The sequence below is a fragment of the Camelina sativa genome, chromosome 1 (genome assembly GCF_030686135.1).
Source record: "Camelina sativa cultivar CO46 ecotype springtype chromosome 1, ASM3068613v1".
In the NCBI taxonomy this organism is placed as follows: Eukaryota; Viridiplantae; Streptophyta; class Magnoliopsida; order Brassicales; family Brassicaceae; genus Camelina; species Camelina sativa.
The window spans coordinates 14,447,872-14,573,840 of NC_141880.1; the positions used below are offsets into that span (position 1 = coordinate 14,447,872).

The window sequence follows — 125,969 nt, forward strand, 5'->3', positions numbered from 1 at the left end:
TTGGTTAATAACGACAGCAGTAGGAGGTCCGATGTCAGAAGAATCGCCGGCGGCTGGGTTGAGAGGAACTCACAGGTCGGGTTTCTCTCGGGTCGTCTCACCACCTCTTATTAGAAAAGGTGAGGGTATGAAGAATAGAGAGGGAGATAGGAGATTTGTCAAACTTATAATTAGTCAAATGCAATGGATTGTTACATATTTTGACCCTAGAAAGACTAACAAAGCTGTTTACCCCTTCGAATCAATGTTTTCTCTCGGTTTTAGCCTGTTTTCTCGATTTAAGCCTATTATGGGATAAAACAGGTTTAAGTGTTGTCTAAACACTCCAAATTCATCCCGAACTCTTACAAATAGTCAAATGCATTGGAATGTCACACATTATGACCCTAGAAACAGTATCAACGCTGTTTACTGCTTAGAATCAATGTTTTCTCGGTTTTAGCCTGTTTCGGGACAAAAAGGGTATAAGTGGAGTCTAAACACTCCAAATCCAGCCCAAAATCTTATAATTAGTCAAATGCATTGGATTGTTTCATATTTTTACCCTAGAAAGAGTAATAGAGCTTTTAACTGCTTCGAAACAATTTTTTGTCTCGGTTTTAGAATGTTTTCTTGGTTTAAGCTTGTTTTGGGATAAAACGGGTTTAAGTGTTATCTAAACACGCCAAATTCATCCTGAACTCTTACAATTAGTCAAATGCATTGGAATGTGATACATTCTGACCCTAGAAACAGTAACAATGCTGTTTACTGCTTAGAATCAATGTTTTCTCGGTTTTAGCCTGTTTCGGGACAAAATGGGTATAAGTGGTGTCTAAACACTCCAAATTCAACCCGAACTCTTATAATTAGTCAAATTCAATGGATTGTTACATATTTTGACCCTAGAAAGACTAACATAGCTGTTTACTGCTTCGAATCAATGTTTTCCCTCGGTTTTAGCATGTTTTCTTGATTTAAGCCTATTTTGGGATAAAACGGGTTTAAGTGTTGTCTAAACCCTCCAAATTCATCCCAAACTCTTAAAAATAGTCAAATGCATTGGAATGTCACACATTCTGACCCTATAAACAGTAAAAACGCTGTTTACTGCTTAGAATCAATGTTTTCTTGGTTTTAGCCTGTTTCGGGACAAAAAGGGTATAAGTGGAGTCTAAACACTCCAAATTCAACCCAAACTCTTATAATTAATCAAATGCATTGGATTGTTTCATATTTGTACCCTAGAAAGAGTAATAGAGATTTTAACTGCTTCGAAACAATTGTTTCTCTCGGTTTTAGAATGTTTTCTCGGTTTAAGCCTGTTTTGGGATAAAACGGGTTTAAGTGTTATCTAAACACTCCAAATTCATCCTGAACTCTTACAATTAGTCAAATGCATTGGAATGTCACACATTGTGACCCTAGAAATAGTAACAATGCTTTTTACTGCTTAGAATTAATATTTTCTCGGTTTTAGCATGTTTCGAGATAAAACGGGTATAAGTGCTGTCTCAACCCTCCAGATTCAACCAGAACTCTTATAATTAGTAAAATGCAATGGATTGTTACAGATTTTGACCCTAGAAAGACTAACATAGCTGTTTACCGCTTCGAATCAATGTTTTCTCTCGGTTTTAGCCTGTTTTCTCGATTTAAGCCTATTATGGGATAAAACAGGTTTAAGTGTTGTCTAAACACTCCAAATTCATCCCGAACTCTTACAAATAGTCAAATGCATTGGAATGTCACACATTCTGACCCTAGAAACAGTATCAACTCTGTTTACTGCTTAGAATCAATGTTTTCTCGGTTTTAGCCTGTTTCGGGACAAAAAGGGTATAAGTGGAGTCTAAACACTCCGAATCCAGCCCGAAATCTTATAATTAGTCAAATGCATTGGATTGTTTTATATTTTTACCCTAGAAAGAGTAATAGAGCTTTTAACTGCTTCGAAACAATTTTTTGTCTCGGTTTTAGCATGTTTTCTCTATTTAAGTTTGTTTTGGGATAAAACGGGTTTTAAGTGTTATCTAAACACTCCAAATTCATCCGGAACTCTTACAATTAGTCAAATGCATTGGATTGTCACAAAATCTGACCCTAGAAACAGTAACAACGCTGTTTACTGCTTAGAGTCAATGTTTTCTTGGTTTTAGCCTGTTTCGGGACAAAATGGGTATAAGTGGTGTCTAAACACTCCAAATTCAACCCGAACTCTTATAATTAGTCAAATTCAATGGATTGTTACATATTTTGACCCTAGAAAGACTAACATAGCTGTTTACTGCTTCGAATCAATGTTTTCCCTCGGTTTTAGCATGTTTTCTTGATTTAAGCCTATTTTGGGATAAAACGGGTTTAAGTGTTGTCTAAACCCTCGAAATTCATCCCAAACTCTTAAAAATAGTCAAATGCATTGGAATGTCACACATTCTGACCCTATAAACAGTAAAAACGCTGTTTACTGCTTAGAATCAATGTTTTCTTGGTTTTAGCCTGTTTCGGGACAAAAAGGGTATAAGTGGAGTCTAAACACTCCAAATTCAACCCAAACTCTTATAATTAATCAAATGCATTGGATTGTTTCATATTTGTACCCTAGAAAGAGTAATAGAGATTTTAACTGCTTCGAAACAATTGTTTCTCTCGGTTTTAGAATGTTTTCTCGGTTTAAGCCTGTTTTGGGATAAAACGGGTTTAAGTGTTATCTAAACACTCCAAATTCATCCTGAACTCTTACAATTAGTCAAATGCATTGGAATGTCACACATTGTGACCCTAGAAATAGTAACAACGCTGTTTACTGCTTAGAATTAATATTTTCTCGGTTTTAGCATGTTTCGAGACAAAACGGGTATAAGTGCTGTCTCAACCCTCCAGATTCAACCAGAACTCTTATAATTAGTAAAATGCAATGGATTGTTACATATTTTGACCCTAGAAAGACTAACATAACTGTTTACCGCTTCGAATCAATGTTTTCTCTCGGTTTTTGCCTGTTTTCTCGATTTAAGCCTATTATGGGATAAAACAGGTTTAAGTGTTGTCTAAACACTCCAAATTCATCCCGAACTCTTACAAATAGTCAAATGCATTGGAATGTCACACATTCTGACCCTAGAAACAGTATCAACTCTGTTTACTGCTTAGAATCAATGTTTTCTCGGTTTTAGCCTGTTTCGGGACAAAAAGGGTATAAGTGGAGTCTAAACACTCCGAATCCAGCCCGAAATCTTATAATTAGTCAAATGCATTGGATTGTTTTATACTTTTACCCTAGAAAGAGTAATAGAGCTTTTAACTGCTTCGAAACAATTTTTTGTCTTGGTTTTAGCATGTTTTCTCTGTTTAAGTTTGTTTTGGGATAAAACGGGTTTTAAGTGTTATCTAAACACTCCAAATTCATCCGGAACTCTTACAATTAGTCAAATGCATTGGATTGTCACAAAATCTGACCCTAGAAACAGTAACAACGCTGTTTACTGCTTAGAGTCAATGTTTTCTTGGTTTTAGCCTGTTTCGGGACAAAATGGGTATAAGTGGTGTCTAAACACTCCAAATTCAACCCGAACACTTATAATTAGTCAAATTCAATGGATTGTTACATATTTTGACCCTAGAAAGACTAACATAGCTGTTTACTGCTTCGAATCAATGTTTTCCCTCGGTTTTAGCATGTTTTCTTGATTTAAGCCTATTTTGGGATAAAACGGGTTTAAGTGTTGTCTAAACCCTCTAAATTCATCCCAAACTCTTAAAAATAGTCAAATGCATTGGAATGTCACACATTCTGACCCTATAAACAGTAAAAACGCTGTTTACTGCTTAGAATCAATGTTTTCTTGGTTTTAGCCTGTTTCGGGACAAAAAGGGTATAAGTGGAGTCTAAACACTCCAAATTCAACCCAAACTCTTATAATTAATCAAATGCATTGGATTGTTTCATATTTGTACCCTAGAAAGAGTAATAGAGATTTTAACTGCTTCGAAACAATTGTTTCTCTCGGTTTTAGAATGTTTTCTCGGTTTAAGCCTGTTTTGGGATAAAACGGGTTTAAGTGTTATCTAAACACTCCAAATTCATCCTGAACTCTTACAATTAGTCAAATGCATTGGAATGTCACACATTGTGACCCTAGAAATAGTAACAACGCTGTTTACTGCTTAGAATTAATATTTTCTCGGTTTTAGCATGTTTCGAGACAAAACGGGTATAAGTGCTGTCTCAACCCTCCAGATTCAACCAGAACTCTTATAATTAGTAAAATGCAATGGATTGTTACAGATTTTGACCCTAGAAAGACTAACATAGCTGTTTACCGCTTCGAATCAATGTTTTCTCTCGGTTTTAGCCTGTTTTCTCGATTTAAGCCTATTATGGGATAAAACAGGTTTAAGTGTTGTCTAAACACTCCAAATTCATCCCGAACTCTTACAAATAGTCAAATGCATCACACATTCTGACCCTAGAAACAGTATCAACTCTGTTTACTGCTTAGAATCAATGTTTTCTCGGTTTTAGCCTGTTTCGGGACAAAAAGGGTATAAGTGGAGTCTAAACACTCCGAATCCAGCCCGAAATCTTATAATTAGTCAAATGCATTGGATTGTTTTATATTTTTACCCTAGAAAGAGTAATAGAGCTTTTAACTGCTTCGAAACAATTTTTTGTCTCGGTTTTAGCATGTTTTCTCTGTTTAAGTTTGTTTTGGGATAAAACGGGTTTTAAGTGTTATCTAAACACTCCAAATTCATCCGGAACTCTTACAATTAGTCAAATGCATTGGATTGTCACAAAATCTGACCCTAGAAACAGTAACAACGCTGTTTACTGCTTAGAGTCAATGTTTTCTTGGTTTTAGCCTGTTTCGGGATAAAATGGGTATAAGTGGTGTCTAAACACTCCAAATTCAACCCGAACTCTTATAATTAGTCAAATGCAATGGATAGTTACATATTTTGACCCTAGAAAGAGTAGCATAGCTGTTTAATGCTTCGAATCAATTTTTTCTCTCGGTTTTAACCTGTTTTCTCGATTTAAGCCTATTTTGGGATAAAACGGGTTTAAGTGTTGTCTAAAGACTCCAAATTCATCCTGAACTCTTACAATTAGTCAAATGTATTGGAATGCCACAGATTCTGACCCTAGAAACCGTAACAATGCTGTTTACTGCTTAGAATCAATGTTTTCTCGGTTTTAGCCTGTTTCGTGACAAAATGGGTATAAGTGGTTTCTAAACACTCGAAATTCAACCCGAACTCTTATAATTAGTCAAATCCATGGGATTGTTACATATTTGACCCTCAAAAGAGTAACATAGCTGTTTATTGCTTTGAATCAATGACTTCTCTTGGTTTTACCTTGTTTTCTCGGTCTAAGCCTGTTTTGGGATAAAACGGGTTTAAGAGTTGTCTAAACACTCCAAATTTGTCCCGAACTCTTACAATTAGTCAAATGCATTGGAATGTCACACATTCTGACCCAAGAAACTGTAACAACGCTGTTTACTGCTTAGAAACAATGTTTTCTTGGTTTTAGCATGTTTCGGGATAAAAAAGGGTATAAGTGGAGTCTAAACACTCTAAAATTCAACCAGAACTCTTGTAATTAGTCAAATTCTTGGGATTGTTTCATATTTTTACCCTAGAAAGAGTAATAGAGCTTTTAACTGCTTCGAATCAATGTTTTCTATCGGTGTGAGCCCGTTTTCTCGGTTTAAGACTGTTTTGGGATAAAACGGGTTTAAGAGTTGTCTAACCACTCCAAATTTGTCCTGAACTCTTACAATTTTTCAAATGCATTGGAATGTCACACATTCTGACCCTAGAAACAGTAACAACGCTGTTTACTGCTTAGAATCAATGTTTTCTCGATTTTAGAATGTTTCGGGACAAAATGGGTATAAGTGGTTTTCTAAACACTCGAAATTCAACCTGAACTCTTATAATTAGTCAAATTCATTGGATTGTTGCATATTTGACCCTAGAAAGAGTAACACAGCTGTTTACTGCTTCGAATCAATGATTTCTCTCGGTTTTAGCCTGTTTTCTCGGTTTAACCCTCTTTTGGGATAAAACGGGTTTAAGAGTTGTCTAAACACTCCAAATTTGTCCCGAACTCTTACAATTAGTCAAATGCATTGGAATGTCACACATTCTGACCCTAGAAACAGTAAGAACGCTGTTTACTGCTTAGAATCAATGTTTTCTTGGTTTTAGCCTGTTTCGGGATAAAAAAGGGTATACGTGGAGTCTAAACACTCTAAAATTCAACCTGAACTCTTGTAATTAGTCAAATGCATTAGATTGTTTCATATTTTTACCCTAGAAAGAGTAATAGAGCTTTTAACTGCTTCGAATCAATGTTTTCTCTCGGTGTTAGCCTGTTTTCTCGGTTTAAGACTGTTTTGGGATAAAACGGGTTTAAGAGTTGTTTAACCACTCCAAATTCATCCTGAACTCTTACAATTTTTCAAATGCATTGGAATATCACATATTCTGACCCTAGAAACAGTAACAACGCTGTTTACTGCTTAGAATCAATGTTTTCTCGATTTTAGAATGTTTTGGGACAAAATGGGTATAAGTGGTTTCTAAACACTCGAAATTCAACCTGAACTCTTATAATTAGTCAAATTCATTGGATTGTTACATATTTGACCCTAGAAAGAGTAACACAGCTGTTTACTGCTTCGAATCAATGATTTCTCTCGGTTTTAGCCTGTTTTCTCGGTTTAAGCCTCTTTTGGGATAAAACGGGTTTAAGAGTTGTCTAAACACTCCAAATTCATCCCGAACTCTTACAAATAGTCAAATGCATTGGAATGTCACACATTCTGACCCTAGAAACAGTATCAACTCTGTTTACTGCTTAGAATCAATGTTTTCTCGGTTTTAGCCTGTTTCGGGACAAAAAGGGTATAAGTGGAGTCTAAACACTCCGAATCCAGCCCGAAATCTTATAATTAGTCAAATGCATTGGATTGTTTTATATTTTTACCCTAGAAAGAGTAATAGAGCTTTTAACTGCTTCGAAACAATTTTTTGTCTCGGTTTTAGCATGTTTTCTCTGTTTAAGTTTGTTTTGGGATAAAACGGGTTTTAAGTGTTATCTAAACACTCCAAATTCATCCGGAACTCTTACAATTAGTCAAATGCATTGGATTGTCACAAAATCTGACCCTAGAAACAGTAACAACGCTGTTTACTGCTTAGAGTCAATGTTTTCTTGGTTTTAGCCTGTTTCGGGACAAAATGGGTATAAGTGGTGTCTAAACACTCCAAATTCAACCCGAACTCTTATAATTAGTCAAATTCAATGGATTGTTACATATTTTGACCCTAGAAAGACTAACATAGCTGTTTACTGCTTCGAATCAATGTTTTCCCTCGGTTTTAGCATGTTTTCTTGATTTAAGCCTATTTTGGGATAAAACGGGTTTAAGTGTTGTCTAAACCCTCTAAATTCATCCCAAACTCTTAAAAATAGTCAAATGCATTGGAATGTCACACATTCTGACCCTATAAACAGTAAAAACGCTGTTTACTGCTTAGAATCAATGTTTTCTTGGTTTTAGCCTGTTTCGGGACAAAAAGGGTATAAGTGGAGTCTAAACACTCCAAATTCAACCCAAACTCTTATAATTAATCAAATGCATTGGATTGTTTCATATTTGTACCCTAGAAAGAGTAATAGAGATTTTAACTGCTTCGAAACAATTGTTTCTCTCGGTTTTAGAATGTTTTCTCGGTTTAAGCCTGTTTTGGGATAAAACGGGTTTAAGTGTTATCTAAACACTCCAAATTCATCCTGAACTCTTACAATTAGTCAAATGCATTGGAATGTCACACATTGTGACCCTAGAAATAGTAACAACGCTGTTTACTGCTTAGAATTAATATTTTCTCGGTTTTAGCATGTTTCGAGACAAAACGGGTATAAGTGCTGTCTCAACCCTCCAGATTCAACCAGAACTCTTATAATTAGTAAAATGCAATGGATTGTTACAGATTTTGACCCTAGAAAGACTAACATAGCTGTTTACCGCTTCGAATCAATGTTTTCTCTCGGTTTTAGCCTGTTTTCTCGATTTAAGCCTATTATGGGATAAAACAGGTTTAAGTGTTGTCTAAACACTCCAAATTCATCCCGAACTCTTACAAATAGTCAAATGCATCACACATTCTGACCCTAGAAACAGTATCAACTCTGTTTACTGCTTAGAATCAATGTTTTCTCGGTTTTAGCCTGTTTCGGGACAAAAAGGGTATAAGTGGAGTCTAAACACTCCGAATCCAGCCCGAAATCTTATAATTAGTCAAATGCATTGGATTGTTTTATATTTTTACCCTAGAAAGAGTAATAGAGCTTTTAACTGCTTCGAAACAATTTTTTGTCTCGGTTTTAGCATGTTTTCTCTGTTTAAGTTTGTTTTGGGATAAAACGGGTTTTAAGTGTTATCTAAACACTCCAAATTCATCCGGAACTCTTACAATTAGTCAAATGCATTGGATTGTCACAAAATCTGACCCTAGAAACAGTAACAACGCTGTTTACTGCTTAGAGTCAATGTTTTCTTGGTTTTAGCCTGTTTCGGGATAAAATGGGTATAAGTGGTGTCTAAACACTCCAAATTCAACCCGAACTCTTATAATTAGTCAAATGCAATGGATAGTTACATATTTTGACCCTAGAAAGAGTAGCATAGCTGTTTAATGCTTCGAATCAATTTTTTCTCTCGGTTTTAACCTGTTTTCTCGATTTAAGCCTATTTTGGGATAAAACGGGTTTAAGTGTTGTCTAAAGACTCCAAATTCATCCTGAACTCTTACAATTAGTCAAATGTATTGGAATGCCACAGATTCTGACCCTAGAAACCGTAACAATGCTGTTTACTGCTTAGAATCAATGTTTTCTCGGTTTTAGCCTGTTTCGTGACAAAATGGGTATAAGTGGTTTCTAAACACTCGAAATTCAACCCGAACTCTTATAATTAGTCAAATCCATGGGATTGTTACATATTTGACCCTCAAAAGAGTAACATAGCTGTTTATTGCTTTGAATCAATGACTTCTCTTGGTTTTACCTTGTTTTCTCGGTCTAAGCCTGTTTTGGGATAAAACGGGTTTAAGAGTTGTCTAAACACTCCAAATTTGTCCCGAACTCTTACAATTAGTCAAATGCATTGGAATGTCACACATTCTGACCCAAGAAACTGTAACAACGCTGTTTACTGCTTAGAAACAATGTTTTCTTGGTTTTAGCATGTTTCGGGATAAAAAAGGGTATAAGTGGAGTCTAAACACTCTAAAATTCAACCAGAACTCTTGTAATTAGTCAAATTCTTGGGATTGTTTCATATTTTTACCCTAGAAAGAGTAATAGAGCTTTTAACTGCTTCGAATCAATGTTTTCTATCGGTGTGAGCCCGTTTTCTCGGTTTAAGACTGTTTTGGGATAAAACGGGTTTAAGAGTTGTCTAACCACTCCAAATTTGTCCTGAACTCTTACAATTTTTCAAATGCATTGGAATGTCACACATTCTGACCCTAGAAACAGTAACAACGCTGTTTACTGCTTAGAATCAATGTTTTCTCGATTTTAGAATGTTTCGGGACAAAATGGGTATAAGTGGTTTTCCAAACACTCGAAATTCAACCTGAACTCTTATAATTAGTCAAATTCATTGGATTGTTGCATATTTGACCCTAGAAAGAGTAACACAGCTGTTTACTGCTTCGAATCAATGATTTCTCTCGGTTTTAGCCTGTTTTCTCGGTTTAACCCTCTTTTGGGATAAAACGGGTTTAAGAGTTGTCTAAACACTCCAAATTTGTCCCGAACTCTTACAATTAGTCAAATGCATTGGAATGTCACACATTCTGACCCTAGAAACAGTAAGAACGCTGTTTACTGCTTAGAATCAATGTTTTCTTGGTTTTAGCCTGTTTCGGGATAAAAAAGGGTATACGTGGAGTCTAAACACTCTAAAATTCAACCTGAACTCTTGTAATTAGTCAAATGCATTCGATTGTTTCATATTTTTACCCTAGAAAGAGTAATAGAGCTTTTAACTGCTTCGAATCAATGTTTTCTCTCGGTGTTAGCCTGTTTTCTCGGTTTAAGACTGTTTTGGGATAAAACGGGTTTAAGAGTTGTTTAACCACTCCAAATTCATCCTGAACTCTTACAATTTTTCAAATGCATTGGAATGTCACATATTCTGACCCTAGAAACAGTAACAACGCTGTTTACTGCTTAGAATCAATGTTTTCTCGATTTTAGAATGTTTTGGGACAAAATGGGTATAAGTGGTTTCTAAACACTCGAAATTCAACCTGAACTCTTATAATTAGTCAAATTCATTGGATTGTTACATATTTGACCCTAGAAAGAGTAACACAGCTGTTTACTGCTTCGAATCAATGATTTCTCTCGGTTTTAGCCTGTTTTCTCGGTTTAAGCCTCTTTTGGGATAAAACGGGTTTAAGAGTTGTCTAAACACTCCAAATTTGTCCCGAACTCTAACAATTAGTCAAATGCATTGGAATGTCACACATTCTGACCCTAGAAACAGTAAGAACGCTGTTTACTGCTTAGAATCAATGTTTTCTTGGTTTTAGCCTGTTTCGGGATAAAAAAAGGGTAGAAGTGGAGTCTAAACACTCTAAAATTCAACCTGAACTCTTGTAATTAGTCAAATGCATTAGATTGTTTCATATTTTTACCCTAGAAAGAGTAATAGAGCTTTTAACTGCTTCGAATCAATGTTTTCTCTCGGTGTTAGCCTGTTTTCTCGGTTTATGACTGTTTTGGGATAAAACGGGTTTAAGAGTTGTCTAACCACTCCAAATTTGTCCCGAACTCCTACAATTTTTCAAATGCATTGGAATGTCACACATTCTGACCCTAGAAACAGTAACAACGCTGTTTACTGCTTTGAATCAATGTTTTCTCGATTTTAGAATGTTTCGGGACAAAATGGGTATAAGTGGTTTCTAAACACTCCAAATTCAACCCGAAGTCTTATATTTAGTCAAATGCATTGGATTGTTACATATTTTGACCATAGAAAGAGTAACATAGTTGTTTACTGCTTCGAAACAATGTTTTCTCTCGGTTTTAAAATGTTTTCTTGGTTTAAGCCTGTTTTGGGATAAAACGGGTTTAAGTGTTATCTAAACACTCCAAATTCATCTTGAACTCTTAAAATTAGTCAAATGCATTGGATTGTCACACAATCTGAACCTAGAAACAGTAACAATGCTGTTTACTTCTTAGAATCAATGTTTTTTCTGTTTTAGCCTGTTTCGGGACAAAATGGGTATAAGTGGTGTCTAAACACTCCAAATTCAACCCGAACTCTTATTATTAGTAGAATGCAATAGATTGTTACATATTTTGACCCTAGAAAGAGTAACATAGCTGTTTACTGCTTCAAATCAATGTTTTCTCTCGGTTTTAGCCTGATTTCTCGATTTAAGCCTATTTTGGGATAAAACGGGTTTAAGTGTTGTCTAAACACTCCAAATTCATCCTGAACTCTTAAAATTAGTCAAATGCATTGGAATGTCACACTTTCTGACCTTAGAAACAGTAACAACGCTGTTTACTGCTTAGAATCAATGTTTTCTGGGTTTTAGTCTGTTTCGGGACAAAAAAGGGTATAAGTGGAGTCTAAACACTCCAAAATTCAACCCGAACTATTGTAATTAGTCAAATGCATTGGATGATTTCATAATTTGACCCTAGAAAGAGTAATAGATCTTTTAACTGCTTTGAATCAATGTTTTCTCTCGGTTTTAGCATGTTTTCTCTGTTTAAGTTTGTTTTGGGATAAAACGGGTTTAAGTGTTGTCTGAACACTCCAAATTCATCCCGAACTCATACAATTAGTCAAATGCATTGGATTGGCACACAATCTGACCCTAGAAACAGTAACAAAGTTGTTTACTGCTTTGAATCAATGTTTTCTTGGTTTAAGCCTGTTTTGGGATAAAACGGGTTTAAGTGTTGTCTAAACACTCCAAATTCAACCCAAACTTTTATATTTAGTCAAATGCATTGGATTGGTTTGTTCATATATTTTACCCTGTTTCACCTTAGTATATTCACATCTTTTGCATGTTTTACTATCTATTTTGGCCATTATTGAGTAGCTTTAGGACTGTTTATGCATTAGAGTAGATTTGCATTGCATTTGCATAGTTTCTTGCATAAACAGGTTATTTTGGATCCTAAGGAGCATGGAAGGATGCTGAGAAGGATTTGAGCTATTAAGTGAAGAGGATCTAGAAGATATAGCAGAAGGAACCAAGTACGCGAGTCCACTCGACCACCACACTCGACCGTGTGGTTGGAGGGACTCGATCGGTTGGATGAAGCAAAAGAAGAGACCACTCGACCAAGCATTCGACCGAGCACCTGTTCGAGTTGACCGAGCCATCTGGCTATTTTGTCTTCTAGCCATTTTAGGGCTTCCCCTCTCTCCTATATAAGTCACTTGTACCTCATGGACGCCCACAAGTCAGAGAGAGTCAGAAATAATATCTAAAACCTAGTATTTTACCCTTTTTGGGATTATCTACTTTTTCCTTTCTTTTTGTTAAGATCTTTAGCCACTTTTGTACCAAAAACCAAGAATCTTTTGATACTTGTTTGTCTCATAACTTTCTAAGTATTAAGAATTTGGGTTTGATTTTTTTCTTCAATATTATAGATCTTTATCCCATCTATCTAGTCATGCAATTTTCATTGATTTCTGGGTTTATGATTTTGTTCATCATGTTTTGTGATTGTGAGTAGTGGTTTAGGATCTTAAGGATGGATTAGGCTGGGTAAAAGTTATGGGCTTTTAGATTGATCAAGATTTATTATTATAGATCTCTTCTAGATTAGATAAGCTCTATGCTCTTCTTATACTGAGAAGGTAAGAATAGATCTTAAGCTTCTTAGCATCACACCAATGTCTAAGTTGTTAGATAAGGCTAATACTAGAGATTATCATGAAGCATGCTAAGAGATTATATGTTTTGTTTGATTTTTGACAATAGTGATAGGCCCAGACTAGTCTGTCCTGTAACCGACAATCTGGAAGAAACGAACGTATGCGTACAAACATCTCCAGGAGGAAAGAACTAATAAAATCTTTTGTAAATATTTTTTTTGAAAAAATTCTATTTTTAAAAATTTTATAATTCTATAGAGAATTAAGAAGGTTTTACTTGGATACTAGGCTATCAATAAAGAGACGCTCAATCACAACATTAGAAATCAGATTTGTTAGGCCTAAACATATAGTTTTGGTAGTATATATATGTATTTTTTATATATTTTGTCGATTCTAAGGAATGAGATTTACTATTATGTGATTTTGATTGTTTTTCCTTGCTAAGATGATATTGATAAGCTTTGGTGCCTTCGTGAATATATTGAATTTCCTGTTGCAGTTATAATTTCAAATATCAATATTTTTTAATGATTTTGTATATTTTTTAGTTGTGTTTGTTTTTTTATATCTAAAATGAGATTTATCTTTGGTGATGGAGATGATACCGAGGATGGTTGACGATGGAGATGACATAAAAAATTGTTTTTATTTAATATTTAGATTCTCTGCGTTATATTTATGGTATATTTTAGAAGGGTAGAGTTTAGTGTTTATAGTTTAGGGTTTAATTTTGAAATTACCAACAATAGCCTTATTTACACAATTTCAGAATTTTTAATTTTTTTTTGGATTTTTTTAATTTGGGTTCTCTACTTTACATTAAAACATACTAAGGTTCACCCCACCCCCTCCCCTCTCAACCAATCAAAATATTCTTTTCTAATATTTTATTTAAAAAATAAATCAAAATTAAATTAAAAAGCCAAATAGATTAAGGAAACAAATTATGTATACTTTTATTTAAAGAAAGTTAAATATTGGCTTGGTTTATATTTTACAATTAAACGAGTTTATATATCGGTTTGGGTTTATAAATGAGAATTAGGGTTTAGATTTTATAATTAAAATGAAATTATATGTCGGTTTGGGTTTACAAATGTGATAGTTAGGATTTAGATTTTACAATTAGAACGAAATTATATGTCGGTTTGGGTTTACAAATGTGATGGTTAGGGTTTAGATTTACAATTAGAATGAAATTATATGTCGGTTTGGATTTACAAATGAGATGGTTAGGGTCTAAATTTTCCAATTAGAACGAAATTATCTATCGATTTGGATTTATAAAACAGCGGTTTAAGTTTTCAATTTTATAATAATATATACAGATTTTATTTCCTTATTTTATAAGGGGGTGAATGAAGAAGTTCATCCCTAGGGGTGAACCCAAGTATGTCTCCTTTACATTTAGGGAATATTTTAGAGGGAGATAAGGTTAGTGTTTAATTTTGAAAGCTTAATTTTGAACTATAGTGTTATATTATAACTTTAGAGATGATGTGTTAAATTTGGAAGTAAAAAATTATTTTTGTGCCATTTGGGAGAATACTCTTATAAAATTTTAACTAAGCTGATATTGAAATAACTCTTTCTTTTAGCATTTTTTTTCAAGGATTATAATCATGTTTTGTTTGTTTGACTGGTTTTGATTGTTTTAGTCAGCTTTAGTTTATAATCTATTTTGTTTTGCATAAACTCAGATAAAGATTGAAAGTTAGGAGAAGAAAGACACGAGTGAGACAGAGTGAAGAAAAACTGGGATTAGAGTTCTTGGTTTCTTTTAATTAGTGTTTGTTAGTTGATTATTTAATATTGGTTCCTAACGTTTATACAAGTTACCTAATAAGTCATAACTTCCATATTTACCTAAGGTTTGTGTCGTTCTTAACGTGAAATGATTGATAAACCTGATAGCTGTGAATTTTTGTCATAGTAATACTAATTTTAGTGGATGTATTATGTTAAACAAAAGACAGTGCATATGTTGTCACGATATATGAGTTGTAATTAACAATTTATATTTCTAAAACTTAATTTTGTAAATTCAAACACTGAAAAGATAAAGTATTTTAAATTTTAAAGATTTAAAGATTGAGATCAGTATAACAAATTCGAAAGTTTGAAAAAGGTAATTTAAATCATGAAAAATATCCTAAAATAATTCTAAATTTATTCTTAGACAATTATAGTACACACTCAACAAACATAATTTTGTGTTTAGGTTCTCTATTTTATATTTAGGGTAAATGGTTGAGGGGGCTAGGGTTTAATATTTTGAGTTTAAGGTTTAATTTTCGAACTTCCAAAAATAACACTATTTACACTTTTTACAATATGTTAAATTTATTTTTACATTTTTTTTAGGTTTAAATTCTCTATTTTACATTTAGAGTATTTTTTGAGGAAGTAAGGTTTAATATATAGAGTTTAGGGTTTAATTTTGAAATAGTATAGTGTGATTTCGGAACTTTAGAGATGATGTGCTAAATTTTGAAATAAAACCTATGTTTGTGCTATTTGTGAGAATTGTCCTTATATTATTTTATATTAGTTAAAAAAAATTTTTTTTTGAAACAACAAAATACTAAAACTAAGAAGGGGAGATTTATACTATTATTGTAGATAATTACTGCAAACGTGAAAGGTAGAAAAAGGTATTTATATTAACGTCTTTTAAAAAAAATCTAAGGTTGAGATAAATTTATATCTAAGCATAAGAACTTCTTTTTTTTTGTTTTCTGCTCTCACTAAAAGAAATGTTATATTATTACTTATATAAAGTAAAGTTCAAAATATTTATATCGAGTAAAAAAAATTATAATCCAAAAAATATGTAATTTTTTATTTTAAGGATATGTTGATATTCTATATATACTCATTAGGTGAATGTTAGTTTTTCTAAAGTTTAAGATTTACTAGTTATAAATTAAATAACTATATTATTCATTTACAAATTTTCAAAAATACAACACCAATTAAACATTTCATTTAAATATGAATAAGTAAACAACCAAAATAATGAATCAAAATATTTTTAAAACATTATAAATATCCTAAACTATTTTTGTTAAGTCCATTTGGTCGCGTATGCTCGCGGGTAACTCCTCTAACTATGTTACTTTATGTTTATATTAGAAAAATTACTTCCGTTTCTTATTATTGAAGATTAAATCATGGCCTCTCTTTTGGTTAATTCTTTTCCATTTACATTGTCGCTGGAATCCTATTTAGTCTTATAATTAATTTACTTTTTGGTTTGTTAAATTAGTTGAACTTTTTTTAAAAAAATATAGTTGCCCACAATCGTATAAAAGAATCGAATTAATGATATATTTGAACACAAAAAAGTTTAGACAATAATTGTTTTTAAAAAGTTTTTGCCCGGACAAGTGTGCGGGTAACTCCCCTAGTGTATAATCTATGATATGATTTTGTAACGGAAAGCTTTCAAATTCAATGTGCGCGAACCCATAACCAAGTTCGAAACTTGTGGAAGAGAGACGCTGCCAATAGAAGCCACTTTACTACTTCTACGGCAGAACTTACGGACACAAAATTCACATATATAGTGAAGAATTTCTTTAAAAAAATTGACAACCAAGTAAACTCACTTACGAATGTCCAGGGGTGGATGTACGCTTTAGTATGTGTGGCACGTGCCACATGCTAAATCCTAAAAAACAAAAAAAATTTACATGGGATTTAGTTATCATAGTTCAGAAAATAATAGCACTTAATTATTGTGCCACATGCTAAGTCTAACGGAAGCCCTTTCTATAATACAGGTTAAGCCCAACTATTTTAAAACTGCTAATGATTCAAGCCCAACTAACTAAAAGTCTAAAACTTAAAGTCTATAAACTTTTTTTGATCGGGATTTATACCTAGTTTTCATGAGTTCATCGACAGCAATACAACTGCACCATAGAGAGAGAAAAGTCTTCTGCTTCTATTTTTGATTGGTTCCAGTATTATTTTTGTCTTCGGTTATTTTTTATCAAACATCATATAAACAACAGTAAGTAATTGATGCAAAACTTGTCGTTGGACAAAATTCTGTTTACGTGTTATAGCATATAAACTTGTCTATTGATTTTCTTCTTATTCTAGATAAATTGATAGTCTCATTCAATTGCTTTAAATATATATTGATGAATTCATGCTATGTTTTTTATTATGTGATCTATGGAAAAATATTTTCCAAAAAAACCAACAAGTACATCTCATTCTCATGATGATTTGGAGAATTTACCCGTGGACCCTGCAGATAGGAAACGAATTGTGGAATATCACCCTAACCAAAGAGATGAGGTAAGACGCAAATATTTAGTTAAGGGTCCTTATCAACCTCGTGGTCACAAATTTCCTAGAACACTAACCGGAGATAAACTGAGACGATTCAATCCAATTTGGTTTGATCTTTATGGTGATTGGCTGGAATATAGTGTGAAGACAGACAAGGCTTTTTGTTTGGTTTGCTACTTGTTTAGAGATTACACAGAAAATAAAGGTGGAAGTGATGAATTTGTAACAAGGGGATTTGATACATGGAAAAATCCAAAGAGATTGAGTGTTCATGTGGGAGAAGTGAATAGTTTTCACAATAATGCATTGAAAATGGCTGATAATTTGATGAGACAAGGTCAATCAATTGTTCATGCTTTTTATAAGCATGATGATGCTGCAAAAAATGAATACAGAATCAGATTGAATGCTTCAATTGATGTTTGTAGATATTTATTACGGCAAGGATTACCTTTTTGAGGTCATGATGAGTCAGTAGAATCAGCTAATAGGGGAAACTTCATAGAGCTTGTGAAATATACTGCAGATCAAAATGAGCTTGTAAGGAAGGTTGTGTTGGAGAATGCTCCTAAAAATAATCAGATGGTGTCTCACAAAATTCAGACTGATCTAGTGCATTGCTTTGCAGAGGAAGTTATTGAATCTATTATTCAAGAAGTTAATCACGATGTATTTTGCTTGTTGGTGGATGAGTCTGCAGATGTTTCTACTAAGGAGCAAGTGGCAGTGGTTTTTCGCTTCGTTCATAAAGATGGGATAGTAAAAGAAAGATTTATTGGTCTTATTCATGTTCAAGATACATCTTCTGCAACTCTGAAATGTGCTGTTGATTCATTGTTTGCAAAGCGGGGGTTGAGTATGAAAAAATTAAGGGGACAAGGTTACGATGGAGCAAGTAACATGAAAGGTGAGTTTAATGGGTTGAGATCTTTGATTTTAAGAGAAAATAGTACTGCATATTATGTACACTGTTTTGCTCACCAGCTTCAATTGGTCGTCGTGGCAGTTGCTAAAAAACATTTTGAAGTTGGTGATTTTTTTGATATGATTTCGGTTTTGCTAAATGTGGTTGGAGCATCTTGTAAGAGGAAAGATATGGTTCGAGAAGACCAACGAAGGATCATCGAAGAAGGAATTAGTCAAGGTGAAATTAAGACAGGAAAGGGACTGAATCAGGAGCTTTCATTTCAAAGCCCTGGTAATACTCGATGGGGTTCTCACTACAATACCTTAGTACGATTAGTTGATTTATTCCCTTCTATTGTGAAAGTATTGGAGTATGTCCAGAGCGAAGGGAGTGATGGTGTCAAAAGAAGGCAAGCTAATGGTCTCATCAAATATTTGCACACCTTTGATTTTGTGTTTTACTTACAGTTGATGTTACTTCTTCCCGGGATCACAAATACTCTATCGGTGGCTCTGCAAAGGAAAGATCAAGACATTTTGAATGCTATGTCTCTGGTGAAATCTACCAAGCAACAATTGTACAATCTCACGGATAATGGATGGGATTCTTTGGTTGAAAAAGTTAATTCTTTTTGTGAGAGTCATAACACTGAGTTGATCATCATGGAAGAAGAATTTGTTGATCCAAAGAAGCCAAGACGGAGAACCAACATGACAAACTTGCATCATTATCAGGTGGAATGTCTTTACACTGTATTGGATATGCAAATTCAAGAGTTTAATGATCGTTTTGACGAGGTAAACACTGAATTGCTTAGTTGTACTGCGTCTTTGAGCCCTTTTGGTTCCTTCCACGAGTTTGACCATCGAAACTTGTGAGGTTATCTGAGTTTTATCCGGAAGATTTTTAGTTCTGTGGAGCGGATATCTCTTGAGCATCAACTTGGTATTTACATTGATAATATCCGTGAAGATAAAAGGTTTGCTAATTTGGAGAGTCTTGGAGATCTTGCACGTGTAATGATGGACACAAAAAAACATCTTTCGCATCCTCTTGTTTATCGACTTTTGAAGTTGGTTTTGACTTTACCTGTTGCCACTGCTACAGTCGAGAGATGCTTTTCTGCGATGAAAATTGTGAAGACTACCTTGCGAAACCGAATGGGTGATCAGTTTTTAAATGATTGTATGGTTTGTTTTATTGAAAAAGAGCACTTAGATAAAGTGACAAATGAGGTAGTAATAAAAAGATTTCAAGATATGGAAGATCGTAGAATAGTTTTGTAGGACTTTTTCATATGTTTTTGTTATGACAATTTTTTAATATTTTATTTTTTTGGTTTTGGATTTTTTAATAATAATATTATTATTATATTTTAATTAATTATTTTATTAATTATTTTGTGCCCCATGTTAAATAAGTTTCTGCGTCCGCCACTGCGAATGTCAATTGTCGAGTATTTTAGTATCTTAAATCTGATGTGTTCGGGCCTTTGCTTTGCTCACGCCTCCCATGAGTCTTTGCTTTGCTTTGCTCACGCCTCCCATGAGTCTCGTCGTGATCGGGCCTCTCTATTATTCCTCGTTTTGGATTTCATTCTTATGGGGTTTATATATACGGTTGGACTTTATATGTTAGATTAGCTTCTTGATTATGCTAGAATTTTTGTTTTATAACTTCTATTTAAGCTTAAGTCTATTGTTGGTAGCTTTTGATTATTAAATACACTAGTTTAAAAAAAATTATATAAAGTCTAGAGAGGAAGACTCTCAACCTTAGGGCCTAAAAGCTTGTGTTTTAGCTTGTATAAAGCCTTAGGCCTAAGGTTATCTTCAACGGAAGTTTTAAGCTCAGGTTTTAAGAAAAATTGATCAAAAAAATAAATCAGAAATAGTTAAAATAAATAAGAGGCTCTCTTATTTTGTAACCTGAATAGTGTATAAGAGACTGTGAACGTGTCGCATATCGGTTGGAAGCTCGATTTAATATAATTTTTTTTTCTTTTTGCAGGCCATATTTTTTTTTTCTCCACCTTCTCTCTCGAATCTCTCCGATTTTGCAATCGCAAAAGAGCCGTCTCACAATCGAACGGAAATGGGAGGAGATTGAATCAATTGGGAAAACTCGGTTTAGTTTGAAGCCTCTTCCTTTATCAGTCCCCAAATTTTTTTTTTCCTTGTTATAGTTGTTTCAGTCTATCGTTTTGGTTTCAATAATACTCAGGTAGGAATGTCAAAAAGGATTTTTAAGCCCTGTCCAGCCCTGGCCCTGTATAAACTCAGCCCTTTAAAACCCTGAATGTAAAGAGCCTTGTAAAATTAATATTAAAGGGCTGAACCCTGTCCAGCCCTGGCCCTGTAATTTTCTTTCATTTTATTTTAGAAACTCAAATCTAACAGTTCTAAAAGTAAAAAAAAATCATCAATATCCAAATTTCATGCTATGTAAAACATTTCTAAAAATTCAAAACTCAAATATAGTAAAATTGTAAAATTGTAAAATAAACTCAGTTTTGATTTCCTCGCCAAACATAGTAAAATAAGAATCTCCGCTTCAGATTCTTCCATTTGCCCCTGAATTGATTAAGCTGAACAAAGAGACAATAGCATTACAAACTAGTTTCGGAATCCAAGTGAAAAGATAGAAAACAAAAGATTCTTCATACTTGTTACTAAACAAAATGTCGATATTTCACTCGGGTGAACACTGATAGATACAACTGTTAACAAATTCTTATTATCAGCCAATTTATAGATAGAACAAACAATGCAATACTGCTGTTCTTTTATCTTTCTCATCTACGATAATCTATTTTGACAAGTAGATTAAATACACCAAATACACCATATAAGACACAGTGGGAAAAATCTCACCTCATTTGTGTGGGACTTGTCCTCAACACCAGATTCATTTGCCTGCTTGAAAAAAGAAGATTTAAAAGTATCAGACCATGGGAGGGCTCACCTCACTTGTAATATCCCATAATTTTAAGTCAACCATCTCTATACCACACAAACGTTAATAGTAAAGAGTTAATCAAGAAAGAAATATAATATACTAAAAGACGAACATATAGCACACAGAAGATCCAAGAAAGAAACTTACTTGTCCAAGAGCTCGAACAATACTGAGCTTGCAACAACCCTTTAGTTTTGTTATACTTGCTTGTCCCTGAGACATACTTGCTTGACCTTCTTCATTCATCTCCATCTTCATGTAATCATTTTCAGCATTTAGAGTTGCAATTGTTTCTAATGACTGTAAATTTATACTGCATCAAATTGACAATTATCAATTAGAGCTCAATACAATCAAAATTTGTAAACATAATCACAACCCATAAATACTAAATAGTAAATACAATCAAATTTTGTAAACATAATCACAACCCATAAATACTAAATACAATCAAATTTTGTAAACATAATCAAATTGTCAATTAGAGCTCAAAATCTAAGATCACAAAATTTAAACTGATAAAAGAAAGATAGATTGAATCTTAATTGAACCCAATTAGAGCTTGAAGAGATTGTGAAGCATGAACTTGTGCGACATTGTGTTAGTGAATCAAGGAATCGTCTTTTGTGGCTAGAGAAGAAGAGAAGAACTGAGAAGAACTGAGAAAAAAAAAATTTTGTCGTTTAGAAAAAATGTAACAGGGCCAACTAGAAATTTATTATACTCGGCCCTTTATCAACTCGATTTAATTTTACTTAAAAATACAGGGCCCACGGGTTTATAATTTTGACACGAGCTGGGCCAACCCTGTAAGTTTAAGCCCTTTTTAACATCCCTATACTCATGTATGGCTTCTGATGGCTGTGTTTCAAAGATTGCATATGATGAGCTAGTGAAATTGATGGGTGGAGGAGAGCTACACTCAAGGGTTTTGTTCTTCCTCTTGGATCTTCTTTTATTTACTATCTATTTTTCCTAATTAGATGTGATTTACTTAGTTGCTCTGTTATTTCAGGTTATGGTTGATGCTTTTATGGATGAGGGTGATGTCTCAAGGAGACAAGGACACGCTTGGATTCTTCACTGTGCTAAGGTTTTGTTCTTGCTCTTAACTCTTCTTTTTACTCTCTGTTTTTCCTAATTACATGTGTGGAGAAGGATCCTATAATGGCTCAATGATGGCTTTGACTGATCGTTGTCACTACATACTCTTCTCTTGGACATATTTGTTTAGGTAACGTTACTCAATTGTTTCTTTACTCTCTCCATCTCTTATTTTTTTTGGTCTCTTCTGAATTTTTAACTCAAGCTTTGTATGCCTCTTCTGCTGTGTGTGATTTTCCTAGAGCATAGTTTTTTGTCTGATTAGTCTTACATTATGATGAACATGTCAGTCAAAACAGTTTGCATTGTTTTTTTGTCTGATTAGTCAAAAAATAGGGTGTGAATGTGTTATAAAACACCATATAATGGATTATTAGCAATATCAGAATCTTTTCCTTTGAATTGCTTGTGACATTGAACTTTTCTTTTGGTTGATTAAGTTGTACAGTCCTTTTTCTTCTTTGAATTAGCAGAAACAGTATTCCTTGCACATTATAATATTTGTTTTCATCTTATGTTTGCTGTTTTCCCAAACCAAAAAGAGTTTGAGAGTAGATCATAAATAATATGTTACAATATGTTGTAAATGTAACATTGTCTTTAGTTCCGTTTTGCAGATATTCTCTATGACTTCTGGTCTCCCGCAATGACAGTGAGTTCAGTCTGCATCAGCATTCTCTCTATGCTATCGAGTTCACCCGAAAAGGTTTATATATTTTGAACTCTTCACACTTTGTATTCTGACAAACTGAACATTTTGACCCATTTGACACATTTCTTATCTATGTTGTCTAATTGTCTATTTCTAACTCTCAGCCCGGCTGATAATGATCGATACGTGAAGAACTGCAAGAACGGGAGATCTCCTAAAGAGACAAGGTGGTGGTTGCATGACGACAAGGTTTGATGATGATGACCTACAAGATGTCTACTGAAGAGGTTTATATAATTTCCCAAGACCAATAATACTATATTCTAAGAGCTTGTGTTCAAGCTTTGCAAGAAGAGGAGTTGCAAAAACATGTAGATATCCCTATTGCGTCTTCATCAAATATCGACGTTCTAAGTAAGAACTGTTCCGGAATCTAATTATAAGTTCTCTAGAAAATCTTGTTTTGTCTGTTATTTAAGCTTTTTCTCTCAATCAAAATCCATGTTAACTTGTTATTATGTTGATTGAATTAATTAGTGTATATTAGTTGTTAATCTAATACATAAAATTATATCCGTGTTTTATCATTTTAGTAGATTCTTTTATTATAATTTTCTTGATTTAGATCTGTTGCTATGTATTTGCTTGCTTATTGAAATGTAAAGCTTCAAAATATGTGCCACCTAATTATGTTGTTTTCATAGATCTAAGAGAATGACAAACCAGCATAGATGGGAACAAACTTCAATTCCATTTATACTAGTAAAATTTGCATGAAATTGATTTGGTCTTTCCATCAGCACATAAAAGACCAAACATGAATCAAAAGAAAGTAATATATTATCAATGGAGTTGTATTTGCTAAAGAAAGAAGAAAAAAAGATATAAGAAGTAGATACATGACTATTTGTTAAGCACAATTGCATAGTGTATCCCAGAGTTGCAGGTTTCTAGATGATGTTCTCACTTGATAAATAAACTCTATTTTCAAATGTCTATACTGGTCCTAGCTGTAGTCCATGGCTGGAGCGGGAATGGAGTATTCTGGCACATCTCTTTTGTTACTTGGTCGCTTGTGCGACTAAGTAAGGACATAAGGTGGTGTTCAGGATATGAAATTTTGCGAGGCTGTTGTTAAAGAGGCAAAATTTCCTAAAATAGAAGTTTCTAAAAGAGTAAAGTTTCCAAATGTGGAAAGTTCTAAAAATGGAAAGTTTTATGGGAGTTAGAATTTTCCATTTTTAGTGGTTGTGAGCCTTAGAGAGGCTTGTGTGGCCTTCGTGGCAGACTATTGAGTCTTTTTGTGCCCGTGTGTGACAAACTTTCGAGACATTGTGTGGCATTTGTGGCGGGCTGTTTAGCCAGTGTTGCATGTTTAGGCAGTCCCTCCGGGATGTGTGGTCTTTGTGACGTTCCTTTGGGATGTATGGTCTTTGTGACAGTCCTTCAGGATGAGTGGTATTCGTGATGGTCCTTCGGGACAAGTGGTCTTCGTGACGGTCCTTGGGGACAAGTGGTCTTTGTGATGGTCCTCTTTAGGACATTGTTTGGCCTTGGTAGCGGTCATGTTTAGGACATTTTTTTGGCCTTTGTGGTCCTGTTTAGGACATTTGTTGGCTTTGTGGCGGCCCTTGTGGCATTTTGATGATCCTTGTGTGGTCATGAGGTATTCAGTGAGGGGAGATGTGGTTGGTAGGACATTGTGTTGTTTTACGAGAACCACGGGAAGGAAACCTGCATAGGGATAGTACTCAGATGTGTTCAGAATTGTTTGCTCTAGGGAAAGTTGGTCCCAAACAACTCTTGGGGGACTTTAGTTCTCCTAGTACTGCCATATTCTAAGACTTTGTGGCTTTAGGGTATGGTTAGTATATGGACTTTGGATGACGATCCGGGGGTGCGTTGTAGGGTGGCAACCCGAGATATGAATATTGGACTTCCTAATATATTATGGCATGCGGGCCTAGGCCCGATGAAGAACCAATATTATGGCATGCAGGTTTCAGCCTGATGAGGAGCCAATAAAAACTCAAGGTTCAGGCCTATGAGTAAAGGAAAGTCCAAAAGTCAATAGCAAATAATGCTTGGAACATGAGTTTATAGCCTAGAGGTGACCTTTTCAGATCGGTCGGAGGAGTGCGGGCCGGTTGCACGGGAGTCCTTGGCTGATGGTTGTTCGAGATTCGAGGACGAATCTATATTGGTGGGAGAGATTGTAACATCCGCAAACCGGACTCCCGGTTCAGGAGATTCATCGGTCGATGCACTATGTGCATCGGTCGATGCAAGGTCGGTTTTCACGAATGAGTTTAAGTTAAACGTTACGTTTTGGGGTTAGGGAAAACAGTGGAATCGATTATAAAAGCAGAAACTCGAGGGTTTGGCCATTTCTGGAGAAAAAGAAAGAGAGAAAGAAGTTTTTGAGTGTTCTTGAGGGTTCTTGGCATTTTGAGGCTATTCCTATAGAGATCTGTAGCTGGGATCATTGTAGGAGCTTCATAAGAGTGTAGATCTTCCTGTTTAAGGTCCAAAATCTTCTTAGCAAAGGTGAGTGCATGGTCATGGATTATCTAAGCTTGAGATTTCTCTGATCTGCTTGTCTTATGTGTTATTTGGCTTGTTAGTACATTTTGAGTCGTTTGAGGCCTTGTGAGGCTTGTCTTGTGGTTTGGGATCGAGTTATGTTGATGTATCAATGGAGATCTGGCGAGAAGCTTTGGGGGAAACAATGCTTGGCATGTGCATCAGTCGATTCACTTTGTGTGTCGGTCAATGCAATGCGAGGACAGAGTGGTTGATCTAGGAGCATCGGTCGATGCCATGTGGAGGCATCGGTCGATGCAATTAGGGATTTCGTGCAATGTCGATCATGCGTCGGTCAATTTATGGTGAGTGTCAGTCGATGCAAGTGAACCTTGCGTCGGTCGATGCAAGCTTATGTCGGTCAATGCAACCTCGGTTGGTGTTAGTCAATGCATGGGTTGGTGTCGGTCGATGCAGATGTCTGGTTTGTTGTTTGGTTATTGATTGTATGTTTGATGGTTAGAGATATCTCAATTTCTTGTGTGTATAGCTCAGTAGATGGGTGGATTGCCTCACTGAGTGTTTATAAATACTCACGCATATCATTTGTGTTGTGGTGCAGGTAAAGGCAACGTGTGATCGTGGAATCAAGGCGATGAAGAGGAGAATGTTCTAGTGTCTCGTTTATTGTGGTATAATTTCGGTTAAGTTGTTAGAGATGAGTTATTAGAGCATTGGTAGGTTGCTGATTTAATGTTTTATGTTGCTGTAGTGGGATTATTATTGTTATTGGTTTATTGGATTAATAATTTTTGGTTTAATGGTATCATTTTATCTTATCTGCTGTTGTGTGATTGTGGTTAGGTGGCTAGTGGGTATGAGACCACTAGTGTAGATTATTATTATTATTATTATTATTATTATTATTATTATTATTATTATTATTATTATTATTATTATTATTATTATTATTATTATTATTATTATTATTTTATTATAAATAAAAAACGGGTTAGTCGGTTCAATTTTATTTAAGATCCTACGTTTTTTTGAATTATTATCTTACAACATCTTTGTTGTGCTTTTGCTTGTGACCCTTATGATGCTCTTTGTGCTTGTGACCAAGATCTTTGTATTCGCCCTTCTTATCGATATATGTAAGACATATTAGCAGATTTAATAGTTTGACTTGATGTCTCAAAAATCTAAGTCAATGAAAATTGATGTTTTAAATGGCTTACAATAAAATTCATAGTTTAAATAGCCTCAATTTAAAAATTTATGGTTTAAATAACTTCAATTTAAAAGTTCATGGCTTAAGTGGCCTCAGTTTAAAAGTTCATGGTTTAAATGGTATTAATTTAAAAATTCATGGTATAATGACATTTTCGCATAATTAAAACTTATCAAACCAACATCGTTTGTCACTAAAAGAAAGTGGTTTGCTCGGATTTAACGTCATATTTTGTTTGGCTTGGTCAACGAAACTTAATTCTTAAAAGAGCTAGTGGATGAAGGTTAATGTTTTAAATGGCCTAAAGCAAAGTTCATGGTTTAAATGGCCAAAATTTGAAAGTTTATGGTTTAAATGACATTTTCCCCAATAATAATATCAATTGTCGTATTTTCGTAGCCTATAAAACTATGAAAATGAAAATGATGTTTATTTAGGAACTGAAAACATAAAAAAACATAAGTTATTATTAATATGTTATTGAGTATTTTATATTATTATAGTTTGAAAATATTACATAACAATTGTATCATAGTAATAAGATCTAGGAGAAAAATCAGTTTTTTAAAATCATATATGTAAATTAAATTATTATTAATTTCTTATATTAATGGAGCCATATTTTACCTGAGAATTTAAAAAAAAAATTATCTTATTATCTTGTATATATATTTTTTTTAATTTCTCTACACGACTCGAGAGCAACGAAATTTATTAATTTGTGGTACTTCTTAACTTATAGAATATTAATTTATGAAGGTTTTACTGTATTCGGTGAAAATATATCTGCTAACTTGTTACAGTAAAAGGAAAGTATAACTATTTTTAATACTTTGAACAAAACTCTAACTAAAATTAGATATTAAAAATTGAACATTAAATAAGATATTAAATGTTTAATTTTTGTTATCTATTCTTTGTTGAATTTGATTTTTATATGTTGATATATTGTTTTTTCGATAAAAATATTTATCGAGTGTAAGCCGTGGATTTTCCTGAAATAATTTTCATTTAATTTATTTTACCTACAATAGTTTTGTAAACAGTGGGAGGTAAGAAGTGACTCGAGAAGATGAAGGGTGATGGTAAGAATAAGAACATCTATCTTCCACCAAAAAAAAAAGGAATAAGAACATCTAGATGAACCATTTCTTTTTTTGGTCTTTGGGTGGTTATTACAATGTGTTTTGAAGTTAATTAAAGGAATTGTCATAAACATTATTATATGTCAGGTTTTGAGAAAGTGACACTCATGAAATTTTTCTAAATAAAAAGTGGCACATTTAGCAAAAGTCCATTTGTTTTGCACCAAAAAGGTACAACTCGACAAGACAATGATTTTTTGGTACCGTAAAAGTTAATTTTTTTTTCTTTTCATTCTCTAAAATGCAATGCAAAGTAGTGATTTTAAAAAGGTAATAGATATCAAAGAAATGTTGAATTGTTAGTTTCTTAAGCGCGAGACAACCAAATATTTTGATATGGAGTTTATGGCAAATGAGAGCATCAATTATGTACCCAAAAAACTTGAAACTTAGGATTAAACAATTAATCTATCAAATAACCGTTTCTTTTGTTTTTCTTAGTGTATATATATATATATATATATATATATATATATATATATATATATATATATTATTTTGGTTTTTAAAATTTATTACTTATGCTTTTCAAAGTGATTCTTGTTGGTCTTTTAATGGTTATAATTAGCATAGAGATCAACATCGTTATCATATCATATAGAGCTTAGATTGCATGCTTAACATTTGGCCTCCATTGGTTTTGGAGACTATTTCATGCTAAATATATCGCTTCCATTGGTTTTCAAAGTCATTTATTGTTTGGTCTTTCTAATGGATATAATTGGCATAGGGATTAACATCAATATCATATAGAGGTTAGCTTAGAATTCAGTAATGTTCGTTTGGTGTGTTAGATGCAGTATCTAGATGCAGATACAGGTTATTGTTTGTTTAGTCATAATTAAGAAATAAACTGAATGCAATATCTGGATTCGTTTTAAAAACTCATCCAAAAAAATTTGAAATTCTGGATGAGATTTTTGTGAGAGTTTGGTTACAGTAAACTCATACAAACATTATAAATGACTAAAATACTCCTAATTTTAATTCCCCTAAATTCTAACATTTACAAACCCTAAATTCTCTCTGCTCGACTCCATCGTATGAGCTCTGTTTCGTTCTCCAACCACAAGACCTCGACTCTATTGTAGAAGCTCCACCATTACTCGAATCCATTGCTTGCAGCTTCGTTTCGATTCTCCACCATAGAAGAAGCTCGCAGCTCTGGTTCCGATTCTCCAGCTCACAGAACTCGTAAGTCTTTTGTTGTTGATGGTTTGATTTTTTTTTTTCAATTCGTGTTGCAGCAGAAGCAAACTGTTGATTTTTTCCACTTGGGTGTTTATGAAACCATGAGATAGAGCTCTTGCTCTTATGAATTTTGCTATCTCTAATTTTTTCCATTTGGGTGTTTATGAAACCATGAGATTTAGCTTAGAGGTTTTGAAGAGATGTGTTATCTATGATATTTTCCATTTGGGTGTTTATGAAACAATGAATTTAGCTTGTGTTCTTAAGAGATTTAGCTTGTGCTCTTAAGAGATTTGCTATCTATGAATGAGGTTTGTGACTTTACTTATTTCAAATGCAAATTGTGCAATCAAAGAGTAAACGATGACATCTGTACCAGGCAGTGATGTAAGTATCCTCTTCTACTTCTCTGCAACTTATGTTTGTGATTTGTGATCCGATTTATGTGTCTTCAGTTGTAGTTAGTATGGTCTTTGTGATTTGTGATTGCTTTATGTGTTTATACTCTACTATGTTTAGCCTTTACCTTATGTATCTTGTGATGGGTTTGTGATTTGTTTCTGATTTGTGATTGCTTTATGTGTTTATACTCTATCTATGTTTAGCCTTTGCCTTATGTATCTTGTGATGGGTTTGTAATTTGTGATTGATTTGTGGTTTAGAATCTAATATGGAGTGATGAACAAAGCCATTTTTATCTTGAACTTCGACTTGAAGAGAATCTAAAAGGCAATATAAGAAACCACATAGTGAATGAAGCTGGGAAACAAACGATTACATCCAAGTTCTATGATGCATTTGGTGAGAAGCATAATTGGAAAAAATTTAGGAGCAAGTTTAATACGTGTAAGAAGCAATACACAGCTTTCAGGAAATTGACTCATAATAGAACTGGAATGAGCTATTATCCCAATGGGTCCATAGATATGAGTGATGATTGGTGGGATGAGCGTTGTAAGGTATATAGCTTCCTCTTTAGAATTTTTTTTCTTCTTATGTGGTCTCTAGTTCTTCTTCTGTGGTCTCTAGTTTATCTTCGGAGGATGATGAAACTTAAGTATAATTTTTATTTTAGGAGTGGCCTGGAGCTAGAAAGATAAAGGATAAACCAGAACCAAACACTGATTTAATGGAAAAAATGTTTGGGTCAGTTCATATAACTGGAGCTGAGGGTTGGAGTGCTCAACAGGGTGAAAACCATTTAGACAACAACATGATGTTAAATGACGATGAGGCTGCTGAATCAAGACAAGAACATGATGCTCCCGCAGCTTCCAATGCTCCTGCAGCTTCCAATGCTCCTGCAGCTTCCAATGCTCCTGCAGCTTCCAATGTACCAAAGTATCCTCGAAAAAGACGTGCAGGACAAGCTGTGGAAGGACAAGCTGTGGCAGATGTGATAAGGGATAGTATTCAATCACGTGATGAGATACTTACCTACAAGAATCAACTCATGGAGAGTCACCCTGACTATAGTTGTAGTCAGCTTAGGGCTATGAGGGTTTTAAATTCTCTGTCTAGTATAAGAATGTGGTCTCCATTGTTCAAAGCAGCTATGAAACATCTCAAGGAAGACGCTACCAACCGTCAAACGTTCATAAGCTTTGAAGATGATGAGAACAAAGTTCTTTACTTGGAGTTTGAGACTGGTGAAAGCAGAGACTGGTGAAAGCAGAGACTGGTGAAACATAATCTGTAGTTTTTTTTTTTTTAGTTTGGTGTGTAGAGAATCTGTAGTTTGGTGTGTTTGGTGTGTATGACTTTGATAAGAACATAATCTGTCTTATTACTTATATGCTCATTCTCTTCTTCTCTCGTTTGGCTCGTTGTTCTCTCTATCTCATAAACTTTGTTCTCTCTACTCTGTTCTCTCTATCTAATAATGTTTGGTGTGTTTGGTGTTTTATCGATAAGAACTTTGTTCTCTCTATCTCATAAACTTTGTTCTCTCGTTTGGCTCGTTGTTCTCTCTACTTCTTATTACTTATATGCTCATTCTCTTCTTCTCTCGTTTGGCTCGTTGTTCTCTTCTTATTACATAAACTTTGTTTGTTTTGTTATCAACCATCAGTTTCTTTTGCTTTTATTGCAGGATACATTTAGACCATCATTTGAGGATGATGACCTCGACTTGATATTAGAGGAAGAAGAACATATGTATTCTGCAATACAAGAAGTTTATGGAGTTAATACTAATAGAGAGATGCAAAGGACAGATCGAGGTGGAGGTTGGCGTCGGGTGCAACGGTTTATGCATGAGTCTGAGAAACAGTGTTTTGATATCCTCCGAATGAATCAAGGTACATTTCTGAGTTTATGTCAGGTGCTATCACAGAAATATAAACTTGAAGAATCATGCCATGTCTATCTTGAAGAGAGTGTAGCAATGTTTATTGAAATGGTGGCACAAGATGTAACAGTCCGGGTCTTAGCTGAACGATATCAGCATTCTTTGGATACAGTAAAAAGAAAGCTAGATGATGTTTTAGCGGTTCTGTTGAAGCTTGCAGCAGATATAGTGAAGCCATCCAGAGGTGAGTTTGCAAAACCTAGTCCTAAACTAGTAAAAGATAGTAGGTATTGGCCTTTTTTTGAAAACTGCATTAGTGCTTTGGATGGCACTCATATATCTGTTCGCCCTCCATCTAATAGTGTGGAAGCATATAGAGGTAGAAAATCTGAACCAACAATGAATGTTCTAGCGATCTGTAACTTTAGCATGAGATTTATATTTGCTTATGTTGGAGTTCCTGGTAGAGCACATGACACTAAGGTTTTAACACATTGTGCTACTCATGAACCTTCCTTCCCTCATCCACCAAATGGCAAGTACTATCTAGTAGACTCAGGTTACCCAACTAGAACCGGTTATCTAGGGCCTCATTGTAAAGCTAGGTATCATCGTGATCTGTTTGCAAGGGGAGGACCACCTACTAGCACTAGAGAGCTGTTTAACCGTAGACATTCTAGTTTGCGTTCTATGATAGAGAGAACATTTGGTGTTTGGAAAGCAAAGTGGAGGATTTTAGATAGGAAACATCCTAAGTATGAGCTGAAAAAGTGGATAAAGATTGTGACAGCAACTATGGCACTTCACAACTTTATTCGAGATTCAAACTTTGAAGACCGTGACTTTGCTTATTGGGAGATGGTAGATTATTATGAGAATCATGGTGACCAAGCTGTAGAAAATGAAGAAGAAGGTAACATTGAACATACTCCATACATTCCAACTGGTGATAGAGCAATGGAGACTCTCCATGATGTTATAACTGAAAAGATAGGAAGAGGACGTCAACTTCCGTATTAGCATCACAACAGTTTCACAAAATACTATGGTACGACACTCCTTTCATTGATTCTTGTGTTTGTTTTGATTCTTCCGTATTACCATCAATTAGACTTTTGTTGATTGTTTTTATGGCTTTGTTTGGTCAATATTGGAGAGTTTTTTATGACACTAGTACTTGATATTGTTCACGTACCATGGTAAAGATGTGAATGTCTAATTGATGGCTTATGATGAGTTCTGATTGTTGCAGGGGAACCATGACACTCTTGTCTCAAGGAGGAGGATGTCTAATTGATGGCTTATGATGAGTTGTGATTGTTGCAGGGGAACCATGGCACATTGAGAGAAGTGGACACTTATTTTTCAAATTGATAGCACACTCATATTGTTGTGTTTGTTCAATTTGATGGACCACTTTTGAATTTGTTATCTTCTAAACATAAAACATATTTTGAACAAATTCATGTTTTAGAAAATTACAATAAGGTTTTGGTGGATCCTATTAAAGTTATTAAAGTTATTTTTGGTGTTATTTTAGAAACAAAATACATGCTTAATGTGTTTTGTGTTATTTTAGAAAATACATGTTTAATGTTAATTGATATAACCAAAATATTTTTTATAGTGTATTTTTAAATCATAAAAGATGATTTCATTTTTAAATATTTATTAGATGTTTATTTAAATTTTATAAAAAAATTATTTAACTATAAACATAACCAAAATCACTAAACCACAAAATGAAGGGTATTTTGGTCATTTTCATGTATTGTATCTAGATATCTATACCAGATTACAAAACAAACATAGTTTGTTCTAGATACAATTTCTGGATGAATTAAACCAAAAACACAAACAAACAATATCTGAATGCTGCATCTAGATACTGCGTCCAGATACTAAATCCAAATATTGCGTCTAGATCACAAAACGAACAGCACCTTCATGCTTAACATTTGGCTTCCATTCGTTTTGGAGACTCTTTTGGGAAAACTAATATACGCCTCATTACCAAGCCTGACCAAAAAATCCTTATTTTGATATATTTTGGTCAATTAAGTGCAAAGGCTTTATTTTGATTCATTGTACGATTTGTTTCTTACCTTCGGCCTTTTAGGCCGTTATTTGTAAGCCTAGAAATATCGAGTGAACGTTTAGTTGTTTTTCATTTTAAGTGTGTAGTCTTTGAATCCTGGTCGCATTCGAGTTCTTAGTTTTGATGTGTTTGAATTAGCCTGAAGATTCAAGTTGGTTTAATCGTGTGTTGTTTTAGGATTCAACAGCAAATATATCCATCCCCAATTCTACCTTCATACATGATTCATCACATGCTTAAATCTTTGCTTTCATTGATCAAAACTTAGGTGGATTCCCAGGTTTAATTTACATCAAAAACCATCTGTGATGAACGTTAAGGGAGTACAAAAGCTACTTTATTTTTATAAGACATTCATGTTTTACATTCGTTCAGTCAAAATCTTAGAAGGATAATGATATAAAAATAAAAAAAAACGAAGAAGATTCTTAAGCAAGATGCAAATTTGGTTGGTACAGGCAAAAAAATCTTATATTTATCCTCTAGAGCTACTACAAATAGTGGAAAACGTTTTGTCTCTCAATACAGGCTGAATCCAAAGAACTGGCTGACAATAATTGCCAATCCAAGTCCGATGGCCACAAGAGAAGATGCCCACGTTAGTTTCTCTGTGATCCTAGGAACCTTCTCTTTCAACGCTTCGCTACATGACCCGATAAACACAGTGTAGCTTCCCATCGCAATCACCGTCCCAATCAAGAACATAATGAGAAATGACGCACCGGCTAACCGAGAAGGAAGAGCAAGCGCAGGTAATACCATCATCAGAGCGTCCGGTTGCAGGCCGTGAACAATCCCAGTCGCAAATGTCGCCAACCCTATCTTTTTCTTCTTTGAGCTTTTCTCATCCGTTTCCCCATTCTCCAAGGTAACAACACATGGTTCCGGGATCTCAGAAGCTTCTTTGATTCCTATAGCACCAATCACGAGGAGAGTCAAGCCCACGACTCTTGTACCCCAAGTTCTTATGACTTCGATGTGAAGCCTATCTTTTAGAAGCAGAAACATTAAACCAAAGATGAGTTGACCAGCGTCGTGACCACATCCCCAGAGGGCTCCAACTGCAGCACTCTCCATTCTCGTTCGTCCAATCGAAAGTGGAGCCAAAGCAGCAAGGTGATCAGGTCCAGACAACGTGTGTAAGCAACCAGCAAAGAAACCAGTCCAGGCACTTGTCAATACCTCAGTCCGGAAGAGTTTACCACCAACAGCACTACCAGTAGATTTAGTAGCCGTTTGAAAGCTAGCAAAAGCAGGCGGCACAAGAACAGGGTTAAGCAAAAGCGCAGCCACAGCAGGCACTAATATAACTGTTCCAGCGGATATAGTCTGCAGCAAAGACACAGATTTGCATAACAGAGCATTGAGCTATCTGAGAAGTTAAGTAAACAAAGAAAATCCCTTACACCATAACATTCCACAAAGCACACTGCTCTCAAGTCAGTCTCAACATATAAGTCACAGAACCAAAAAGCATACTGAATAAACTACTTAACAAATCTAATGATCCTATCAACGAGATGTAATCGGAGATCTCTGATCAAGGAGATAGATAAAGCTATTCAAATTCCTCAGCAATGCAGCTATAAAATCCCTAAACTACACTAGTACTCAATCCAATAGCTCTTATCAATTTCTTCTGACCCCACAACGTAATTGCAGAAGATTTCATAATCAAGGATATGTAATTTACCTTGCGCTGCTCAAAACTCCTCACGATTCGTTCGATGAATCCTGGATTAGGTTTCGACTCATCGGGTTTAGGAGACGGAAACAAGGAATCTCTAGTCTGATACAGTCCTGGAGATGTATCCGGAGATGGATTGTGGCGGAAGAAACAGGAAATGGAGCTGACTCGGCGTGACTCGGGACGGCGCGAGGAGGCAAAGGTGAGACTCGGGGAATCGAGTCTGTGGAGGCGAGGGAGGAAGGGAGATGCTCTTGATTGAGAGTTGGAGAGAGTAAGTGAGGAAGAAGACGGTGGTTGTAGAAGCCTATCCATGGCGTCTCCTTCTCTTTCGGAGAGGCTAAAGAGTTTTTTTCTAAGAAGTTGAAAAAGAAAAGGAAAGAGAGAGTGAGGGACACTGTGCCATCTCTTTCTCAATCGGTGAAGATAAACTTTTTAAATATATATATATATATATATATATATATTTGTTGTTGTTTCGTTTGTAAATCAATAATACAAAGAAAATAAAAGGAATAAACTAATAAAATCATATATAATAAATATTATTAAAATATATTTTGTTTGTCTTCTTCTCTATTCCTCTTTAATTTAATTAAGAGAATAATATATTGTTAAATAATTCTTATAATTGACAAACGAACGGTGTAATGTATTCAAATAATATTTTTTTTTGTGGATATTTTAGATACATTACACATTTCTTAAAGTCAATATCTAAATAATCCAAATAACCTAATAGGAACCGAATCTGACTCCAACCCGAAATTATATGAACACTTGTGGATTTTATATTAATAAATTCGAAAAACCTAACCCTAAATTACCTGAATCTGAATTCAATCGGAATACCCAAATATCCAGCATAGAGATAGTGGTTAATAAAAGATAGATGATTGGTGTTGGTGTTGAATTAAGGGTAAAATAGTATATATTATAAATTATATAGTGTGTATGATATTTATATGGTTAGAGTAATTAGATAATTAATTATTGTTTTTTGTTTGTTTTTTTGTTATCCGTACCAATTTCCCAAAAAACTATATTATGTTGATTTTACCATATATTTACACATCTTTATCAAAAGAAATTACAGTATTTTATTATTACTTTTTATACCCGTCCGATTCGACACTAAATTTATATCGAATATATAATTTTTAAATTTCTTACTTGATACTGATAGAAGTTTATTTTAGTAGAATTTTAAAATTTAAATTGACAAATTAATGTATTTTGTAAATAAAAGATTTATCAATTACATTCAACAAAAAAGATTTATTAATATTTTAATGATTATTTTCCATCTTTGGTTCTATTCCATCTCTCTCTCTCTCCAAAGTTTTCGTCTTTCTTCCTCTCACGTCTCATCAGCCATCGCCCCTAAATAATTTTTCTTTTAATATAATGAATCTCTCAGATATTTTTGTTTTCTTTCAACTTCAATCCAAATTTTACATTGCAATTTCGAGTTTCTATACATCAACCTACCGAGTTTTGTGAATTTCGTCTTTTATCAAGAAGACTCCAATTGCTCCACCCTTGGTCTTGTCACTTGTGGAGTAAAGAAACAAACAAAAAAATCACAGTAAGTCTTCGATTTTTTTTTTCTAATGTTTGAATTTCATCCATTAACGAACGATCATTCAATTCATAAAGTTTTAAGAGAATTCCAAATTATGCTTAGAAGTTTCATATTACTTCTTCAATTGCAGTAAGAAAATGTGATCCGTAGTAGTTTTGATCTCAATTTCAAAAATTTAGGTTAATCATGTCAGTGAGATAGAAGATTGAACAATCTTGTTTATAAGCTTTGAGCTAAGATTGAAATGTTTTTAGCTTTGCAAATGATTGAAATTAGGATCTACTTTAAGCAGGATCATTTATATATCTTAGTTCTATGTTGAAGAATTATAAGCTAAGAATGAGAGTTAAATAGAATATGTTTGTTTTTTCTTGCTCACAGATTGTTTTCTTCAAGAATCACCAAAACCAGTTTTAATCAGAGACAACAGAGAGGCATGTCAGGTGTTGGCAATGAAGGTAAGCTTCAACATGTTCTTATTGTCAAACACTTTGATCCGTTTTGTCTCTGATTCTTGTTAGTCATATATAGTGACAGGTAAAGTCATTGTGATTATGGGTGTAAGCGGAGCAGGGAAATCGTAAGTTGTTCTTTTTTTTTTTCATTTCTCTTCTTTGAAGAAAGATGTTTATCGTTATTGTTTCACTTTGTTAGCACCATAGGTACGATGTTAGGAAAAGCTCTATCTTGTGACTTTCTTGATGCCGATGATTTTCACTCTTTGTCAAACAGAGGTAACAAAATTCGTTACATTTTGACGAATCCAAGTTTGGGAAAATGCATGTTTTTAAACCACTAACTGAAAAGCTCATTTTTCTACTACTATAGATAAGATGCGCCAAGGCATTGCTCTTTCAGACGAAGATCGAATGCCGTGGCTTGTCAAAATACAAGAGAGTTTGCGAAAACGTTTACTAAATGGAGAAACCGTTGTTCTCGCGTGTTCGGCATTGAGAAGACAGTATAGAGAGATCTTGAGAGGTTCTGATCCCGATTACAAACCAGGAAGCTATACGAGTTCCAAGGTTAAGTTTGTATTATTGGAAGGTAACGCAGAGGTGATCGCTGCTCGGTTACAGAAGAGAGCTTCTGAAGGAGAACATTTCATGCCTCTCACTCTTCTTCAGTCTCAGTTTGATCTGCTTCAAGCTGATGAATGTGAAAAGATATTCAAAATCAGTGTTGTTCTAACCCCTGAAGTTATAGTCAACTCAATTCTTGAAATGGTTACTAATTCTTCGAACCCCTGAGAGTTGAGAGAAGACTTTACCCAAATTAAAAAAAAAAACAAAACCTATTAGTCTATTAATCTTTATTCATCTTTTGTATTCAACATATACAATAATTAAAACTTACTTTCATGATTAAAATGGATTTTTTAAAATGTAAAATGTTTCATTTCCATCTTCTCCATTTTCTATCTTCTGTAATTTGTTTAGATATGAGTAATTTTTATATTTCACCGAAATGGAAACTTTATCTGAGTAACAAAAGGGTAGATAACTTAAGAGTGGGCTTTGAGGCCCATAAACTCAAGACTACATGCATGCTGGTTCCCCAACATTGAAACGGCAAAGCGTGCGTTTGTATAAAAGCAAAACAACATCACTGCATTTTTTTTTTCACCGCCGAGGTTTTGTTGCCCTTGCTCATCTCTGTATCTTTTTGGCGGGAAAATCGAGCAGAAAAAAAACCCTCGAGGACAGAGATCAGAGATTGCGAGCGAGAGATTGAGAGGCGAGAGAGATAATGGCGGATGAAGGTAAAGAGGAGACGGGAATGGATCAAGTGGAGGAAGATTTCTCTGTCTGGAAGAAGAACACACCATTTCTCTACGATCTTTTGATCTCTCACCCACTCGAATGGCCATCTCTCACCGTCCATTGGGTTCCATCGCCTCCGATTCCTTACGCGGCGGACCCTTACTTCGGCGTCCACAAGCTTATACTGGGAACTCATACTTCCGGTGGTTCTCAAGATTTCCTCATGGTCGCCGACGTCGTTACTCCGACACCAAACGGTGAGCCTGGGTTGCGCGGCGCTAATCAGGATCCTGTAATCCCTAAGGTATTTGATTCCTTTCTTTTTTTTGGCGTTCTTCTTAGCTCCAGTTCTATGCCCACCACGTGTTCGATAAAAGTACTAGCTGAATGTGTTAGAAATGAAACTGATGAGATTTATGAGTTTTAGTTTTGTTTTTTTCTTCGATGCATAGTTTTTGTATACCAATAGACTCATGTTTTGTTAATTCTCCCGATTTGTTTCAGGTGGAGATAAGGCAAAGAATACGTGTTGATGGAGAAGTGAACAGAGCGCGGTGCATGCCTCAAAAGCCTACGCTTGTGGGTGCAAAGACAAGTGGGTGTGAGGTGTTTCTGTTTGATTACGCCAAACATGCTGCTGAAAAGCCACAAACGAGTGAGTGTGATCCTGATCTGAGGCTAATGGGACATGACAAGGAAGGGTATGGATTGTCTTGGAGTCCTTTCAAGGAAGGTTATCTTCTGAGTGGTTCACAGGATAAAAAGATCTGTCTTTGGGATGTTTCAGCTGCGCCGCAAGATAAGGTTTTGAATGCAATGTTTGTGTATGAGGTAAGTGGAACAATACAGTTGGTATATTGTCTCTTTTTTTTCTCCAGAAGATTAGGTTTGCTGTATCTTTACTCCCTTGGTTTTGTTCTAGGGACATGAAAGTGCTATTGCAGATGTATCATGGCACAGGAAGAATGAGAACCTTTTTGGGTCTGCCGGTGAGGATGGTCGATTGATAATATGGGACACACGGACTAACCAAATGCAACACCAAGTGAAAGTTCATGAAAAGGAGGTAAGAACCACTCCCCTATATCTCTGCACATATCAAACAATGTTAAATTAGTTGAAATGTTTGACATCGCAAGCCTGCATGTTATGTTTGTATTGTATGGTTAACCGGAAATCATTGACTAAAAGCTACACATTCGGTATGACCATACTTGTGTTTCTCAGGTGAACTATCTGTCTTTCAATCCATTCAATGAATGGATTTTAGCCACAGCTTCCTCAGATTCTACTGTTGCCTTGTTTGACCTCCGCAAGCTGAATGCACCATTGCATGTCTTGAGCAGCCACGAGTATGTTCCTTAACATTTTCTCATATCCTCTTCTGCGCCATGTATAAATTGTGTTAGAACTAAATATTGATGCCTTTGCACTGAGTAAGTGTAAAGGGCTGTTTGCTGGAAAACCCACCATTTTAATGAAAGACTTCGATTACAGGGGAGAGGTTTTCCAAGTGGAGTGGGATCCTAACCATGAGACAGTACTCGCATCTTCTGGGGAGGACAGAAGGCTGATGGTCTGGGACCTGAACAGGTATGTTACATCATATCCTTTGCAGGGCTTAGAACTATGAGTTTTTAATCTGAGATTGTTCAATGTTGAGTAAGGTTTCTTTTTGGGGTTTACAGGGTTGGAGAAGAGCAGCTTGAGATAGAGTTGGATGCAGAAGATGGTCCACCAGAGTTACTCTTCTCTCACGGAGGCCACAAGGCTAAGATATCAGACTTTGCTTGGAACGAAAAGGAGCCTTGGGTCCTTGCTAGTGTAGCCGAAGACAACAGTCTTCAGGTCTGGCAGATGGCGGAAAGCATCTATCGTGACGAAGAGGATGCTGAGGCCGACATCAACGAAGATATTACACACCAGTCATGAAAAATTGAAAACTAAGAAATGATTTGGTCTCTGCAGTACTTAAGTCAGATTGTGCTTTAGCTAGTTTCGAAAAACAAGCTTTGTGTCTGTAGTACTAACATGAATCAGTTCTGTTTGTTAATGTAAACCATGTTTGGATTTTGTTGGTTTCGTATTATTCCTGTCACAAAATCAAAATTTCTGGCTAAAAAATGAATTCTTTATTCAAAATTTGTTGGGTAAGCAATCTTGGGATTGCATCTCTCAAGCATAATTTAGTACGATTAGTAACTTGATTGCATCTCGACGATTAAAAGGTAGTCAGAACTGCATGTGCTCATAGACATGATTAATCATAAGCATGGCAAGAGGATGCTTAAGCAAGTTGAGTTACTGTGTTACTACAGAACCTGGTTAAGATAAACAACAAGATACAAGAATCATTCCTTTCTTGCTCTTTTACGTATATTACTGTTCAGAGACTCTTGGAACATCAAATCCCATACCAACTCCTAAGTTGCAAGAGACTCTACCAGTCGAACGAAAACAATCAAGTTACTAATCGTCGAGACGGATTCTCATAACTTTTTAATCCAACGCCAACATCTTTAAAGAGAACCACAAAACAGAAGCTACTAAAAGTACAAAACTAAATAGCAAACTCGAATTGAATATTAACAAGTCTTATTTCTAGCTTCAACGAGCTCAACGAAGAAATGCAATAACATAAGGAAAAACCAAGAGATTAAAAAATAGGATAATAGCACAAACGGCCTTGAAGGAAGCTGGTGATGCAGTTGTTACTCTACTTACTTATTGGAAGAAAATTAACTGCCAATATGAAAATGATTGATAGCCCACGATCGATGATACTTCAAACTGCTTTCGCTGCACGAGACCCACCTGTTGCAAAAGCAAGGGCCAATGAGTTCATAAACTAAATATAGGCAAACCACAAGTTCAAACAAAAACGATGAAGGAACCTAATAAAATGACAAAATTCCAGAAAAAGTAAAGAGAACACAACAGACTGGTGTCTAAGGCAAGAATCAACCAATATCAGGCTACGTAAAGAATTGAAGACATGGAGGTAACTACTACATAAAGATATAAGCTGAAATGTGACAGCCTCTAGGAAAGAGATTCAAAAGAACAAGAATTTTCACCTTTTCTCTTACTAGCGCTGGATCCATTGACAGTGAATGTTCCAACTCCATTACTACAGAGAGGGATCTCCTTGCCAGCTAAATTCTGATTAGCCAAGCATTGTAGTTGGTCAAACTCACAACCATTTAGCCCTTGCTCATTCATCGACGCACCTTCTCCATTGTTCTCATTTTGAAGGCAGTACATGTTGTCAACATCACATTGCATATTGCAAGGATGCATCATGTAAGAGAAAGGCACATTCGCAACCGCAGGTTTTTGATAAGGAAACGAACCAATCTCTCCGTCAATTCTCCCTCTTATATCCACAAGCAAACACTTGAGCCTCGTAACCTCAGCTTCCAATGCAGCTTGACCTTGCAACCTCTTCATCAGCTGATTATTAACAGCCCTAAGCCTCGTAACCTCATCTTCCAAGGAAGCAGCTTTAGCCTTCTTCTTCTCCCTATACTTTCTAACCGCTTCTCGATTCCCCAAAGGTCTCTTCTTCCCTGAAGATTCAGATGTATCATCAGTAGAGACTTTGTCCTCGCTCTGCGAAGGTAGAATCTTGGTGTGCACATGGAGACATGTGTGTGTATGAGTGTTGTTCTCTGGTCCCGAAGGGTTACAAGTGTGAGTATGAGTACAAGCGTGAGAATCCCTCAAAAGCTCATCGAAGAAGGAATCCATTGAACAGCTACTAGGCAGTAATTCACCAACCATGTTCGAATTCGAAAACTCAAGCTCCCCATCGTCCATTACTAGCAAAAGATGTAACCTTTGACTCTATTGACTGAACCCTAACCAAAAAGTATGAGTCTTTGTGCTCGAAACCAAACAATAGAACCAATTTTGAGCTTTCTGATCAAGTAAATTACCTAATTACACAATTCAAGATCAGAATAAGTCAAACATGAATCTCTAATCATTGGCTGATACTCAATTGAATGAAAAAAAATCGTACCTTGAAAACGGATGAGCAAGAAGATGAATGCGAACTTGGAATTGAGAAATTTAAGGGAGAAACGGCGAGAAGGGTTTATTATAGAGAGAATTTAGGAAAAAGGGAAAACCCTAAAAACGAAGAGGTGCAATGGACATTGATGGTTGAAGAGTAAGAGTATTATTACTAACAGATGGCATCATTTCCATGGCGGAAAGACATGGAGATGCACCAAAAGGGATTTTTCGAATTGCAGAAAATTCGTCTTTTCTTTTTTCTTTTTGTCCTAATTAATTTCGTATAAAAACTTTGGTTAATTAATTAATTAAAAAAAAATTGACATCTTTTTTTTTTTCAGTTTGTAGGTTCTCTAAATTTTAACCTTTTCTGCCAAAATTTAGACCAGAACATTAAAAAAGAGAGGATATATATATATATATATATATATATATATTAACTCGAATATAACATTTAAAAGTAGTTTTTTGTCAATTAAAATTTTGTTTTGTAATGCTATTTCTATTTTATACCCATTAAAAAGTTTATTTGAATCAACATTCTAGTTAGTGAGGTCCAGAAATGACTTGCTAAAATTTCACACAAAATTTGTTAAATTCTTCTTTTCTTGAGTTTTTTTACATTTTTTTTTTTCTTTTAGACCATTAAATCTTCACAACTAAAATTAATATTTAGTTACCTTGCCTCTTTCAAATCACCATCCACTATTTTTTTTTTTTCGCTTACTTGCCTTACCTCTTGAAAATTTATCTTAACATGAGTGATGTAAACTAGTGATCGTGAAAGAAGAACCTTTGTCAAAATTAGCAATAAGATTTGATTCTTGATCTGTGTTTTCTGGTTAATGGGAAATTATATTATACCATAGTATTCCATTAAATCCAATATGCTCTCTGTTTTCTAGTCTTTGCTTAGTTGTACATCCCACTTGATTTTTGGTTGTTGTTCATCAAGCTACGACACGTGGTCACGTTGCATCAGTATGATTCGATGGAATATTTTGCTTCCTGGACGAACGCCAAGACTCGTCATGACCGCCTCACCTTTAGTGATTTTGTTTTTTCTACACCTTCTATCAAAGTTTGGTTGAAATCTTCTAAAAAAATTCATAGACGATAAAATTGATAATCGTAATTAGAATGGTGTATATGTAATAGATTAACATAAATTTGATGGAAACAAGTTTTTTACATCAGAGCTGAATAGAATCATGTAGAGATCATTAGCACAATTTAACAAGAGATAAAGAAAAGTCTCTAAAACACAGCTTCTACAAGCATGTGTTTCTTTTTAGACCCAAATCCAACAATGTGGTTTAGATAAACTCTTCCTTCCTTAACTGTAGCTGACGAGGCTAACCTATGAACCATACCGCTGCTGAACCAACCCGTCACAGAAGCTGTCTTCCACCCATCTAAACTCTCCACCAGTTTAGAAGACGGACTACCTGAAACCACACTCACATTCATTGGCATTGGCTTTTAAAAAAAAAAACAGAACTTCACAAAAGATGTCTTAACTTTTACCTGCAACAACAATCTTAGTTGGAGACAACAACTCAAGCCCATCTCCAAACCTCAATGTACCACCAGAAACATCAATTACACTAACTTGATTCCCATCCGTTAAGTCGATTTTGTACAAGTAACCAGAGAAAGTGTGGATAACAATAAGGAACCCGTCCGGATGATAAACAATACCGTTAAGGGCAACAAAGTTATTGTACCATCCAGGTGGAGTAAACAGAGGACTTGTAATCGTATACAGAACCTCCCCATTAACATCAACCTTCCAAATTTTACTACCTACTGCATCAGTCACATAAGCATTGCCTTCTTCATCAACAGCTACATCGTCTGCAAACGTTTTCTCTTTACCTACATAACATCCACATAAGCTATATTCTCAAACCTATTCAAGAAACTGTCGACGGCTCACCACACTAGAGGAAGAAGAAGGCTTTTTACTTACCATCACCATGGCAGCTGAGTTCAGCTAAGAAGAGACGGCGCCACGTCGACAAATCATACGCAGCTAAAGCGCTGTAACGGTTACCAAGCAAGTCTGAGACGGCGACTAGGAGACGGTTTCTGACGCGGTCTATAGAGATTCCTAGGGAAGCGTTACCGGCGAGGTCAACGTCTTTGACTAAAGTGACTTCTTCAAGAACGTCGTCGTCGGAATCTTTAATAACAATCTCGCCGATTCCACCTCCGTCCATGAAGGAGACGAGGAACCTCCGACCAACGTCGTCCCATTTGGCGCACTCGCGGAAGTAGCCGGAGCTATGGTAAGAGAAGACGTGAGTCGAAGGAACGGCTAGCTCTAAGGAAATGAGGTAAGATATGGGAACGGCGGAGATTAGGAGGAAGAACGCGACGGAGCATCGACCGGAGCAAAACGACGGCGACATTTTTTTTTTTTCTTGAAATTGGAGAAAAGATGGTTAAAGCCTTTAAGGGAGAGAGAGAAATAAATTGGGTACGACGAAGGCCAAAAGTTAAAAGGATGAAAAAAAAGAAGTTGGTGAGCGAACGTTAAAAATTTGGTGAAGCAGACGTAGGACTAAGAACTAGTATTGGTGGCCCGTTTAATGTTTTGTTGGGCCCATAAAGTGTACTTAAACCAGTTTTAATGCATATAGTAGTGGGAGCTTTAAAACGTGTTTGTTTATTTGCATATGTTTTGTTCGATTTTTTTTGTTCTAAACTACGTTCTGTGCTGATTAAATAATATTTTAAATTTCTCCTTTAAGATATATATATATATATATATAGATAGATATATATGTAATTTTTGTTTGGCTAGATTTTATTAGTTTGGTTCTCTATTTTAAATTTCGGGATAGTTTTAAAAGGTTAAAATTTAAAATTTAGTTATTTTGTAAATTTAAAAGAGATAATTTAAAAATTAGAGAACATAAAAATGTATTTTCAACAAATGACACAGAAAAATTGGTATTTTGAAAATGCCCCACTATAACCGGACCAGTTTAACCTGAAATCACGGAATGCCCAAGTCACAACTGGAATCTCGTACCGAGAGAATATAATAAGAAAAGTAATTTGCCTAATTGTTCTCAAAACAGAATCATAAAACCCTAGAGCTAGAGACGATCGACCAGTTCGAACCTAGGTAATATATTATCATGTGTCAAGATATACTTAAAACCCCAGATTGTTAGTTCCGCATGATTGTGTGTGTCACTTGCAAGTTCTTGCTAATTATTTTTGTGTGTTACGTTTTAGGGTTTGAGTAATAATGGATGCTCAAGATGCAATCAGCCGTCTACCAGATGAGCTTCTTGGGTGCATCTTATCCTCCCTCTCCACAAAACAGGCAGCTTCAACGTCAGTGCTCTCGAAGAGATGGAGTGTTTTTGCTTTCGTTTACAATCTCGATATCGATGATCGTGATTCTGTGCGTGAGTCAACACAAGAGTGGCCTGAAAATTCTAAGAGGTTCACGGCTTTCGTTTCCAACTTGCTTAATCTGCAAGGCGATTCGTGTATAAAGAAGGTCTCTTTAAACAGTCATGTTGGTGTTGGAGATTGTCTTTGTTAGGGGTAGATCTTCACCCCAACAAAAGGCTCGGCCCAGAAAAAGCCCAAGTAAACCTCAAAGGGAAGAGAGGTACTTTGGTCTTTTCGAAGGACGAACCAACACAGTTTCCTATAAAATATGTACGTACGGCGTTTGAGAAATGAGACCGAAAAAGAAGGAAAGAATACGCCATAAAAGACCAGCTCTATCCCTCGTCTAAGTTAGGATCGACGAGCTATGAGCTCGTCTCTTGTGCTAAAATCTCATCGTTTTAACTCGTCTAATTCATGTTGTAGCCCGTCTTTTTGTGCCTTCGCACCGATTTATAAAGTGGACTTCGACCTCCTTTTTACCGAACTAAATATTCTAATTGCGACCGATTTGGACATCAACGGTCTTGATCCAGCTTGTGTTCAGAGCTGGATATGTAATGTGCTCAACCGTGGTGTTTGTGGATCTTGATCTGTTCATCACTTTCCTAGGAAAATTTCCGCGAGTGCTTACGTTGAACTTGATGAGCAATACATTGGTTAAGCTGAGCATAGGGCGTTTGTTTATAGTCAAGCTTCCTCATGATGTTTCTCTTCCTTTGCTTAGGAAATTATGACTTTACTCAATTGATTTTGATGGAGATCGTAATGTTGTTGAAACACTTCTATCTCGTTGCCCTGTTCTGCAGGAATTTGAGTTTGAGGAATTGAAATCTGAGAAGCACCTTCCGGTACAACTACAATGGTCGTCTCCATCTCTAAAGAGACTACGCGTCCGATTTAATTACGTCCGCGACATTTCATTTGATTTTCCTAATCTTGCATTCTTTGAGATTTCGTATGAAGTTGGGAGCAAGTTTCTAAAAGTTAAGTTGGATTCTCTCATTGAAGCTAGACTCAATCATCCTTCGGACGGAGGGGAAATATGGGGACCAATATATGCATGGAAATGCTCACAAGAATATGATACATCTCATCAATGCAATAAGTAACGTTAGGGTTCTTCACTTATCTAGTGTTTTTCATGAGGTCAGTCTGCTATACGTACTTCGACCTTTTTCATTCTTCTCACAATTTTTTTTTGTGTTGCTTAATAAAAAGAAAAGAAAAAAGATAAACTATGCTTGATTAGGAGTATGAGAATTGATGTGCATTATGGTGCGAGTTGCTTTAAAATATTGTGTGTTTTTGAGTGATGAATAGCTGATTTGGGGGGTTTTTTTTCGCAGCTGCTTTACTTCTCCTGTAAAGGATTACCAGTGTTCGATAGCCTTGTTTGTCTATCTATCGAAAGCGAAAAGAAGCGTGGATGGAGAATACTGCCACTTCTGATCAAAAACTTTCCAAATCTAGAAACTCTCATTTTTAAGGTATCTCATGACACGCTTAAAACATCATAACCGCCATAAATACTGATATGTGTATTATATCCGTAGATCTTGGTGTCCTTTATGCTTCAGGGTCTAAAGCACCGCATTGCAAAAGGTACTTGTGGGGATGTATGTGTTTGCTATGGCTCCAGGGAGAATAGATCGTCTTGCCTATCAACATCTCGAGTGAAAGTGCTGGAAATATCAGGTTACGGAGGAGAGAGTAGAAAAGATCTGAACCAAGTGAAGCATTTCTTGGCGAAACTGCCGTGTCTTGAACTGGTCAGAATAAGTGCTGCATATGACTTCACAGTGCCCAATTATATACTTGACCTTTGGACTCTTCCACGAGCTTCACCAAAATGCAAGATCGAAGTCATTCCTTGACCAAGACCTTTTTGAATCATGCACTCATAATTTTTTTTCGAAAAATAGTTAGGTTTCATTCCTAATGTTAACCCCTTTCTTCACTTCCTCCTTTTTAACCAATCAAAATTTTCTATACATTATTTCATTTATAAAATAAATCAAAATTAAATTAAAAAGCAAAATAAATTAAGGAAACAAATTTTGTATACTTTTAATTAAGGAAAATTATATTGGTTTGGTTTGGATTTTAAAATTAAAACGAAATTATGTGTCGGTTTGGGTTTACGAATAAGGTGATTAGGGTTTAGATTTTACAAATAAAATAAAATTATATGTCGGTTTGGGTTTACAAATAATGTGGTTAGAGTTTTGATTTTATAATTAAAACAAAATTATATGTCGGTTTGGGTTTACAAGAAGTGGTTCAGGTTTAAATTTTACAATTAAAATGAAATTATATCTCGGTTTGGATTTACAAATGAGATGGTTAGGGTTTATAAAAAAGCGGTTTGAGTTTTTAATTTTATAATGTATACAGATTTTGTTTTCTTATTTTATAAGAATTTGAATGAATAGCTTATTAAATGTATTATGACATGTCATATTCGTATTGGTTAAAATAAGAAGAAGTGAACAAAGGGGTTCACCTTAGTAGTGAACCCAAGAATTGTTTTTTTTTTAATGTAAAATTATATTCGGGAAAATTCCCTAAAAAACACCAATTATTTAATATTTGCCAGAAAAAAATATGAACATTTTTCGTTGTCAGTAAAATATGCAGATTATTTTTTAGTTGATAAAAAATACATGAACTATTATCTTTTTTCAATTTTTCCTCGTCTCTGTTACGACCGTTAACGGCATCGTGACGGCGTTACTATTTTTTTAAAAAATTCCAGAAAAATACACAAACTATTTATTTTTGCCAGAAAAATACTTTAACTGTTTTTTCTTTGCTGAAAAATACATAATTTTTCTTTGCCAAAAAATTATGTATTTTTCAGGTAAAGAAAACAAAGTTCATGTATTTTTCTGGTAAAAATAAATAGTTTGTTTTTTTTTTCTGGAATTTTTTTTTTAAAATAGTAACACCGTCACAATGCCGTTAACGGTCGTAACAGAGACATGAGAAATTGGAAAAAGATAATAGTTCGTGTATTTTTCATCAACTAAAAAATATCTGTGTATTTTTTTGGTAACGAAAAAAGTTCATGTTTTTTTCTGGCAAATATTAAACTTGTGTTTTTTTGGGAATTTTCCCAATTATATTCATAAAAAAAACTGGTTTACAATAAATGCAACGTCAAGCCCATTTTAAAATTTTAAGAAGATTACAAATTGCAGCAAGAAAACTCGTAGCTACGGGTTTGGAACCAATAGCGAAGCACCTCCATAAGCCGGGGAAGTCGTCAAGATGCTTAGGCGAGCATTCATATCTATTATGCCGATGAGTATAGGGGCTGGAGTTGGTTAGTCTGGTGAGGATCCCCATCACGCCGTCTGTTTCGTTAGATCCATAAACTATGACCAGTGAGCTGAAAAGTGTACCTCAATACAGAAGATTGTAAACATGGGGACTCCCATAGTTTTCTACAACATTTCTGTCACATTGTCTGTTAGTGGTATTTTTGAGAATTACTCAAAAATTATGGCTTGGATGTATACGAAAAAGATCATTGTTCCGACTGTAAACCACTAAACATCTTGAAAACAATATTATTCCCTATATTTATATATTTTTCATTACTCAAAATATATTTCAAACCAATGTATCTATTTCTTCTGTATATTATAAACATATAATCATCTTATTTTGAATAAAATTATATTCATATAGATAAAAATGTAAAAAGAAATGATCAAAATATCGTTATGCAAAATTCTTGTTCTAGCCTAGTCGTAGTAATTAATACTAATTCATGAAAATTATCAATTTATCACCCATTTTAAAATTAGTCATTAGTTTATATTCTCCTCCTCTCATCTATCTATACAAAAAAAAAGAGGAAACATACTTTTCCGACAAAAAAGCCAAGTCAGAAAAGTGATATCTAGTGTGATTTGTTGCAAATACAGTGAGAGATGACGTGTTGCTCAAGTGAACTGGAGACACTAAGCACAAACCGTAATTAAGACTGAAGCTCCTGTGAGGAAGAAGAAGAGAAAAGGCTGTTGTTACTTCTCTCCAAGCTACTGATTGACACGGAGTCATTATCCTCCACGTCGACCATCGCGAGGCTCAAGTGAAGCTCTGTGTTCGAATTTGGGTAAACCTCGTCATCGAAACAATCTTCGTCTTCTTCTACTATCTTCACCCATTTTGCTACTTCATCTTCGCATCTTAGCAGCTTCAATATCTGCAAAATTGTTATTGCATAAGTGACTAAAAGGTTAGAGATCTTGGCATAATGAATGGTCAAAAGCAGAGGATCCGACACTCGAATTCGATTATATGTCTTGCAAAATTATTGTAATTAACCTCTCTGATATTGGGACGATGAGTGGCTGCTCTTGTGAGACAATGTGTAGCAGCAAGAACCATCTTATGAAACTGATCCTCGTCGAAATTCCCAGAGATATTCGGATCCAAGAGCTCTTTTGCATTGCCTTTTTCGATCATTGGTTTTGCCTGCAACCCAAGTAATCTCTTTTAAAGTTTTCCAATGATGATTTCGTATGCTACAAGTAAACCAAACCAACACTTACCCACATGACCAAACTCTCTTGTCCTCTTGGGCTATCAGATGATATAGGAGTTCTTCCTGAAATGAGTTCAAGCAAAACTACTCCAAAGGCATATACATCGACTTTATCACTGACTTTTCCATACATAAAGTACTCAGGAGCTAGGTATCCAAACGTTCCAACCACGTCTCTTTGTATCGTGTATCGACAAGACTTTGATCCCCACATCGAAAGTCCAAAATCTGACAGCTATTCACGCAATAAAGATTTAATAAAAGGTTAAATCTTTATGAGTTTTCACGTAAATTACTTCACAAGTTTTGAATCACAATACCTGAGGTTCGAACTCATGCGAGAGAAGAACATTTGAAGATTTGACGTCTCTGTGGATCACAGGACTAGAACATTGGTTATGGAGATAATCAAGAGCTTCCCCTAATCCAATTGCTATCTTGAATCTCTCTTCCCATCTCAATACATGCTTACCTGAAGAAACTGAAACATTAGTTTACTCTTCTATAAAATTATGTCTCAAGATGATTAATTAAGAGAATAAAGTAGTATTGTACTAACATTGAAGAGTTTCCTCCAAACTCCCTCTGGATGAGAGATTGTAAACAGAGATTAGATCGTTGTAATGAACGCATACACCAATCAAAGGGGAGATGTTTGAGTGAGTCAAAGAAGAGATTATGCTCACTTCATGAACAAACTCCTTCACTGCTTCTTTAACAGATGGTTTCAAGATCTTCACCGCCACGGCTTTACCATCTTCAAGAAACCCTTTGTACACTTCGTTACATCCTCCTTTCCCGATTAGATTCTCTATAATCGAAACAAGAATCCGATAAAGTGGATGTTAACACAATAAAAACATAGTAGTGCTTCGTTAGTACCTGAAGAGAAATCTGATGTTGCTATCTTAAGAACATCATAGCTGAACCATCTGTTTATTTCCTTGAGTATGTCTTTAAGTTGTTTATCACAAAAGCTCGGTTGAGAAGTCAGATTCGGATGATGAGGAAATCGTTCAGGCAAGCTCATGACCCAATTGACAACTGATATTTTCCTAGTCTGTTGGTGAACCATTGGACTAGCTAAAGTGGCTGTTCTTAGCAATGGCCAACCCGGTTTCTTGTCTATTAACTCTACTGATGGAAGAGATAGCGATCTTCCTGAAATCTTCCTCTTCTCTTGTCCCATTGTTCCTGGGAGCTCTATGCATTTAACCATAGATTCTTCATACTTCAGTTGGCTTTCCTTGTCTGAAAATCCATCAGAAAGTTCAGAATTTGTTCTTGAACTCATCTTTTGAGCTGCAAGAAGAATCAAATTCTAAATCTGGTAAAACCGATTTCGATTTTGAAAAATGTTATTTAGACTTTATACAGAGTCAAAGATTCTGGTCATAAGGAGAACCAAACGAACCAAGAGGTAGTTGGTAATGGTTGGAACGTCTAAAGACAATATTCCCTCTGTGGATGGCCAAAACATCGGTTGTTGAAGGAAGCTCCTTTGCGCAGCCTTTAGCTATTTTTAGACTAATAAAAAAACATCTAAAAATCAATAAGAGAATATCAAAAACATTTATATAAGTTTCTACTTATAGATTTTCTCACCTTAATTTCCTTTGTTGTTTAACTCCAACAACAACTGACATAGCGTTGTATCTCTTCGCCTCTTTAACTAGAACCCCTAAAACTGAATTGCCCTTTAAAACTTCTCCTTTGAGCTCAATCTGTTCTCAAAAACGGTATACACATTGCTAACAAAATATTGTCTTTACGCAAACTAATCCCGGAAAAAGATCTAAAGATACCTTCTTTGTTGAGCAGAATCCACTGTAAAGTTCTAAGTACCGATCAAGCGATGACTTGCTTTTCAAGGCACGATCCGTATCAATCATAACTCAGAAAATAAATGCCATAAATCAAAATTTAGTATATAGAAACTTTTAAATAAAAAAATAATAACATGAATAGAAGAAGAAGAGCGTACAAGAAGTATAACAAACATGGACAACAACTACACAATCTCCATGTTCAGCTACTTCTTCAAGTGCCCATTTCAAGATCTCTTTGCCACTCTCATCAATTCGGATTCCAACCAATACAATGTTCCTCTTCTTCACAGTCACATGATCCACTTTTCTATCTTTCTCCACTGCCATTTTTTCTTTCTCACAACTCCTTTTTCTTTTTGTTTTGTGAGAGAAGATAGAACTATACAAAAATGACAAAAAAACAATATTAAAAATGTATCTATTTTAAAATCCAAATTTTATATTGCTTCTTTAAATACTCAAGTTGTAGGGAAGATGAAAAATAGAAAAAATCAGAAACTTGATGTTGCAACAACTATCAGAAACGAACAAACAAAAAAATCCAGAGTATTGAGAGAGAGACAGTTGAAAATTCAAAGGACATTTAATTTATAAAAAAAACAAAGTTGGATTTTTAAGAGACACGATGAGCATTAAGAGACAACATAGTATCACCTAAAGCCTTTGTATTATACTGTTAAATTTTGTCTTTAAGACATAAATAAATTGATAGTTTTGCGTCCATGGGCCATCAGCATTTCTACCTGCCCTGCCACGACTAACAAAACAAGATTGACACAAAATAGAAAAGTAACTTACACTACTTGGAGGACCTTTGATATATACGTAAATGCTGATGATCTTCTTCTGGTTTTACTGTAGTTTTTTTTTTTTTTTTGAGATGTAATGAAATGATCAGGGAAGAAGAAAGAGGAGGAGAAGAAAGTGTCGGCGAGGAGAGAGTGATTAGAGAGATAGAGCGAAGCCAAAAAAAAGGGGCCAGTGAGCAAAAAGAAGACACAGGGGGACCAATTTTTGTTTTTTTTTTTCTTTCCAATTTACGTCCTTTTTTTACTTTTTAATTTTTATATTTTTTTAATATATAAAAGGCTATATTCAAGAAAAGAAAGGTGAATAAATGAGGTTTTTTTTGTGTGTTGTTTGTTGGTTTTATATGAATTTAAAAGAGTTGGTTAGGAGAAAGTGGCAAATATAGCGGGAAAAGGCATGAAATTAGTTGTTTTTAAAAGGGCCAAGTCCCCTCAAGTGAATATGTGTGTGTGGTCTCACCAGCTATTTCGGGGTTTAGAGCGTAACCAAGACGACCATAAAGCCTTGAAAGCTGCCTCCATTACTTATGGCACGGAAACGGCTTAGATAAAAAGGAGAAAGATAAGCAAAAAAATTAAAGAAACTATTTTATTTTTCCTGGCGTAAGTATATTTTTCTCTTTAAAGAAATAAAATAGAGAGGTATATATTAGCTATCTATGTCTATATTGTATATAATAAGTTAGAATGATTTCCGAAAAGAATGTGACATAAGAATCACGTTTTGACCACATATATATTGTGTTATTATGTACATCAACTACCAATAATTCATTCGACAATTATTCTGAATAAATATATACATATATATATATATATAATCAAAAATAATTCATTAGATATTCCTTTGCCAAGCAAAATATTATTTCCAGTCTTAGCCACTGCAAAATCTAATAATTTACCCATTGCGTCGTTCATGCATTTTGGACCAAGATGTTTTAGTCAAATTAAAGAAACATTGGATCTTCAAGTTCATGAGTGATCTTAATTTCCTAGTAGCTAAATCATGGACTGTTCCTGTTGTTTGTTGCTTAATTAGTCTACGTAGTGATCTTAACTTGAAGAAAAAACAGATCTATTTGTTCTCAGTGTCTCACTATGACAAATTGGGACATCTGGTGGACAAATGCTATGTCTTTTGTGGATATTCTCTCGTCACGAAAAAATTAAAGAACATTTCTAGCCATATAACATAGTTGAAATTTGATACTAAGTTTTCAGATCTATATTTAGCCTATAGCCATAGGTACAAAGCAAACAATAAAAACATTTTTGTCCAGTTTTCTTGTTCATATATATGCCTTTTAATATGTACGTAGCATGTAACACAAATTTAAATAAGTTGATTATTATGTAACCTATTAATCATATAAGTATATAATGAATACACTGTCTTCTAGGCATATAGTATTAATTGCATAGGCGAATATAGCATGTGGTAAGTTTAAGAAAGTATAGTTTGTGGTGTTTCTTTTAGGTGCAGTCTAACTTGCGAACATGTGGCTATCATTGTGTAATGTGAATCTATGGCTATGAGTCTATGACACTGGTGTCAGCAAAATTAGTTATGGTAGTTTGGTGGTGGGTATAATCAAATTATGTTGGACGCACCAACTACATGATCAATAAATACATAATTTACTCGTTAATCGCATATTTCAAAGATAAGTGTGTTTTCTAGTTTACAAGTTTTTTTTTTTTTTTTTTTTTTTTTTTTTTTTTTTTTTTTTTTTTAAACATTCTCGTAAATAAGAAAATAAGAGTCGAAATGGATTTTCTACTCTTAAGGTAAAATAAGGTATTTCAAGTTTTCAACAAAGAAAATGTTCTGAATGGTTTCTAACTTCCTATTGCTAATGTATTTAATTTAGTTAGAACATTCCACATTTTTGTTGATCTCCTACATCTCAAAATGAAGAGAGTGTGGCCATCTGACATATAACAGATCCAATGAAGACCCCATAGAGTATTAAAAGGAATCCGTTGGGAATTAAACGCGATTTCGTAATCTTTGCTACTAGATGATGTCCCATGTTGTGTATGAGATTAAAATCATTATTAGGTTTTAAATAAATTGTAATCTCTATTTTAACACCATTTTAAATCTTTCTTCCAAACTTAGCACACATTTTTTTATTTTCCAAACTTAGCACACATTTTCTAATTTAAAAATACTAAAAATAATTAATTAAAGTATTTCATAAAAATATCCATCTTTATCGATGGTTCTTAAGTTTTTACCGACCAAGTGATCTAATCGGAGACGATAAAGCAGCTTCACCAGAATGAAAAATCGGATTACGGTGACAATGGGGAAGGCTCGAGCTTCAAGAGTAACGAATTGATTTGAAAACCATAGAGAATGAAGAGAGTGTAGAAAAACCGGGAAGGAAGTTAGGATGAGCGATTACGGTGACGACGATGCACATAATAGGGTTTTGTGCTGGGATTTGGAAATCAACATTTCACTATGCTGGTGAGTTTGACTATGAATGCAGTCTTGTTGATAAACACCGGCGATGCCAATTTGATTCTGTTGTTGCAGGTTTTAGATATCAAAATGATTGGGTAATTGATCAATGTTAAAGAGCTTTTGTACTTAAATCCGCAATGGATTTGATTCAGGATTGGTTTTGCAAATCTGAGATTGCAAAGGGGAAAGAAGAAGCTTGGATAGATGACCAACTGTTCATTACATGGAAGGACAAAGTTAGTAACTTCCGAGATGCTTCTTAAACTTGTAATAAGGTACATAATTAAAGCTTAATTATTCATTGTGTCAAGCTTCAAGTTTACATATATTTAACTCTTAAATCTTTTGTAATTTGTAGCTTCAACGCTACTTATGAAGTCTTGCTCACAGCCAACACTGCTTTTCAGAAGCCCATCCCTCTAGCTGTGAGTTCCTCCTACAATAATATTCCATATAAACATTTCATCTTCTGCTTCAAGTTGGTTTTCTTCGTCCGTTTCCTTCAACAATAATCTCTTGTCGTAGCTATCAAATATCTCATGGTATTAACTTTTTCTTTGCGGATCTGGAAAAAATTGCAGAAAATCCACCATTTTCTGCTTGATATTTGGCATGGGAATGGTCTGTCTCACTAGGTTACACAAAGAGGTGATTCTTAGTATTTCTGGTACAAAATTTAGTTGCAAGCTCTAATGATCAAAATTTCAATATCTTTTACAAGAGACTCTGGTTTTTTATGAACATAGGTGTTTTTGAAAATCTCTTCCATGTCAATTCACCAAAAACAAAGAAAGGATCGATCATGCTTTTGTTTAATTATCTTATTCTGTAAGAGATTTTGACTATGCCATTTCGTTGTTCACCACCATGTGATGTTTTGTATTAAAGATTTGGATATTTTGCTAGGTAGCTATGTTTTCACCGGTAATCATATAAGAAGAATCTGAATCAAACATTCAAGAAGGATTCCCAAATATTTAGGAAGAACTGAATGATGTTTAAGAAAAATCCTTTACAATTCAGGATGACTTTCATTATATAAAAAAGTGAGCTATTTATCCTTTACAAGTATATGACCAACACTAAGCGTTAGCTAAAACACAATAAACCATCATCAACAATATCTAACCACCATCATAAACAGACCATATCCGCTTACTAGAGATTGTAAAAACATTAATTCAAATTCAGGAAGGATTCTCAGATATTTAGGAAATACTTTTTGAATTTTAGGAAGACATTCATTAAGAAAAAATATATATAAAAAGAGATTTGTGAGTTGATACATTACCCCTTACTAATAGAGTAATCTTGTGATAATACATTGGGACAAAAGATAATTAAAAACATTTAAATACATATTTCTCTAAGTTTAGGAAGAGGTTCATACTGTTTAGGAAGGATTTTATGATGTTTAGGAAGATGATATTGAATTTTTTGAAGGTCTTCCTAAACATCTGAAACCAACATCTATGTGGCCAACTTTGGATTAACAATTAGTATGTCTCTGAAAATCGTCAAACTCTTGATGAATATAACCATTAGCTGTCGAACATCATGCTGCATCACAAATATGTCATAGTAGCCAATGCACAAGGGATATCAGTGAGCTTTTGTTGTAACATCTTCATGCTTTTAACTTGGTGATACATGAGCCTTAACGTCTTCTATGGGAGCAGTAATTAATTTCAGTTGTTACTGGAAAGCCATCCACATTTAGACCAAGAATCTGGTGAAATACTAACACATATAAGCATATATATCAGCCTCACATTCATCAAATTAGTAGCATCGGTAGCTTGTGATCACAATCATCATACTTTCTAGAGCTTAAATCTTGTTCGATTAGAGTATCATGAGAGAAAAATTCAGCACCAATCCTCACGTGTTGCCTCCTCATCCTCATCTGCACCTAATGAGCTTCTCGTCTATTCAAATCTCTCACCTATAGCTTCTTCTTGCCATAACTACCCTCACCTTCTCCACAAGTACATGAACAACACTCCCTTTTCTCTTTTTCCTTCTAACACCGATCTCATCGAGAAGCTCATCCTCCGTGGTGCCACCCACGTCCTCGCCGTCGTTGTTTCTCACGAATGCCTCCGAACTCGTCAGATTCAAAGCATGAATCTAATTTCATCTGGTCTTACTACTCTTGCAATAGCTTGGATTGGTTGGTTACTAAATTCCCAAATCTAAGGTTCGATCTCTCCTTGATTTACCAATCTCGCAGCTTCTTCAGGTCATTAAATCAACCATTCCAGTTCTCTATCTCGGGATTGATGTCGGCGGTTAGGACTGGCTCTTAATTTTGGTGTGGCGATGAAAGCTTCTAACGTTACGGTTGACGACGACAATGACCTTCAATGCACCGTATAGTGAAGCTTAACTGCAAGCTTCGCCGAAGAAGAAGAATATGAGGAAGAAGAAGAAGAAGATCTGAGATAGGAATCTTCACTGTAAGTTTCACCGGAAGCTTCACTACAAGTTTCGTCGTCGATGGCGAAAAAGCTTTAGATAGATTAATGTCTCTGTAAAAAATTAGAAGATAAAATAATAATATATTTTTTAATGCTATTTTTGGAACTTTAGGTAAGATGTGCTATATTTGTCTACAAATCTTAGTTTAGTGCTAATGTAGGGAATTTCTCATTTCATAAAGAGTTTTGTTTTAAGTTTTTTCTTACTTTTTTATGTTTTCTTTCACAAACAGTGTTATTTTGTGCTTTCAGTGATGGTTTTAAGACTAAATCTCCTTTTCTTCTTGTTATTTCAACTTATTAATTAGAAAGATTTTTTTTTTAAAATGTATTTATAGAGATTATTGTAGAAATTTGTACGGGGACATATTATAAACATGTTACATATAGTTGGAATGTACAAAATTTAAAATTTAATTGGGGGGGGGGGGGGTCAAAATCATATTTTACCTAACTATTGCACCAAAATTTAACAAAAAATAATGTAAAGATGATTAATTTTCAATTTTAAAGGGGTGGTCATTTGACAGCAAGTGGAAACATGCCAATATGTCACTCTTTATGAAACATATTGAGTAATATTTTTATTTATAATTAAAAATAGAAACCACACTCTTTTTGAGTGTCCTAGTTCGCGATGTATCTGGGAGATGTCTCCGGTATCGTTAGCCGCGGATGGCTTTCCCCATGATTCAATATACTCGAATTTAGATTTTATATTCTGGCGAGCGTCGTCCCATTTGGGGGTTTCAGATATAGCCTTCCGTCTACCTTGGATTCTATGGTCAATTTGGAAGAATAGAAATAAAAAAGTTTTCCAGGGAACAGAGGCAGGGCAATTTGATAATTTAAATCAGGCGGCTAATGATAAATTACTTTGGGAGGAGGCCAAATCTTTCTCGGAGAGATATCTGTATTCTTCGCCATTTTTAGAGGTTAGGGATTATAACATCCGCGAACCAAAACTCTGAGTTTTGGGAATGGGTGACGATCGACACCAAGAGTGGTATTGGTCGACACCAGTTATTTATGGTTCGACCAGTTCAACTTAATTATCGATTTGGACCGGTTTGGTTTAGAGAAAACCATTGAACCGAGATATTAAAGTGAGAAAACGACCTAGGTCGTTTTTTTGTTTTGTCTCACGCCGTTTTTGAGAAAACAAAGAGAGAAAAGCGTTCTTGAGGTTTTGAGAGAGATTGGTGAGATTTCTTGGTGATTCTTGAGAGATCTGGAGCTAGGAGGGTGCTAGAGGCTTGTTGGGAGTGAGGTATTCGTCATTGTTGGTCAGAAACTTCTTGCAAAGAGGTGAGTGCATGACCGTGGTTGATCTAAGCCTGTGATTCCTTGTTCTTGCTTGTTTGTTGCTGTTTTTGTGTGTTTTCTTGCTGGGATTGATTGCTACAGGTTCCTAAGGACGTATTTGGCTTGGGTTTTATGTATTTGCGATTTGGTGGAGTTTTGGGAGCGAGATTCGACTCTCGGCTTCGTGCGGGTTGCGGTTGCAGAGGTAGTGTCGATCGACACCACTTGGTGTCGGTCGACACCAGTGAAGCGGCATCGATCGACATTGTGGGGTAGTGTCGGTCGACACTTGGCTGTTGTCGGTCGACACCTCCCTTCCAGCGAGATGACGTTTTATTCCCTGGTTTGTATGTTTATTTGTGTTGATTGTTTGGAAATTAGGATTACAGTTACTTGTGTGTATAGCCCAGTAGATGGGAGGATTGCCTCACTGAGTGTTTATCAAATACTCATGCATCTCAATTTGTGTTTGTGGTGCAGGTAAAGGGAAAGTGTGATCGTGGAATCAAGGCAATGAAGAGGAGGATGTTCTAGGGACTCGATTGGTTATTGTCTGGCATTGCTAGGTTGCTAGAGTTGGGTCATTAGAAACATTGATAGGTTGCTGGTTTTGTGTTTCCTGTTGTTTGGTATTTGGATATTGTTTATGTTATAACATTGGTTTATTATTGGTTATTGGTATTTGTTATTTTCCGCTGTTCGTTGTGATTGTGGTTAGGTGGCTAGTGGGTATGGGACCACTAGTTATAGTTTAGTTATTATTTTATTTATTATTTTTTAAAAAAACGGGTTGGATTGTTTCAGTTTGGCATCAAAGCCCTTACGGTTCTAGGTTTGGGTTCACTAGGTTTCTGTTGTTGATGTTGGGATTGCATGTCTTGATTGATTATGTGAGTTAGTCAATGGTGTGTGGCATGGAGTCCCAGAACATCATCTTCGAGCCTACAATGTGATTCCACGGTGAGTTTATGTTTTTGTGTTATGTTAATTGCGTGCTTAGCCTTCTATTCATGGTAGTGCCGATGGTTAGACAGGATGCTGTTGCTGGTTGTGGTCGTGGACGCGGACGTGTTCGTGGACGCGGAGTGGTCGTGGACGCGGACGTGGTCGTGGACGCGGACGTGATCAGGGTAGGGGCAGAGTCATAACGGTTAGTGAGACTGCAAACAAGAGTGTGACAGCAGAGGGTGTTGGCGAGTCGCAGGGTGTCCAGGGAGATTGCATGAGTGTGGCCGGAGGGGGCGGTGTTGATGCTCCAGTAGTCGGTGATGCTAGGGTTCCAGTTGTGGGAGTCCCAGCGGGTGGAGTTCCTGGGGTCGATCTTGCGGGCTTGTTAGCACAGTTGATAGAGCGGTTACCGGGTGTGGATGCAGGAGTTCATTCTCGTTATGTTAGCTTGCTGAGAGAGATGAGCCATATAGGTACCGAGCGGTTTTCGGGAGGTACTGATCCTACTATTGCTGATGCGTGGAGGACGAGAGTGGAACGTAACTTCCAGTCTCTCAGATGTCCTGAGGAGTTTTGGGTTGATATAGCGGTTCACGACATTACTAGGGATGCTTAGTTGTGGTGGAGTTCTGTGGCTGCTAGGAGAGTGCATAGGGAGATGTCTTGGCCTGACTTCGTCTTGGAGTTCAACTGCAAGTAGTTTCCTAGAGAGGCACTAGATAGGTTGGAGGTGCAGTTCCTTTTGCTAGCTCAGGGGACTCGGTCATTGCGGGAGCTTGACTTGGAGTTCAGTCGACTTCTGAGGTATGGGGGTCGGGATATGAAGTCTGAGGAGGCTCAGATCAGGAGGTTTTTGAGGGTCCTACGTGATGATTTGAGGGTTCACTGTAGAGTGCGGAGTTATGCTACGCATGCAGAGTTGATTGAGACTACAACAGAGATCGAGGAGGACATCCGGTCACAGTCAGTGGTGGTTAGTCCAGCAGTTCAGCCTAAGAAGGTGGAACATCATGGAGGTTCTAGCAAGGGCGGCAAGCCTGCATAGGGAACCAAGAGGAGGTGGGAGGTTACGCACAGGCCGAGTGGTGCGAGTTGCTTCGGTTGTGGGAGCAAGGATCACAAGGTTGCTAACTGTCCCAAGAGGAGTGCTCCGACGGCAACAGCTCATGTATGCTATCACTGCAGGGAGCCAGGGCACATCAGGCCCTTGTGCCCCAAGTTGCAGCCGGTAGCAGCCGGTGCAGCTGGGAGGGCAGCAGGTGACACGGATTGAGCATGCGCCACAGGTTTACACGATTACAGAGGCTGGTGGAATTAGTGTCGGGGCGATCATAGATATAATTTCTAGTACTCTGTCTTTGTGAATTCTTAGTAAGTTCAGATTTTATGGTTGCCTCTGATAAAATGTTAGGTTCTCAACACATGAGGTTTGTGTAGGGGCCTTGTTGGTGGGCGGGTTTAAGTCCCATGTTATGTTTGATTCTGGAGCTACTCATAGCATCATTACCCTGGAGTGTGTAGAGAGTGCGGGTATCAGGGGAGATCCCGGAGAGCGTGCGGGAGTTGTTAGAGTTGCTGGAGCCAAGTTTATGAGAGTGATTGGACGGGTGAGAGGTATTTATATTCAGATCGTAGGAGGGTCGTGGCCAGCGGATTTTCTTATCAGCCCTGTGGAGTTGTATGATGTCATCTTGGGGATGGATTGGTTGCATCGGCATATGGTTCATCTGGATTGTCATCGGGGTAGACTGGAGTTTTATCGTTCAGGGGGGGGGGGAGTTGGTTTTTCAGGGGATTAGACCGACTTCAGGGAGTCTCGTGATCTCGGTCATTCAGGCTGGGAAGATGATCGAGAAGGGCCGTGAGGCTTATCTGGCTACTATATCTACTCTAGAGTCAGTGGGGAAGTCTACAGTTAGCGGTATTCAGGTTGTGGAGGAGTTTGAGGATGTGTTCCAGTCATTGCAGGGATTACCACCATCTCAGTGTGATCCTTTTACGGTTGAACTGGAACCAGGGATGACGCCGTTATTCAAGGCTCCTTACAGGATGGCTCCAGCAGAGATGGCAGAGCTGAAGAAGCAGTTAGAGGATTTGTTGAGCAATGGATTCATCCGTCCTAGTGTATCACCGTGGAGGGCGCCGGTTTTATTCGTTAAAAAGAAGGATGGGAGTTTCCGCTTGTGTATTGATTACAGGGGTCTCAACCGGGTCACTATGAAGAACAAGTACCCTCTTCCGAGGATCGATGAGTTGTTGGATCAGTTGAGAGGTGCTACTTGGTTCTCCAAGGTAGATCTGGCGTCGGGTTATCATCAGATCCCGATAGATGAGGCAAATGTGAGGAAGACTGTTTTCAGGATGGGGTATGGGCATTATGAGTTTGTGGTGATGAGGCAGATGTGAGGAAGATGTGAGGAAGACTGTTTTCAGGACGGGGTATAAGACGTATGAACAGCGTGTTTCAGGAGTTTCTGGACGTGTCTGTCATCATTTTCATCGACGACATCCTGGTTTATTCTAAGAGTCCTGAAGAGCATGCAGTGCATTTGAGGGCAGTACTGGAGAAGCTGCGAGAGCAGAAGTTGTTTCCTAAGTTGAGCAAGTGCAGTTTTTGGCAGCGTGAGATGGGTTTTCTGGGTCATATTGTGTTTGCAGATGGGGTTTCTGTAGATCCGGAGAAGATTCAGGCTATCAAGGATTGACCTAGACTGCAGAGTGCCACAGAGATCAGGAGTTTCCTTGGTCTGGCAGGTTACTACAGGAGGTTTGTGCAGGGGTTTGCGAGCAGAGCACGTCCGTTGACTAAGTTGACAGGGAAGGATGTTCCTTTTGTTTGGTCATATGAGTGTGAGGAAGGCTTTGTAAGCCTCAAGGATATGTTGACTACTACTCCAGTGTTGGCTTTGCGTGAGCAGGGAGAACCATGTTGATACAACATGGGAAGGTGATTGCCTATGCTTCGTGGCAGTTGCGGAAGCATTAGGAAAACTATCCTACTCATGACTTGGAGATTGGTGCAGTAGTTTTTTCCCTGAAGATTTGGAGATCTTATCTTTATGGTGCAAAGGTACAAATGTTTACAGATCATAAGAGCCTGAAGTATATATTCACTCTGCCTGAGCTGAATTTGAGGCAGAGGCGGTGGATGGAGCTGGTGGCGGATTATGATTTGGAGATAGCCTATCACCCTGGTAAGGCTAACTTGGTTGCTGATGCTTTGAGTCGGAAGCGGGCGGCTTCGGCTCAGGAGCAGGATATGGAGTCTCTAGTAGGAGAGATTAGTGCGTTGTGTCTGTGTGCTGTTTCACAGGAGCCGTTGGGTTTGGTGGCAGCTGATAGAGCAGATCTGTTGTGTAGAGTGCGGTTGGCTCAGGAGAAGGATTTGGGGCTGATGAATGCCTCAAAGAATGTTGGTTCAGAGTATCAGGTTTCGGCTAATGGTATTATTTTGGGGCATGGGCGGATTTGTGTGCCTAAGGATGAGGAGTTGAGGCAGGAGATCCAGAGAGAGGCTCATCCGACCATGTTCTCTATTCATCCAGGAGCGACTAAAATGTACCATGATCTCAAGAGGTACTATCACTAGGTCGGGATGAAGAAGGGCGTGGCTAGTTGGTTTGCGAGGTGCGATGTGTGTCAGTTGGTGAAGACTGAGCATCAGGTACCAGGTGGATTGCTGAAGAGTCTTCCCATTCCAAAGTGAAAGTGGGATATGATTACTATGGACTTCGTGGTAGGTTTGCCAGTGTCCAGGACGTTTGATGCTATTTGGGTCATTGTGGACCGGTTGACTAAGTCGGCACATTTTCTGGCCATTAAGCAGACTGATGGAGCAGCGGTCTTGGCTAAGAAGTATGTGAAGGAGATAGTCAGGTTGCATGGGGTGCCAACGAGCATTGTGTCTGATAGGGATTCCAAGTTCACTTTGGTGTTCTGGAGGGCATTTGAGGCAGAGATGGACACTACGGTGCATATGAGTACAACTTATTATCTCAAGACAGATGGACAATCATAGAGGACGATCCAGACGTTGGAGGATTTGATGAGGATGTGTGTGCTCGATTGGGGTGGCCATTGGGCAGAGCACTTGAGCTTGGTAGTGTTTGCTTACAACAACAGTTACCAGGCGAGTATCGGGATGACTCCTTATGAGGCTTTGTATGGGAGTCCGTGTCGTACACCGTTATGCTGGACTCAGGTGGGGGAAAGTAGAATGCACGGGGCAGATTTTGTTCAGGAGACCTCAGAGAAGATTCGGGTTCTCAAGCTTAACATGAAGGAAGATCAGAATCGGCAGAGGAGTAATGCCGATAGGAGGAGGAGAGATCTTGAGTTTCAGGTTGGAGATAGAGTGTACCTCAAGATGGCCATGTTGCGGGGTCCAAACAGGTCATTGACTGAGACTAAGTTGAGTCCGAGGTATTGGGTCCGTTAAGAGTGATTGAGCGGGTAGGACTAGTGGCATGTAGACTGGAGTTACCTGAGGTTATGCGTGCATTCCACAAGATTTTCCATGTGTCTATGTTGCGGAACTGTCTCCGTGAGGATGACCAGTTTTTGGCTAAGATACCTGAGGATCTTCAGCCTAACATGACTTTGGAGACGAGACCAGTGAGGGTGCTCGAGAGGAGGATCAATGAACACCGAAAGAAAAAGATTCCTTTCATGAGATTCCTTTGGGACTGTGATGGTGTTGAGGAGCAGACTTGGGAGCCAGAGGTGAGGATGAAGGCAAGGTTCAAGAAGTGGTTCGAGAAGCAGGTCGCGACATGAACTTGTCTAGCCTGGTCCCAATTGTAGTCTGTGGCTGGAGCGTGAATGGAGTATTCCAGCCCATCTCTCTTGTTTACTTGGTCGCGTAGAGGTGGTTTCTTGTGCGAATTAGTAACAAGATGAGGTGGTGTTCGGGGGTACAAAATTTCCGCGAGACGGTAGTCTGAGGGAAACTTTCCTGAAATTGAAGTTTATAAAGTGGAAAGTTTTATGTGAGTTCGAATTTTTTCCATTTTATTGTGGTTGTGAGCCTTGGAGAGGCTAGTGTGGCCTTTGTGGTGGGCTTTTTAGCTGTGTGTGGCCTTTGTGGTGGGCTTTTTAGCCGTATGTGGCCTTTGTGGTGTGTTGTTTAGTCATTGTGTGGCCTTTGGGCGGGCTGTTTAGCCATTGTGTGGCCTTTGTGGCGGGCTATTTAGCCAATTGTGTGGCTTTTGTGGCGGGCTGTTTTGCCAGAGTTTCCTGTTTAGGAAAGCCTTCGGGACAAGTGGTTTTCGTGACAGTCCTTCGGGACGAGTGGCCTTGGTGGTGGTACTGTTTAAGACATTTGTTTGGCCTTTGTGGCGGTCCTGTTTAGGACATTAGTTTTGCCTTTGTGGCGGTCTTGTTTAGGACATTTATTTGTTCTTGGTGGCGGTCCTGTTTAGGACATTTGTTGGCCTTTGTGGCGGCCCGTGGGGCAGTAAGATGATCCTTGTGTGGTCATGAGGTATTCCAGTGAGGGGATATGTAGTTGGTAGGAAATTGTGTTGTCTTAGGCCCGATGAGGAGCCAATATTATGGCATGCATGCTTCAGCATGATGAGGAGCCAATAAAAACTCAAGGTTTAGGCCTATGAGTAGAGGAAAGTCCAAAAGTCGAGAGCAAATAATGCCTGGAACGTGAGTCTATCGCTTAGAGTTGACCTTTCGTAGATCGGTCGGAGGAGTGCGGGCCGTGGAGACGGTTGCACGAGAGTCCTTGGCAGATGGTTGTTCGAGATTCGAGGACGAATCTATGTTGGTGGGGGAGAATTGTAACATTCGCGAACCAAAACTCTTAGTTTTGGGGATGGGTGTTGATCGACACCAAGAGTGGTGTCGGTCAACACCAGTTATTTCTGGTTCGACCAGTTTGACTTAATTATCGATTTGGACCAGTTTGGTTTAGGGAAAACCATTGAACCGAGATATTAAAGTGTGAAAACGACCTAGGTCGTGTTTTTGATTTGTCTCACACCGTTTTTGAGAAAACAAAGAGAGAAAAGTGTTCTTGAAGTTTTGAGAGAGATTGGTGAGATTGGTGATTCTTGAGAGATCTGGAGCTCGTAGGGTGCTAGAGGCTTTTTGGGAGTGAGGGATTCGTCATTGTTGGTCAGAAACTTCTTGCAAAGAGGTGAGTGCATGACCATGGCTGATCTAAGCCTGTGATTCCTTTTTCTTGCTTGTTTGTTGCTGTTTTGTGTGTTTTCTTGCTGGGATTGGTTGCTATAGGTTCCTAAGGACGTATTTGGCTTGGGTTTTGAGTATTGGGTGATTTGGTGGAGTTTTGGGAGCAAGATTCAACTTTTGGGTTCGTGCGGGTCGCGGTTGCAGAAGTAGTGTCGATCGACACCAGTGAAGCGGCATCGATCGACACCAGTGAAGCGGCATCGATCGACACCAGTGAAGCGGCATCGATCGACACTGTGGTGTTGTGTCGATCGACACCAAAGACAGTGTTGGTCGACACTTGGCGGGTGTCGGTCGACACCTCCCTTCCAGCGAGATGATGTTTGTTTCACTGGTTTGTATGTTTGTTTGTGTTGATTGTTTGGAGATTGGGATTACAGTTGCTTGTGTGTATAGCCCAGTAGATGGGAGGATTGCCTCACTGAGTGTTTATCAAATACTCATACATCTCAATTTGTGTTTGTGGTGCAGGTAAAGGCAAAGTGTGATCGTGGAATCAAGGCAATGACGAGTAGGATGTTCCAAGGACTCCATTGGTTGTTGTCTGGCATTGCTAGATTGCTTGATTTGGGTCATTAGAAACATTGCTAGGTTGCTGGTTTTGTGTTTCCTGTTGTTTGGTATTCGGATATTGTTTATGTTATAACATTGGTTTATTATTGGTTATTTATTGGTTACTGGTATTTGTTATTTTCTGCTGTTTGTTGAGATTGTGGTTAGGTGGCTAGTGGGTATATGGAACCACTAGTTGTAGTTTAGTTATTATTTTATTTATTATTATTATTTATTATTTAAAAAAAAAACGGGTTTGGTTGTTTCAGGGGATCCCTTTCCTCGTTGCCAGGTTGATGGATCCTGGAAAGGCTCGGATCCTTTTGAGGGTCTGGGTTTGTGATATTGTAATAGTGAGGTTCAACGCTTCTCCTGGGAGCATGGAGTCTCAGACGCAGCCCTACATCCTTACACGCGGAGTTACAAGCTTTGATTTGGGCTATGGAGTCCAATGTAGGAGCAGATTGTCTTGCTCGTTCTTCGAGATCTTTATCTTCTGAAACTTTTTTTGTAAACTATCATGCTCCTATTTGGGCAACCAATCGTGGAGTTTTCTTGTAATTTCTTATAATGTTTGGCTGAAAAAAAAAGTAGAAATAAAATTTAATATAATTAATATAATAAATATGAATTTTCTTTTTGCTTGTTTAACAAATATTTCAGAATTTACATTACATCTGTTGTTTACATTAAAATATTTTAAAATTTCTATTTGTATTATTAATAATTTAGTAGTTCAGAAAAATAGATAATTTTTAGGTACAAAAGATTGAGGAATAAGATCTTTGGTAAAATATTTAACAGAAAATAAAAACAATCTGTTGACAAATTTTATGGAATCACACCATAAAAAGTTAGACCAATATTAATAGTGAACAACACTAGCATTTAGTATAATTCTAAAACCAATTACTTGAATGAATCTAAATTCTTCTAAATTGAATAACACTGAAATTCTAAATTCTTTCAAATTCTATAAAATTTTATTTGTATCCTACGTTCAACAACCCACAATATAACTGAAATGATACTTCTAGTTCTAAAGTGGGTTTGAATTGAGATGCCAAGCCTAAACCACCAGCTTGAATTCCTATAGATTAATAAAATGTTACAATTTATGGAAATATATATTTTTGTGTGCTTTAAAAATCAAATTTTATATTTATGGTTAATCGAGTAACTATAACAATTTTTCATTATCTAATAATCACTAATTTTAAATATATTGTGATTTTTTTTGGGTACTAAGTTTATTTATAATGATAAGGGTTATTGTATCATTCCTTTTTAATAACACATAGATTAATGTAGAATTAGAACGTATATTCCTATTCGGTTATCAATATTTCTATTTTGAATGAATAATCACACTAAATGTTAAAATTAATTAGTTTACATACTTAGACATATATAAATAATCACACATCATGATATCCCCTAATTTGTTGTCATTTTTATATTTATTTATGAATATATATAAATCTTTATTTATCGGGAATTTTCATTTAATGAGTTGGAGATAATCCAGGGGTAATATATTTTTCTTTTTATAATCAATTATAATAACTATTGAAAGCTTGTTATTTAAATTATTATGGTAATAATACTAACATAAAAAATAACATTTTTTATATGATTTTGTTAATAAGTTATAGTTTTAATAAATTATATGTTCTTTATTTTTATTAATTTTATATGTTTTTATAGCCTTTTTAAGTTATTTCTTAAAAACAATATAACTTTGACTTGTATATTTGTAAGTAAATTTTAGTGAAATTTTCACTTAAAATAATATGTAATTATTTAATTAGTTTTAATATGTGATATTTAAATTTGTGTGAAAATTGATGACATATCTAATTATTATTCAGTTAATTGTTTTAATTTAAATATAATGACATGTTGATGTAATTAAGTAGAAAATTAAAGGTTTTTTTGCTAAATGTGTTTCGAGCTCTCAGGCGGCGATACATCAGTTTTTTCGAGAGAGTGCTTCTCTATTAATATATAAAAGATAAAAGATTCGACTTATTTTATTATTATTACAAAATAATACCAAACCAAAGGATGACGGAAACAAGAGGAGTTGTGTGTTTTAAAACAAGGCATACTTTTGGGTCCAGCTTCGTGCCATGGCTTCATATCTGGTCTTGTCAGTTTTGTATATGTGAGCTATCTCTGGCACCAGAGGATCGTCAGGGTTTGGGTCTGTAAGAAGAGAGCATACCGAGAGAAGCACCTACAAGACCAAAATGTTTAACAGTTTGTATACGCGTATATATACCAAATTAAAACAAAAACTGATGGAGAAAATGAAAATAAAGAGAATTAAATAAACATATATTTATATCAAGAACTCTGCTCCTATATAAATATAATTTCAAACCTTACAGATGGTGAGGGCAGGGCTCCATTGGTCTTTGAGAATGTCCAAACATATGTTTCCATTACTGTTGATGTTCGGGTGAAACACTTTGGTTCTGAAGACAACCTGCAAAATATCAACCAAACATCACGTCAAAAAGAAAAAGATAGAAACGATAGTAAGAATCAGAACTTTATATAAACCATTTGGAGAACAATCATATCATGTTGAATTTGGACTTTTTTGGGCGATTAATCTATATATAATAGCAAACTGAATAAATGCCACCAAAGATTGTGTTTTTTCATCTTACCTTTTGGATAATTTTCTAAAAAAATCTGTAGAAAATTTAAATTGTGTGTTTTACAAAAAGTTGCGATTGTTCATTGTAACGATTTTTTTGTAAAGTTGCATCTATTCATTGTAGAGTTGTGTTTATTCGAATATTTGTATATTTTGAAAAAATATATATATATATATATATGTTTGTTTGAGATGATTTCATTTATTTGTCATGACACAAAATAATATAAATTTTCAATCTCTACATTTTTTACAGCTTCCTAAATTATTCTCTAGCATTCATGCTTTTAATTTTTTTTTATAAATATACATAGAGTTTTTTTCAACACTTAGATGGATTATATAGTGAGTTTTTGAATGTGATATTTCAATATGTTAATAAATATGCATTCTATTTAAAAGCAGTTTATATAGTTTATTATTAAGTATAAGTGCAGACAATTACGATTTTTCGTAGTACCTTTTCGTAATTTTTTTTGTTTATTTTTTTTTTTTAAATTAAACAGTTGTATCCGTTCATTATAGAGTTGTGTCTTTTCACTATATTTTATTCATATTTTTTCATCACAACTTTTTGTTCTAATAGGTGTGTCTATTTAAATAGTCATGTCTTTTGAGCTTTCTATGTATTTGTCTCTTCATCAATAACTAACAAATCATTGTTCGTTGAAACAAATTTTCCGTTATATGTTCAATCTTAAGAATTTGAATATTAATATCTAATTTTTAACGTTATTCTATAATCTAACTAAATTTTTAGAAATGATTATATCAATATAGAAATTTAATAAAACTTACTATAGAATTTACAGTTGCGTATATTTATCGTAACTTTTTGTTAAAAACTATTTTAATATTTAATTTTTATTTTGTTTTTAAAAGTTATGTATTTTAATTTTTTTTGATACAGTTTAACTCATTATTAAATTTATTTTTAATCATAATTATTTAATAAAAAATTATATTTACTCATTACAACCAATAGTTCAATATTCTCATTTAGGACCACTTTATCATAATGATTTTTTTAGTTGTAGCTCTTTACCATAATTCTTCATAAAATATCTTATATATTTATAATACTTTAAACAATGTATTTTTCAAAGTTGTCGTTTATTCTTCAAAATATTTTTTTTTGTTTTATAAGTTTTCATTTTGATGGTTAAGTTTTTAGTAACAGTTTATGTTTAATATTTATATATTCAAATTATTCTATTACATTCAAATAATTTTATGATGTATAATTTTAAAATTTTAATTTTTTTCTAAAATACTTCCCCCGCGACATCGCGGGGGGTCTGAGTCCTAGTTTTATTTAAAAGGAGGCTAAAAAAAGTTTCCGTGTTGTGGAAGTAATTTACCTTGGGAGGTTTGAAAGGATAATCGGGAGGGAAATGGATATTAACAAGGAAAACACCGCCGGAGTACGGACTTTCGTTCGGACCCATTATGGTAGCTTGCCAGTGGAACATATCTTCTCCCGTTGGACCTAAAACCCCGCCAAACCAAGGAGAAAGAAAATATCAAAAATCTTTAGAAGAAATATCAAAAATCTCTTAACTTTTTAAAATACATTGCTTATTGTATTAACAAGAAACTGTGAGCCTCTACCTGCACTGCATGATACAGGAGGGTCTCTTTGCAACTCCTTAAGTTCTTTCAATATCCTTCTCGTTGCCATCGGGTTGCAGATTGGTTAGTTCAAGGGAAAATAGCGTTTAGAGAGACAATGAGGGATATTAGAAAAAAAAATTATGTGTAGAGAATAAGTAGTGAGAGGTGTGTTTTTAAAGCGTGAACCGTTAGCAAAGATTGTTGATTCTCTTGCAAACAAGATTGCTTGCACTCAGAATTTATTTCATTTATCATTGTTTATAAAAGATGTGCCATTTTAAAGTTTCTTTTTAGCCGCCCACTTTGCCCATAAAGGTGATGAAGAAAGATCCATTCTTTTGTTCTGATTCTGAAAGAGAGACCTGCCTTGAAGTGGATGGTCTTACATGCTAGCTGCAATATACCATATATATTGAACGGTCTTTAATGGGACTTGGTAAAGTTCTTGTTCTTCATAAAGAATCTAAGAATCAGAATATCTTAACATAACAATCGTTATTAATTATATCCTTTGTTCTTAGTTTTCTTGTCCACGTTCATTGGACTTACAAAAGTAAATGCTCAAGTTTTACAGCAAGTCTGATCAAATTAAACTGACCAACTTGGAAATAAAAATATGTTGCAGAGTTCACGAAACCGAAAAATAACAAAGACTTAACAATCCAACCTTTCAAAGCATTAAGAACATGAAGACTGAGACTAAATAAACCAGGAACGGTAGAACTTACGGAACGTTTTCTTCAGTTACAGTGAAAAATCAGTGAACATTATTACAAGTGCCTTTAAGTATTTGAAAATCGGTCCCATCACACACAAATAACAAACACAAAAATTAAAGATGTTGAAAAATAACAGAGAACAATTCTCATCCAGAGGAAAAAATGTTGAAAATTAGTGCCAAAATACTCAGCTTTATTAAGACAGAACTAAGAGAAACAACAAAACCATGTTCTTAAGACCAAACAAAATTATGGATAGATGTATAAAGCTCATAAAAAAGAGAACAAACAAAAAACAGTAAAATAGATAAGGTCGAAAAAAAAACAGAGTGCATAAGAGCACAAAATGACATGCCCGATGCTTTCACCTAACTCCAATGATCTTCCCTCTCTTCTTCTCCTTGTCTCCTCTCAGTCTGATTCTGAATCTGATGACTCTACATATTCTGGCTTTTCTAATGGAGGATGGAATGACTTGAGTAGTTCTAAATCGTTAAGATTAAGATCCTCTACGTGGTTAACATAGGTGCAAACACTACAAGGTTTCTTAAACGCTTCACCAAGACCTTGGATCTCAACACGTTGAAGAGAGTTCCTGATGTGAACCCAGGTCGGCCTAAAGGCTCGGACGGAGTTCTAAGGCGTCGGACGGACGGTCGCTATGGACGGACGGACGGACGTTGCGTACGGAGAGTTGCTGTAGGCGGTCGAACGGTCGTCGCGGGTGGTCCGACGCGGATCTGCGGATGCAAATCAACATACGACCTTGGAACTAGTCGGCTCTCTTCAAGGTTTGACGGGATGGAGGGGATCGACCGATGAGAAACTCGACTAGACGATCTCCGTAAGAGATGGACGGAAGCGAGACGAGATAAACCGAGGAATAACTCGACTCGGCAATCTCCGAGAAGGATGAGAACGCCGGACGGCCTAAAGGCTCGGACGGAGTTCTGGGTCATCGGACGAATGATTCGCTGCGTACACATGGATGTACGGACGCGGCGGACGGAAAAGTGGATCGATGCGATGACACACGGGAGATGGATCGGCCTGTGATACGGTCAGACTAGAGGATCCCAAACCCGGTTCGTGAATCTCCTAGGGTTTCTCAAGAGCCAAGTCCCGGACTTAGGCTAAGGAAAGAGGTGAGACAAGAAACAAAGATTCTCTCTTTGGGAAATTAATTCTATATTCAAGTCTATCCTTTACAATGAGGGTTTAGGCCTTTATATAGGAGGGCTTACATATGGGAGACACTAAAACCCTACACGTGCGGCCATGATCTGAGCCTTACACTTGGCCATAAAGTAAAAGCAAAAGTAAATCAAAGCAAAGACCAATCCAATGGTCATAAGAGAGTTCAAAGGAAATAAAAGAAAGGAAGGAAGGAGATAGGATTGCCACGTCATTGGTGGGACGTGGCTGATAGGATCTTCACTTCCTTGGCCCATTATCTTGTCAATGAAAGTTTCCAAGTCATGAGCCAAGCGGGAACGAAGTGGAGATGCACTAGAGCTCGCTGCCTCGTTAAAACCCCTTCGGTAAACCCATTGGGAACAACTCGAAGTAGGAAAAAGAGTACAGCTTCTTCTAATGACTTAGGGGTGTCTTCACACTAGCGTGGTGGTGAAGACACACGAATCAAGCTCCCAAAGCTGGTCGCACCCAAGGCCCTTCATTGGTGATGCTAGCCATGAGCCATTGGTGTAAAGGTTGGAGCTTGGCCTTGTACTGCCCATTAGATGACCTTGTCTTGCTACTCCTTGATGATCCTTGGGGACTGGTTGATGCTGCATTGCTGTTCCAGGAAAGATACTTGCCGCCTACGCTAGCTGGTGGACGCTAGTCCTGATTGTCCGAGCGTCCGTGAGGTGTCCGAGTGCGGCTCGAGCATTATTGGACGCGTGTCCGATCCCGTGCTCACATCATTTCCTTTCGGGATTGAAGTAGAAAACATAAAACGGTTCTTTAGGTGTATACTTGCGCACCGAAAACACTATTTCACCCGAATTGGTCGCTCCAACGATGAAAACGTGACGGCGGAAGAATCTATCATTGGTCCAAGTGTATTCATATTTCGACCATTCCTGTTTCTCAACATCCTCTAGAACATAGACACACAACTCATTAGTGGCATCAACGTCAAGATTCACATCCAAATAAGTGTCGACATCCTCCCCCATATAATAAAGCGCATGAACGTCGACATCATCCTCCCAATAAATCATAGCTAATTTGCCTTTATAGTTTATCAATCGACAAAACCTTTCTATGTCAATAAAGGTGAATTTCTCAGACCTAACATCAAAGCAAACTATCACATAATTATGAGACTCAGCATCACGAGAAAAACTAAAAACAACTGACGTGTCAGCTAAGTAATACAAAACCCCATTGATGCATACCCCTTCACTCCTAACATCATGTAGTAAGGAATATTTGACCTTTCTCCAGCTCATCTCTCCATCACCAAATGTAAGAATTTTAGGATGACCACGACCAGATGGATAAATCATGGACAATGCCTTGTACTGCTTGTCAATCGGGTCAAATCCGAAAAAGCTAAATGCCTTTCTGTAAATATACCGGTCAGGTAAGATTGCATACCGTCCAGTGATGGGGTTACATATCAGGGGTCTAGCCTGGTATCGATTACCATAGATATAGAACAAGCCTGAGGCGTAGCCACATGAACAGTATTTTAAGTCAAAATAATGATTGATCTTTAGATTGTATGGAGAGAATCTCACATGAAAGTCGACGGATGCTACAAGAGTCGTAGACGAGGATTTGTCATATGTATGCTCAAGCTGAGGCAACGAGAAGAAGCTTCACACACCACAGCCTTGTTCTGCGTTTTCGTAGCCGTTTTCTGCGATGGCAAATAAGAGGCGCGGCTTAGCCAAGGACTTAGTTAAGAACAACTCTTTGAAATATGGACTACCAAACATTGATGCCCATTGCTTCGACACACAACGTAACCTGGCAACTGACTTTGACGGTAATCTAGACAATATCTCCGGGATGAGATCATTAATCGATGATATGGGAGACGATGAACTCATGATTGCCGATTCAACTAAGAAAGAGAGATGTTAAAATCTTAGACCTAGAGAGAAACCTAGCAATGTATAATAAGACGTACGGCATAAAGAAACCTAGCTACCATTATGTTTCGTGAATATATATAGAGATATTTGGCAAAATAGACAATTTTCAAAACATAATTGTAAAAGTAGTACAATCACTATTTACAATTAGCAAATACCACAATTTTTACTGTTTTCTACTGTTCACAAGATTTTCCAACCCTCATCAACATTTAATATTTACAACACATGCCATTGAGTCTTTTATTTTTATTTTATTTTTATTTTTTTTCTTCTTTATTATATGCTCCATATAATCTAAACATAAAAATGCTGACTAATTAAAAAAAAAATCTAAATTTTTATAGAAATAAAAAATTTTATGTTTTTTCGTTATAATTGGATATGCATTTTGATTGATGATTTTATTTGATAATATTAAATATTTTCTACAAATTTTAGATCCGTACACCTAATTAAGTGTACAGATGAAAATTGTTTAATTCTTAGGGTTTCAAATGTTTGTACATATGCTTGTACTGCAATGTTTTTATACAAATTACATCTGTAAAGTTAATAATATGTACAAACATCTGTACACATAATAATGTGTATAGACATCTGTACACATACTAAGGTATACGGATACAAAAGATTTATATAATATATTTAAAAATTATTAAATAAAATTCATATCATATTTTAAAGGACAAAAATGTATTTTTTGTATCTAAGAAGTTTTCAAAAAATAGATTATATTAACAATTATTTGAATAATTATGATTGGAGGGAAAAAAGCTTTATTTCTTATCCACACATACCCATTTTTGTAATTTTTTCACCAAATCTATGCCCCACCATTTCTCCCTACTCACAAACTCTCTATTACACAACACTCTACTTTTCTAATTTTAAATAGTGAATGTATTAGTTTCCCAATTAAGTTTCCAAATGTATTAATTTGCTAACAACCCCATATATATTTCGATTTTAGTCGGTTAAGAAAAACAAAAATAGGCTAATGTGACGTGCAAGTGGGCCGCAAGCTATCGGCTCGCCTTTAGCCAAGTTATTAACATGTGTATTTAGTTTTTGTTTCATTCGGACTAATAATTTCGTTTTTGTGACACAAACGTGGACTGTGAAACAAGTAAGCACGTTCACGAGTGAAAGACTTGCTAAGAGCAAGTGCATAAGTAGAAACTCAAATAAATTTCTCACAAATATAATTAAATAAGTATTAATTTCTGTAGTGTAGAGAAATTTGAGAATCTTTTTTACTTTTGTATGTTCATTATCCAATGAGTTTCTCATTCATATACTTTTTAATATAGTTTTACTGATTAGTTATGTATTATAATATATAACATATTATCAATAATGTTAAAAACAATTTTTTTTTTGAATCTAATGTTAAATTATATTCAAAGAAAAAAAGTTCTGTTTTACAACTTGTGCAATATGTTTTGAAAAATTATCTTAGCTGAAAGCCATATACTTAGTGAGCCTCTCCTACAACTATAGTCTAGCTTGTAGCCATATTTGAAACGCTTCATCATAAGACCGATCCCCCAACAGACCAACAGCAAGGATCTGATCCTTGACTTGGCGATCTATCAACTCAATGAGTCGTGCAGTAGTGTTTGGTGTGTCCCCATGCCGTCGACTATTACGTTCCCTCCATATTGTGTAAACCACAGCCTGGAAAACATACCTGCTGAGAAACCCGATCACGGGAGGGAGCTGAGAGTTGGATAAGTGGTTTAGGATAGTAGACCAATCAGTTGAGTAGCTTGCTTGCAGCAACCCTTTAGCAAGGGTTTCCCACACAGTAGATACAAAACCACAAGCAAAGAAGAGATGGTCTCGAGTCTCTAGAGCGAGCTGACATAGCACACAGGTTCCTGCCGCATTTCCATTCCAAGCAACCATGCGAGCACCAGTCGAAAGTCTATCCAGGGCAGCTAACCACACACAAAAAGAGAACTTTGGTGTGGCATTTTGAAACCAGATTCCCCTATGCCATCCCATCGTGGTAGCCGTAACAAGAATATGATTCCAAGTGGCTCGTGTGGAGAACTTTGGTCGGTACACATCATTTTTTCCTCTCCATAGAACCCGATCCTTACATTGTTGTCGATATTGCCATTTCAAAGCCAAAGCATTCTCAATAGCATTTAAGTGATCAGCCCTCTGACGTCTACGACGTCGTGCCCACGCCTCGGCAACAGAGCTGTGCCAACTGATCCCCATATCCAGAACCCCTCGATCACCCAAGACTTCCGACAACGTTCCCATGCTCGACCAACGATCAAACCAAAAAGAGGCAAGCTCACCATTGCCAACTTCAACCTTACAAAATGTTTGAGCCACCGCACGAAATTTTAGGAGCTTAGTCCAGATCCACGACCCTAGAGTTGTCGTAGGTTTCACCGACCAAAAGGAGGCCTGTTTTAATAAGTTCTCATGGACCCATATCACCTATAGGGAATTCCCATGAGAGACTATCCGCCATATCAGCTTCATGAAACACACCTTATTTGCCTCCTGCAGAGACCGCAAACCAAGTCCTCCCTCAGTCTTTGGTTTACACACATCTTCCCATGCAACCTTAGCTTTACGACTACTCAACTCCGTCCCAGACCAGAGGAAAGCAGAACAAAGGGAGTTAATAGCTTTAAGACATGCACATGGCAACCTATAAGCAGCCATCCAGAAGTTGCAAACACTCCAGAGAATAGAGGAGATCAAATCGAATCTACCCGCAAAAGAGATAAAAACATATAATATTAATATTTTCCAACTCTCATAATTTGTTTAATCATACTAATATTTTTATTGTATCACTATCAACTAATATTAATTTAAAATATTATAAATTTATAATTTAAAATGCATAATGGAACTTGTTAAGTAACTAATTTTATTTTATGATTTATAAAATAAAATATAATAACAAGAAAAAATAAATAATGACAACAAATAAACTGTTTAATTATGATTTTAAGTTTTTCTGATTATAATAAACTGTAGCAAATTAGGAAGTGAAATGTGTCATATAATGAAAGAATTACATGAGTTTCTAAGCTGAATAACAAAAGATTTGAAGAATTCTCTAAAATCTTTTAAAATACCAAGTTCAATACCCCTTCGTTAAGGTTTTTTATATGAGAATCCTTATGAATGGATTTTCACTTTTTATTATTAAAATACAATTTTTTTTTCATTTATTTTTTATTGTGAAAAACTCTCTTAGAATCTACTACTGCACATGGTCTAATGATTCTAGAAGATGGAGATATTTAACAAGTTAACATATGTAGTCGTGTAGATATTCATCTTTTTCTAGGTTAGTTAGTTTGCAAAATGAATGTACATTACTCTCTATTGCAATCAGACATGTACTGAACTGATAGTTCAGAATCCCCAAAATTATTTTCCAATTTCCTATTTTTGTTGGGTCTTGCAGCTCCTTAGAGGCCAAGAAATAAAGATATTAATCAGTTATGGCTTAATGATATTAATCATGTAGGTTAGTACGATATTCGATGAAACAACCAAAACCGTTTTTATAATAATAATATAATTAACCAAACATCCTATAATACTTAATTAAATCCACAAATAAACTCACTAACCAGCCATAATACCAATAACATGCACAATGGAATACATATAACAATAATCAACTCTGATATATATAACACAAATACAATAACATTTCTAACCATTCTATCCAACAACCTAACATGCTTCTATATAAGGTTGCAACATTAATAACATAACCATCAACACACAATCGAGACCCTAGATCATCTTCCTGCTCATCGCCATAATTCTACACTACACATGCACTACCTGCACCACAAACAAAATGAGATGCGTGAGTATTAACAGAAATACCCACTGAGGCGGTCCCCATTCACGAGCTATACACACAAGCAAATCAAGAGTACAACCACAAATAAAATATAACAAACCAGTCATTATAATACCCAATAACACATTCACCACACCTACACATCATCACACAAAACAAGTTATACAACCCAATCGCTCAGATAAGGTCATGGTCACGCACTCACTTTAACAAGCTGATTCTAACAAAAAATAAAACCAGGAGAGACTCTCCTTGCGCCTGAAACAGTCCAGAACCGTCCTACAATAAGTCACACAACCAAAAGCAACCTTGAAGCAAAATATTTTTTAGTTAGAAAAGATTGAGGAATAAGCTCTTTGGTAAAATATTTAACAGCAAATAAAAACAATTTGTTGTTAAAACTTAAAAGAATATAAAATGGTTTATAGAGTATTTGACAAATTTTATGGAATCACACCATAAAAGGTTAGTAGATTTGTTTCTTCAGTTTTTTTACCTTTGATATTTCCATTAAATTCTAATCAAATCATATTTTTATCAAAACAATCTTAATAGTGAATAACACTAGCATTTAGTATAATTCTAAAACCAATTACTTGAATGAATCTAAATTCTTTTTAATTGAATAACACTAGAATTCTAAATTCTTTCAAATTCTATAAAAATTCATTGTATCCTACTTTCAACAACCCCCAATACTGTATAATTGAAATGATACTTCTAAAGTAAATGATATATATACCATCGAATAATGGGTGGGTTTGAATTGAGAAGTAGTTAAAACAAAGAATGAGATTTGATCAAACTACCGAGAAGCCAAGCCTAAACCACCAGCTTTAATTCCTATAGATTAATAAATCTAGGCATGTTTCTCAGTTAAACAAACAAGAAACAGAAATCACCAATAATTAATATTCCACTTCTTTTATTATTATTACAAAACAAAACCAAACCAAAGGACGACGGAAACAAGAGAAGTTGTGTGTTTTAAAACAAGGCATAATTTTGGGTCCAGCTTCGTGCCATGGCTGTAAGAATATTTATATTTTGTGGACTTATGTGTTTTTCGGTTTAATAATAAAGTTTAAGTTCATATTAACGTTTATAAATTTTAATATATAAGACGACACCGTGATAGATCGGATTTGGTTAATGATTAGAATTGGGTGTATTGATAACCCTTCTTACTTACCAATATATATAGTTAATATCTTTTTATGGTATCTTATACAATATGAGAAAGTTTTTTCTAACTTTTACTCACATTGCGACATTTGACATTCTCTTTCAGTGACATCTGTCATCCTTGATTTCCTTTTTACTCTTTTAAAACAAATTTATATCATTTCTAATTCCAAATAATCATATTTCTCTTCTTAATGTTGGTACAATTGACATATATTTTTAAATCCACATTTATATCTTAAGTTCTTTTGTCAAACAAAATCAGATTGTTTTATAATAAAATCTCATATTATATATATGATACAAAATATAATATTCTATAACATTTACTAATAAATAACTGATATTTGATACATCTACTTTACACAATTTTCTTACATTTCATTTAATTTGTCAATCATATATCCTTTAAAGTGAAAAACATAAAATAGAAAATATCATAATAAAAAAAGAAGATATCTTGGATGAGAAATATCATAATAAAAAAAAATATCATAATAAAAACCATATCTTGGATGAGAAATGAAATAGTTTAAATACATGATTATGTTAAGCTTTTATGTAATTTTATAAACCTTAATTTTTACACATTTTAGAATCATATAATATTTTCTTCCATTAATTGAGTAGGCAATAAAGTTATAGTCAGCTCCACACTTCCACGAAAATCCTATTAAATTATGATAAATTACACAACAATAGCTTTTCCTTTTATATCAATACACATACCAACATAAAATTGATCTTGTCAAGAGCATTTCAGAATTGTTGTCATGTTCAAATCATATATATATATATATATGTAAAAGAAGATTTTCATATATGTTGACTTTCTTGATTTTCTATCTATTTATTTCATTAGAAAATTGTAAGTGACATATTTAAAAAAGTATTAATTAAATCATTAAGTTTGATTGTTTCTTATATGGAAAATATATAAAAGTTTTATATTTAATATCATGTAGTGGGCTACAAATTGCTTCTACCATGCATTAAAGAGAGTTATAATTTCAATAACCATGCATTGAAATGTATTTAGGCTAATGAAAAGATTTTCGTTTGCAAATATATATGTTACAAAAGTTATGACACCAAATTCCATAATTCCCAAATTTGTAAGTGTTCATAAAATATTTTGAACCTAAGAGTAACATCTATCTAACATTCAAATAGCGTACGTATATATAGCCATAGGTAGACATTTACTTAAATACTTAGACTCAAATTTACTCTCAAATTCTAGACCTGTTATAACATATATCATCAATGCTGCAAGAGGAAAAAAAATTGTCATGTTTCTTGATTATGATGGTACCCTTCTCCAATCCTTGATGATCCAAACAGAGGTTTGATGTCTAGCAAGGGGTCCTTATAATTAACCAAAATATATATACCCTTTCTCTCCATAATCAAGATATATTTCATGTGTTCTGTGTTTCACAGATGAGAAGAAGAGTGAAAAACATGGCTAAGTATTTTCCAACTTTTATAGTTACGTAGACTCATTTTACAATTTGATATGTTATTTATTATTATTTGTTTATAGCTTAGTGAAGCTAGCAAAACTCTATTATATAGAAGTCATGGAATGGAATCAATGGATATTAAAGGCTCAGCTAAAGTGATTAACCAAATTTTAATCTGAATTCTTTTATTAACTTTTTAATCAATATTTACTCTTGGTTTTTACATATGTAGCCATTATTTTAACTTTCCTGAGGATTAGTTAAACATCTTTATTTTAGATTTATGTGTTTATTTTAACATCTTATCGAGAAAGGAGCCAAGCATGTTCTTGAGTACAAGTAAACTAAACAACCTTAGACCACAAATTTTTATTATGTTTAAAGGCCATCAAATAATATGTATATTATAATAGCCACAATATAATTTCCTCACTAAAATCTACTCCATCCATTCCTTATTCGTTAATCACAAAAAAATAATGCAAGTAAAGTCAGTTTTTAATATGTGTTTTTAATATGTTTGAAAATCCTAAAATATGGAGTAATCAGGAACAGAGGGAGTATTTTCTAATATAACCATTTAATACAGTCCCACATAATTTTTAAATTTTCAATGATGGGAAGTTTTTTTAGTCAAGTGGTTACAACACCACCTCTGCGACCGATCCACCGGAGTTTGATTCCACTATGTCAAGTTATCCCGCTTAGTAGGGACTGGCTATGAATCGGGCCTTGTGGATTATATATTGACAAAAAAAAAATTCAATGATAAATGGAAATAAGGCCGGAATATGATTTGTCGCAACATTTTCATTTTGTTGGATGAAAAGGGATTTTGTTTCATATAACAATATTATTGGCCAGGCTGGATTGTGGAGAATCACTATCCATGAAGATGGGGGCATATCAAAGGCACTTCAAATGTTTGGACCGAGAAAAATAAAATTTAATTATACAGAGGTAAAGTGAGTCGTAAAAAAAACAAGTAATGGAAAAAATGGTACATCAATACTTCATAGTATAAATTTTATAAAAGTTAAATGTTTTATTTATGAAATCATTCACAAAACATAAAAAGTTGAGGCAAGTTAATTCAAGAGTGATGGAGAGATAATGTTTGTATTATAATGTTTAGTATTTGGTGTTTAGGGTTTTGAATTTAGTTATTTTGTATATATATAAGGATATTATTGAAAATGGATTACAAGAGAAGGTATTTCTTTTAAAATTATCTGTTGTTAAGTATTACTTTTAGATGATGAAAGTAAAATTAATATTTAGAAAAACATTAAATTATCTATCAAAGTAATTATATAGTAAGGTCTTACAATTTTCTTTTTAGACTACTTATATATAAAAAAGGTGTAAATAAATAAAATTTATCTTAATTACTTAACGAGAATACCAAATTCAATTGATTTTGCGGTAGCTTAAATAATGGTCCTATTATTATAGTAACATATTGTTTAAATATTTTTAACAATACTGTGTACTTTAACTTTTTTTTGCTATCTCAAAATGACGCTTTTATGAAGCATCATATCACAAATATATATTAAAATATTGTAGTTAAACCATAATATTATAAAAATTAATTTTCAATACATATAGCAACAATTACATGTACATTTCATATACAATTGAATAGAATTTTATTCATTATTTCAAATTAATAATGTATACATAACTCATGCATTGCATTCACTACTTTTTTTTTTTTTTTTTGAAAATAATGTTAAATTATATTCAAAAGAAAAAATAACTTGGTACAACGTGTGCAGCAGTTTATAAAGAGTTAGAAAATGTGGCTAAGCACTAAACAATTCTCCAAAAAGAGATCATAACTGCCGAGAATGTAACCATACTTGAAACGCCTTGTCATATCGCCGATCACCGGAGAGGCCAATGGCGAGAAGCTGATCACGAACTTGTCTCTCTATCCAGTCGATGATGCAGGCTGCAGTGTGAGAAGTCTCACCATGACGACGCCCATTACGCTCGCGCCATAACATGTAGACAACAACTTGGAAAACATACCGTAGAAGGAAGCCATCAACCCTATGGAGCTGTGGGTTAGAGAGAGTGTCGAGTAATGATGACCAAACCGTTGTGTAGTGGGCTCCAAGAAGAGCCTATGACAGCGCGGACCACACTTCAGAAGCAAAAGGGCAACTAAAGAACAGATGATCTCTAGTCTCCATTGCAGAGTGGCATAAAATGCAGGTCCCCGCAAGCCACCCGTTCCAAAACGCCATTCGTAAACCTGTCGGTAGGCGATCCAAGGCTGCCAACCAGACACAGAAAGAGAACTTTGGAGTAGCATGAGCAAACAAAACTCCACGATGCCAGGATACTGTGTTAGAAGTCGTTCGTACATGATTCCATGTATCTCGAGTGGAGAACTTCTGGTTGAAAACGTCATTCTTACCTCGCCATAATAATTTTTCAGGTTTTGTCTGTCGTCGCTGCCATTGAGAATACAAAGCATCCTCCATTGCAGTTAACTGCTCCGATCTGTGCCGCCGTCGACGACGATGAGTCCAAGCATCCGAGAGTGTACTTTGTCGACTGATGCCCAGATCAATAACACCTCTGTCACCAACAATGTCAATAAAAGGATCCAAATCTGACCAGTTATCGAACCAAAAAGAAGTGTGAGTTCCATCCCCAACCTCAACTTTACAAAACGTTTTGGCCGGTGGTCGATATGTGAGAAGCTTTTTCCATATCCAGGAGCCCAAACTCGATGTGCTCTGAACTGACCAGAAGGATGCTTGCCGTAAAAGATTCATAGTAGACCATGCCACCCACAAGGAGGTACCATGGGATATTAAACGCCAGATTAGCCGCAAACAACACACAAGATTTGCTTCCTTTAAAGAACGTAAACCAAGTCCTCCCTCTGCTTTAGGCGTACAAACAACCTCCCATGATACCTTTGCCTTTCGAGCATTCATTTCTGTCCCAGACCAAAGGAAAGCAGAGCATAAAGATTCAATATCAGCGATACACGCACTCGGTAGTCGGAACGCCCCCATCCAAAAACTACAAACACTCCACAACACAGAGGATATCAGATTAAATCGACCAGCATAGGATAAAGAACGAGCAGTCCAAGAGCCTAGACGTTTTCGAATCTACTCCAATAAAGGAGTGCAATCCATCACTGATAGTCGTTTGGTGACGAGGGGGAGGCCAAGGTAGCGGACTGGTAAGGAGCCCACTACAAACGGAAGTTGCACCCCAGGAGGATAAGCAACATCACCAGCCAAGTAGATAGTTGACTTCGCCAAACTTATAGTGAGCCCTGAAATCTTAGCAAACTGATCAAACACCGCCAACACGCCCTCAATAGATTGCAGCTTACCATCCGATAGAACCAGAAGATCATCAGCAAAGCTTAAATGAGTGAGACCTAAGTTCTGACACCGCGGATGATAGCCAAACAAACGCTCTCCCGCTGCCCTGTCCAAAAGTTTGGAGAGTACATCCATACACATGACAAACAGAAGTGCGAGAATTGGGAATAAGTGCGAGAATTGTAGCATTAACACCCTTAGGCAAGAAACCCTTGGCAAAAAACGATTGTACAGCCAGTACAAATTCTGCACCCACTATGTCCCACGTTGCTTTAAAGAATTCAGAAGTGAATCCATCAGGTCCCGGTGCCTTATCACTTGGCATAGAGAAAAGGACTTTTTTCACCTCATCACCAGTGACTACGCGGGTGAGAGATTTCTGATCAATGGCAGTACATCGATAAGGTAAGAGCTGCTCAAGCTCCTCCACCATGATCCCTTCAAAGTTTGCAGGAACCTCCTGCAAGAACTCCCTAAAGTGTCGCTCAGCCTCACGCTTTATATCAGCATCCTGTTTGACAACATTACCATCAGGACAACGAACCTCCTAAATATTATTCACGGCTTCTCGAGCTTTAGCCGCACTGTGAAATGTTTTGTTGTTCTTATCCCCCACCTGCAGCCAATGTAACTTAGACTTCTGTTTTAAAAACTTTTCTTCAAGACCGACTAAAAAGTCCCACCGTTTAAAAGCAGTGTTCTCCTCCTCCATCAACTGAGTAGAGGGATTAGATAAAGTAGCATGCTGCTTTTGGCATAAATCAAGATAAGCCTCTACTGTTTTCCGAACAAGGTGCCCTATCCGCCTCCTCGCTAAAGAGCACAACATTGGTTTAAGACCTTTAAGTTTTTTGGAGTAACGAAACAGAGAGGATGTGGATAAGAATAAAGGCATCATGTCCTGACAGTACTCACCAACGAGTGGTTTGAATTCCTCCATTTCTGTTAATAGATTTACAAACTTAAATGGTCGACGTCGTGTATGAGTTGGAGCACCTCCACCATGTATCATTATGCGACAAGACAAATGATCGGAACAACCACCAGCGGCAAAAACGCTATAAGAGTGCGGATATGAACGCTCCCACGCTCCATTTATCAAGAAACGATCAAGTTTTTTAAGGATAAGGTCATTCTCCCTCTTATTACACCATGTGTAAAGGGGACCATGATACGCCATATCCGAGAGAGAGAGCAATGATTGATGACAACTTAAAAATCACGCATTCCCCCTGTGACCAGCGGACTATCATCCACTCTTGAATGCTCCACCATGTTAAGAGTTTCATTGTAATCCCCCATAAGTAGCCAAGGCTTATGCTGCAGAAGTGGCGAGTCAGAATGATCCTTAATCTCCTGCCAAAGGATCTTCCTAGCCTCCGCAGTATTCAGAGCATACACAAAAGAACAAAAAAATGCCTCTTGATCCTCCATCTTCACAGAGCAGGTGATGATCTGCTCACTCTTATAGAACGGATCAACCCTCACATTTCCTTTCCACATAACCTATATACGACCCTTGCGGTTATGCTCATAATTAGACAAAAGAGACCAGTCAGGAAACAGACGACTCACCAACTGCTCAGCCTTCCTTTCCCTTACTCGAGTCTCAAGAAAACAACCAAACTGAAACTGATTACGCTCCACCCACTGTTTAATTATGGAATGCTTAGAAGATTTATTGAGACCACGGACATTCCAAAAAAAATCAGACATTATTATTGTGAGGGAGGCTTCCTGCTCTGGTTAGGAGCAAGAAGATTTGAGACTGTTTTATGAGCCGTTTTGGTACCACGCGGCAAGTAGGGACGCGTAGAGACCACTCCCTGCGAACCCCTTACCTGAATGCCCCCGTCAGGATGCCGAACCGTAACATTTTTGGTGGCCATACAGGCCTGCACATCGTTGGTAGACGGCAGATCTACTCCACTCCCCTCCCCTGTTTGAGACTCTTCATCAGCTCCCAAAACAGAGTAAGAGTTTGAGAGCAGAGAGGCCTCACCAGACTTCACAGAACTAGTTTTGTTACTTGGGCTCCGACCCGATTTTGGCGTTTGCCAACGTTCCTCCTCCTGGTTATCATCAGCATCGTGGACCAAATTTTCTGGGAGTACAGAACTCTGCGAGACAGGCGGGTCTACAGCTAAAAATTCACGTTGTGCCGAGGATGAGTCCGTAGCAACAGTTTTGAGCAGATTCGAAGGAGATTGCTCTGCCTGCTGCTCGTTGACAATGTTATCCCCAAGAGACAAACAAGTAGACACAAGATGGCCCCATGTCTTGCATCTGGAACAACGCGGAGGAAGCCAAGGGTAACTATAACGGATAACGAAATCTAGTTCACCTTCCTCCTCTCCCATAAACGCATACTCTGTAGGGAGCTCCTTAGTTAAATCCGCTTCCACCAAGATTTGAGCCTCAGTGAAGCTGGTGCACGCCTCTGTTTTGGGGTGTAACCGAATAGGTTTCCCAACTGCACTTGCCAAGAACTCCAAGCCCTTGTTCGTGAACATTGTGGGAGGAATATTTTTCAAAGTAACCCATAATGGGATTGACTTCATGGCCGGTTGAGCCTCTTCAGTGAAAGGGTTCCACATTCCACGATTCAAAACTCTATTCTTCATACCCTCATTTCGAATACGAAACTTAACAGTGGACTCATTCACCACAAAGACATCAATCAGGGACGACCGGTCTCCTAACCTCCAAATCTTATTCACTATCATGTGTATTTTCCCTACATGAGGAGCTTTAACATGGAGAAACTTTCCAATCACAAAATCCTCCCATAGAGGCTTTGCCCCGACAAACACCGCTCGAGGAACAACAACCCTCTCCTTACCATCCACCTCCGACACTTCGAACTTCTGCTTTGAGAAAATACGTTTTTGTGCGACCTGGAGAAAAGAACGTTTCCCCGTGTGAGTCTCCGTTGCAGGCTGAATCGACGAAGACACCGCTTTTGAACCAACCACATGATCCCTATCAGACAACTGCACGTCCATCGAACCCTCATCAAAAAACACAGACCCCGTTTCTTTCTGCACAACCCCCACCGGAGCCTCCATCTGACCCGAAACCAACCCCTAGACGGCTCGGAGAAGCCGCCGGCGACACTATCCGTGACCAAAAAGTAAGAAAACCCTAATTGCTCTTTTTTTTTCGCCCCTGCCACGTCAGCCCTTCAAAAAAAATCTCGATTTGCTATTTATTCTTTGTTCTTGACTACTTTCTAGTTTGTATATATGATAACGTGTAACTAATATGCAGTATTATATTAATTACATGAAAGGTTGTTATACATATGTTATTAAGTGGCTGTTCGAGTAAGTGACGATTACGTATGTGGATTGTTACGTTGGTTCACTAGTGACATTTGGTCACATATATAAAAATGAACGAACATCCCATAAAAGATATCGTAACAAAACAACAACAACAAAAGAAACATAGAAAGAGAGAAGAGCGTGGATTCCTTGTCTATCAAAGGAATCATAAGATAGAAAAGTCAAAGGAAGGAGAAAATCAGTTTGAAGACTTGGATCTATCATCAAACATAATCAAGCAATGGATCAAGGTTAGTGTTTCTACTTCTCTAAAAAAGTGTTTATGGTTGAATTAAATTAAGTCTAGATGATCTTTGGGATGCGTAGATTTCATGAATATAGAAATCTAAATTTATATTTGGTATCAAAGCCACCTAGATTTGTTTAATTCACCGTTAGCGAAACATACTTAATTCGTTTGATCGAGTGTTTACGAATTCGTTTATTCTGGGTCATTCGTGATGATTAGAATTAATAACGATACATTCATGAACCGGTGCTTATCATTACAATGGACGGTTAATGCATATTTAATGTGTAAAAAATATCACAATTGATAATAATAAAATATGCATTGTCGAAGATGGAATTATAGGAATGATGAGTAGTGGTGTTTTCATGCACGTAAATATGTTCAGTGATTGACATAAATGGTTTTGTTAGATTCTGTTTAAATAGTGAATGGTTGAAAAGTTACCTATCATTAGATAACTGGTTTTATGCATACACCGATACACGTATTCGATTTCATGTATAAGTTCATGGCACTTTTGAATGTATTTAAATTCACGTTCACTGAGATGCGTATAAGCGTATCCATGATTCTGGGTTTTGTGTAGTGGAAAATTACTACATATGAATTCGTGTAGTGAAAAATTGTTTCCGCTGCAGTTTTATAAGTTTAGGGTAATTGTGTTATGTAATATTAATAGAGTAGAAAAATAATTTATACTAATTAAATATTTTAATATTTATTTGTATATAACTTGTTAGTCATCAAAGTGGCCTTGTTATATTGCATATAGACAGTAAAATTTTAAAGATTTATTAATTGATCATGATTAAAGAGATGCTAAAAAAATGACATAAAAGTTTTGATTGATCAATTATTTTGTTATCTATATTGTTGAAGATCACTGAAAAGTGGATCACTGGATATAGTTAATAATATGAAAAGAATTAATATTTTTAATATAGTCAATAATATGTGTACCCAAAGGTAACATGTTTATTTGATTAATATGTGATTTGATTAATTATAAAATTATAAATTTAGCATGTTAAAAGGGCTTGTGTTTAAATATTGCCCAAAGGTTATTTAAATTCATGCATTACATTTAAGTTAGGTGTTAAAAGTCTGTATAAAAGTGTCAAAGCACTAATAGGTAAGCATGTTTACATGTTTGCAGCTTCTTCAAACTTGTATGCATACGCTAATTTTGTCGTAAAATTCAATGGACTGAATTACGATGAATGGTCTGATAAGATCCGGTTTGCAATGGGTATAATGGCCTTGGACTCTGCAATACTAACGGATGAGGAACCTGCAGCCATTAAAGGAGTTAGCCCTGAAACTGAAAAGTCATGTTATGAGATTTGGGAACGATCTAACAGGCTGAGTTTGAACCTCATGAGAATGACGATGACAGAAAGTGTTAAGCCATCTATGCCTAAGACAGAGAAAGCAAGAGAATTCATAGAGAAAATTAAGGAGTGTACACACAATCTGATTTGGCTGACAAGTCGATTGTAGGAAGTTTCATGAATGAGCTTACTACGAAAAAGTTTGATTGGTCTCAGCCAATTCATGATCATGTGACCCACATGTCTAACTTGGCAGCAAGGTTGTCAACCTTGGGAATGGAAGTTCATGAGAATTTCTTGGTCCAATTCATTATGAACTCTCTACCTTTTGAGTTTAGTCAGTTCCAGGTGAATTGCAACACCATTAAAGATAAATGGGACTTTAAGGAGTTAAACGCTATGTTGGTTCAAGAGGAAGGGAGAATTAAGAAAATGAAGGATCATGTTGTCAATCTTGTGGGCTATAGAAATGCTAGCAGCAATAAAGAAAAACCAAGTAGGAAGGACAAGATGAAGGATAAAGCTTTCATGAAAGGCCCCGAAAGTCAAATCCAGAAGGAAAGGAAGTGTTTCTTTTGCAAGAAAATGAGACACTTCAAGAAAGACTGTCCGAAAAGAAAGGCATGGTTCGAAAAAAAAAGGTACGCAACATATATATGTTTGCTCTGAATTGAATCTTGTCGAAGTGCCTACAAATACTTGGTGGTTAGTTAGTGGTGCTATTACTCATGTGTCTCATATTAAACAGGGATTCAGTTCGATTCAACCTACAAGAGGAGCTGAACAATTTTTGTTCATGGGAAACGGAATGAAGGCACGAATTGAAGGCATTGGGACTTATAAGTTGATCTTGGACACTGGATGCCATGTAGATCTTGAAGGGTGTCTCTATGTACTTGAGTGTGTTAGAAATATTGTTTCCGTTAGTAGGTTGGACAATTTAGGTTTTGTTTTTAAGATTGGACACGGTGTTTTCTCATTGTACCTTACTGGAAGTGGTACTTTGTTTGATTCACTTTATCGTTTCAATCTTGATATAAAGTTTTCTGAATCTTTGTTTAATATTGAAAGTCAAGGCATTAAGCGTAGTGCATCTGATGAAAGTTCAGTTTTCTTGTGGCATCAAAGACTAGGTCACATTGGACGGAAAGAATTGTGAGGTTGGTAAAGAATGAAATTCTTCCTCACTTGGATTTTAGCAATGTTCTAAAATACGGACTATGCGGCCATATATACGGTGAGTATACGGTAAATGGTGACCCACTGTACCGTTTATAGTCTAAGCGTTTTAACATATACGGGTTGGTCTAATTCGCTTACTTATACGGCATATATACGGACGATTATACGGTTAGCGCATATACGTCAGTATTTTTTTTTTTTTAAACCTTCAATCAAGTTATAAAACGAAACCTATAAATGGAAGAAACCCTAAGCTTTATTCGTTTTCTACTGCCGTGACACTTTTCTCAAACTTCATTCTATATTCAGAGAGTTTTCAGGTTTTCTTTACTCATCTTCTCTTGTTTTGATTACATGATCTTTCTCTTTTTGGCTTTATCATGTCTATAGTATCGTTGTTGTCTTGTTGATTATTGAATTATAATACTTAACATCGTTAAACTAGGTTTGAGTTTTGAATTTTGATACTACAAGTCGACGGAGAAGAAGAATTTGAAGATTAAAATTGGTTTATTTTTCTGTTTTCGTCTTGCTGTTTCAATTATTGAGTTTTAGACTACTTGGTTTGACAATTTCATAAGTATTTTTGACAATTTAAGCTTGATATACTATTGGTTTGACAATTTCATGAGTATTTTTGCAGAGATTTTAATATTTATTTTGTTCTTTTATTATATATATTTATTTTTATATATATAATATATTTATAAATTTTCATATCTATATATATTTTTGGTAAAATATATTTACCGTATATATCCCGCATATACAGCCGCATATACAGCTATACGCTAAACGGTGGTGCACCACCCGACTAGCGCCTAGCGTATTTTAGAACATTGGATTTTAGTGATCTAGATGTGTGTGTAGACTGCATGAAAGGAAAGCAGACTAAACACATTACAAAGAAACCAGCCACAAGAAGTACTCAAGTTCTTGAGTTAATTCACACTGATATATGTGGTCCGTTTGATGCTCCATCTTGGAGCGGTGAAAAATACTTTATGAATTTTATTGATGATTACTCACGTTATGGTTATACTTATCTGCTGCATGAGAAATCTCAGTCTGTGAATATCCTAGAGATATTCATTAATGAGGTGGAAATATAATTAGACAGAAAAGTGAAAGTAGTGAGATCTGATAGAGGTGGTGGGTTTTATGGAAAATTTACAGAAAATGGACAATGTCCTGGTCCATTTGCAAAGCTACTTGAGAGTAGAGGCATTCATGCACAGTATACAATGTCTGGTACTCCTCAGCATAATGGTGTAGCTGAGAGGCGGAATCGTACTTTAATGGAAATGGTTAGGAGCATGATAAGTAATAGTTTTTTACCCCTTTTGTTTTGGACATATGCATTAAAGACTGCAACGTATGTCTTAAACCGGGTTCCTAGTAAGGCAGTTCCTAAGACTCCTTTTGAACTGTGTACGGGAAGGAAACCAAGCTTAAGACATTTACGTGTTTGGGGATGTCCAGCAGAAGTAAAGCCATATAATTCACATGAAAAGAAACTTGATTCGGGGACTGTCACTGGCTTCTTTATTGGCTATCCAGAAAAATCAAAGGGGTATGTATTTTACTGTCCTAAGCATAGTACGAGAATAGTTGAAATGGGAAATGCTAGGTTCATTGAAAATGGTCAAACTAGTGGGAGTGGTGAACCAAGAAAGGTGGACATTCAAGAAGTTCAGGTTGAAGCTTCTTCACCTGTTGTCACACCTAAGATTGTTGTTCATATTGTTTCAGTACAGTCAAATGAGATAATAGAACAACATGATGATGTACCAATCCCAATAGATGAAGGGACAATTAATGAACCTGTCGCTATTCATGAAGAAAATGGTGTACCACAAGAACCATTAAGGCGATCTGGAAGGAACCGAAGATCTGCCATTTCATGACTATGTGGTTTATGCTGTTGAAAGTGAATATGACTTAAGCATTGACGAAGACCCGAACACATTCCGAAAAGCCATGGAAAGTGACAATTCTGAAAAAGGTCTACTTCCGCGAAAGAAGAAATAAAATCTATGGGTGATAATAATGTTTGGGACTTCGTAAAGTTGTCAAATGGTTTCAAAACCATTGGTTCTAAATGGGTCTTTAAGACTAAACGCGACTCAAAAGGTAACATTGAAAGATATAAGGCTCGCCTTGTTGCCAAAGTTTTCACCCAAAAAGATGGCATTGACTATAAAGAGACCTTCTCTCCAGTTTCAAAGAAGGATTCTCTTAGAATTGTTTTGGCTTTGGTGGCTCATTATGATCTGGAGCTTCACCAAATGGATGTGAAAACCGCATTTTTGAATGGAGAGCTTGAGGAAAAAGTATATATGGATCATCCTGAAGGGTTTGTGGCCACAGGAATTGAACAGCTAGTGTGTAAGCTGATATATGGACTTAAACAAGCTTCCAGACAATGGTATTTGAAGTTTAATGATACCATTACGTCATATGGGTTTGTAGAGGTTACCGTTGACTCTACATAAAGATCAGTGGGAGCAAGTTTGTAATTTTAGTCTTATATGTTGATGATATTTTGCTTGCTGCGAATGACATGGGTATGCTAGATGATATAAAGAAATATCTATCTTAAAAACTTTGAAATGAAAGATATGGGTGAGGCATCTTATGTGATCAGAATTGAAATAATTCGAGATAGATCACAAGGATTGCTAAGTTTGTCTCAAAAAGGATATATCAATAAGGTCTTAGAGAGATATAGAGTGAGTGAATGCTCTGCTGTTAAAATTCCAATTCATAAAGGGGACAAGTTCAGTAAAATGCAATGTCCAAGAAATGAATTAGAACGCAAAGAAATGGAAAGAATTCCTTAGGCATCAGTGGTTGGGAGTTTGAACTATGTTCAAACATGTACTCGACCAATTATTAGTTTTGCTGTTGGTATGTTGGGTCGATATCAAAGTAATCCCGGAATGGACCACTGGAAGGCTGCAAATAAGGTTCTCAGGTACTTTCAAGGCACCAAAGAGTTCATGCTTACATACAAGAGATCTGATGACCTCGAGGTCATTGGATATTCAGATTCAGACTATGCCGGATGCGTTGATAGTAGGAAATCGACGTTTGGATATTTGTTCTTGTTAGCTGGAGGAGCAATATCGTGGAAAAGTGGAAAGCAGTCTGTCATTGCTTCTTCCACTATAGAGGCCGAATTTGTGGCATGCTTTGAGGCCACAGTTCATTCATTGTGGCTGTGGAACTTTATCTCAGGGCTTCGGATTTTCGACAACATAGAGAAGCCGCTGAGAATTTACTGTGATAATTCTGCAGCTGTCTTCTTTTCAAAGAATGACAAGTACTCAAAAGGTGCTAAACACATGGAGATAAAGTACTTGTCTGCCAAGAAGAAGTATGGAAACGTAGAGTGTCTTTTGAGCATATTAGGACGGATATGATGGTTACAGATCCGCTAACTAAGGGATTACCACCCAATGTGTTCATTGGCCATGTAGAGCGTATGGGTGTTATAGATAAGACCTTGCTGTTTTGATTATAGGATGCTTATTATATATGAGACACTATCTTAAAGTTATGTTTCTGTTTTTATTAAACATGTTATCATTAAAGGATGTGTACACATTTATGGTTTATAGATGACATAAGTATTTTGAGAATTAAGAATCTTCTCAGTAAAAAAGAATAATATAAAATTGGAACTGACTTGTGATACATGGAAGGGGGCATGTGTTCAATGACGTGTGACCGCCATAATTCGATCAGTTTGATTTTATTATTTTTTTTTTTTGTCAACCATTGGACCACAACTGGCCGACCCATTAGCCAAATTCCTACATTCGTAGGAGCCGGGACTCGATCCCGGGTGTGATGGTGCCTTCTACAAATGGACTAACCTTCTGCCACTGCACTAAGGTCACTTCACAAAAATGATAAAGATTAAGAGCGCTTGATATTAAAGTGCGCATTAAAGTTATTAAACTATTAAGTTGACACAAAGGCCAAAAGGGAGAATGTAAGAATATTTATATTTTGTGTGACCTATGTATTTTTTGGTTTAATAATAAAGTTCAAGTTCATATTAACGTTTATAAATTCTAATATATAAGACGACACCGTGATGGATTATTTTTAGTTAATGATTAGAATTGGGTGTATTGATAACCTCTTTCTTTATCAATATATATAGTTAATATCTTTCTATGGTATTTGTATATATGATAACATATAATTAATATGCAGTATTATATTAATTACATGAAAGGTTGTTATACATATGTTATTAAGTGGCTGTTCGAGTAAGTGACGATTACATACGTGGATTGTTACGTTGGTTCACTAGTGACTTTTGGTCACATATATAAAAATGAACGAACATCCCATAAAAGATATCGTAACAAAACAACAACAACAAAAGAAACATAGAAAGAGAGAAGAGTGTGGATTCCTTGTCCATCAAAGGAATCATAAGAGAGAAAGGTCAAAGGAAGGAGAAAATCAGTTTGAAGACTTGGATCCATCGTAGCATAATCAAGCAATAGATCAAGGTTAGTGTTTCTTCTTCTCTAAGAAAGTATTTATGGTTGAATTAAATTAAGTCTAGATGATCTATGGGATGTGTAGATTTGATGAATATAGAAATCTCAATTTATAATGGCTTCATATCTGGTCTTGTCAGTTTAGTATATGTGAGCTATCTCTGGCACCAGAGGATCGTCAGGGTTTGGGTCTGTAAGAAGAGAGCATACCGAGAGAAGCACCTACAAGAGCAAAATGTTTGACAGTTTGTATATTAGACCATAGAGCTAGCTTCTCGGGTATATACCAAATTAAAACTGATGGAGAAAATGAAAATACTGAAAATTAAATAAACATATATATCAAGAAGCTCTGGTCTTATATTCATAATTTCAAACCTTAGAGATGGTAAGGGCAGGGCTCCATTGGTCTTTGAGAATGTCCAACCATATGTTTCCATTACTGTTGATGTTTGGGTGAAACACTTTGGTTCTGAAGACAACCTGCAAAATATCAACCAAACATCACGACAAAAAGAAAAAGAAAGAAACGATAGTAAGAAAGATCAGAACTTTATATAAACCATTTGGGAAACAATCATATGATGTTGAATTTGGACTTTTTTGGGCGATTAATTTTATTTAAAAGGAGGCTAAAAAAAGTTTCCGTGTTGCGGAAGTAATTTACCTTGGGAGGTTTGAAAGGATAATCCGGAGGGAAATGGATATTGACAAGGAAAACACCGCCGGAGTACGGACTCTCGTTCGGACCCATTATGGTAGCTTGCCATTGGAACATATCTTCTCCCGTTGGACCTAAAAACCCGCCAAACCAAGGAGAAAGGAAATATCAAAAGTCTTTAGAAGAAACAGTACGTAGTACTGATATAACTTTTTAATACATGGCTTATTGTATTAACAAGAAACTGTGAGCCTCTACCTGCACTGCATGATACAGGAGGAAACTGTGAGCCTCTACCTGCACTGCATGATACAGGAGGGTCTCTTTGCAACTCCTTAAGTTCTTTCAATATCCTTCTCGTTGCCATCGGGTTGCAGAATGGTTGGTTCAAGGGAAAATAGCGTTTAGAGAGAAAATGCAAAAGATTGTTGATTATGTGTAGAGAATAAGTAGTGAGAGGTGTGTTTTTAAAGCGTGAACCGTAAGCAAAGATTGTTGATTCTCTTGCAAACAAGATTGCTTGTGATATGCTCACCATTGTCATGCATTACATAAATTAAAGCAAGTACAGGTGAGTCTTACCTTGGTGTATCGATCAGTGGCATATGGACTCTCTTCAGGCCAAGACATTCTTCATACATCTCCTTTCCTCTCCCTTTTCTCACTTCTAATGAGTTGTTTCTCCTAATATAGTGGTAAGTATTCCCGCCTGTCACGCGGGTGATCTGGGTTCGATCCCCGGCAACGGCGCCAAAATTTGATATGCTCAAATTAACCCTAGAGCTACTCTCTCAAACAAGAGATCAATGTAGTACTTAGGGGTCGAATCCACAGAGACTCAAGATCAAACACAATAAATTATAGAGTTTTTGATATTACGCTAAACATATTAAATTATATTAAAAACAAAAGAAGACAATGCAAAATATTAAATCAAAGGGTTGTGAATTCAGAAAATCAAAAGGTTAGGCTTAGGGAATTTCTCAGGTAATTATGAAGTATTAAATCAATAACTAAATAGGATTCAAATAATTAAAAATCAGATTTAGAACTCTAAACACTTTTGTAAAATAAATCAGTTCTCAATGCAAATATTATCTAAATTTAAAACCAGAAAATCCAAATTTCTTTGCAAAATTCTAGGTGAAAAATTAGCTCTAAAAACAAGTTTAGATTGTTCACAAAATTACTAAATCAAATCTCTTTGCAAGAAGTAATTTTGATCATCAAAAGGTTTTATCAATTATATTCTCATATCAATCAATAATCCTAAGATCTAAATCCAAATGGCTAATCAAAGATCTAGCATTAAGAACAACCTATGATGAAGATCTAGAAAGATAATGAATCTTAAATAAACAGATCTAATAAATCATAAAATCCCTGTGAAAAGCCGTGAACCTAACAAGCAAACTACTCAGACATAATCAATGAAGAACAAAACATAATTCTGAATAATAAGCTATTGAGATTAAAAGTAAAGAGAGAGTTCAAGAATTCTTCTCTCAAAGCAGTTCATATCTCTCTCCCAAATGCTCTCAAAATCTCACAGGGTTGCAGAAAATAAAACTTGCTAGAATAAAACTTAAGGGTTTTCTAAAACCCAAAAACACTATTTATATGTCCTAAAACACGTCAGGGACTTGTGTTGCAATTTAGGAAAACTTTGGGTAAAATTGTAAAACTTCCAATTTTTTCTTTCTCTCGTCGGATAAACATAGGTGTCTACCGATGTTCCTTCGGTGCCGGTCGACGCTGCTACTCTGATCCGAGTCCAAGTTCTTTTCCTTCTGTAAAATGCTCCAAAGTCATCCAAATAGCTCCACTTTGCTCCTTCCGTGCCAAATTCCTAAATAACCTGTAAAGACTCAAAAACAATCCTAGAAACAAATGAAAAGACTCAAAAAGCACACTTATATCATGGTTAAAAACCATAAAACCCATGATATATCAACTCCCCTAGACTTAGCCTTTGCTTGCCCTCAAGCAAAACAGAAACTTAGACCTGTGAAAGAGGTTTGAAAACATAGGAACTCCCTCAACTGTAGACAATTGATCTTCGCACTCTTCATCGCCTTGACTCTCAAGAACTTACTTCATATACTTTGTCATTTGAAAAGCATCAACATTCCTTACTCAAATCCCACAATCCTCTGGAATCTCTAGTCTCACCATTGTCATCTCATTACATAAATTAAAGCAAGTACAGGTGAGTCTTACCTTGGTGTATCGATCAGTGGCATATGGACTCTCTTCAGGCCAAGACATTCTTCATACATCTCCTTTCCTCTCCCTTTTCTCACTTCTAATGAGTTGTTTCTCCTAATATAGTGGTAAGTATTCCCGCCTGTCACGCGGGTGACCCGGGTTCGATCTCCGGCAACGGCGCCAAAATTTGATATGCTCAAATTAACCCTAGAGCTACTTTCTCAAACAAGAGATCAATGTAGTAGTTAGGGGTCGAATCCACAGAGACTCAAGATCAAACAAAATAAATTATAGAGTTTTTGATATTACGCTAAACAGATTAAATTGTATTAAAAACAAAATAAGACAATGCAAAATATTAAATCAAAGGGTTGTGAATTCAGAAAATCAAAAGGTTAGGCTTAGGGAATTTCTCAGGTAATTATGAAGTATTAAATCAATAACTAAATAGGATTCAAACAATTAAAAATCAGATCTAGAACTCTAAACACTTTTGTAAAAAAGTCAGTTCTCACTGCAAATATTATCTAAATTTAAAACCAGAAAATCCAAATCTCTTTGCAAAATTCGAGGTTAAAAATCAGCTTTAAAAACAAGTTTAGATTGTTCACAAAATTACTAAATCAAATCTCTTTACAAGAAGTAATTTTGCTCATCAAAAGGTTTTATCAGGAAAATCAATTATATTCTCATATCAATCAATAATCCTAAGATCTAAATCTAGATGGCTAATCAAAGATCTAGCATTAAGAACAACCTATGATGAAGATCTAGAAAGATAATGAATCCTAAATAAACAGATCTAATAAATCATAAAAATCCCTGTGAAAAACCCTGAACCTAACAAGCAAACTACTCAGACATAATCAATGAAGAAAAAAACATAATTCTGAATAATAAGCAATTGAGATTAAAAGAGTAAAGAGGGAGTTCAAGAATTCTTCTCTCAAAGCAGTTCAGATCTCTCTCCCAAAAGCTCTCAAAATCTCACAGGGTTGCAGAAAATAAATCTTGTTAGAATAAAACTTAAGGGTTTTCTAAAACCCAAAAACACTATTTATATGTCCTAAAACACGTCAGGGACTTGTGTTGCAATTTAGGAAAACTTTGGGTAAAATTGTAAAACTTCCAATTTCTTCTTTCTCTCGTCGGATAAACATAGGTGTCGACCGATGCTCCTTCGGTGCCGGTCGACGCTGCTACTCTGATCCGAGTCCAAGTTCTTTTCCTTCTGTAAAATGCTCCAAAGTCATCCAAAGAGCTCCACTTTGCTCCTTCCGTGCCAAATTCCTAAATAACCTGTAAAGACTCAAAAACAATCCTAGAAACAAATGAAAAGACTCAAAAATCACACTTATATCATGGTTAAAAACCGATATATCAGCTTGCACTCAGAATTTATTTCAGTTATCATTGTTTATAAAAGATGTCATTTTAAAGTTTCTTTTTAGCCGCCCACTTTGCCCATAAAGGTGATGAAGAAAGATCCATTCTTTTGTTCTGATTCTGAAAGAGAGACCTGCCTTATGGTCTTACATGCTAGTTGCAATATACCATATATGTTGAACGGTCTTTAATGGGACTTGGTAAAGTTCTTGTTCTTCATAAAGAATCTAAGAATCAGAATATCTTAAACATAACAATCGTTATTAATTATATCCTTTGTTCTTAGTTTTCTTGTCCACGTTCATTGGACTAACAAAAGTAAATGGTCAAGTTTCAGAGCAAGTCTGATCAAATCAAACTGACCAACTTGGAGATACAAATATGTTTTCAGAGCTCGCGAAACCGAAAAATAACAAACAATCCAACCTTTCAAAGCATTGAGAACATGAAGACTGAGACTATATAAACCAGGAACGGTAGAACTAATGGAATGTTTTCTTCAATTACAGTGAAAAATAACAAACACAAAAATGAAAGATGTTGAAAAATAACAGAGAATAATTCTCATCCAGAAGAAAAAATGTTGAAAATTAGAGCTAAAATACTCAGCTTTATAAAGACAGAACTAAGAGAAACAACAAAACCATGTTCTTAAGACCAAACAAAATGATGGATAGCTGTATAAAGCTCATAAATAAAGAGAAAGAAAAAAAAAAAAACAGTAAAATAGATAAGGTTGAAAAAAAGACATGCCCAATGCTTTCACCTAAAGCCAATGATCTTCCCAGTCTTCTTCTCCTTGTATCCTCTCAGTCTGATTCTGAATCTGATTTTGACCCTGATTATGACGCTGATTCTGATTCTAAATCTGACCCTGATTCTGACTCTGATTCTGATGACTCATGAACATATTCTGGTTTCTCGAATGGAGGATGGAATGACTTGAGTAGTTCCCAATTGTTAAGATTAAGATCCTCTACGTGGTTAACATAGGTGCAAACACTACGAGGTTTCGGAAACGCTTCACCAAGACCTTGGATCTCAACACGTTTGAGAAAGTTCCTTTCGAGATTGAAGTAGAAAACATAAAACGGTTCTTTAGGTGTATACTTGCGTATCGAAAAGACTATTTCACCCGAATTGGTCGCTCCAGCGATGAAAACGTGACGACGGAAGAATCTATCATGGGTCCAAGTGTATTCATATTTCGACCATTCCTGTTTCTCAACATCCTCTAGAACACAGACACACAACTCATTAGTGGTATCAGATTCACATCCAAATAAGTGTCGACATCCTCCCCCATATAATAAAGCGCATGAACGTCAACATCATCCTCCCAATAAATCATAGCTAATTTGCCTTTATAGTTTATCAATCGACAAAACCTTTCTACGTCAATAAAGGTGAATTTCTCAGACCTAACATCAAAGCAAACTATCACATAGTTATGAGGACTAAAATGCGAAGTGTCACCTAAGTAATACAAAACCCCATTGATGCATACCCCTTCACTCCTAACATCATGTTTTAAGGAACATTTGATCTTTCTCCACCTCAGATCTCCATCTTCTTTAAATATAAGTATTTTAGGATGACCTGGACGACCAGATGGATAAAGCATGGACAATGCCTTGTACTGCTTGTCAATCGGGTCAAATCCGAAAAAGCTGTACGCCTTTCTGTAAGTATACCGTCTAGGTGTGATCGCATACAGTCCTGTGACGGGGTTACATACCAGAGGTCTAGCCTGCCATCGATTACCATGGATATAGAACAAGCCTGAGGCGTAGCCACATGAAAAATATTTTAAGTCAAAATAATGATTGATCAGTAGACCTTTTAGAGAGAACTTCACATGAAATTCAGCCGCTGCGATATGAGTCGTAGACGACGATTTGTCATATGGATGCTCAAGCTGAGGTAACGAGAAGAAGCTCCACTCACCAAGCCTTCTTCTTCGATTTCTTGGCCGTTTTCTACGAAGGCGAATAAGAGGCGCGGCTTAGCAGAGGACCTGGTCGGGAACAACTCTTTGAAATATGGACTACCAAACATTGACACCCATTGCTTCGACACACAACGAAATCTCGCCACTGACTTTGAAGGTAATCTCGACAATATCTTCGTGATGAGATCAGTAAGTGATGATATGGTAGATGATGAACTCATGATTTTTTTTGTTTTTGGTTTCGTGAACTCATGATTTGCCGATCCAACATAGAAAGAGATATGCTAAAAACTTTAGACCTAGAGAGAAACCTAGCAAGGTATATTAAGACGTACGGCGTAGAGAAACCTAGCTACCATTATGTTTCGGGAATATATATATAATATATGTTACGATTTTAGTCGGTTAAGAAAATAGGCTGATGTGACGTCCAAGTGGGCTGCAAAGGTATATGTAGTTTTTATTCCATTCGGACTAATAACTTCGTTTTTGTGAAGCAGGTTCACGAGTGAAGGACTTGCTAATGTTTCTAGAAGATGGAGATGTTTAACAAGTTAACATGTGTAGATATTCAAGTTTTTCTCGGTTAGTTGTCATAGTGCAAAATGAATGTACATTACTCTCTATTGCAATCAGACATTTAGTGAACTGATAGTTCAGAATCTCCAAAGTTATTTGTCAACTCCCTATTTTTGTTGGGTCTTGCAGCTCCGTAGAGGCCAAACACACATACTAATCAATTATGGCTTAAATGATATTAATAGTGTAGATTAGTATAATATTTAATACTAGGTTGAGTCCCCTGCATTGTACGAGATTATTATATTACTTTTTTTTTTTAGGTTGGTGTACAACTTTTTTCGAGAGATTTTACAATGTAAAGAACATACCAACAAAAGTTTATTTGAGTGGATAGACTTTATTTTTTTTGGTTAAAAGTCATTAGGGCGTTGGGGTTGTTTTATTTGTATCCATTAGCAGGAAAATTACATTTTAAAACTCCTTCAAAGTCTCATTGATTAACACTTTAAACTTTGAGATATTTTCACTAACAATATAAAACTTTAAAATGATTTCACTAACACTTTACCTTAAAACTAACTTTTCTGTTTGTACCGCCACAGAAGATGACAGAAATGTAATATCCGTCAACACAAATAGTTAAACTATGCTGGTTTGATTTAAATACTTATTTAATTAATTTAATTTAATATAACTATTTATGACGATTGATAAAAAAAAATTAAAAATACATCAAAACAAAAAAATAAAATAAAGAATCAGAGGTAAGGTTAAAACATTTGACAAATGTAAAATTGAAGACGACAATATATTTACAAGATTTATTGGTTTCCAATGAAAACTCAATCGATTTGAATCAGATTCTAGTAGAGATGCATTTATTAAAAGAATTAATAATCTGAAGAGTAACGTCGTAAAAGTTTTGTCTACAATGAAAAAGAACACAAATTTATTTTTTATCTTTTTATTTATATATAAAAACTAAAACTAATTAAAATTTAAATTAAACCAACATAGTTTAACTATTTCGCGTTGATGGATATTATTATTCCATTATTTTTTATGATGGTACAAAAATGAAAGTTAGTTTTAAGGTTTAAAGTGTTAGTAAAATCATTTTAAATGTTCAAAGTGTTAATAAAATCATTTCAAAGGTATATAATGTTAGTGAAATTCTCTCGATCCTCAAAATAGTGCAACTTCAAAGTCAAGAGGAAGTGGACCGTCTCCTCCTCATAGGCTTCAAGGTGAGCTCGCATCATGTGGCCCAGGTGGCACATGTCGAATAGGAACTCGACATCTCTAGGGATGCCCAACTGCTTCATCGTCTCACGGTGAGGGTATCGGGTACCAACGAAGCTCATCTTCCAGAAAACCTTGAAGAGTTTTGCCGGAGTCTCCACCTCCTTCTGCTTCAGCCTCTGCAAGGATTGGTGTGTCCTTTCTCTCTGCTCCTCCTCTGTGTCTCGATCCTCTTCCTCAGCTGCTCTCTCAGCTACCCTATCAGCCTTTTCCAGGGCTGGTCTCTTCCCTCTTGCATCCGCAACTCTGCTCCTTGACCGAGATGTTAGGATCTCCTCTTGCTCTCCTTCACCAACATCAGAATCGACCTCCAAGTTCTTTCGGATGTAGACAGGTCCCTACGTCGAGAAGAGCGGCAAACAGCACTCGCCATTGGACTCAGTGAGCGAAATCGGTGGTCTACAGGAACGGTTGCTCGAGCACCGGATCGGGTGACGGATCGAGTTGAACATCGGGTTGGGGAGGCAGAACGTCCAACTAGCGGTTGGGAATGCGGAACGTTTCCTCTTCCTTGGGCTTCTCGTGATTCGACGGCATCACCTCCGATTGTAGCAGCGGTGGAGGTTGATCTTCTTCCCTTCCTTTGGTAGGTTTTCGTGTGTGACTCCATTGTTGAATCCTTGAGAAGAAAAAGCTAATCTTCGTGGTTAATAGGGTTAAATCCCAAAGAAGATTGAATAACACTTGAGTTCGAGAGAGAATAGACAGTATGGAAACTAAAAGCTCTAGGGTTGAAAGAAACTTATAGTTGCTGCTGAGGGAGAAGGTTTTCGAAACCCTTAGATAAGCTAGGGTTATTGGGTTCGGCTTCACCGAGAGTGGGCTTTCTTGTGGAATTCGGACTTAACTCGCCACCCGAGCAGGGACACGATCAGGCGCGTCGAGTACGGTGTCGGGTTGACCCTCGGGTTCCTCAATTTCCTTTTTTTACTTTTCAATTTTTTTTTCTTTTTTTTTATATTAAAAAAAATTACAAAAAGAAATAGAAAACAAGATTTACAACAAATAAAATCAAAGAAAATAAAATAGAAGATACCTTTGGGACTTCCTCCCTAGTGAGCTTGTTTAAAGTCACTAAGCTTGACTCTTTATGCTCCTTAAGCATGGGATCCTTGAGGGAGAGGTTTTGGAATTCTCTCCACTGTAGCAGGCTGGTTCAACTGATTTTCCAGGTTTTGTCCAGGTTCTAAGGCAAATGTGGTGTTGACTTCCTCAATATGTTTGACTTTTCTCTGCTTTGTCTTAGTGGAAAAAGCTTGACCATCAATGGTTGGCCTCTTAATCCCCTTCTTAACATCAAACTCCATCTTGAAGTGCTCCCCATGCTCTATTCTGATCTTGCCTTGCTTTACCTCAATCACAACACCTATTGTTGCCAAGAATGGTCTTCCTAGGATCAGCGGATCGTCTGGTTCCTTATCCATATCAAGGATCATGAAATCAGTATTAACTTCCACCCTTCCAATCCTGAGTGGCAAGTTTTCCAGGATCTCAATAGGATGTCTGACTGTTCTATCAGCTAGAACCAAATACAGACTACTTGGTTTAAAACTGGTGAATCCCATCTTGTTGGCAACTGATAGTGGCATAATGCTAACAGAAGCTCCAAGGTCGCACAAGCAATTCTTGAAAATCCGGAGTCCTATCGAGCATGGCAAAGTAAAGGAGCCATGATCCTCCAATCTTTCCTCGATTTGTAGCTCAGGATCTAAGCACACTTCACACCTGAGAATTTCAAACCCAATCTCATTGACAGCCTCCTTAACCTCATTCTCCAGCCAAGCTGCCTCCTTGGCAGATTCCTCTTGAAGTTCATGTGGTGGCAAAAGCTTAGGAGGTGGAGTTCTACACTTGGCCATACGCTTTGCAAGTGCCTCCAGTTGGATGTAAATTGCAGCATTGAACCTTTTCTTTAGCTCCCCTTCTGCTGCTACATGTAGTTGAGGCTAATCTCTCATTTCAACATCTACTCGATGTATCATCCGATCACCCTCATTGGGTAGGTCATTGGGTTCTGCTTCAGGCGGTTCTTCCATTTGTGATCCTCCAACCAGTGCTCGATTATCAACTTGATTAGTCTTCTCGGGTAAAGGCTCGGGTTCATACTCGGATATGTAGTACTTGGCCTCATTTATCATTGAGTGATCCATATCCTCAACATGCTAGTATCATTTATCATTGAGTGATCCATATCCTCATTTATCATTTATGCTAGTATCCGCAACATCCCCAACTAGCGGTGTACCATCCCTAGCATTGTCCAAAACTCCACACAATGCAATATCCAGCAGCTGAAACTCGTGATCATTCACATTCCCAGTCTCTTTTCTAGCAAAAAGAGTGCATGCGAGGGACTTGTGAAAATACCTCAAGACAGGGCTCTTTATTTGAGCGGATTTGGAGCTTGTAGACTTGTAGGGGAGCTTGTCTCCTATTGTCAGCCATAGGGACCTCATTTCCTCCTTGCTAACCTCCATTCCCTCTCCATTACCAGCTTTGAAACCATACAGCTTCTCCATCTCCTTGAAAGTGAGTCAGTACTCCTTGTTTCTCACAGAGAAGGTGATGAACCCAATCCCCCCATCGGGTAGTAGGGTCGGGTGATCCTCAAAATAGTGCAACTTCAAAGTCGAGAGGAAGTGGACCGTCTCCTCATCATAGGCTTCAAGGTGAGCTCGCATCATGTGGCTGAGGTGGCACATTCCGAACAGGAACTCGACATCTCTAGTGATGCCCAACTGCTTCATCGTCTCACGGTGAGGGTATCGGGTACCAACGAAGCTCATCTTCCAGAAAACCTTGAAGAGTTTTGTCGGAGTCTCCACCTCCTTCTGCTTCAGCCTCCGTGAGGCTTGGCGTGTCCTTTCTCTCTGCTCCTCCTCTATGTCTCGATCCTCTTCCTCAGCTGCTCTCTCAGCTACCTTCTCAGCCTTCTCCGGGGCTGGTCTCTTCCCTCTTGCAACCGCAGCTTTGCTCCTTGATCGAGATGTTTGGATCTCTTCTTGCTCTCCTTCACCAACATTAGAATCGACCTCCAAGTTCTTTCGGACGTAGAAAGGTCCCTACGTCGAGGAGAGCGGCCATACGCTTTGCAAGTGCCTCCAGTTGGATGTCAAGTGCAGCATTGAACCTTTCCTCTAGCTCCCCTTCTGCTGCTACATGTAGTTGAGGCTGATCTCTCGTTTCAACATCTACTCGATGTATCATCCGATCACCCTCATCGGGTAGGTCATTGGGTTCTGCTTCGGGTGGTTCTTTGATTTGTGATCCTCCAACCAGTGCTCGATCATCAACTCGATCAGTCTTCTCGAGTGAAGGCTCGGGTTCATACTCGGATATGTAGTACTTGGCCTCATTTATCATTGAGTGATCCATATCCTCCCCATCTTGAACATCACTGTCTTCAATGAGGTAATCCTCATAGTCATCATCAAGGAAGATGGCTTGGGCAGTGGCATAATCCTTAGGGTTTTGAACAGCTTTTCTTGGGAGTTGGTTGAGCTTTGGAGCTGGTTGGTTGTTGTGGTGGCCTTCTAGGTATCTAAACTTAGTATTGAGCGATTCGTACTAGGCGTTCAAATCATTGTATCCTGAGTCGATCTTGTTGCTCATCTCTGTAAACCGTTTTGCGATGTCCATAGCTGCTGAAGCCTGATTCTGAATCATTTGCTGAAGTAGGCCGCGTAACTCAGCCTCTTGTGATTGGTTCTGCGGGCCGTGATTTTGTTGGAATCTAGGTGGTTCGTTGTAGTTGCCAAAGTACTGCTGCTTAGGTGCATAGCCTTGATTGTACTGGACAAAAGGTTTCTGTTGGACCTGGTTCCCTTGAACTGCAGATGGGTAAGTTTGGTCATGAGGATTGGCAATATTCGGGTTTCGGTAAGACAGGTTTGGATTCGGCTTGTAGTTGTTGTACCCTTTGTTGTATCCTCCTTGGTTGTTGATGTAGTTTACATCCTCTATATGTATTGTCTCCCCATCTTGCTGTAAAAACTACTTTTCCTGTGATATTGCATGAACATGCTGCTGCTGGTTGAGGAGCTTGTCGAGCTTGTCATTGAGGGCATTCATGTCCCTCTTGTACTTGGCATCTTCCTCTCCTATAGATCGCACATTGCGGTCGTACTCCTCATTGTAATTCCCATCAGATTGAGCCAAGTTCTCCACTAGGTCCCAACCTTCATCAACATCCTTGTTGAGGAAGTTACCATTGCTTGCGGTGTCCAGCAACATCCGTATCTTGGGGACCACTCCTCTGTAAAGTGTACTTAGCAATGACGCATTGCTGAAGTCGTGATGAGGACATCTGGTAGTGTATCCCTTGAAACATTCCCAAGCTTCACTGAACGTTTCATTGTTCTTCTGAACAAAGCTGGAAATGTCATTTCGCAGCCTTGCGGTTCTGGAGTTGGAGAAGAATTTGGGCAGGAATGCCTTCTTGCACGCTTCACAAGTGGTGATGGACTCCTTGGAGAGTGATTTCTCCCAGATGTGTGCTTTGTCTCCCAATGAGAATGGGAAAAGCCTGAGTTTGAATCCATCCTCACTAACTCAATTTATCTTTGTGAGGCTACAGAGCCTATCAAATTCATCCAGATGATACAATGAGTCCTCCATTGGCAATCCATGAAACTTATTATTCTGTATCATATGGATGAGACTACTCTTGATCTCAAAAGTGTTGTTCTGGACAGCAGGTGGCACAATGCCATTCCTTTGAGTGTGAGTAGAAGGAGCATCTCCTGCTCCTATGTTGGTCCTTGCTTGAGGAGCTGGTGGACTGTTTTGATTGTTTATTGTCTCCTCAATGATTGCTGGTTGCGGTTGAACTTGTTATTGTCTGAGTAGCCTTGGCCTGTCGATATTGTTGATGAAAGGACTCAGGTTCTGGCTACCTTTGGATCTTGTTTGCATGCACAGGAAATTAGTCGAGTGTGTACACGATGGTCTACTCGATCTAGGTGATCGAGTGACGGGTCGGGTGGGTGCTCGGGTTGTACCTGAGATTCAAAACAAACAAGAACGAAAGCAAACAAGTCAGACTCCGAACCAATATAAACAAAAGAACTTGATCTAGCAAGTGTTGAAATCCTAAACGTAGCAAATTAAAAACAACCAAATGGCAACAGCGCCAAATTGATAAACAGGTTTTTCACCCAGGGTATCAATTCCCTATCCATTTGTAGTACAAAGGGTTATCAATCCAAATGGTTGTTTATGCTAGCAGGAAGGATGCAATCTGAACAATGCAAGTCAAGCCAAGCAATTATGAGTTTTATCTAACAATCCTAAAATAATAAAAGAAAAGAATATAAACAAAGAATCACAAGACCTAAGCACTCGATGCAAGCATTCGAGTGCAGGATCGGGTGGGGTGGTCGAGTAAGCAAATGAAATATGGACAACTCGAGGGGTTACTCGATACAGGTTATTGTATACCTAATCGGGTAAGAGATCGAGTGATGAATGAAAATGCAAGCAATTAAAATACGAAAGCTTCTAAGGATGGGGTAATCGAATCCTAAATGTTCCTAACCATGACAGATGCCTTACATGCCTCAAGCAAAAATTTCCTAGAAAATGAATCTCTAAAAACTTGTTAAAACACTCTTGTGATAGAAACAATCAACCTTGATCACTCCCCTACCCAACTCTCGTTGGAGAAACATGACCAAGCAGGCATTAAGATCCAATTCATTATTGTCAGTAAAACCCTTACTCATCTAATCTCTTAGGCTAAGTGAGTAAACCTCTAGCATTGGTTGATTCAAGTATCTCATCTACACCTCTCGGTGGTAAAACACCTTAGATCTAATCTCACCCTCTCGGTTTGTTGACAGCATTAAGAACACCAATCTAGATGGAAATGTATTAATCATATTCAATCAACTAAGACATCCTAACCGATCAAGAACACAAAATCATCTATCCCATCCCTAGAAACTTTACTTCACTACTCGGAAATCATAGCAAGCAACATAACAACAAATATGAAAAAAAATTGCATTATATTAAACGATAAAGTAGAGGGATAAGAGTACAAGAAAGAAATCTAAAGAAATGATAAAAAGTTATGAAATAAAATCTAAAGCAAAAGGGAAAAGTGTTTGAGTCGCTCAGTTCTCTCACAGAAGCTCTCGCTCTCTGGTTTGAGAGTCTGCGGCGTGCTCGTTTGCGAGGAAGGAGAGGAGGGGTTTATATATGGAAACCCCTTTGACCTACCTTCCCAGACCCGCCCGATGGTCCACTCGATTGGGTACACGAGGATGAAGTTGGGTTACTCCTCGGGTAGATCTTTGGGTTGTTCTTCCGGCTCTTGGATCCTCCTCGATCGTGTTGGGGTTCGGACATGTTCTTCCAGTTCGTTGGCTCCTTCGGGTACATGCTCAGGTTTGTCCTTGTTTTTCCATTTTAGGCTCTTAAGCACCTGTTTTCATCCAAAATATGCAAATGCAAAAATGCAACACCCTAAATATGCTAAAAATGCTAAGTTAAGGGTATGAACAATGCAAAATAAGGACAAAAAAGGATGCTAAAAACATGTAAATTAGAGAGTTATCAAGCGGTTACCGAGAGGGGTACCAGTGCAGGCTCCAGTTGTACCGCATGTGGCGGGGTGCAGCCGAGGGCTGCGGATGTTGAGGACTATCCATCTTTTGTTAGGAAGATGGAGCAGTTGTAGATGACCAGTACAAGATTCTTCTTGAGAGGTATCGAGCCTAGAGGGGCAGATAGGTGTTCATATGTAGTTGGAGCAGATATACCTCTGTTTGGTGGGTGATCCAGTTGGATATTAGAAGATGAGGGTGTAGGTGTAACATTGTAATGTTATATTTGTACCACGGGAAGTACCTCTGGTCGAATGATGTTTATAGTCTTTAAGGATTGTTGCTCTTGAGAGGATGGCGGTTTTCCCAGGATACCAATAGCTCGAGGGGCTGGGGGCTCCGAGAGTGGCAGAGGGGATGATGTTACCCTGAGGGTATGAGTAGTTCCCCTGATACCGAGATCTTAAGGATATTAGTCCAAGAGTGAGACGGTATAACTCGAAGATGGTGGTCTGAGAGTGAGATCGGTATAGCTCGAACGTTGCAACCTAAGGGTGGTAGAGTTGGGAGCAAGCAATGCCTAGGACGTGAGTATAGACATAACGACTGAATGTAGACCTCGAGGGATTGATGGAGGTTAATCTTGGGTTTTGGGCTGTGTTGACCAATGGGTCAAGGTTTTGGGATCAGAGTGGTCATGAATGTGTGGCTATTGCGTCCGGGTTGTGCAGCCAGTGGTGTTGGAGTCCCGGGAAGGGGAGTTGCATCAGGTACGAACCAGGAAAGGCATTTTTACCAGATACATGAGTTCACGAGAAGCCTTCATGGCAGGATAATCTAATCGTTGCGACTATGTTGGATTACGTTCATTGGGATGGACAGGGCTGCTAGATTCAAGATTTTAGTAAGCTTTCTGAGGGAGACAAGGCAAGAGGTTTGAGTTGGCGGCTTGCAAAGCATTTAACGCGGTGAATCAGAATGTGCGAACGTATGGTACTTGTTTGTTTTATTATGTTCGTATTGATGATTTGCTATGGAGAATTGCTAAGAGAAAAGCTAACTTTGTAATAAACTATCTTATGGAAGTTTTCCTAAGAAACAAGTTACTAGAGGTTATTGGATGGACAAAAGATGTTGATATCTGAGTGGTGGTGAGTTGATGTCAGTATACTTGTTTATTACTCTGGTAGAGCTGAGGAAGAAAATAGGGGGTTCATCTGTCCTAGTGTATCACCGTGGGGAGCGCTGGTGTTATTCGTTAAGAAGAAGGATGGGAGTTTCCACTTGTGTATTGATTACAGGGGTCTTAACCAGGTCACTGTGAAGAACAAGTACCCTCTTCCGAGGATCGATGAGTTGTTGGATCAGTTGAGAGGTACTACTTGGTTCTCCAAGATAGATATGGCGTCGGGTTATCATCAGATCCCGATAGATGAGGCAGATGTGAGGAAGACTGCTTTCAGGACGAGATATGGGCATTATGAGTTTGTGGTGATGCCGTTTGGGTTGACTAACGCACCAGCTGCGTTTATGAGATTGATGAACAGTGTGTTTCAGGAGTTTCTGGACGTGTCTGTCATCATTTTCATCGACGACATCCTGGATTATTCTAAGAGTCCTGAGGAGCATGCAGTGCATTTGAGAGCAGTTCTAGGGAAGCTGCGTGAGCAGAAGTTGTTTGCTAAGTTGAGCAAGTGTAGTTTCTGGCAGCGTGAGATGGGTTTTCTGGGTCACATTGTGTCTGCAGATGGGGTCTCTGTAGATCCGGAGAAGATTCAGGCTATCAGGGATTAGCCTAGACCGCAGAATGCCACGGAGATCAGGAGTTTTCTTGGGTTAGCAGGTTACTACAGGAGGTTTTTGCAGGGGTTTGCGAGCAGAGCATGTTCTATGATTAAGTTGACAGGGAAAGATGTTTCTTTTATTTGGTCACAAGAGTGTGAGGAAGGCTTTGCAAGCCCGAAGGAGATGTTGACTACCGCTCCAGTGTTGGATTTGCCTGGGCAGGGAGAACCCTATGTGGTGTATACAGATGCATCCAGAGTTCGTTTGGGGTGTGTATTGATGCAGCATGGGAAGGTGATTGCCTCTTCTTCGCGGCAGTTGCGGAAGCATGAGGACAACTATCCTACTCATGACTTGGAGATGGGTGTTGTAGTTATTGCCCTGAAGATTTGGAGATCTTATCTTTATGGTGCAAAGGTACAGGTGTTTACAGATCATAAGAGCCTAAAGTATATGTTCACTCAGCCCAAACTGAATTTGAGGCAGAGGCGGTGGATGGAGCTGGTGGCGGATTATGATTTGGAGATAGCCTATCACCCTGGTAAGGCTAACTTGGTTGCTGATGCTTTGAGTTGGAAGCGGGCTGCTTCGGCTCAGGAGCAGGATATGGAGTCTCTGGTAGGGGAGATCAGTGCGTTGAGCTTGTGTGCGGTTTCTCAGGAGCCGTTGGATTTTGGTTGCAGCTGATAGAGCAGATTGTTGAGCAGAGTGTGGTTGGCTCAGGAGAAGGATTTTGGGCTGGTGAATGCCTCAAAAGTTATTGATTCAGAGTATCAGGTTTCGGCTAATGGTACTATTTTGGTGCATGGGCGGATTTGTGTGCCTATGGATGAGGAGTTAAGACAGGAGATCGTGAGAGAGGCTCATGCGAGCATGTTCTCTATTTATCCAGGAGCTACTAAGATGTATAGTGATCTCAAGAGGTACTATCATTGGGTCGGGATGAAGAAGGACGTGGGTAGTTGGGTTGTGAAGTCTGATGTATGTCAGCTAGTGAAGGCTGAGATTCAGGTACCAGGTGGATTGTTGAAGAGTCTTCCCATTCCAGAATGGGAGTGGGATATGATTACTATGGACTTCGTGGTTGGTTTGCCAGTGTTCATGACGTTTGATGTTATTTGGGTCATTGTGGACCGGTTGACTAAATCGGCATATTTTCAGGCCATTAAGAAGTCGGAAGGAGCAACGGTCTTGGCTAAAAAATATGTGAAGGAGATAGTCAGGTTGCATGGGGTGCCTGTGAGCATTGTGTCTGAGAGGGATTCCAAGTTCACTTCGGTGTTCTGGAGAGCGTTTCAGGCAGAGATGAGCACTAAGGTGCATATGAGTACAGCTTATCATCCCCAGACAGATAGACAGTCAGAGAGGACGAACCAGACGTTGGAGAATTTGATGAGGATGTGTCTGTTGGATTGGGGTGGCCATTGGGCAGATCACTTGAGCTTGGTAGAGTTTGCTTACGACAACAGTTACCAAGCCATTATTGGCATGGCTCCTTATGAGGCTTTGTATGGGAGGCCGTGTCGTACACTGTTATGTTGGACTCAGGTGGGGGAGAGGAGCATGTACGGGGCATATTTTGTTCAGGAGACCTCAGAGAAGATTCGGGTTCTCAAGCTGAACATGAAGGAAGCTCAGGATCGGCAGAGGATTTATGCCGATAGGAGGAGGAGACATCTTGAGTTTCAGGTTGGAGATAGAGTGTACCTCAAGATGGCCATGTTGCAGGGTCCAAACAGGTCATTGACTGAGACTAAGTTCAGTCCGAGTTATATCGGTCGGTTCAAAGTGATATAGCGAGTTGGACCAGTGGCATATAGACTGGAGTTACCTGAGGTTATGCGAGCATTCCATAAGGTTTTCCATGTGTCTATGTTCCGGAAGTGTCTTCGTAAGGATGATCAGTTCTTGGGTAAGATTCCTGAGGATCTTCAGCCCAACATGACTTTGGAAGTGAGACCAGTGAGGGTTCTCGAGAGGAGGATTTAGGAACTTCTGAAGAAGAAGATTTCTTTGTTGAGAGTCCTTTGGGACTGTGAAGGTGTTGAGGGAAAGTTTCCTGAATTAGAAGTTTCTAAAAGAGGAAAGATTCCAAAAGTGGAAAGTTCTAAAAATAGAAAGTTTTATGGGAGTTAGAATTGTCCATTTTTAGTGGTTGTGAGCCTTGGAGGGGCTAGTGTGGCCTTCGTGGCATACTTTTAAGTCATTGTGCTCGGGTGTGGCGGTCTTTTGAGACATTGTGTGGCCTTTGTGGCGGGCTGTTTAGCCAATTGTGTGGCCTTTGTGGCGGGATGTTTAGCCAATTGTGTGGCCTTTGTGGCGGGATGTTTAGCCAATTGTGTGGCCTTTGTGGCGGGATGTTTAGCCAGAGTGCCTGTTCAGGCGGTCCTTCGGGACAGATGATCTTTGTGATGGTCCTTCAGGACAGATGGTCTTTGTGACGGTCCTTCGGGATATATGGTCTTTGCGACGGTCCTTCGGGACAGATGGTCTTTGTTACAGTCCTTCGGGACAGAAGGTCTTTGTGACGGTCCTTCGGGACAGATGGCCTTTGTGGCGGTCCTGTTTAGGACATTTGTTTGGCCTTTGTGGCGGTCCTGTTTAGGACATTTGTTTGGCTTTTGTGGCGGTCTTGTTTAGGACATTTGTTTGGCCTTGGTGGCGGTCCTGTTTAGGACATTGGTTTGGCCTTTGTGGCGGCCGGTGGGGCAGATAGATGATCTTTATGTGGCAATGAGGTATTCCAGTGAGGGGATCGTGTTGTCTTACGCGAGCCACGGAAAGGAAACCTGGATAGGGATATGATGTGATCCTCCCAAGGAATCGACGCTCTAAGGTAGGTAGACTGATAATCCTAGAACTCCGATGGCTCGCGAAGCTGGATGATAAGGCGTGAGATAAAATCGAAAATCCTTATGCCCCAAGCTCTCTTAAAACAAACCAAACAAAGCAAGGCGGTGGAACTTTAGATAGAAACTTCGCAGAGACAGATGACAAGGCGTGAGACGAATCCCAAAAATCCTTGTGCCCTAGACTCTCTTGTAACGACTCTTCAATCCTCAGCTACTGAATGGCAACGTCAAGTGTGGCGGAATCACTTGATATACCAAAACTCTTTCATGTAACCCACCAAAGAGAACTCTTTGATGTAACCCACCAAGGAGAAAGAACAAGTTCCAAAAGGAACAAAGGAGTTTATCACTCTCAAATAAAAGATAAAAGATTTCTTGATTTTCTCAAATGAGATTACATGTGTTTATATAGGGATAGAAAACTTGGTCACAAAGCCAAGTATTGATTATTCTTGAAACTAAAAACATTAAAGATACTAAGTTGAATGAAGACCAAACTCTTGGTGCATGTTTCCTTCCTCCAAAGTGACTTTTGGTGAATGTATCTCTTATTTTCGTCACTCTTCTTAGACCACAAAATAAAGTGATTATTTTGGCCTTTCTTGGGCTTGTATTAGGCTGAAAGTAGACTGGACTTGATAGACAACGTCCCCACTAGAATTTTCCATGCTCACTTTGGCCATAAACTCTTGAATTGACCCATTATATGTTTCTTTTTTCTTCTCTCTCTTTGACTCTTTGATCTAAATTGCTGATGAGAAACAACATTGTCTGTACCATTTCTTCCCCTTGGGATTAGTACAAACACCTCCTGGTTGCCAAACATAATTCTGGAAGCACCTAAACCAATTGGACCTAAAACTCTTCATGTGAAGAACTAGATTGACCTCTTTTGGCAAATGAAGCGTAACTTTGTGGTTTGTTAGCCAAATCTTGTGTTCTTGGGCTTGTTGGAAACACAAGAGATCCATTGAAATCCTCCAACTGATTTCGTGTCAAAATTGTTGCATAACTGGTCTGTGTAATACAATGTTTTTCTCAGACGTAAAACTGGAACTCAGATAGATCCGCTGACTTGAAATATCCATATCTTTCCCATATAAACTGATCTCAATGTGATTCCAGTTCTCCATGGTTCTGGAATGGATCAAGATTCCATAACAGTTTGGTTCATATCTTGAATCTGTCTGAATTGGTTGGAATCCTCCGTTGAATGCTCGTAGGTCCAAATCGCATAGCCATGAGTTCACCTGATTTGTAACATAAATAACTCCTTCAGACAAACTCTAATTGGACTGATTCCACTTTGATATATGCTCTAAGTGAGGTAAGAATGTATCCCAAATAGTAGTTTGTTTGTAAGAATTGATCTTTGATTTCGTTTGTGTTGAACAAGGCTCAAGAGTCGTCTTGGATGGTTTCATGATCATATCAGGATATGACTCAGACGTGTTCAGAATTGTTTGCTCGCGACTCTTGGGAACTTAGGTTCTCCTAGTACCGTCATATTCTAAGACTTTGTGGCTTGGGAGTATGGTTGGTATATCGATTTCGGATGACGATCCGGGGGCGCGCTGTAGGGTGGCAACCCGAGAGACGAGTATTGGACTTCCTTATATATTATGGCATGCAGGCTTCGGTCTGATGAGGAGCCAATAAAAACTCAAGGTTTAGGCCTGTGAGTAAAAGGAAAGTCCAAAAGTCGAAAGCAAATAATGCCTAGAGCGTGAGTCTATCGCCTAGAAGTGACCTTTCGTAGATCGGTCGTAGAAGTGCGGGCCGTGGAGACGGTTGCACGGGAGTCCTTGGCTGATGGTTGTTCGAGATTCGAGGACAAATCTATATTGGTGGGGGAGAATTGTAACATCCCCGAACCAAAATCCCAGTTTAGGGGATTGCATCGGTCGATGCAGGTTCAGTTTTATGCGGTTTTACTTAAGTTAAACGCTGCATTTTGGGTTAGGAAAAACCCTTATAATCGAGTTTTGTCTCATTAGGCGTGTTTATCCGCTTTTGAGAGAAACGAAAGAGAGAGAGAAGAGTTCTTGGTGTTCTTGAGTGTTCTTGGTGATTTCTTGGGGTTGGAAGTTGTTTCTGTAGAGATCTGTAGCTGGGATTGTTGTAGGAGCTTCCTAGGAACGTTTTCTTCATGTGTTTGGGTCGGATTTCTTCTGTGGCAAAGGTAAGTGCATGACCATGGCTTATCTAAGCTGGAGATATCTCTGATTTGCTTGTTTTGTGTTGTTAGGCATGTTAGATTGGTATTTGTGACGATTGGAAGCTTTCTTGTTGCTTGGGATTGTGTTTTGTGGTTATAGGAACGAAAATCCGGCGAGAAGCTTTGGGGGAAAACGATGCTCGGCATTGCATCGGTCGATGCACTCTGTGCATCGGTCGATGCAAATGCGAGGACAGCGCGTAAAATCTAGGGTTTTCGTGCTATGTCGAGCATGCGTCGGTCAATGCAATGGGAGCATCGGTCGATGCAAGTTAGCCTTGCATCGGTCGATGCAGATCTTGCGTCGGTCGACGCAACCTCCAACTGGTGTCGGTCGATGCATGTTGGTGTCAGTCGATGTTGAGTCCTGGTTTGTTATTGTTGATTGTTGATTGTTTATTGATGGTTAGAGATGTCTCTATTGCTTGTGTGTATAGCCCAGTAGATGGGAAGATTGCCTTACTGAGTGTTTATAAAATACTCAAGCATTGCAATTTGTGTTTGTGGTGCAGGTAAAGGCAAACTGTGATCGTGGAATCAGGGCAATGAAGAGGAGGATGTTCTAGGGACTCGATTGGATATTGTCTGGCATTGCTAGGTTGCTAGAGTTGGGTCTTTAGAAACATTGCTAGGTTGCTGGTTCCATGTTTTCTGATGATTGGTTATTGATTATTGATAAATTTGATTATTGGTTATTATTTATTTTATTATTTATTAGATACTGGTATCTGTTATTTCCGCTGTTGGTTGTGTTTGTGGTTAAGTGGCTAGTGGGTATGGGACCACTAGTTGTAGTTTCTTTATTATTTATTATTTTATTATTTAAAAAAAACGGGTCAGGTCTTTTCACTACAGCACGGGATTAAATATTTTGGTAGTTATTTTTTTTTGTAATTTGTATTTTTGTAATGTAGTTTTTTATTTTGACTTATGTTCTTTGTTTATATAGTGTTTATTTGTATATTTGGGGTTATACAGTAAATTGGAAATCTTAATAGAGTAAGTAGTTTGTAGAATGTAGCTTTTCACGGAAACCGATACATTGCAATATTGGATAGTAGTTTTGTAAGAGAATAGACACCCCGCAATATCGGATAGTAGTTTTTTAAGAGGATAGACACACCGCAATATCGGATAGTAGTTTTGTAAGAGGATGAGTTTTTCTTTATTTTGGTTTGTCGTCAAAAGAGGAGAAGTTGCTTGTTAAATTTTAGTGTGAGATATTTCAATAGTTAGGAAACCATTGTATTTATAGTGAGATTAGATATATTTAGGTTATCATTTATAAGTTAATATTTAATATATCAAATCTGAGCAAAAATGTAAAAAACAAATTTAATTTATAGTTTGATAAAAATACATGTTTTAAGAGGTTTAACTCAAACTTTTTTATATATTTTAAAATTTTTAAGAGTAAAAATATTATTATTACTTAATATTTTAGGGACTTAAATATATTATTATATTTTAAATTTTCGGCGGAGTTCAAATATTTATAAAAATTTAAACATTCTATAAAAATTTAAATATTTATAATCTCTTAAACTTTTTAAAAACGTAAATATATTAAAATATATTTACTTTTTAAAAGTTTATATATGCTCAAATATAGAACCAAATTAAACTATTAAATTTGGATACCTGATAAATCAAGCTTCCTGCTCATTTGTACTCAAAACATGTTAGTGATATATTTATAGTGATCATGAACCATATTCCAAAATATTTAGTCGATGTAGGATATACAGTACACATTTTCTATAATTAGTTTACAACTTTACATATATATAATTTCTGTATTTTTTATTCTTTCCATCTATACTAATCATAATTAATTATTATAATTTCGTTAAGAAAATATTGAAAAATCTAAACTAAATTATGATTTGTTTTTATTTAATTGTATTAAGTTGATTTGTTGTTTCCGTAAATCTCATTGAAGGCTCGAAGAGGATGATACTAGGACTCCATACTGCATGCAAATTGACTAATTACTCATAATCAATTCCATCACACAACATCATGCATCAAGCAAAAAGGAAAATAATTCACTCAATTAAATTCCTAACCGCTCTAACCATCCACTTAACCATCCTAGAACCGTAAAGGCTCTGATACCAAACTGAAACAACCCGACCTGTTTTTTTTTATAAATACAATATATATAATTAAGAATCTCATACTACTTAATTAACCAACCCAAACCACAACTCATCATTAAACCAACAATAACCATTAAGCACAGCGGAAACATACCAATAATACAAAACCAATACATCATCAATACAATAACACACCTAACCAATCTATCCAACAACTTAGCATAACTCTATCCAATGTTCCAACATAAACAATGTAACCACCAATACACAAAAGAGACCCTAGATCATCCTCCTCCTCATCGCCATGATTCCACGTCACATACCTGCACACCACAAACAACAATTGAGATGCGTAAGTATTATCATAAATACTTAGTGAGGCAATCCTCCCATCTACTAGGCTATACACACAAGCAACTGAGATTCCCATGTTTACCAAACAACAAACAAACAAACACAACAAACCAGGAAAATCACGAATCAGACAAGTTGGTGTCGACTGACACCAAAGTGGTGTCGATCGACACTGGCCCAAACATGGTGTCGATCGACATCGACTCCGCAGTCGCGTTCTGCGCTAAGCCGATCGTTGAATCTCCATTTCCAATCATCTCCAATCCGCTCCAAACTCACCCAAAAGCTTCAGGAACCTATAACAACCATAACACAACCACCACAAGCAAGAACAACACCACAAAACACAGCAAATCAATCAAACAAAGGATTCTCAGGCTTAGATAAGCCATGGTCATGCACTCACCTCTTTTGCAGGAAGATTCTGACTCAACAAAGACGAATCCAACCCTTGGAAGCCTTCTCCTTTGTTCCTAGCACCAAATCTCCACTCCACAACAACAGATCTCACCACACAAGCCAAGAATCTCTCCAAAAGCCTCCAATGTTCCTAGCACCAGATCTCCACTCCACAACAACAGATCTCACCACACAAGCCAAGAATCTCTCCAAAAGCCTCCAAACTCTCAAGAATACCTTTCTTCTCTCTTTTCTCTTAGAACGGCCAAGACAACCTCTTTCTACGACCTAGGACGAGTTTTCCCTTATATACATGGTTTAGACAATCCAATCAAATCAAACCAAACCAGAAATGACAATTAAAAACAACCTGGTCGAACCAAACATTGATGGTGTTGATCGACACTCCCCTTGGTGTCGATCAACACCCCTTCCCAATAAACAGAAATTGGTTCGCAGGTGTTACATAAGAGCACAAAATGACATGCCCATCCTTTCACCTAACTCAAATGATCTTCCCTATTTTCTTCTTCTCCTTCATAGTCTGATTCAGAATCTGATGGCTCTACATATCCTGTCTCTTCCAATGGAGGATGGAATGATTTGAGTAGTTCTAAATTGTTAACATCAAGATCCTCTATGTGGTTTACAAAGGTGCGAACGCTACAAGGTTGCTTAAATGCTTCACCAAAACCTTGGATTTCAACATGTTGGAGAGTGTTCCTTTCGGGATTGAAGTAGAAAACATAAAACGGTTCTTTAGGTGTATACTTGCGCATCGAAAACACTATTTCACCTGAAGCAGTTACTCCAGCGATGGAAACGTGACGACGGAAGAATTTATCATCGGTCCAAGTGTAGGCATATTTCGACTATTCCGCTTTCCCAACATCCTCTAGAACCCACACATGCAACTCATTAGTGGTATCAACATCAAGATTATCCTCCAAATACTTCTCGAGATCGTCCCCAACATAATAACAAATCTCATAAATGTCGACATCATCCTCCCAATAAATCACGACTAATTTGCCCTTGTAGTTTATTAATCGACAAAACCTTTCAACGTCAATAAAGGTAAATTTTTCAGACCTAACATCAAAGCAAACTATCACATAATCAAATGATAATTCATTTCTCTCAGCTAAGAAATACAAAACCCCATTAATGCATAGCCCTTCACTTTTAAAACCAGGTCGTCTTAAGGGACATTTGATCTTTCTCCAGCTCATATCTCCATCTCCAAATGTAAGTATTTTACGATGACCAGGACCAGATGGATAAGGCATGGACAATGCCTTGTATTGCATGGACAATGCTTTGTATTGCTTGTCAATCGGATCAAACCCGAAAAAGCTATACGCCTTTCTGTAAGTATACCGTTTAGGTGTGATCGCATACCGTCCTGTGATGGGGTTGAAAGATTTTGGTCAGCCACTTGCTTAACCTCTCATTCTCCTTAATTTGTCCAGATTCATTACAAATCATATTTATACTACTTTTACTTTTTAACCTACTTAAGACATAATTGTTCTGTTAGCTTCACAAAACAAACCCACTCAACTAGTTGGGCATGAATACAGTAACATGACCCATTGGCCCTTTTTCTTCTTTCTTCTTTCTTCTTCTTTCTCCTACGACAGAACACCTTCTTCTTCTCTTCTTCTTCTCATTTACGATTCTTCATCTACTCTTCCTTGTCTTCTAACTACTCTCTCACATTTGAATCTCTTGTGCAGGATTAATCAAAGATGAGATTCCAACACTCCCTCTCTCATCTTTTGATTAATCCCCAAAATTCCCAAATTCCAATCCAGGGATTTGATCCCTTTTACTTCTTGTACTTCTCCAAAGAACTTCTTGCTCCATGAACAAAATCGTTTCACAACATTTGTTACCCTTGCTGGTAACATCACTAGCTCCCTCATCATTCCAAATTCTATAGATCCTCTCAGTTCCTGCAAAACCATCTTTTTCTCAAATTTGTTCTTCATCTCAGATTTCTCTTCTTTTTTACCAACCTTAACAGAAACATGGGGCTTCTTCCTCTGCATATACCCAGGAGCATGAATCCGACCATCAGTCTCTTCTCCAAGAGAGTTCAAATCATTACATACAAGTAAATTCTTCTCCCTCATTTTCTTGTTCTTCTTGAATTTATCTCCCTTATTGTGTTTCTCTCTTTAGCTCGTTTCTTCTTCAGATGCTCTCCAATTTCTTCGAGAATCATCACATCGATTTCAGCTAAGACTTGAAGTTCCCTTTTGCTCAGGTGCTTTTGTGCGTCTTCAATCTTCTTCTCTGTGATTGTCTTCTCATCCCACCAAATTAGTTTCTTCATCTCAATCTCCCTCAAGCACTTATTCTCCAGGAATCTCTTTGTTTATCTTTCTAACTTTCTCTGGAGTGATTTTCTTCTTGGATTTCCTCTGGTTTTCTCCTAACACAGTTGATTTCTGCAGGTGCTTTTGCGTGGAACCCATGTCTCCAATCTCATTCTTGGTGAGGTGCGGATCATACCACCATGGTAACTTCCTCTCTTCTTCTTCTCTTTGATTTCGATGCATCTGCTTCAGGTTTTGTTGTAGATCCTCCCTTGTATATTGTCTTCCAGTTCAGGATTTAATTTTCTTTGTTCTCTTCTTCTGAGATTGTACTCTCTTCCTTGCTTTCAACAACGCTTTGAATCTCTTCTCCTTGAACTGGCATAGTAAATGAGCTTTTTCTGGAATCAAAGGCTTGAGACTCCCTCTTGCTGTAATCTCTATTTCTCTCTAGCTTCAAAGGTAACTCCACCTCTCTTTTCTCAGTCTCTTGTTGCTTCTCTAAGAACTTTGTGCTCACTGGTTTAGTTAAATTTTGAGAACCATTGTTGTTCTCTTGCTTTGTTCCAACAGTTTTGTGTGTTCTCACCACTTCTGCTTCTAGTTTCCCATGAACTTTTTCCACGTCCATGTTGGTTGTATCTCCAACCAGCCCTTCTTCCCTCTTAGGTAAGCTCATCTCTCTCTGATTGGTATCTTTGTTGAACATGACAGACTTGTGGTTCTCAGTTTTCTGAACCATAGTCTTTGTCTCCTTGACCTTTATTTCTCTGTCTTTACTTGTAGTGCTTCTTTCGTCCTCAACTTCACTATCATACTTGATCTTCTCAGGTTTCGACTTAACTCATCAAATTTCTGATCAATGAGTTTAGTTTTTCTCTTGGCAATGATTGAGGTTTTCCCCTTTTCTATTTTTGCTTCATCGTGGATCTCTCCTTTGGACTTATCACTCATTTGTTCTCTCTCATCCTTGAGTTCTTGACTTACAACTTTCTCCCTTTTATGTAGCATGACACCAATCATCTGTTCACTGACCTTAATTTCTTCTCTTTTTTCAACAGCCTTGACTTTGGACTTTTGAGTATAACACTCAACTTTCAGCAACTTGTATTTCTCGTTTTGTTCATTGCTCGACTCTTTCTTCAGTACACACTCTTGTGAGTGTTTCTTGTCTTCTTGACTCTTTGTCTCACTAGCATTCACAGTGAGGTCTCTTTCTCCCTCATTCTCATAACTTGATTGTGATTTTTCCTCCTCTTCTTGCAGGTTCTCAGATTCATCATTTCCACACTCTTTACCATCTCTTTCAGGTTTTGTTTCCTTCTTCTTTTCTTTGTGAGTGTCTTCTCTTGCTTTCTCAAACTTAATACAATAACCTTCATCAGTCATAGGTGCTTCTACTAACCTTTCTCCCTCTTGGTCTATTGTTATTCAATATATCACAACTTTTTTAAAAAATTCTACTTTAAATGATTCTAGGAGACCTTTTCTTTGTTTTTTAGTTGAAAAATATGACTATTAAAATCATACCTATAGAGAGTAGAATTTTGAAAGATTTCAAGAGAAAAAAAAAATGTCGGATACAACTACAAAAGATGAACTACAACTTTTTTTGTTTTGTTTATAAAGTCCAACTTTCTTCAATCAACATATATTTTCCAGGGAAATTACAATTGGGAGAGAAGGATCGATTGCTGCAACTTTCCTACCGGTGATAAATTTGTCTTCCACCAGTCTCACCGTCGTTGAAGCTCTCAAACGCAAGACATGATTTGAAAAGAAAAACTAGTTGATTAGATACAGAGATAAGGGAAAGCTTTGGCAATGAAACAGTTTCAGGATGATGACCAACAAATCGATCGGTTCATCTGCTTGCAACACTCTCAACAAATTCAAAGAAAAGGTTTTAATTACAAAGGGCTTGTACTTCTTATGTGAAGCTTATATTGGTGTCAACGTAGGAAAAAAAAAAAACACTACCATCTTCACGCTTATTCCCTTGGGCATCAAAATGAGCTGGTTCCAAAATGTTCATGGAGCTGTTTGCAATGAGGTCATCCATATGGGATATGTGCAGCATACGCATGTTACTGTTCTTATCCTCTACCCAAGGGACATATAGCTTTTTCTTAGCCATAGTATTTAGAAAACGAAACACATGAGTGAAAAAATGCAGAGCGGGACATTTTATCCTGTATGTGACAATTTGGCAAATCTTATTAAATCCTTTAAAATATCAAGTTTAATATCCCCTCTAAGTTTGTGGGCAAATCGGCTGTTTTCCTTGTTTTATGCACAATTCAGTTCGTCAAATTAAATTGTTGCCTTTGATTGCTCGAGTATTTATTTTGATACACTTAGCTTAATCGTGAGTTAGTATATGCCGGGTCGAATCTACAAGCACTAATGATACAGTAAAGATTTGCAAGAGTCCTAAATAGCTAAAGCTAATGGGATTAAAACATTACCCTATAGGGTATTTCAGTGATTAATGATCAATGGGAAAATGAAACAAGAAATTCAATAGTTAACAACCATTCTAGAACATGAACACAAGATTTGACTAACCCTATTTCAAGGTATTGATCACTAAACTTGACTACTTGATTACTAAATTTTCATTTGTAATCTCCTAATCAAATTTGTATTATCAAATAATTTCACTAAGTTCACAATATCCCCTAACATCAACTTTCGCAGGTTGGAGAAATATTGCTCAATTCATATTAGTTCAGGCATTCTATCGAAAACTAGAATTCCCAAGCAACAATTAAACCATTAAATCATTTGATCCCCTACTTAGAAGCCTAAAACCCAATTAGGTGACTACTCACATATTGAAAACAACAACACAAATAGATGAAAAACATAATTAAATTGATGAAATAAAATGAGAAAGAGTTTAGAAATCTTCTCCAAATTGTCAAAAATGATGGATCTCTAATCTACATAAATGGTTTACAAAAGTCTCACGGTGCAGAAAAACTCAGAAAAATAGAATGTCCTACTAATTAGGTTTTCGGGATATTTATACCCTTATTAAGATAAAAGAAATAAAATAAAAATGAGAATAGAAAAATTAAAAAAAAAAATGAAAAAAGTGTCTGGATTACTAGACTTCTTCAAACTTCAGCAAAATTGTCCATAAACTTCACCAGACTACTTCAGATTTCAAAAGACTTGTGTACATACTTCACCAAACTTGTGTAGACTTCACCAGACTTGTGTATACTTCACCATACTTGTCTATAAACTTCACGATTCAGTTCAACTTGAAGATGTCCAAAAGTCACATCCTGCTTCTTTACTCCAAATAAGCTCGAATCCAACCAAAACACTCCAAATCTATCACATCGTTTCCACACCTAATCACAACTCAAGAAAAGATCGAAAAAACACAAAAACAGACAAATATGCAACAAATGACTCAAAACAAATATTTAATGAAAGACAAAAGACACCAAAAACACTACATATCAGCCTTGAAAAGGTGATTAGTTGATTACTTTAAAAATCAGCCACATTTTTTTCTTATCAAATATTCTTTGCTTTGCCTTGAATCTTCAACCATGCGGTCAAAGCATTTATGCATTTTTATGTTATATGATGGAGCATACGTAAGGGTTTTACAATTTTAGCCGTTATGGGATTTAAAGGTTTAGATAGTGATTAATAAAACCTTTTTCAAAAGAAAAAAAATCTGTGATCATCTGAAGGACCTTTTGTTATATCATCTCCCATGGACTGAATCCACATTTATACAAAGCTTAGTAGATTTATGAAGATCCAAAAGTGC

The 125,969-nt window shown here is 36.8% G+C and overlaps 13 protein-coding genes, 2 long non-coding RNA genes, 1 other non-coding gene and 6 pseudogenes across 84 annotated transcripts; 10 read left to right on the forward strand and 12 right to left on the reverse strand.

The window, feature by feature from the left end:
- Positions 1-17,360: 17,360 nt before the first annotated feature.
- Positions 17,361-19,430, forward strand: LOC104708475 (uncharacterized; annotated as a pseudogene).
- Positions 19,431-20,565: 1,135 nt separating this feature from the next.
- Positions 20,566-21,788, reverse strand: LOC147949925 (uncharacterized). 2 transcript variants are annotated; one of them, XR_015596115.1, is made up of 4 exons: positions 21,654-21,788; positions 21,250-21,415; positions 21,018-21,059; positions 20,566-20,731 (listed from the first exon to the last, which is right to left on the reverse strand). It is a non-coding gene; the product is annotated as an uncharacterized LOC147949925 (long non-coding RNA). The 2 variants fall into 2 exon arrangements; XR_015596113.1 differs by having other exon boundaries at positions 21,018-21,062.
- A 6,966-nt stretch (positions 21,789-28,754) lies between these two features.
- On the forward strand, positions 28,755-30,877 carry LOC104791809 (uncharacterized). Its single transcript, XM_087458840.1, has 3 exons — positions 28,755-28,954; positions 29,614-29,910; positions 30,027-30,877. Exons 2-3 carry the CDS (start codon positions 29,848-29,850, stop codon positions 30,618-30,620), a joined length of 657 nt encoding a protein of 218 aa, XP_087314966.1. The 5' UTR covers positions 28,755-28,954; positions 29,614-29,847; the 3' UTR covers positions 30,621-30,877.
- Positions 30,878-31,034: 157 nt separating this feature from the next.
- LOC104708484 (uncharacterized) lies at positions 31,035-32,261 on the forward strand. Its single transcript, XM_010425068.2, has one exon. The coding sequence runs from the start codon at positions 31,107-31,109 to the stop codon at positions 32,259-32,261; it is 1,155 nt and encodes a 384-aa protein (XP_010423370.2). The 5' UTR covers positions 31,035-31,106.
- Positions 32,262-33,659: 1,398 nt separating this feature from the next.
- Positions 33,660-35,469, reverse strand: LOC104791818 (chloroplast protein FOR GROWTH AND FERTILITY 2). The gene is made up of 2 exons (XM_010517797.3): positions 35,033-35,469; positions 33,660-34,668 (listed from the first exon to the last, which is right to left on the reverse strand). The coding sequence occupies exons 1-2, from the start codon at positions 35,339-35,341 to the stop codon at positions 33,859-33,861; spliced, it is 1,119 nt and encodes a 372-aa protein (XP_010516099.2). The 5' UTR covers positions 35,342-35,469; the 3' UTR covers positions 33,660-33,858.
- An 840-nt stretch (positions 35,470-36,309) lies between these two features.
- On the forward strand, positions 36,310-37,995 carry LOC104791827 (gluconokinase). Of its 5 annotated transcripts, none has more exons than XM_010517807.3 (5): positions 36,310-36,614; positions 36,993-37,069; positions 37,143-37,191; positions 37,266-37,345; positions 37,440-37,995. In XM_010517807.3, exons 2-5 carry the CDS (start codon positions 37,048-37,050, stop codon positions 37,859-37,861), a joined length of 573 nt encoding a protein of 190 aa, XP_010516109.1. In that variant the 5' UTR covers positions 36,310-36,614; positions 36,993-37,047; the 3' UTR covers positions 37,862-37,995. The 5 variants fall into 5 exon arrangements, with proteins under 5 accessions (XP_010516109.1, XP_087314944.1, XP_010516118.1 ...); XM_087458818.1 differs by having other exon boundaries at positions 37,149-37,191; XM_010517816.3 differs by having other exon boundaries at positions 36,311-36,614; positions 37,274-37,345.
- A 238-nt stretch (positions 37,996-38,233) lies between these two features.
- LOC104791845 (WD-40 repeat-containing protein MSI2) lies at positions 38,234-40,310 on the forward strand. Its single transcript, XM_010517836.3, has 6 exons — positions 38,234-38,678; positions 38,879-39,205; positions 39,297-39,440; positions 39,602-39,726; positions 39,872-39,967; positions 40,063-40,310. Exons 1-6 carry the CDS (start codon positions 38,361-38,363, stop codon positions 40,304-40,306), a joined length of 1,254 nt encoding a protein of 417 aa, XP_010516138.1. The 5' UTR covers positions 38,234-38,360; the 3' UTR covers positions 40,307-40,310.
- A 530-nt stretch (positions 40,311-40,840) lies between these two features.
- LOC104791854 (basic leucine zipper 23) lies at positions 40,841-42,696 on the reverse strand. 3 transcript variants are annotated; one of them, XM_010517847.3, is made up of 3 exons: positions 42,399-42,696; positions 41,452-42,312; positions 40,841-41,188 (listed from the first exon to the last, which is right to left on the reverse strand). In XM_010517847.3, the coding sequence occupies exons 2-3, from the start codon at positions 42,191-42,193 to the stop codon at positions 41,160-41,162; spliced, it is 771 nt and encodes a 256-aa protein (XP_010516149.2). In that variant the 5' UTR covers positions 42,194-42,312; positions 42,399-42,696; the 3' UTR covers positions 40,841-41,159. The 3 variants fall into 3 exon arrangements, with proteins under 3 accessions (XP_010516149.2, XP_010516157.2, XP_087314991.1); XM_010517855.3 differs by having other exon boundaries at positions 41,452-42,227; positions 42,399-42,675; XM_087458865.1 differs by having other exon boundaries at positions 41,452-42,234; positions 42,399-42,665.
- Positions 42,697-43,542: 846 nt separating this feature from the next.
- On the reverse strand, positions 43,543-44,934 carry LOC104791868 (uncharacterized). Its single transcript, XM_010517865.2, has 3 exons — positions 44,367-44,934; positions 43,922-44,272; positions 43,543-43,842 (listed from the first exon to the last, which is right to left on the reverse strand). Exons 1-3 carry the CDS (start codon positions 44,806-44,808, stop codon positions 43,652-43,654), a joined length of 984 nt encoding a protein of 327 aa, XP_010516167.1. The 5' UTR covers positions 44,809-44,934; the 3' UTR covers positions 43,543-43,651.
- Positions 44,935-45,656: 722 nt separating this feature from the next.
- LOC109127063 (F-box/LRR-repeat protein At2g42730-like) lies at positions 45,657-47,685 on the forward strand (annotated as a pseudogene).
- A 1,898-nt stretch (positions 47,686-49,583) lies between these two features.
- On the reverse strand, positions 49,584-53,314 carry LOC104791879 (protein kinase STUNTED-like). Of its 6 annotated transcripts, none has more exons than XR_015562123.1 (12): positions 52,994-53,149; positions 52,351-52,574; positions 52,172-52,260; positions 51,972-52,090; positions 51,781-51,893; positions 51,249-51,617; positions 51,053-51,177; positions 50,926-50,951; positions 50,687-50,838; positions 50,374-50,601; positions 50,147-50,296; positions 49,584-50,024 (listed from the first exon to the last, which is right to left on the reverse strand). XR_015562123.1 is itself a non-coding variant. In XM_010517876.3 (11 exons), the coding sequence occupies exons 2-11, from the start codon at positions 52,520-52,522 to the stop codon at positions 49,797-49,799; spliced, it is 1,923 nt and encodes a 640-aa protein (XP_010516178.1). In that variant the 5' UTR covers positions 52,523-52,574; positions 52,994-53,314; the 3' UTR covers positions 49,584-49,796. The 6 variants fall into 6 exon arrangements, 4 of the variants coding, with proteins under 4 accessions (XP_010516178.1, XP_010516187.1, XP_010516196.1 ...); XR_015562121.1 differs by having other exon boundaries at positions 51,249-51,668; XM_010517876.3 differs by having other exon boundaries at positions 50,926-51,177; positions 51,249-51,668; positions 52,994-53,314.
- A 1,911-nt stretch (positions 53,315-55,225) lies between these two features.
- LOC104791897 (uncharacterized) lies at positions 55,226-58,073 on the forward strand. Of its 3 annotated transcripts, XR_015562128.1 has the most exons (5): positions 55,273-55,480; positions 55,630-55,752; positions 55,836-55,902; positions 56,059-56,125; positions 57,711-58,073. It is a non-coding gene; the product is annotated as an uncharacterized LOC104791897 (long non-coding RNA). The 3 variants fall into 3 exon arrangements; XR_768969.3 differs by lacking the exon at positions 57,711-58,073 and having other exon boundaries at positions 55,226-55,480; positions 56,059-56,465; XR_015562127.1 differs by lacking the exon at positions 57,711-58,073 and having other exon boundaries at positions 55,305-55,480; positions 55,550-55,752; positions 56,059-56,465.
- An 8,972-nt stretch (positions 58,074-67,045) lies between these two features.
- LOC104791908 (ubiquitin-conjugating enzyme E2 29-like) lies at positions 67,046-71,624 on the reverse strand. Of its 2 annotated transcripts, none has more exons than XM_010517919.3 (4): positions 71,246-71,624; positions 70,996-71,123; positions 69,353-69,457; positions 67,046-69,205 (listed from the first exon to the last, which is right to left on the reverse strand). In XM_010517919.3, exons 1-4 carry the CDS (start codon positions 71,313-71,315, stop codon positions 69,062-69,064), a joined length of 447 nt encoding a protein of 148 aa, XP_010516221.1. In that variant the 5' UTR covers positions 71,316-71,624; the 3' UTR covers positions 67,046-69,061. The 2 variants fall into 2 exon arrangements, with proteins under 2 accessions (XP_010516221.1, XP_087315044.1); XM_087458918.1 differs by having other exon boundaries at positions 69,358-69,457; positions 71,246-71,508.
- A 639-nt stretch (positions 71,625-72,263) lies between these two features.
- LOC104708493 (F-box protein At2g16450-like) lies at positions 72,264-75,032 on the reverse strand (annotated as a pseudogene).
- Positions 75,033-84,724: 9,692 nt separating this feature from the next.
- LOC147949926 (uncharacterized) lies at positions 84,725-86,126 on the reverse strand. The gene is made up of 4 exons (XM_087511391.1): positions 85,862-86,126; positions 85,563-85,759; positions 85,095-85,457; positions 84,725-85,009 (listed from the first exon to the last, which is right to left on the reverse strand). The coding sequence occupies exons 1-4, from the start codon at positions 86,124-86,126 to the stop codon at positions 84,725-84,727; spliced, it is 1,110 nt and encodes a 369-aa protein (XP_087367517.1).
- A 32-nt stretch (positions 86,127-86,158) lies between these two features.
- Positions 86,159-88,014, reverse strand: LOC147949927 (uncharacterized). The gene is made up of 3 exons (XM_087511394.1): positions 86,788-88,014; positions 86,522-86,596; positions 86,159-86,452 (listed from the first exon to the last, which is right to left on the reverse strand). Exons 1-3 carry the CDS (start codon positions 88,012-88,014, stop codon positions 86,159-86,161), a joined length of 1,596 nt encoding a protein of 531 aa, XP_087367520.1.
- Positions 88,015-93,980: 5,966 nt separating this feature from the next.
- LOC147949928 (secreted RxLR effector protein 161 pseudogene) lies at positions 93,981-94,463 on the forward strand (annotated as a pseudogene).
- A 788-nt stretch (positions 94,464-95,251) lies between these two features.
- On the reverse strand, positions 95,252-96,891 carry LOC104791918 (ubiquitin-conjugating enzyme E2 29-like). Of its 4 annotated transcripts, none has more exons than XM_087458953.1 (5): positions 96,805-96,891; positions 96,520-96,575; positions 96,229-96,356; positions 95,940-96,044; positions 95,252-95,783 (listed from the first exon to the last, which is right to left on the reverse strand). In XM_087458953.1, exons 1-5 carry the CDS (start codon positions 96,861-96,863, stop codon positions 95,703-95,705), a joined length of 429 nt encoding a protein of 142 aa, XP_087315079.1. In that variant the 5' UTR covers positions 96,864-96,891; the 3' UTR covers positions 95,252-95,702. The 4 variants fall into 4 exon arrangements, with proteins under 4 accessions (XP_087315079.1, XP_087315069.1, XP_019098827.1 ...); XM_087458943.1 differs by having other exon boundaries at positions 96,481-96,575; XM_019243282.2 differs by lacking the exon at positions 96,805-96,891 and having other exon boundaries at positions 96,520-96,798.
- A 3,408-nt stretch (positions 96,892-100,299) lies between these two features.
- LOC109132178 (F-box protein At2g16450 pseudogene) lies at positions 100,300-102,091 on the reverse strand (annotated as a pseudogene). The gene has a single exon (XR_015562129.1). The product of XR_015562129.1 is annotated as an F-box protein At2g16450 pseudogene (transcript).
- A 5,067-nt stretch (positions 102,092-107,158) lies between these two features.
- LOC147949929 (F-box protein At2g15640 pseudogene) lies at positions 107,159-121,261 on the reverse strand (annotated as a pseudogene).
- LOC147949930 (small nucleolar RNA R71) lies at positions 107,880-107,986 on the forward strand. The gene has a single exon (XR_015565349.1). It is a non-coding gene; the product is annotated as a small nucleolar RNA R71 (small nucleolar RNA).
- On the forward strand, positions 121,242-124,444 carry LOC104791928 (uncharacterized). 50 transcript variants are annotated; one of them, XR_015562198.1, is made up of 10 exons: positions 121,396-121,755; positions 121,879-121,968; positions 122,037-122,129; positions 122,312-122,376; positions 122,500-122,635; positions 122,747-122,842; positions 123,005-123,068; positions 123,235-123,330; positions 123,440-123,508; positions 123,836-124,444. XR_015562198.1 is itself a non-coding variant. In XM_087459047.1 (10 exons), exons 6-10 carry the CDS (start codon positions 122,784-122,786, stop codon positions 123,886-123,888), a joined length of 297 nt encoding a protein of 98 aa, XP_087315173.1. In that variant the 5' UTR covers positions 121,396-121,755; positions 121,849-121,968; positions 122,053-122,121; positions 122,312-122,376; positions 122,561-122,635; positions 122,747-122,783; the 3' UTR covers positions 123,889-124,444. The 50 variants fall into 50 exon arrangements, 29 of the variants coding, with proteins under 29 accessions (XP_087315229.1, XP_087315173.1, XP_087315190.1 ...); XR_015562183.1 differs by lacking the exon at positions 123,005-123,068 and adding an exon at positions 122,960-123,004 and having other exon boundaries at positions 122,561-122,635; positions 123,440-123,483; XR_015562184.1 differs by having other exon boundaries at positions 122,561-122,635; positions 123,440-123,483.
- Positions 124,445-125,969: the final 1,525 nt, after the last annotated feature.

Coding starts and splice junctions, on each gene's coding strand:
- LOC104791809 (XM_087458840.1), top strand. CDS start 29,848: ATGAGCTATTATCCCAATGGGTCCATAGATATGAGTGATGATTGGTGG. Junction 29,911..30,026: donor GGTGGGATGAGCGTTGTAAG/GTATATAGCTTC, acceptor TTTTTATTTTAG/GAGTGGCCTGGAGCTAGAAA.
- LOC104708484 (XM_010425068.2), top strand. CDS start 31,107: ATGTATTCTGCAATACAAGAAGTTTATGGAGTTAATACTAATAGAGAG.
- LOC104791818 (XM_010517797.3), bottom strand. CDS start 35,341: ATGGATAGGCTTCTACAACCACCGTCTTCTTCCTCACTTACTCTCTCC. Junction 34,669..35,032: donor GGAGTTTTGAGCAGCGCAAG/GTAAATTACATA, acceptor TCTTTGCTGCAG/ACTATATCCGCTGGAACAGT.
- LOC104791827 (XM_010517807.3), top strand. CDS start 37,048: ATGTCAGGTGTTGGCAATGAAG. Junction 37,192..37,265: donor GTAAGCGGAGCAGGGAAATC/GTAAGTTGTTCT, acceptor TCACTTTGTTAG/CACCATAGGTACGATGTTAG. Junction 37,346..37,439: donor TCACTCTTTGTCAAACAGAG/GTAACAAAATTC, acceptor CTACTACTATAG/ATAAGATGCGCCAAGGCATT.
- LOC104791845 (XM_010517836.3), top strand. CDS start 38,361: ATGGCGGATGAAGGTAAAGAGGAGACGGGAATGGATCAAGTGGAGGAA. Junction 39,441..39,601: donor TGAAAGTTCATGAAAAGGAG/GTAAGAACCACT, acceptor TGTGTTTCTCAG/GTGAACTATCTGTCTTTCAA. Junction 39,968..40,062: donor ATGGTCTGGGACCTGAACAG/GTATGTTACATC, acceptor TGGGGTTTACAG/GGTTGGAGAAGAGCAGCTTG.
- LOC104791854 (XM_010517847.3), bottom strand. CDS start 42,193: ATGGACGATGGGGAGCTTGAGTTTTCGAATTCGAACATGGTTGGTGAA. Junction 41,189..41,451: donor CAGCGCTAGTAAGAGAAAAG/GTGAAAATTCTT, acceptor CTTTTGCAACAG/GTGGGTCTCGTGCAGCGAAA.
- LOC104791868 (XM_010517865.2), bottom strand. CDS start 44,808: ATGTCGCCGTCGTTTTGCTCCGGTCGATGCTCCGTCGCGTTCTTCCTC. Junction 44,273..44,366: donor ACTCAGCTGCCATGGTGATG/GTAAGTAAAAAG, acceptor GATGTTATGTAG/GTAAAGAGAAAACGTTTGCA. Junction 43,843..43,921: donor AACTAAGATTGTTGTTGCAG/GTAAAAGTTAAG, acceptor GTGTGGTTTCAG/GTAGTCCGTCTTCTAAACTG.
- LOC104791879 (XM_010517876.3), bottom strand. CDS start 52,522: ATGGCAGTGGAGAAAGATAGAAAAGTGGATCATGTGACTGTGAAGAAG. Junction 51,669..51,780: donor CCATTACCAACTACCTCTTG/GTTCGTTTGGTT, acceptor TTCTTCTTGCAG/CTCAAAAGATGAGTTCAAGA. Junction 50,025..50,146: donor ATCGTCCCAATATCAGAGAG/GTTAATTACAAT, acceptor ACAATTTTGCAG/ATATTGAAGCTGCTAAGATG.
- LOC104791908 (XM_010517919.3), bottom strand. CDS start 71,315: ATGGCAACGAGAAGGATATTGAAAGAACTTAAGGAGTTGCAAAGAGAC. Junction 71,124..71,245: donor TCCTGTATCATGCAGTGCAG/GTAGAGGCTCAC, acceptor GCGGGGTTTTAG/GTCCAACGGGAGAAGATATG. Junction 69,206..69,352: donor CTGCCCTCACCATCTGTAAG/GTTTGAAATTAT, acceptor TTGGTCTTGTAG/GTGCTTCTCTCGGTATGCTC.
- LOC147949926 (XM_087511391.1), bottom strand. CDS start 86,126: ATGGCGTATCATGGTCCCCTTTACACATGGTGTAATAAGAGGGAGAAT. Junction 85,760..85,861: donor GGAATTCAAACCACTCGTTG/GTGAGTACTGTC, acceptor TGTGCTCTTTAG/CGAGGAGGCGGATAGGGCAC. Junction 85,458..85,562: donor CTAAGTTACATTGGCTGCAG/GTGGGGGATAAG, acceptor GTTGTCAAACAG/GATGCTGATATAAAGCGTGA.
- LOC147949927 (XM_087511394.1), bottom strand. CDS start 88,014: ATGGAGGCTCCGGTGGGGGTTGTGCAGAAAGAAACGGGGTCTGTGTTT. Junction 86,597..86,787: donor ATCCTGACGGGGGCATTCAG/GTAAGGGGTTCG, acceptor ATAATTAAACAG/TGGGTGGAGCGTAATCAGTT. Junction 86,453..86,521: donor AAAGGAAGGCTGAGCAGTTG/GTGAGTCGTCTG, acceptor GGTCGTATATAG/GTTATGTGGAAAGGAAATGT.
- LOC104791918 (XM_019243280.2), bottom strand. CDS start 96,766: ATGACAATGGTGAGCATATCACAAGCAATCTTGTTTGCAAGAGAATCA. Junction 96,357..96,480: donor TCCTGTATCATGCAGTGCAG/GTAGAGGCTCAC, acceptor GCGGGTTTTTAG/GTCCAACGGGAGAAGATATG. Junction 96,045..96,228: donor ATCCTTTCAAACCTCCCAAG/GTAAATTACTTC, acceptor GATATTTTGCAG/GTTGTCTTCAGAACCAAAGT.
- LOC104791928 (XM_010517939.2), top strand. CDS start 121,717: ATGAACAAAATCGTTTCACAACATTTGTTACCCTTGCTG. Junction 121,756..121,878: donor AACATTTGTTACCCTTGCTG/GTAACATCACTA, acceptor CAACCTTAACAG/AAACATGGGGCTTCTTCCTC. Junction 123,509..123,835: donor GTTTCCTTCTTCTTTTCTTT/GTGAGTGTCTTC, acceptor TATATTTTCCAG/GGAAATTACAATTGGGAGAG.